General features: G+C 36.6%; 1 protein-coding gene and 1 pseudogene across 4 annotated transcripts; one reads left to right on the forward strand and one right to left on the reverse strand.

Moving 5' to 3' along the window:
- Positions 1-4,992: 4,992 nt before the first annotated feature.
- Positions 4,993-118,797, reverse strand: RAB3GAP1 (RAB3 GTPase activating protein catalytic subunit 1). 4 transcript variants are annotated; one of them, XM_032856170.1, is made up of 25 exons: positions 118,720-118,797; positions 118,551-118,606; positions 112,576-112,651; positions 89,115-89,247; positions 85,798-85,876; positions 62,673-62,792; positions 61,070-61,235; positions 55,664-55,763; positions 52,721-52,802; positions 48,324-48,392; positions 46,274-46,347; positions 43,390-43,482; positions 42,764-42,933; positions 40,834-40,923; positions 38,691-38,863; positions 37,361-37,415; positions 36,757-37,116; positions 29,709-29,846; positions 26,273-26,500; positions 13,168-13,264; positions 12,971-13,074; positions 12,719-12,834; positions 10,505-10,607; positions 7,654-7,674; positions 4,993-6,790 (listed from the first exon to the last, which is right to left on the reverse strand). In XM_032856170.1, the coding sequence occupies exons 1-25, from the start codon at positions 118,735-118,737 to the stop codon at positions 6,554-6,556; spliced, it is 2,958 nt and encodes a 985-aa protein (XP_032712061.1). In that variant the 5' UTR covers positions 118,738-118,797; the 3' UTR covers positions 4,993-6,553. The 4 variants fall into 4 exon arrangements, with proteins under 4 accessions (XP_032712061.1, XP_032712063.1, XP_032712062.1 ...); XM_032856172.1 differs by lacking the exon at positions 40,834-40,923; XM_032856171.1 differs by lacking the exon at positions 7,654-7,674 and having other exon boundaries at positions 118,720-118,796.
- On the forward strand, positions 51,615-51,854 carry LOC116866901 (annotated as a pseudogene).
- Positions 118,798-121,896: the final 3,099 nt, after the last annotated feature.

Genomic DNA, 121,896 nt, shown 5'->3' on the forward strand with positions numbered 1-121,896 from the left:
ACCACTGCAACTATCAAGGCCATGGCCATCCCTTGCAGGGGTCACTGTGGCTCCTAAGAGTCTGAGTCAAATGCTCCTCTCTCTCTACTGAAAACCTTTCCAGCTCCTCCACTATCACTTGACAAGGTCCAAGTTCTTACAGAGGGAAGGAAGGCTCTGGAACCTACCACCACTTCCTCTGCTACTACCTTGCCTCTCTTTCCTCTCACTATTCACCCTGGCCACACCAACACCAACACCGTGTCTGCAGGACTCTCCAGATAAGCCCCTCAGCCTGGAACGTGCCTCGACTCTTCCCAACTTCCCACCCCAGTCCTCTGACTTGACAGAGTTTATTTGGCTGTTAAATATGGTTTCCTCCAGGGAGCCTGTGACCCAAGGAGCAGAAAAGGGATCAAAAGAAAACAGTTCATTTGATGAGATGGTAGGCTATTTCAGTCACTCTTCTCTTGATGGGGCTATCCGGGCCACCATCTCTAGGAACACTGGCTTGGGTGGGTGTATTCCTCAAGTTAAACAATGGCTAACCATTCATTTGCCCACAGCTGTACCACTTTTCAGTACAGTTCTTATAAACAGTTTGTCTTTATTAAACAACTATCTATACCATGCTGGGCATTTTAGTTAGTATCTTAGTTAATTAGTATCTTATTTAATTTTGTTACAATCGGTCAGATACTTATTTTTGTCCCCACTTTGGCTGAGGAAAGCATTAGGTACCAGCCCAAGATCTTTTGCCTAATCAAGGAAGGCAGAGAAAGAAACTTCGCTATCCAGAAGTGGGCCCATGCTTTTACATATCATGCCCCGTGGCCTGCCACCAACTAGATGGGCATCTGTCCAATCAAGTGGCTTAAATTATGACCCCTGCTCCCTTTCAAAAAAGAAAGACATGTTGATGTCCTAAACAGCTAGTACCTCAGAAAGTGCTGTTTGAAGCACAGTCATTGCGGATATGAGTTCAGATGAGGTCATGCTAGTGGCACAGGAACAGAAAAGACACAGACACACAGGAGAGAAGGCCACGTGATAGCAGAGGCATAGACTCTAGTTCTGTCCATGCAAGCCAAGAATAGCAAGGACTTCCGGCAGCCAACTGAAGCCAGAAAAAGGGAAGGATTCTCCCTGACAGGTTTCAGAGGGAGCACGGGCCTGCCAACACCTTGATTTCACACCTGTAGCCTCCAGAACTGTGAGAGAATAAATTTCTGCTGTTTTAAGTGCCCAGTCTATGGTATGTTGTTACAGAAGCCTTAGTAAACAAATACAGTGACTCATTCTCATTTTCTTCCCTGGGGAATACTTTTTATCACAAGCTTAGGTACCGTAGATCACCATCTCACCAGCTTTGAACCCAACCAGCAGCTTCTCCAGCATGAGCCAGCCCAGTGTGCACAGATCTCCCTCACAGGCTAGTCATCTGCCTTATTCTGGGACAAGATGAAGACAAATCTGCAAACTTAAACAAAGGACAGTCCATCACAGTTTTACCTGGGGAAAAAAATCTAGCTGTTTATCAACCAGAGAGGGAAAAAACATAGTTTTCTTAGAAAGGCTCATGCACAGGCTCCTGGGTGGTTCAGTGGGTTAAAGCCTCTGCCTTCGGCTCAGGTCATGATCCCAGGGTCTTGGGATCAAGACCCGCATCGGCTCTCTGCTCAGCAGGGAGCCTGCTTCCCCCCTCCAGCCCCGCCTGCCTCTCTGCCTACTTGTGATCTCTGTCAAATAAAATCTTAAAAAAAAAAAAAAAAAGAAAAAGAAAAAAAAAAAGAAAGGCTCATCCAGTTGGAAAGCCTCAGGGGTATGTGCCAAGAACTGTCAGAGGCCCCCACAGCCAAGGAGGGCCACACAGAGGGGACATGAGGAGTGATGCCCAGAGACCAATCAGAGACTGGCCCACACGACTAGGAGCCAAGTAGGGGCCTTCTGTTAGGCCATCTTTCCTTGCCTGGTAAGCTCACCCAGGAAGGCTCTCCACAACAGACGATGCTGTTCACTTGAGGGAGATTTACCCACGACCACCCATCAGACATCACAAGCCGCCAGGGGGAAAACTGCTGGCAAAGAAGGCATGCTAAGATGAACGAGCTTTAGTCTATATTTTAAGAATTAGTCAAGCCCATTTATAGAGGCTGAGGCCATGCCCCCCTTCTCAGAGCTAGAGAAGGCCTCTGGCTTCCAGAAGCTCATGTTCTGAAATATTCTGGCTTCATGGTGCCCAATGCAAAAAACTAGAGTCCAGAAGTTTCAAACACTACAGTGGGGCCTCCCTCGTCATCAAGAGGCATTCATCCATTCATTGTTTGTGGAGTGCCAAGCCCTATCCATTACCCTGTGTGCCCAGAAGGGAGAAGGCAGCAGGAGTAGGGCAGGGAAGAGGGGTACAGTTGGCCTGAAACAGTGGCTTCATGCTCTTGGCCTCTACCATACCCTACTTACACCCCACCTAGAAGCCCCCTGCCCTCAAGTTCCAGGCAATGAACAGTGCACGGCAACAACCACAACCCCATCTGGCTTGAGTAGAGGTGTTAAGGGCACCCAGCCTCCCTCTAGGCAGTATACTTCTCTCTTTCCCAGTAAGAACTGTATTACCTTTCTGTGTGCAGTTGCTACACCCACAGGTATGCAGCAATCCATCCTGAGTTCTTGTCTTATTTGACGTCTCAATGGCATCTGACACAGTTGATCACCTCCCACCTCCTTCAAATATTTTCCTTCCTAGTTTCTGAAACATCATCACACTTACCGTTCTCTTTCCACCTCAGCACCTGCTCCTCCTTAGCCTCCTGTGGCAGTCCTCCTCCTCTTCCTGATCCCTGGTTCAATCTCCAGACCTTCTCTTCCCGCTGCATTCACTCTGTAGGGGTTTCCTACTGTCTGTGCTTAAGTACATATCTATATTTAAATTTCTCAATTTACTGCACAAGTTCTAACCTTTCCCTGAAACCCCAAACTCACTTAATCACTTGGGTATTTTGTTATTTTGCTGTGAAACAAATGTAGTTTAAAATAAAAACATTACCTCACCCCATTTCTGAGACTCCGCAATCCAGGGCTTTACATTTGCTATTCCCTGTCTGGAATCATTTCCCAGACTCTCACAAGATTGGTTTGCCCACTTCCTTCAGGTCTCTGCTCAAATGTCACCATCTCATAGATGTTTCCTTATGACCTATCTAAAAAGAACACTGAGTGGCTCATTTTAGATAATTTGTTTGTACTTGGTGTCCCTGAAAGCAATATTTATGGGGGTCTTCTTTCTGTCCTGTTCACTGCTGTATCCCCATTCCCAGGACAGTAAGTACCTGGCATATAGTTAGCACTCAATAAACATCTGCTGGACAAATGAATAAAATACAAATAGAAATGGTTAGAAATGCTTAGAAAATCTGAATTACTATGCTCCTATAGAAATTTATAGGTGTGGGAAGGTCCCAGAGTGAGGACACTTAGTTGGTTCCACAAGCATTTGTCAGGCTCTTTATAGCACATTACAAAGCACAGAGGAAGATTTAAAAAACAAAAAAAACAAAACAACAACAACAACAACAACAACAGAAAGAACCACGGATGTAACTGTGACTTTCCAATTTAGTACAAGATCCAGGATGTGTATATACTTTCTTAGCTTCTCCAATCCATTTGCCCTGCTACAATGTGGTCTGAAATCCACCATGTCACTCCCTTGATTAAAACTCTTCAATGACTGGGCACCTGGGTGGCGAGGTCAGTTAAGCAACTGTCTCGGTTTCAGCTCCAGTTGTAATCTCAGGGTCATGGGACTGAGCCCTGTGTTGGGCTTTCTGCTCAGGGCAGAGTCTGCTTGACTCTCCCCCTTTACCCTGCCCCCCTACCCCACTCTCTTATATGCTCTCCCTAAAAATAAATAAATCTTTAAAAACAAAAACAAAACTCCTCAATGACGCACTACTGCCCTGAAGATAAAGCCCAAACTTGTGGTTCTGCTTAACACAGAATTTCTCGGTCTCATGTCAGGTTACCTAACCAGCTCCATTTCTTGTCTCTTTTCACTCCCAGCAAACTAAAAGGCTGGCCTATCTCCAAAGATCTGTTTTCTTGTGTCTCTGAGTTTCTGCCTATTTGTTTTCTCTACCTGTAACACTCTTCCCATGCCCTGCAGCCAATCACTTTTGCTATGTAACAAACCACCCAACTCTCTCTTCCTCCATCATGCTTCTCCGCACATCTCAGGGTTCCCAGAGGAAGAGAGGGCAAGCCCCAAGTTGCAGTACTTTTCAAGTCTCCGCCTATGTCACACTTGCTAATACTACAGTGACTGAAGAGGTATGGCTAAGTCCAGATTGGAAGACAAGTAATGTCCAAATATACAAAGTAAACCCCACTTCATGGGAGCAGCAACAAAAGCACAATAAATTATCAGCAAGTGTACAGGATGTAGTTCTTTAACAGCAACTTACCATACTTCCCAACTCTTTATCAGCTCCTACTCATCTTCTGGTCTCAATCTAGAAGTTACCTCTAAAAAAGATTTCCCTGATCCCTAAAGCCTGAGTGAAAAACCTCTCTCATCACACCTTATTATTACACACATTACTCTCTTCACTAATATCGCATGTATTACTCTCTGTTGCCACTGAATGAATGAATGCATTTATACAATAAATGTTGGACTTCCAATTCATTCAGATGAGTTGACTGTACTCTCCATTTTATTGCAATGTAACATGAACCCTCCCTACATGACAGAAAGGTCACTGAAAAGGAAGGAGTGTTCTGGTGTCTGTTTCATCTTTACTACCTAGTACAGCACCTGCTATAAAGTAGGTACTTAAAAATATCTATGAAATAAACCAACACATAACTATAATAAAAGTAAACTGGGGTAACTGCCACTAAGAAAAAAGGCACCAAGAGTGTACTTGAGACCCCTGCCAGACTCAGCAGGCTGCAAATATTTAGGAAGACGTGAGACAGCATTAAACTAACTGAAATAAGACTAAAGTGACAGAGGAGAGAGAAGTCAGAGAAAGCAAGACTTTCCTTTTTATTAGGTTCACAGTGCCATTTTAAAGTTCAACTTCTCTTTGAAAAATGTTTCTTTGCTATTACCTTCCTCATTGGAAAGCAAACAAATCCTGTCCTTGAAAGATACATTTTCTACCTGGTACAGCACTCAGTACTCAAGCCTGCATCTGCGTGGTTTGCCAGCAGCAATCAAGTCCAGCATCTCAGAGAAAAGCACTGTGAAGGCTGAGAGGTCACCAACCAGGGCCTCTCCTACTTCATATATACTTATAAACATATATATGTGCATATATACATATATATGTACACACACAGTTGTTGTTTTTTTTTACAAAAATAATATAATAGGGTTTTACACAGCTCTATTAATTCTTTAAATTACATAGCAAGGTCTATGCTTCAGTATAACCATTTTTTGCTTTGGATTAAAATGAGAATTTTAGGCCTAAAAATAGATTTCAGATTACTGAACAGAGGCCATACAGCAACACAGACTTAATAATCTTGATCACCACATAACTAGAAATATGCTGCTATTATCCTTATGCTGGGTGCTATATATCCACATCAATTATTTTCGTTTTAACTGAGACACAAAGCAAAATAGTTCACTGAAATAATCTTGTATTCACTACATTAGCACACACACCAAATTATACTAAATGCATGATAATCTCTATGTTCCAAAAGCTCTATCTGTAGCATGTGCTCATCGCTACTCCATTAAATATAGTATCTAGCCAGCAATTGCAAAAAAGGGAATGCATGCTGTACAGCAGAAGAGAAGTTTGTAGGTTGATATCTTACAGGCAACAAAAAACAAAACAAGAGAAACAAACCTTACGAGATAAAATACAAAACTAATTTGCAGTGACATTTAATATATAGTTTACACTTAGATCATAGTTACATGGAAAAACACATAAACTATATGAAATTCCAAGTCTTCTCCTAGAATATTCAAAATACTAATCAAAAGTTAATTAGTACAACCAAGATGGCCACTAGATGATTGAATAAGCAGAATGTCATTTAGTATTTCAAAAACACAGATTCTGGGAAGAGAAGATACCACCAAAATATCTAGAAATCTCAATTAACAGATAACTCTGTTTTGTATACCTGATACTAACAAATGCAACAAGTGTGTTTACACAGACTATGAATGCAAGGCCATAGCCTAAGGGATAGTCACAGGAAAGAATAAATGAGCAAGATCCCACTGGAGTGAGTACAGAGAGCTCCTGCTGTTTTTCTGGTCCCTGCACATCTCCCTACAACCTACCCCTGACCCCTGGTCAAATAAGGGTCATTTCTTTGGGGAACAAATCTTTCAACAGCTCAAGCCCATTCTCTCTGACCCAACCAAGATACAACAGAGCTCAAGCATGGTGCTGGAAAGTCTTTCAGATGCTGGTATGATTCCTGATCACTGGACTAGACAGGTCCTCTTCGTGGCCTCTCGAGTTCTGACTGGCACAACCTTCTTCCCTCAGAAGGGGTCAGCATGGTCTCTAAAGCCATAAATGAGGTGGCTCTAGAAGAATTAGAAGAAGGAAGTATCTGATGAAAAGGCACCTGCAAGTCTGAAATCCTCTTTGGTGAGAACACTGTACATGCGCTGAGGCAGAGCTCGGGAGTATGGAGCCGGGCGTGGCACAGTGGTGCGCAAAATGAGTTCCCGGCCAGCAGGAGGTGGGAAGTCTGACACGGAGTTCTGCCTTCTCTCTTCTGGAGAGCCCATTCTCTTCAGTTCCTCCTCTGGTGGAGCCATGGCTGCAGCCTTGAACAGAATCAAATGCTAAATTCAAGAGCAAGTCCAATGCTAAAACTTAGACCATTTTGAAGGACAGATGAATAAACATGACAAATATATTTAAAAAATGTTCTACATTACTCAGTAATGCAGTCAGCCATGTTATGATTACACAGAAAACAACACGGAAAAAGCAAGAAGCTTGAAACATTGCATGAGCAGCCAGAGATTACACATAAATTGGTGACAGAGACAAAAGAGATAATGACTGCCAGGCAATCTGCTTTGAAAAGTGAGGGCCATATTCCAACATCTGAAGAAGAGGGAAAATGTAGCAGTGGTTTCTACACATTTCTTCTAGCAACAACCCAAGTTCAAATCTAACGTCCTCAGTCCAGTAAGGAGCTGCTTCTCCCCCAGAGTCTGGAGAGATGTTTTTTTATCTCCACTCTTTCATTTCTTTTTAAAGTTCATTTGCCAAATTAAAACTGGGGACACTGGTTTTGTTTGCTGAGTGGCTAAGGTGATACAGAAATGACAGAAGTCCATGTAATGTAGCAATGGCCACAAAAGAGATGTTTTCAATATTAAAGGCATCTATTTTTTGCATTAAAACTGCATAAAAAACATACAACTAGAGCCTTCATTTTACCCTTGATACTTCTTTCATTTCTCTGATTATTAGATTCCTTTCACAATACCATTGATTGAAAAAAAATAATAAAGTACTGTCTTGGCAATGGAAATGTGAAATCATGTTATACTAAACATCAGCATGAAAAGTGTGCCAAATCCAGACTGTTAAAGAGGTGGTTAGTCTTAATGACCTTATGAAATTAGAGGGATGGGAAGGAACAAGGAACTATGAGGGACAAAGGCTATTTTGTTACCTCATCAGAAGATTCAGTCAGCTTGAGAAAAGGTGAGAAAAGAAATAGTGATGAAAAGGAAACAAGCAAGATGGTTTAAAAAGAGCTAGACGAGATTTCAAGATCATTTCAAAGACAGCATGCACTACATTAAGGAACAGGATCCTATCAAAAGAATATCAAGACAAACACACACCACATAAAACACACCTAGCTGTTAAATTGAGCAGACATATCCTACTTCTCATGCATCTGATGGTTCAACAGGCAACGTACAGTCATTTAATGGGCAAAACTGATAAAACTGAAGCAAAATCCAATCTGTGGTTTATTTGCTGAATTCCAGTGGAATACACTACTGACACATGTAATCATGATGAAGTTTATTAAAATGTGTAATTTTAAGCAAAGAGTTCTAAATACATAAAACTGCTGTATGGTATACAAAATTCTCACTAAAATTTCATTACCTTCTAATAAAGTGAAAATCTTGATCAGTAAAATTGATATAAAATGTCAGTTAATTACTTTAATGGTTTACATCAAGCAGATATTTAAGGTCTGAGTTAAAAAACGTACCAACCAGGTGCTTGTTACATGGATTAAAGTCTACCAATTCCCTAAAAACATTCCCTACAAGGTTTGAAAGTTTGAAATTTTTTATAATTACGTAATGCAGGAAAAACGTGCAATTTCATCCCTTAAAGGGTACTAGCTATACAAGGCCACTGAAAAGATAATACACTCCTGTATTTATTAATGTAACAAGATAATTAAGAGGAAAACAAGAATAACAAAGTAAATCACAGAATATAATCCTATTTTTGTAAAATATACATGTATTTACATATACTGCATGTCAAATGCTGATGGTGATCATCAGAGGGTAGTGAGATTAATGTGATTAAATTTTCCTTTATAATTTTCTGTATTATCCTATGTTTTACAATGAGCCTTTACCGATATTACTTGGGTGGGGGGGTGGGTAGGAGGGGGAAGTTATTGCCACTCTGGGAAAAATAATTTTGCTTAAATATTTACAAGTAATACTCTCAGCATTAAAAATAAAAATGCCTAAAATCTTTTAAAAAATAAAAATAAAAATGCCTTAGATTTCAGGTCCTCTTAACACACAAGCTTTTTAAAGTAAGGACAGAGGAAAGAATACCGGCAACAGGAGGAAAATTCATATTGGTGGTGACAAGGAAATGCGGTAGTTAACTTTTGGCTAGTAAGCTAGTGAAAGATATAGGATGCAAAAAACAAACTTAGCTCCTGATTTCATGCCAAAGACAAAAACAAATCAAAGTAAGCATCTGTTTTCTAGAACTCTAATTTATAAGGAAATAAAATACATGGTTTTTAACTTGAAATTCTTAAAGTTGGGGAACAATCCCATAAATAATTGCAGGTTTCAATTCTTGCTAAAAATTCAGGTCAGTACATTTGACTATGAAACTGAATATATTAAGTAGATACACTCCAGACAGACTCAAAGATTATACAGTTTTTATTTTGTATGTAAACCCATGAAAATTCTTATTTGATTCTGAGAATTATACTTTCAAAAGTGGGTCATTCTAGAGTCATCACAGTTCCAGGTAAAGGGCGCTTTTGTACTTATATATCTTCCTTGACTTACAATTGTGTTACATGCCAATAAACCCATTCTAAGTTGAAAATATCCTAAGTCAAAAATATATTTACTACACCTCACCTACCAAACATCATAGCTCAGCCTAGCTTACCTTATCTGAGCTCAGAACACTCATTGAAGCCTACAGTTGGGCCAAATCATCTGACATAAAGCTTATTTTCTAATAAAGTATTGACTATCTCATATAATTTATTAATATCATGCTGACAGTGAGAAACAGAACAGTGTCTGGGTCAAGTAGTCTTAAGTATGTTGGCTGTCTGCCCTCGGGATCTCATAGCTGACAGGGATCTGCCACTGTCCCTGCCCAGTATCATGAGAGGATTATGCTGCATACACCACTAGCTCAGAAAAAGAACAAAATCCCAAATTCAAAGTATGATTTCTACTGAGTACATATTTTTTTCTCCATCATTAAGTTGAAAATCCTAAGTCAAATTATTTTAAGTCAGAGACTATGTGTAGTATACTCTATAATATTTTTATCATAATCTCTCATAATAATGAGCCCTGACATGAAAATCCTCTTAACCAGTAAACAAGATCAGTACAGAGAGCACCCACACAAAGTGTGACGAGCATCACCTTCATAAAAATTCAAATTTTAAGAATTTCAGAATGTCAGAAAGTACTACACATCTTTTGAACCTTTACTTTCAGTAGTAGAGGTAATAGCAAAGATAATTTTTCAACCTGGGCTTGCTTTCTTTGCGAAGGCTTGTTTCCATAGTCCTAAACATCTGAAATCTTGCTCTTCCTTAGATCAATTCACCATGACAAAAACAGATATACTAACCTCACAAGTGAAAATATGAATCCATTTGTAGTATATGGAGTTTAAAATTGGTAAAACTGAACTCTATTCTAAACTGAAAGCAGTCAACATTTTTTCCTACCACACAGCACTGGTGGCCACTGCTAACTGAGTCCCTATTAGATTCTGTAACAATGGATTTCAGAACCTTCTAACTTTGGAAATTTATATCCTAAAATATACTTATTATATTACTTAAACATGTAAGAAAGCAAATGGATTTCAAAGACTCAAAAGTCACTGTTGAAAGTCTTTTTTTTTTTTTTTTTTTTATGTTCAAACCCAATGCCTAGACATATACTCAACAGCTGCATAATCAGCCAAGTGAGGGAATCAAAACAGCATCTTACTGAGTAGAGGTCTGGAGAGATCACGATCAGTCAATAAGGAAATTCGCATACCCTCTGAGCATTCACAAACAGCTTGTGAATGATTTTGCCAGCATGTCCTCTTCCTGCACCCGTGACTAACACTTCAGGCTGCTCCAAAAGGCAACTCACAAACCTAGGGGAAAGAAGTAATGAAAGCACAGAAAGCGAGCTGCTGCTCAGTTCACATTGTGTCAGTCCTCCCGGATTAATTTTGTAGACAAACTCTCAAAGTGATACTGGCTAAACCCACTAAGGCCAGAGTGGAACTTTTTTTTTTTTTTTTTAAGATTTTATTTATTTATTTGACAGACAGAGATCACAAGCAGGCAGAGAGGCAGGCAGAGAGAGAGAGGAGGAAGCAGGCTCCCCGCCGAGCAGAGAGCTGGATGCGGGGCTCAATCCCAGGACCCTGAGTTCATGACCTGAGCCGAAGGCAGCGACTTAACCCACTGAGCCACCCAGGCATCCCAAGCGGAACTTTTTTAAGTGGAACTTTTATAAAAGACATTTGGATATAAAATAGACTCAAGTGACAATCTTACTGCCTTTCAACTGTTTTCATAAAATTTTTTAAAAACTCATCTCTGGGGGTGGCTGGGTGGCTCAGTTGATTAAGCGTCAGACTCCTGATTTCAGCTCAAGTCATGACTTTAGAGTCATGAGATCAAGCCCTGTGTCGGAGTCTGCATTCAGTGGGAATCTGCTTGGATATGTTCTCTCTCTGCCCCTACACTACTCTCGCACCCCTCTCTATGTAAATAAATCTAAAAAACAAAGCTAAATAAAACCTCTGTCAAAGGGTAAAAAGAAATACAGAGTCTATTTCCTTGAGACTAGAAGCTTAGAAAATACTACTGTAAATAAAAGATTAATACAATTATTTTGGAGGGGGTGCCTGAGTGGCTCAGTTAAGCATCCAACTCTTGGATGCTTAAGTCATGATCTCAGGGTCATAAGATCCAACCCCACACTGGGCTCCACCCTGTGTGTGGAGTCTGCTTGAGATTCTTTGCCTCAACCCCCCACCCCCGTTCATGCTTGTGCTCTCTAAAGTAAGTGAATAAATAAAATCTTAAAAACAAAACAAACAGTATTTTTGGACAACAGAAACCAACTCATACATATACAGCAAAGCAATCATCCATATCTCTCACTTTTGTTCTTTTAAAGTGGGTGTATATGTGTGCGTGCATGCATATGTGCTTAGAATACACATTTTGCTTGGCAAAGCCTCAACTGTGCCACTATGTGCTGGAAACACTACACCTCCAAGTCACAGAGAACGTATGTGGAGCTATCAGCATCAAAGGCACCATTCCTGCACCACTAATTCATACTGCTATTTTAGAAACAATTCCCTTGATTACTGCTTATTCTTCTCATTTAAAAAGGAAGGAGTTTTCAAGAGCAAAGAAGGCTAGGAGAAAATTACTCTCAACACGAGATTAAAATTCTAATAAGAACTTGTTAAGAGCTATTGCACATGCCTTGATCGTATTATCTTAATTAGTTAGCATCAATAATGCCACTTCATTTCTGAAAAGGGTGATGAAGAATTTAAAGTTATGATAAATTCAAGTTGTTGAAATAACAAATTTGGAAACACTTTATCGCAATTAAAATAATATTGTTCTTTCAAGTACCACAGGCAAAAATGGAAAGGGACTCATACTGACAGGTAATGGTGCCAAGTCTCTCTCAGGAGGAGAAGATTGACCCGGTCATCTGTATCATCCTGGAGAGGCCATCTGGTCACCCTTTCAAAACATGATCACAAGGTGCACAGGATATGCACCTTTGCTTTCAAAAATCTTGTTTAAAGTTAAATAAATAACTAGGAATACTGAGCAGAAATACAATTTCAGAACACCTCAGTCTGTGGTAAAGGAACAGTGAGAGCTAAGCAAAGAGAGAAAGCAAAGCTCTGGGGCATTTCAAGTAACAAAGAGTGACTAGCTTTTCCACAGGAAACTGCAGGGACATCTCCAAGAGCAAACAAGGACATACTAGAAAAAAAGACCCGGTAGACTTGTTTCTAAATGTGGAAGGAATGGAAATGCCTCAGAAATACCCAGAAATACAGGAGAGGTCACAGTCTATGATAATTAAATATTTTTCTGTCTCTAGCTGATGCTTGTTACAAATAATATAGGGTACCACAAAAGAATTGAAATATTCTCTTAAAATGTTCTAAAGAGAGTGGTGGCTTTTCCTACAGACAAAAGGTACTCAAATATCAATTACCTTTCAAGATCTTCTTTTTCCTCCTCTTGTTCACATTTCTCAGTTCCAAACTTGGCTTTCAGTGAGCGGGCTCTGGCAATTATAGCTTCTACATTAGTAATTTGATGGATGATTTCCTAACAGTGGAAAAGGGAGAGACATACATTGGAAAACAGGAGGGGGAAAAAAGCAGCCTTTAAAAATTTATCTTCAAAATAATCACTGCCAGCCGGGAGAACACTTGGCAAGATCCTGATACCACAGCAAACTTACTTCCAATTTCTTGTCTTCTGGATTGGGGAAGTGCAAAACTTTACTGGAATGGGTTATTATCTGCTTTATAATCTTCTTAACTGAAGAAATGTTTTCCAGATTTTCTATTTTTAAGAAGATCAAAACCATTATTAAGCCAGGGAAAATACACTTCCATTTTGGAAATGAACTAATGACTAATCAAATAAGATATTTACCTTCTTCCTTTACCTTGAGTACAGCTGCATGAATTACACAAGGTAACAGGTGCCGAGCAAGGTCTGCAGGTTTCTGTACTGCCAGATAGTGCAGCACCTGAAGGAGGCATAAAGATACACGAATGATCAATGTAGCTATCAAAGAATAAAACAGCCACTTATGAAAGAAGAAAAAAATTCAGTGCCTCTCTGAACTCACATCTATAACAAGAGTTGAGGAGAGCTCTCTCTCTTCTCTTAGTACCTTGCCCTACTCATCCAGTTAAGTAGCTACTACCCACAATGGCTAAGTATAACATTACTGAAAATTAATAAGGACTTTAGTATTTTATAGTGATGAATATGCCATTTTTTTTCCTTCTTTCCAATATGTAATATGTGCAAATTAGGAAAATACAAAGAAAATAAAAACCTTCTGTAAAGTATACCACCTAGAGTAACAATTGTTAATGGTGGAACATTCTCCTTCCAGGATTTTTTAAGACACTGAATACACATATTAGGTGAACTAGTATTAGGTATGTAAAATACTGTTTTGTAACCTGCTTTACTCACTAAACATTTCTAAACATTGAGACCTTCGACTAATATTTTGGTTTATTGTTTTTCCAAAATGGAAATTGTTTTATTACTGTTCTAATTAAAAAAATACAGAGAAGTTGTGTATAATACATGGACCCTACCTTTAAGCTCCTTATTCAACAGCAATAAGGACAAAAGAAATCTAATCTCATAACATGAACCTGGATGATAAATGCTCACAGATTTCAGGAATGAATGAATGAATACATACATACATACATTCACAGAAGTATAATGCAAAAGATCTCCAGAAATCCTATTTCCTAAGAAGCAACACATTTTTGTGTTTATCTTCTCAGACTTACTTCAATGTCCATTTAAACACAAAGATAGAAGCATATTCAATTTCTTAACAAAAAACTATACTATAGGGGCACCAGGGTGGCTTAGTCGTTAAGTGTCTGCCTTTGGCTCAGGTCATGGTCCCAGGGTCCTGGGATCAAGACCCACTTCGGGCTCCCTGCTCAACGGGAAGCCTGCCTCTCCCTCTCCCACTACCCCTGATTGTGTTCCCTCTCTTGCTGTGTCTCTCTCCATCAAATAAATAAATAAAATCTTAAAAAAAAAAAAAAAAACCCTACAGTATACATACTATTTTATAACTTGCTTTCTTCATTTAATGACTTATAACCTTTACTTTTTGGCTTGGAGAATTCTGTGTGGTTTGAAAATTTTTTTAAATTAAGAAATATACATACCGGAGTACTAATACATAGCCTAAAGATAACATGAACACTTGTTTACACACCACCAACCAGCTTAAGAAAAAGAATATCACCAGGACTTTCCAAATCCCTGTGTACCTCCCTGATCAAGTCTCCCCTCCGCATACACCCCACCATCAATAAGTAACTACTAATCATTCTTTTGCTTGTCTACATAGTTTTCTCACATATGTGTGTAGCCCCAAACAATGTATTGCTTAGTTTGGTCTGGGTCGAATCTTTGTATAAACAGAATGTTTCTGGTTCTGATCCTCAGCGACTTGTATACAGCATTGTTTTTGAGATGAATATGTTGATACATACTGTAGTTTATTCATTTTCATTCATTAAAATGCTCCTCCACTGATGGACAGCCCCCCCCATTTTTGGCTATTACAAATAAGGTCCCGTTATATTACTGGGTATGTTCCTTAGTGTACATGTAGAGGAATTTCTTGAGGGCATATACCTAAAAACAGAATTGGATATATACAAGATAATGCCAAATGATTTTTTTAATTGAAATCATATTCCAAATTATTTTGCAAAGTGTTCCAAAAGATTTACATCCTTATCTAGAATAATAATTGTTCCCAATGCTGTACATCTCTGTTAACACTATTCAACTTCGGCTTTCCTTAGCTTACAGCAAAACAAATTTGCAAGAATACAAAATATATTTACACCCTTTGCCTAGACTCACCTTTCAGCTCATTTAATCACACCCATCTCTTTCCTCTGTATGTGCATACAAATTATACACACACATATTTTTTTTCTGAATAATGAGAGAGCAAGTTACATACATCATGTCCCTTTACCTCCAAAGATCTCAGTGTGTTATTTCCTGAAATTAAGAATGTTTTCTTCTACCCCTGGGGCAAATAATACATTATGTGTTAATAAAAATAATTTTAAAAAATGTTTTCTTCTATAATCAAAAGACAAACTATTGTGATTATATAAACTGCCTTTAACACCGATCAAATACTTTTAATCTAGCCTATCCTTACTACAATTTCATCAACAGACCAAATAATGACTTTTATAACCTTTTCCTACCACCATACAGGATCTAGTTAAAGATCATATACCGCTTTTAGTTTTCATACCTCTTTAATCACAACAAATCTGGAAGTTTTCCAGTCTATTCTAACATGGACATTTTGAGTACACTGCCCTCCTCTCCCCTTTCTGACTAACTGAATGCTGTGCCTTATTCATATTTCCTTAATTTAAAAAAATTTAGATACAATTTATATACCATAAAATTCACCACTTTAAAATGTATACTTCAGTAGTCTTTAGCATACTTACAAGTTATACAACATCACATTATTTAATCACCAATATTTTAATCACACCAAAAAGAAACCCATTACCCAAGAGCAGTTACTACCTCATTTCTTCCACCTCCTAGCCTCTGGTAACTACTAAACTAACTTTCTGTCTTCATGAATTTGCCTATTCTTGTATTTCATACAAATGGCATCATGTAACATGTTGCCTCCTTGTTCCGGTTTCTTTCATTTAACATAAACTTTTAAGGTTCATTTGTGTTATAACCAGGTATCAGAACTTCATTCATTTTAATGGCTTAATAATATTTTATTGCATGAATGTGCTATACTTTACTTATCCATTCATCAGTTGATTGGTATTTAGCTTGGTTTCACTTTTTTTTTTGGACAGACAGAGATCACAAGTAGGCAGAGAAGCAGGCAGAGAGAGAGGAGGAAGTAGGCTCCCCACTGAGCAGAGAGCCCGATGTGGAGTTCAATCCCAGGACTCTGGAATCATGACCTGAGCCGAAGGCAGAGGCTTAACCCACTGAGCCACCCAGGTGCCCCAGTTTCACTTTTTTGCTATGATGAATCATCCTGTCAATATCCGTATATTCAATCTCCTCAGTTTTTATTTAACGTCCTTTTCCTATTCCAGGAGTCCATCCAGGATACCACATTATATTTAGTAGTCATATTTCTAGGCTCCCCTCACATGTGACACTTTCATAGACTTTCTTTGTGTTTACTGATCTTGACAGTTTTTTTTTAAGATTTTATTTATTCATTTATTTAAGAGAGAGAAAAAGTGAGTGTGGAGCTCAACACAGGGACCCTGAGATCATGACCTGAGCTAAAACCAAGATTCAAGTGCTTAACCAACTAAGCCACCCAGGTGCCCCTGACCTTGACAGTTGTAAGGAATTTTAGTCAAGTATTTTGTAAAAAGTACCTCCACTGGAACTTATGTAATGTCTTTCTCATGATCAAAATGGGGTTAGGGAAATTTGGGAGAAAGATGAGAGAGTTGTAAAGTACTCTTTTCATCACCTCTTACCAAGAGTACATGAAACTCATCAGTATTGACTTACCCTTGTTGCTAAACTTGCTTACCTGGCTAAGACAGTATTTGTCAGGTTTCTGTACTGTGAAGTTACTCATTTTCTCCAATTTGCATACTGCACTCTTTGGAAGGAAGTTACTATGCACGGTACATGCTTACACAATGGGGAGTTCTGTTCCATCTCATGGGCAAAGCAGGTTTGAAGTTCTTCTGCATAGATTTGTCTCTTCTCGCCAATTTGTTCTATCATTTATTTGTAATACTACAGACTCAAGGATGTTTATTTTATTTGAGTTACAGTCCAACAGTACTTTATTTTGCTGCTCCAATTGCTCTAATATTGGCCATTGGGTAATGTTTCGATTGGTACCTGTGTCCCTTTAATATACTCTTAAGAGTTGTGTGCTGTGGATTTTATTTTTCCAGCTCTTTTTTAGAACAGAAGGTTTCTCATTTTGGGTTTACCTAATGCTTCCTCGTGTTTAGATGCAGAATATGCACTCATGGGTCAGTGCATAAGTACTCTTGATCCTTCAGAGTATCACATCTCGATGCAGACAATCTGCATCTACCCTTTATTAGTAATATTAGCTTTGAACATCCACTCAAGGTATTGCCCCATTTCTCTACTACACATTATTATTTCCTTGCAATTTTCCAATTGTCTTGGAGAGACACTTTAAAACCATGCAACTATGATACCCTTCACCCAAATTTCCACCTAGACATCTTCTGATGATTTTCACATGAACCAATCTTTCCTATGAGTATGGTCGTAAAATGAAGAGTTTCCTACTCCAGTATATCCTCCATATTTATCGGTCATCTTTGAGCTGAAACGCCTCCAATCTCTCCCATTTTTTTATCTGCAAATTGTCAATGTGGACCCAAGGGTTCCAATTTTTTCCCAGTCATTTATAGTTCATTTCTTCCTTAGTTATTTGCCATTCAAACTGTCCAGATTTGGTGAATAAGAATCCCTTCAAACTACCTCCTTATGTTATGCCCCTTTTTTTAAGGAGTTCCTTATTTCCTGGCAACATAGAATGTTCCACACTCATACCTTCCTTGTCCCAACTCTGAAATCAGCTATTTCACTGAGGAAAGCTTGGTTGCTTTTAATGAGGAATATTCTAGAAATCAATATATATGTATATGTGTGTGTGTTCACTGCTACTGAGATGTCACTTCTTCTAGACTCCTTCAGAAAAAAGCGAGAAAATATATATATGCATATGGACATACCCACATATCTATCCATACTTTAGAAACCTATGGGTCTACACCAATACCACCAATTCCAATGCACTGCCATCTGGTCTTCCTTTCTTTCTTCAATTCCATGTTTGTATCTCACTTCCACAATGAGAATTCTGGCTTCCAACAACACCAACACATTTAATTACTCATTTGCTCAAAAAATGATCCACCTAAAAGTTTCAGAATTGCTTACCCAACACCACTACAAAAAAAACAAATCTAGAAAAAAGAGTTTAGGATTTATCTGCAATTCTCTCCCAACTCTCCCCATACCTGGGGGTATATATTCAAACATATCTTATGTGATCTACCTTTCCTTGCTTTCAGTTTTGGTCATTTCCCCTCTTTCAATTCTTGTTGGTTTATTTTAATTTTTGAATATGCAGACAGTTAACATTTTTTCAGAAGTCAAAAGTATATAGAAAGTATACTCTTTCCTAAATGTCATTTCCTCCCATATTCCTTTTACTCTATTTTTCCTCCCCTTTCAAGCATTCTGGATAACTAATTTCAGTGTTCTCTGTTTGTGAAGATAAATTTCTCTTTGTGAAGATAAACAGACACATGTTTTCTTAATCTTCCCTTTTTACACAAAATGAAGCATAATATATATATATTCATTTGCACTTTACTTTTCTCTTAAAAACATATCCTAGAAATCACTATCAGTTAATAGATATTTTCCTCATTATTTTTAACAGCTACATAGTCCTCAGTTATGTAGATGAACCACGGTATTCAATAAAGCTTCTAAGTTGGGGCATATAGAGAGTTTCCACTATTTTCTAATTACAATTTATTCAGCAATGAACAACTTGGTGCATCTTTATTTTTTGTTGTAGAAAATATTAATGTAAATTCCTAGAGGTGGGACTGCTTTTGGGGTGGAAGGGTAAATGCATATGTAAATTTCATTAAATACTGCCAAGTCCCTCTCCACCTGGGGTTGTATCATCCTGCCTTTCACTAGTAATGTAGGAGAGTTGGGGCCTCGGGGCCTGAGTGTTAATTAAGCTGTTAAATTTTTACCAATGTGATGTGTGAAAACTGGTTATCTCAGTGAAATTTTCTAATTTGCATTTCTCTTATTATGAATGAAGCTGAACATCTTTTGAAAAGTTTAAGGGTAATTATCTTTTGGGGGGATGAGTTATCTCCTCATACCTCTTGCCCATATTTCTAGAGTATTTTGGCCCTTTATCCGTAAATACATATATTTCTCCCAATTTACAAATATTTCTATCATTTGTCTTTTGACTTTTCTTTGTCAGTCCATTCTTGTGTGTGGTACGAGAAACAGATCTAATTTTATCTGTTGCCAAATGGCTATTCAGTTATACCAAAACAACTTATTAAAAGGGCCATCTAGGGGAGCCTGTGTGGCTCAGTCAGTTAAGCGCCAGATTCTTGACTTGGGCTTAGGTCATGCATGATCTCAGGGCTGTGACATTATGCCCCTGGTCAAGCCCCTCGTCAAGCCTGAGTCCAGTTCCATGCACAGCATGTTTAGATTCTCTCTATCCCTCTCCCTCGGCCTCTCCAACCCCCTTTAAAAAATACCAGTGATTTGAGATGCCATTTTTATAATAGACTAGATTTCTATAAGCACCCATGAACTTTCTATTTGGTTTCACTGGGCTGTCTAGTTATGTACCATTATCCCATTATTTAAATAGTGAGGTTGTGGGGCACCTGGGTGGCTCAGTGGTTTAAGCCTCTGTCTTCAGCTCAGGTCATGATCTCAGGGTCCTGGGATCGAGTCCCACATCGAGCTCTCTGCTCGGCAGGGAGCCTGCTTCCCTCTCACTCTCTCTGCCTGCCTCTCTAACCTACTTGTGATCTCTGCCAAATAAATAAATAAAATCTTTAAAAATTTTTTTAAATAAATAAATAAATAATGAGGCTGTGTACTATGCTTTAGTATCTGGTCAGGTTATTTGGCCCTTGCCACCCCTCACCCATTTACCTACCTCATAGCTCTTTTTTTTCAATCTACTCTTAGCTACTCTTGCATGCTTTTTTAAAATAACAATTTACCCATTTAAAGTGTACAATCCAATGATTTTAGGTATATTCAGAGTCGTACAACCAAAACCACAATTAATTTTAGAACCTTTCCATCACCCAAAAAGAAACCCATTAACAGTCGCTCTCTAAACCCCTGAGTCCTAAGCCTGCATGTTTATTTTTCCAAATAAATTTAAGTATCAACTTGTCTGGCTCCATGGTAAAGACTTTTGGTATTAAAAAAAAAAAAAAAAGACTTTTGCTGTTTTATTAGGACTGCATTAAATTTATAAAATAATGTAAAGACAACTGACCTTAATGATGTTGAGACTTTCTAACCAAGAACAAGCAATATCTATTGTTCAAGAGAGTTTTACTGTCTTTATTCATATTTCTAACATTTCTGGTTAGGTTTATTTCTAGATATTTCACCATTTTTTTTCCTCTTACAATGAAGAGAAAATGTCATTTACATCTTCAGAGTGATTATTATTTGTGTATATGACTACAGCTAGATACATATTAACTTTATATCCTGCTGCCTGGATGAATTCTTCTGTAGGAATTACTTTCATCACTGATTCTTTGGGTTTTTCCAGGTATACTGTTACCTTATCTACAAATAAAAAGTTCTTCTTTTCAAGTCTTAGGCTTCTGCTTTCTCTCTTTTTTTAAAAAAATTTTTATTTCTATGTTTTTATTTATTTATTTACTTATTTATTAAACATTTTATTTATTTATTTGACAGAGAAATCACAAGCAGGCAGAGAGGCAGGCAGAGAGAGGGAGGAAGCAAGCTCCCTGCTGAGCAGAGAACCCGATGCGGGGCCCGATCCCAAGACGCTGGGATCATGACCTGAGCCGAAGGCAGAGGCTTTAACCCACTGAACCACCCAGGCGCCCCTGCTTTCTCTTTTTTAATTGTAGCAGGTAATAACTTCAGAATAACATTAAATGGAAGTGGAGACACTAGGCACCATTGCCTCATTCCTGACCTTAGTGAGAATAACTCTAGGGTTCCCCCTGTTAAGATGCTGTGTTTAGGATTGAGGTCTATATATATTTTTCATTTTAAGAATATCTACTCATTCTTATTTCTCAGTTTTATTAGGAGTATTAAATTTTATCAAAGACTTTTTCAGTACATATGGAAATGATGTATTTTCTGTTTAAGCCTATTAATGAAGTTAATAAGTAGATTTCCAAATAATCATTGCTGCACTCAGTCAACATGTATTATTTTCTTAAAGTGGGGAGAGTCTTGTTCACTTAGGATTTTGCATTCAATTTCTTAAGTACTATAATCTGCACTTTCTTTTATATGCTACTTTTATCAGAGTTAGTGACCAAGGTTATAGTCAATGTTTCCCATGTAAGAGTTTGGAATATTTCCTCCAACTGGTATGTATGGAAACAATAAGTAGCACACAGGGACTACTTGGTCTCTCAACACTTAGATGAATTCACCTGTGAAACCATCTAGGACTGGTAGTTTTTTATGGGATCATTTCTTGGTAACTGTGTCCATTTCTTCTATGGAAATGTCTGCTTACTTTTTCTATCTTTATTCATTTTTGATATACTGTATTTTCCTAGGAAATCATCAGTTTCATTTTCAAATTTATACAAATTTATATACAGAATCATACAAAGTATTAGGGATTGTTTTTGTTTTTGTTTTTCTACTATTTCCTCCATATCAAGCTATTGGCATTTTTGCCATTTCTTATTTTGTATGTGCATGCTCTTCACTCTCTTGTGATTAAAGCAGTCAACCATGTGTCTATTTTGATTTTTTTTAATAAAACCAGATTTATTAATTTGATCTGCTTTTCTGTTCTCTACTTCAACACTCTTTGCTTTTATCTTTATCACTGCCTTCCTTTCACTTTTTTTTGGTTTTACTTTGTTCTTCTTCTTAAGTTAGAAATTTAATAATTCAGTAGTTTTCACTCTTCTGTTTTTTCTTGATACAGGTATTCAGGTCTATGGATCTTCCTTTGATCACTCCTAAAATATAGGTTCGGGTATATAATGTTTTCATTATTTTTCAGAAATTTGTTCAGTGTTTCTCTTTTACCCAAGAGTTAATATAAGGCTTTTACATTTCCAGGTAGAAGTCCTAGATTTTTGTTGTTGTTTCATTTCTAATTCCTAGTTTTACTGCAGAGATCAGAGTACTGGTTATATTTCCATTATGAATCCTGCTGATATGAGACCTAATATATTCTATCAGTTTCTCTGACTTTTCCATGTGCATGTGAAAAAAAGGTAGTTTCTACTGTCAAGGTGTAGTGTTTGGGATATATCTAACAGATCAACCTTATTACCTCGTTTCAATCTTTCTTTAGTTTTGTCTACTTGACTGTCTTGTGTTAAGAGTAATGTGTTCAACACCCTCTGTTAGTAGTGTTTCAATCTGTTTCTCCCCTTATCTCCTGTGGTTTCCTATTTTTATAGATGGCTACGGTGATATCTAGTGTATAAACATTAACAAATGTTACATCCTCATTGTAAAATACCTCTTTTAGATTATAAAGCATCTCTGTGTCATCATTTAATGCTTTTTTGCTTTATTTCTACTTTATTTCACATCAGGATCATAAATTCTGCTTTCTTTATTGTCCTCATGTACCTGGTAAATCTTTGTCTACTGTTTACTTTGTAATCTTTTTGTGTGTGTGATAAAATAAAATTTAATCATATAATTAAGCATTGGCAGAAAACTAATGGAATAATTTTGTTATATCCTTATTTGGATCATATCCCTACTCTATGTATTTTGGTTTTTATTTCATTAATTTTTTGAAGCATAATATACAATGTTGTATTCGTTTCAGGTGTATGATATAGTGATTCAACAATTCTATCTACTTGTCAGGGATCATCAAGATAAGTACTCTTAATCCCCTTTAACTATTTCACTCACATCCATCTTCCTTCTGGTAGCCATTAGTTTGTTCTCTGTATTAAAGTCCATTTTTTTCCCCTCCTTTTTCTTTGTTTTGTTTCTTAAATTCCATTATGTGTGAAATTACATGGTATTTGTCTTTCTCTAACTTATTTCACTCAGGATTACATTCTCTAGATCCATTCATGTTGCTGCAAATGGCAAGGTTTCATTCTTCATGGCTGAGTAATATTCTACCGTAGATATATATCAAATCATCTTTCTTCATTCATCTCTCAATAGACACTTTGGTTGCTTCCATATCTTGGCTGTTGTAAATAATGTTGCAATAAACACAGGGGTGCATGTATCTTTTCAAATTAGTGATTTCGTTTTCTTTGGGTAAATACCCAGTAGTGGAGCTACTGGATCATATGTTAATTGAGGGAACAGTGGATATACCAATTTGCTTTCCCACAAACCATGCATGAGGGTTCTTTTTCTCCACATCCTTGTCAACACTTGCTATTTCTTGTCTTTTTTATTTTATCCATTATGACTCTGTAGCCTTTCTGAATCACTGAAACCCTTGTAGCAGAGTTGGGTTTTATATGACTCATTATTACTATGTGTGTTTCTCTATTTGGTGTGTTCTTTGCGTTTAAAAAAAAAAAAGGTGGTTTATATTTTTATTCTAGTAGAGATCTTTGCAGTAATACTTTTTATACTGTCCTTAATTCCCTTGCTGTAAGTGTTTTATAATCTGGTTTGACAATTTTAAACGCCATCACATCTGATTACCATCTTCTTCTACCCACAACCTCACCTAGTTTTAGTCTTAGCTCTAAAACTAAAGAAATAAAATGCTCACCACTGGCCCTTTGCCAAAGTTTCTACAGTCATCTCTTGGTTGGATCAAGTTCATCCTCCTACACTATGTTGTTCAATATGAACAAGGCAGAAACTAGTCCCATGCAGCTATTTAAAAATTTAGTTCCTATGTTATGCTAATAGAGTCTCGTACGGCCAGTGCCTGTAATTTTGAACATCACAGCTATAGAATGTTTCTAACACTATAGAAAGTTCTATTAGGGCAATTCTGGTGGACTCCTCAGAAAGGGTGCATGTGTACAAAAATTTATATGTGCAAAACCTCAGAGAAAATTTTCTTAGAGCCTTGATTATTTGGACATCTTGGTAGGATATAAATCTTTGGTTTGTACTTTTTGCTTACATTTTTTGAAAATGTGTTCATGTTGTCTTGAGAAATAGGACACCTGCCTAATTCTCTTTCCTTTATAAGTTATTTTTATCTTTTTCACTAGAAGTCCTGAGAATCTTTTTTTCTTTAAACATTTAAGTTCAGTAGTTTCAAAGCGATGTATTTTGGAGTTCATTATTTATGGTATTTTCCCCTGCATCTAGTGAAAGAGTCCTTTCAATATGTAAACTTGGGTTTTCTTTTATTTCCTGAACGTTTTCTTGGGCTGCAGTTTCAACTCTTAGTTCTGTTCCAATATTTTGGTTCTTCCTCTGAGAATATGAATATTATTCCTACTTTTCCTATCTTTCATTTCTACTGGTTTCTCTTCAATTCCTTTTACTCATTATCCATTTTCTTTCTCTTGGTTGTTTCTGCTGCTTTTTCTTGGTACCTTTTATTAAATTTAAAAGTAAATCTATTCTCCTTTGGGCCTTCTGTAATTTCGTCTTTATTTTTGATATGAATGTCCTATACTTCTACTACTATCCTGAGTTAAACCAGCTCTGGTTTCATTTCTCTGTGGGATTTTTTGGTCCATTTCTGCTGTTGGCTTTACTATTTCTGATTAAACATGATTTTTTCATATCCGCCATGCTGGTTTGAGGACATCTGACTATTACAATTTTTTTCTGCTTCATGGTCAATTTTCTGGGAAATGTTTTTATTAATTCAAACATTCATATCTGCATTTTCTGCCTTTTTATAATAGCTTTGTATGGATATGATTTGCTCTTTACCAATCCTAGTCATGTCACAGTTTAAAAGTGCCCTCTTCTGTACCGTTTCTTTAACGGATGGAGTAAGGGTGATAGAGGTGGGTAGGTCCTATTTCTCTTGCATTTCTGCAGGATCCCTAAACTTCCCATTCTTTCTTTTTTGCCATCACTGCTTTATCTCAAAGGGGTATCATTCCTTCTCTATACATCTGGTTCTTGCCAAGGCAGTGTCTCTCTGAGTGTCCACTTCTATTCCTGCCCACTTCAAGCCCCTTCTCTATAGCCAGTGCTGTGAACTATCAAACCATACTTGCATTGAGTATTCTGCACTGAGTATTAATGTTAGGTTCTCTCCCTCTAGGGTCACTCTGTGATCCATCCAAGTCTCCTATATCCCTGGGCTCTTCTTTTTAAGATTCCCTGGCTCCACTCTCTATATACAGGCTTACAGCACTAGGAATTCCACTGAAATGTGGCTTCTCTATTTAAGTTAATTCAAAGGTCACTATAGTCTCTATTATCTTAGTAATGCTGAAGGCAAAGGTTTTTTTTTTTTTTTTTACTAATTTCATGGGGTTTTGGGGCAGCTAAGTGGGAAAGTGTGTAGGACAATTTGTTATCAGGAGGCTCTCACGATTCTCCAAAACTCCAATTTTTTAAAATAATTACAAAGCAGTCCACCAAATGATTATACCATACTTACTGAACCAAGCCTTATTTCTGAAACTTTTGTTGTATCTACCTCTTCACTAGAAAACTTTGTTGAACATCATTCTTCTACATTAATATTTCTGTATTTCTTATTATTTCCTTAAAATTTTTGGTAGTCCAACTGCTAGGTCAAAGGATGTGACTTTAAAGCTTCTAACATATTCTATTAGACAGTCCAATGGTAAGCATTATATATAAAATATACATGTCTTATTCCCCAGCCTAGCTGCAACTAGTTCTTTTTTTTTTTTAAAGATTTTATTTATTTATTTGGTGCAGAGAGAGAGAGAGAGAGAGACAGAGACAGACATCGCAAGTAGTCAGAGAGACAGGCAGAGAGAGAGAGGGGGAAGCAGGCTCCCCACTGAGCAGAGAGCCCGATGTGGGGCTCGATCCCAGGACCCCGAGATCATGACCTGAGCCAAAGGCAGAGGCTTAACCCACTGAGCCACTCAGGCGCCCCTAGTTCTTAAATCTTAAATGTGAATAGCAGATATACAAAAGACCCATTAAATTTCAATGCTTTGCTTCTCAAGTCCAAAGCTTTCATGTCTACTATAGTGAGTTTTTAAAATGCTAGAACAATTGTTAGCTTTCTAGTACTGGATACTGAAACCTCAGTTACCTTTTCAGCTTCCCGTGTGTCATCAAAAAGTCTCCTCTGCCTTCTAGCAGGAATTGGCTTAGCTGTTTCCCAGGCTTCTACCCACATATTGCTTGGAATCTTCATTCGGGCACTCAGTTCTCCTTTCAGAACCATGTTGCCTTTTTCGTCAATAACCTCCTCTTCAATATAATCACGGGGTGAGTACCACCTCACAAAATCTTCCAGAAAACAACCTGGATTAGCTGCCTAAAATAAGGCAAAAAAAAAAAATTCAGCAGAATCAAATAAAAATCAACAGGTAGTGATAAACCTGTTTACAAAAATCATAATTTCACAAAAAGCTTACCTAATCTTAACAAAACCTAATATGTGACATGAGTCTGGGTGTAACCTTTAAAACAGGTCAGATGTTCAAGTGTCAAAAGCATTTTCTTTTGTTATTTCCATTTTACAGAAAAAGAAAACGTGATGAATTTAGAAATAAAAAGTTGATGTGAAGTGAAAATAATTCTCTTAAATGTATTATAAGTTATATAAGTTAGTATAAAATTATAATATAACTACTCAATACTTGGAAAATATCAAATAAACTCAAGTAATTAGATAATATACAATATGATCAGAATAATAACACAATAATAGAAAAGCTCTACTGTTTTTTTCCCCTCAGTAAATCAATACTGGTACTGTAGTAAGTATCAGCTAACCTCAGAAATGTTCTATTCAGTCATCAAATTCTTGTGCTTTAAATAACAAATTACTATCACATAAATTTTTTTTGTCCTGTTAAGGAACTGGAATTCAAACCATTGCTTTTCAGGTTTCTGAAACCAACTAATAAAACTTTTATTTAGTAGATAAGTCTATAGTATTAATGATGATGCATACCAAAATTCTTTAAGTAATTCTACAATTAGGACTAAGAAAAAGAAGAGGCTTCACAGTGTTAGTGGTAAGGCATGGAAGTCTTTTTTGCAAGTGTATACACAGAGATACACACAAACACACACTCAAAGGATATGTGTGCATATATTAAACACATACCTTTTTGGTTAAATTCTCTACCATAACATATACTTACTGCCAAGAGTACTATTTTATTTTCCTGAAATAATTAAGTGATATAAACATTAACAAGGATATGCTAATAAGCAGATCATTTTCTTCCTTTTTAAATTAAATTAACCTCCAACCAAAATGAAAATGGGCATGGTAAGAATAGTCAGTCTTAAATGTAAAGAGCAAAACTGCCCATCTCTCCTCATTGAGTTCACGATCTCTCAGCTTCACCATCCCCATCAATTTAGGAAATCCCCCCAAGGGATGAGGACTCAGAGGAAGGTCCTTAACTGAGAATCAACAACAGAAACTTCTAAGGGCTATGGCATCATGGCAACAACAACAAAAAATGCTGTGAACTGCAATGGATCAAGATTGCTGCATGACTCAGGATTCATGTACAAAGATCTGGTTATTAACCAGGCAACATCATACTCACATAAAAACTTAAGAACTTAAAGAAAATAATAATTGAATTCATGTACCACAGAAGTTAAAAAAAAAAAAAAACTTTTCACACAAAAATTCTTCCATCTGCCTGGACCTTATTGTACCAGATTGAACGTACAGTTACCAGGAGAGGCTCAAGGCTCATTTTAGCTATGGCTTTTCTTCTACTGTTAAGGTATGTACTCCAAGGACATGTTTGAGAATAGGCCCTGTCCTACCACAAGGTGTAGGTACCTCTGGTACATATCAGCATTCATCCAAAGCTCTGCAGATTCTCATTAAGGGCCCCTAATACCGAGTCATCCCTATATAAAAAAGGAAAGGCAACCATGTCTATTTTAGAATGAATTTATAACCTTAAATATATTAACTGATTCCCACACAGAGGCAAATGTGTACATTGGCTATTGGTAATTAATACCATGTTTTAAGAAATTTGTAGGTACTCAAGTTAGTCTAAAACAGTCTAATGAACCCAATCTTGCAAGGTACAGTGTTGTCATTATACAGAATGTTCCCATGAGGAGCCAATATGTTTCTATAAGGAAAACTTTTACAGTTCCACTTTGGAATTTCATCTTGTAAGTGCCTCTGCAAGGATGCTGTAGCAGGACAGGAGCAGATAAATATGAAGGTAGCTACAAGTCAGGTATAAAAACAGCTACTAAAGAGGTCCTACCATGTACATACACCGTTTTCTACCTTTGTGATTTATCAGATGTCCTGAGAGTCAGCTGTCTCCTCTTTATCCATTATACCAACTATTTGTTTTAAAACAATTAAGTCTCTCTTTCTTGCCTCATGGGAGAACAAAATGCTCAGATTTTCTGCATCATTTTTATCTCTAAAAAAAAACATGTACCTCTCAAGAGGTTTCCTGAAGATTTTTTTTTCTTTTGGTAAAGATGGGGGAAATAAGCAGAGAATAAAAGCATTCCCTTTTACTCTCACTAAAATCTGCTAACAGGAAAGATAAAAGTGACATCGGTTTTCATAGGATATTTATATTGGAAAAAAAAATCAAACTCAGGCTGGCATACAGTATGAAAGGAGGACTGATTGGAAGCTACAGAATGGGGAGATGGAGGCCATTAGAGGTAGCAGCAGGTCAAGGAGGAAAATCTGGGTATGAGAGACAGTTCAGAGTTATCAGCAGGAAGCACAAGGAAAGCCTATGGCCCACTAAACTACCCACTTGGTTGTTTTGTTGTTGTTATTTTTAATATACATGGTTTTACCTCAGCTTTCAAGAATAAGTAATTCAAAAACAAAAGACCTTTTTTCCTCCCTGGGGTTTTAAGCTAATAAGCTAAAGGTCACTATTATCTGAATCCTCTATGTTCTAATACAGGCCTATATCTAAGCTTAAAATAATCTTCTCCAGGTAAAAAAGCCCACTCATCCTAAAAGGTGACTCTTCTGAGAAACCCTCCATGACCCACTCAATAAAGTCAGTCACCTTTCTGACACTACCTTCGTAAGTGAATATCACGTTATTATTTACATAGATCTCCCTCCACAGCTTCAACAGACTGTAACTGAGGATAAGCATTGTATTTCCTACTTATCTAATCACACAACAAGTCACAAAGTAGGCAAGCAAAAGGTCTGTTGAATGAAGCAGCCTACATTAAATCCTAAAGGTTTAGCATTAAATTGGATAAACACACACAAAGAAGAAAAACATTCCAATGCACATAAAGAAGTGATTCAATTCTCAAGTTTTGACTAGGATTCAAAGATTGTTCTTTTCTTTTTTTAAATTTAAGAAGCAAGTCTGGCTACAACCTTTAGGAGATAAATGTAGGTTGTTGTAACTACTAAGAAATCAAAACGTTTAATAAAAAGGACATTCAGGCCTTCACACCACTTTAGAGAGTGACTTTCACAGCTTTATCCCAAAATAGCTCAAAATAGACTCCCAAGCTCTGACAGTGTGACCCACCTTAAAAGACTCCATATCTGAAAGCAGACAGGCACTCTGCATGCGTGCTCGGAGGTGAGCCCCTTCTGCTGATGTACCTAATTTAGCCAGAACCTCCGACTGCTCTTCTAGCAGATCTTCTGTCATAGGTGCTGGTTCCTTTGAAGCACAAAAGGACAAACCTCATGAATAGCTTTTTTTTTTTTTTTTTTTAGAAAAAGCAGAACTATAAAAATAGAAGATAACAATTATATCAGCTCTAGCAGTCACAAGATCTGTATTTAAAAGAATTTAGAGAAATTCACAAGTTTTTTGGAACCCACATAAAAAATTAACAAATTAATAATAGATATGACTTTCAGGACCCCCCCCACAACAAATAAGATTATCATGTCTCCCTTGACAGGATTAATAAAAGACAGAGGAATCTGGGTGCACTGAACATTTTCCTACCTCTTAATTGTAAGAAGTGAAGTCTTAATGATATGCTTATATATGCCATCACAGTTACAACCAGGCTTTTATTGTAACTCGTAAGAGAAAAAAACTTGATGAATACAAAAATTAAAATAAAGGCAAATTAATTGAATCCCAACTAAAAGACCCCAAATAACTAAGTTTTATGTTGGAAAAGCTGCTTTGAGTATAGGTTCTAAAAATATTCTAATTACTAATTCCCACAAGAAGTTTTTGGACTTTTATTTTGAGAATCAGAGACATTATAGATTTTAATGGTAACCCCAAATAAAAAAGAAGCTAAGGCAAACCTAAAGGAAGACACAACTATAGAATCATTCTGAACATTCCAAGCTGTTCAAAGGCTCTTAGGAAAGTTCTCTAAGAACTGATTCCATTAGATTTTTATATCTGAAATATGAAGCACTCAACAATCCAAAGACTAACCAAACAAAACTTGCCTGCTTTATTGTTAAAGCCAAAAAAAAAAAAATCAACTTTTCTATTCCTAGATAGTAATAAAGCCCAATAGAAATAACTGTTCAGAGCATCTTGCCAATAAATACATTCCTTCTAGATTTCAAGAGCTTACTATAAAGCAGGGTTTTAGAGCCCCAGCACTAGTGACATTTTAGACAGGATAATTCTTTGTGGTGAGCCTGTCCTATGCATTGTAGGATGTTTAGCAGCATCTACTGCCTCTACTTTTTAGAGGGCTATAGCACTGCTCCACCTCATGACAATCAGAAGTGTTCCCAGACATTACCAAATATCCCTGGGGGGCAAAAATCACTCCCCAGTTGAGAACCACTGCCACAAAGATAAATAATTTTCACTAATATCTGTCAAAAATAAATTAAGAGCATGGTAAAACAAAAAACAAAAGAAAATAACTTTTCTTCTACTATCCTCATTTTTGAAACAAACCTAAATGGGGCACTTTCACACACTGCTGAAGAGAACATGATGTATAAACTTTTCTAGATGACAATCTGGGAATCAATATACAGCATTAATGATCATGCTCTCTGACCCAATAATCCACTTCTAGAAATAGCACCATAGGATTACTTATAATAGTGCAATAAATGGAAAGAATCTCAATGTACAATAATAGGAAAATTGTTTGATAAAGGAGAAATGGAAACAAACTGCTCTACCAGTGATCATCTGTGGATTATAGAATTACGAATTTTTGTTTTCTTTTATGTAAAATGAACATGCATCACATTTAAAGTCTCACACTGATACTCAGGGTTGAATAATAATAGGTAAGGCAATATGACACAGTGGTTAAGAGCTTGGGCTCTAGAAACAACGTTCCTATGCTTGAATCCCAGCTCTAGGACCCTGGACAATCACTCAAGCTCTCTGTGACCCTTTTTTGTGAAGAAAAAATCCTGGCACATATTCAATAAATGTTAGCTAGCAACTGGAAACAAAATAGTTAGGTTTTAATTATAACCTCCTACTGATATCAAATACCACAAATTTAAAAATTACACGAACAAGAGCAGAGGCCTTCAGTCTCTTCCTTAGGAAGGAGCTACTCTGCTTCCTCCTCTCTCTCTCTCTCTTTGCCTGCCTCTCTGTTTACTTGTGATCTCTCTCTGTCAAATAAATAAATAAAATCTTAAAAAAAATATATACAAACTGCTTACAAACTTTTAAGTAAATCCTTGCATCCTGAGAAGCAATACTAGCCACTTATGTCTTATAAGAAAAAGTGCTCAGAAGAATAAAAGTAAAAACTGAGTGCTTACTGTGTACTAAACACTGTGTTCACTTATTATGTGCTGTTTCACTTAAAATTCATGATTAGCTTAATGATAAACTCAATATGCAGAAAAGCACTGGATAAAATATAACACCTGTTCGTGATTAAAAACCCTCAAAAACCAGGAATAGGAAAGAACTTCCTTAATATGATAAATGATAACAACATCAGATACACTCAACGATTATTATATGTTTTCCTCCTGAAATTGAGAGCAAGAGCAGGTATCCATACATTAATCAACACAGTACTGGTGGTCCAGTACAATAAAGTATGAAAAAGAATTAAAAAGTATAAAGGTTGGAAAATCAAAATTCAAATTGTCTATATTAACAGACAGCATGAGTATATATACAGAAAACTCCAAATAATCTACAAACTGCCGGAAATATGTAAATGTGCTAAGATTGCTACATCCAAAGTCTGTATGCAAAAATCAACTGTTTCTACATTTTGGGGGGAAAAATTTCAATGGAATTTTTTAAATGCCATTTATAACATTTAAGAAATAATGAAGACTATGAATTAAATCTAATAAAAGATGTGCAAAACCTCTACACTGAAAGCTATAAATCACTGATAAGGGAAAGTAAAAGAAATCTTAAATAAAATGAAAGGTATTTCATGGTCATGGGACTCAAAATAGTTAAGAGGTCAATTCCCCCTAAATTAATTTATAAATTCAATGCAATATGGAATAAAAATCCCAGCAGGACTATTTTGTACTGTGAAAAATGACAAGCTGATTCTCAAATTTACATAAAAATGCAATGGACAGCCATGATAATCTTGAAGAACAAAGTTAAAAGATTTATACCACAAGACAGAAAGACTGTAAGTTACAGTAATATAGTACCTTACTGGTACAAGGATAGAGAGTAGTGGAGAGAATAAATAGTCCAGACATAGACCAAAACACGTAAGATCATCTGATTTACAACAAAGACGCTACTGCCATTCTGTGGGAAAAAGCAGTTCTTTTGAATAATGGTGTTGGAACATAATTATATATCCTTACAGAGAAAAGAAAATCAACCTTTTCCTCATACCAAACACAGTCAATCTGAGGTGGGTCACAAATATAAATGCAATAGGTAAAACAATAAAGCTTCCAGAAGAAAACATAAGAGACTATCTCCAGGACACTAGGGTAGAAAAAGATTTCTTAAAAGGGAGACAAAGCACTATGCACATAAGAAGAACATTGACAACTCAGACTTTATTAAAATTAAGAATGCCTATTCAACAAAAGGCATCATTAAGAAAATGAATAGACAAGCCATAGATTGGAGAAGTTATCTATAATATATATATCTGGCTAAAAACTCATACAAAATATATGAAGAAACAAAGCAAAACAATAAAAAAAAAACCAACTTTTAAAAAATAGGCAAAGATTCTGAATAAGTACTTCACCAAGGAGACAGCCAAATGGACCATATATAAAATACAATATATGAAAATGTATTAAGGAGCATCACTCACCAGGGAAATGTAAAAACATGAGATACTACTACATACCCACCAAAAAGCCCAAAATTAAAATGACTGAAATAATCAAGCATTCAGAGAAGACTCAACATAGCAGACTTCAGACTGCTAGCCTCTGAAAGGCCTGTTTGCAAAGTTGACCCTCTGCTGGCATCTAGAAATTTGGATTCTGACAGGGTCCCCATCATACTCAGAACTGGTAAAAATGGCACAATAAAAATGGCACAATGTGCCTAAATTATTTGTGCAAATGATATGGTTTATGATGAACACCTGCTTTCCTTCTGGTAATCTGGAATTAAGGTACATGCTAGGTGAAGGGTGCCAATGTGACCAGCCCTCCAAGTAAAACCTCGGAGCACTGACCCTCTAAAAACTCCCTCTGGTAGACAACATTTCACATGTAATCATAATTTATTGCTGGAGAGAGAATTAGGCATATCCTGTGTGACCAAACTAGGAGAGGACTCTTAGAAGCCTGTGTGATATCTTCTAAACTTTGTCCCATGGGCCACTTCCAATTCCTGATTTTGCTTTGTATCCTTTTACTATAATAAATTATAGCTATGAGCATAACTATATGCTGAGTCCTGTGAGTCCTCCTAGGAAATCATCAAACCTGGGACTGGTGACACACCAAATGTTGGGGATTATGTGGAATCAACAACAATTGTTATACATTGTTGGAGGGAATATAAACTATTCAACCATTCTGGGAGACCATGTGGCAATATCTACTAAAACAAAAACATATTTCTACCATATGGCAAAAACAATTCTACTCTTAGAAATGTATCTAAAAGAAAATGAGTGCCCACATTCACCAAAAGACAATTAAAAGAATGTTCATGTATTTGTAACAGCTCAAACTATAAACAACTCAAATTCCATCAGCAGGTGAATGGATGAGCAAACTATGGCATGTTCACATAACAGAATACTATAAAGTAATAAAACACACACACAAATAACGACTCATGTGACAACATGGATGAATCTCACACATGGTAGTTTAAAAAAGGATCAATCCAAGAGTAAAAAATTCATGACTGCCTTTATATACAAAAGAGTAAGCAGAACATAATTGCATGTATGAGATTCAAAAACTGACAAAATTAACCTATGGTGATAAAGTCAGAAAAAAACTTACCTGGAGGGGAGTACTGGGTTATGCTATCCAATACACCAGGCTATTTAAATTTAAGTAAATTTAGTAAATTTAAAAAAAAAAAATCAGTTCCTCAGTTGCATTAACCACCCTTTAGCACTCAATGGCCACAAATGGGTAATAGCTATAGTACTGGACAGGATAGGCAGAAAATGTCCATTTCTGTTTTCATAGAAACTTCTATTCATGAGTATTGTTCTAGGATGATGAGAATTTTCCACATCATGATCTGGATGGTAGCTACCTGAGTTTTCAAAAATGAAAAAGCTCACCAGCAGTAGCCCTAAGATTTGTACACTTTATATATAGTTATAAATCAATAAACAAGCAAATGTCTTTTAAATGACAGGAGAAAACATGTACAACATATATAACAAAGAATCTATATCTAAAATATGAAGGACTAATATAAATCAGCAAGAACAGGTCAGCAACCTAAAGGAAAAATGACAGGGAAGTCAAAGAAAAAGATGGCCAATAAACGTACTAAATGATGCTTAAGTTCTTAAAAAAATCAGAGAAAACAATCTAAAACATAGAGATACTACTTTTGTCCATTATATTGGTAAAAATTTACATGACTGGTAACATCAATTACTTATAAAAAATTAAATAAAATATGAATATAAGTTCCATGAGTACAAGAACCTTACTGTCTACTGCTAAATCTCCAAGTTCTAGAATAGTGGTTGGCATATATTAGGCACTCAATACAGGTTTGTGTGAGGAAGGAACTGAGAAAGGGAAGTTGAGTAAAGAATAGTATTCCCTCATTCCTATATATGCACCAGTGACCAGAGTATTAAAAAGGCACAGCCTTTTTGAACAGGAATTTTGTAATGTGTGTATCTGCTTATCTAGCAAATCCTTTTCTTATCTTCTTCCTTAAGAAACATTCATATGTGGGAGTGCTTGGGTGGCTCAGTCAATTAAGCATTTGCCTTTGGCTCAGGTCATGATCCCAGAGTCCTTGGATCAAGGCCCATATTGGGCTCGCTGCTCAGCGGGGAGTCTGCTCTCCCTCTCATTCTCCCTCTGTGTGCTCTCTCTCTCTCTCAAATAAATAAAGTCTTTAAAGAAAAATTATTCCAGTGTGAACACACAATATGTGAAAAACTGCAAGAGTTTGTACTGTAGCACTATAAGAGCAAAAACTAGCAAATAACATACCGTGCATTAAGAAGGGAATGGTTAAAAAAACTATGTCTCTTCTATGCCATGAAATATTATGCAGCAATTAAAAAGGAATAAACTAGACCTACATGTAATGACATGGAAAGATCTCCAAGACACACTAGGTTAAACAAAAAGTTGTACAACAATGCATACAATTAAAAACAAACAAAATAGAGGTGCCTAGGCACCAGAGTTGGTTGAGCTTCTGACTCTTGGTTTCAGCTCTGGTCATGATCTCAGGGTTTTAAGATCGAGCTGAGCAATGAGAGTCTGCTTTCTCCCTCTACCTGTGCCCCTCCTCACTGCTCTCCCTCTCTCTCTAAAATAAATAAAATCCTAAAAAAACAAAGTCCAGACCAAAAAAATCCACAAAACTATGTATCTCATGTATACACATATATATACATCAATATATATATCAATATATAGTAACAGGTATAAGGAATTATAACCCAAACCAGTAACAATGGCTACTTCTAGAGATGTGAGCTACTAGTAAGTAGTGGCTTTTATTTTTTCTAGATTGAGTTTTTCACAATAAAATGTATTCACGTACTTATGTAAAAATAACCCAGTGGAACTACTGTTCTTCCTTAGGTGTTAAACTGTTGCTGTTCTACTTCCTAATGGTGTAAGTGGCTTCGAACTGTATTTTTGAACAGACAAAACTAATCAAATAAATTAAAGGGTTTTTACTTTTGTTCCATCTCTATTTTTGGGTTTTGTTTCTTAAACACCTGTGTATTCACTCATTTTAAGAAATAACATATCACCTTAACCATGATGAAGTACTATCTATTCTAACTTTAAAACATTTCTCAATTTCAGAAATGATAATACCTGAAAGCCCCAATAGTTTATTTAGATTTTAAATCTTAAATCTTTGAACATAGCTTATTTAAAGAATTGCTCCTACCCAAAGCAATAATTCCCTACTAGAATGAAGATATAAACAACAAAATAAAAACAATTAAAACTTAAAGAGCCAGTCCATATCCTACCTGGGTCACTGGAATATAGAGAGGTTCTCCATTATGTAGCAGTGTGAGTTTTCCATGCTGATATAGTCGTCCTTCTGGTTTTAAGCTTGTCATCTCCTTAGGCCCTCCTTTCTTGGCACTCTCTTGTCCGTTTCCCTTAAGTTCTTCAGTATCACTTAGGCATTCAAAAAATTCTTCTTCACTGTCACTCCAAGAATCCCAAGATTTTCCTACCTCTCCCTTTTCCTTATCCATATCTTTTAGACTATCTGGCCCCAGCTGGTCTCCAGCTTTTCCAGCATCCCCTGGATGCATATCTGAAGTATTTGTCTTTCTCCCCTCATCACGGGCCTTCTTTCTTTCAATACAACAATTTAACATCTTAAGAAAACAGAAATAACATTTATATTTAAATTAGTTAAGTAAAATAAAAATCTATCCACTTCTTCAATATTTAATTTGCCTTCTCCACCCCTTCCCTGGACCCTGTTGTGAATGACAGTGACTACAAATAACCTACAGCAGCACGACGAGACTAGCCTATAATTCATTACTATATTTAGTATTAGAATAAACTCCAATAAATTAAGACCATATTTAGATACTGTCATTGGGAAATCTTTACCTGTAGTTTCTGATGTAGTAAACAACATCTTAGATCTGGGGGTCCACTTGCTAATCTATCAAATAAAGCAGTGGGAAAAGTTTTAGTAAAATGGCTCCAGGTATGCAAATTTCTTATGACTATAAATATCAACCATTTGATAAGAAATCAAAACTAGATTTCAATACGTAGGATAACTAAGATGGGGCAAATAAGAATAAGAAATCAAAATTTATTTTATCCTCCTTGTACACCAACAGCAAATATATTTTTCAAAGCATAAAAGCAAAGTAATAATAGCTCTCAAGTTAAGGGAAACTTAAAATGAAGAAATGTCTCTAAATTCACCCCAGGGAGTAGCTAGCATACAGTATTTCACACCATACAAAACAGATTAGATTACATATTCAGTTCTCAATTATTATAGTGGGTTCTCAATATTAAAAACCATTCATTTTCACCTCTCTTTTGCCAAGGGGAGCCTGAACTGCCTCTAGTTCTAAACCACTAAATTCCCAAAAATTGGCCAAGAGATAATCCAGCTAAGCAGAGACTGGCAAATAAAATAGAAATATTTTTCGCTCAATCACCAATTTATATTACTAATATCATAATTCTGCCTTAGTATATGTAGATGAGCAGTAACTTATGCAATACTGAAATACATGGGAACTAAACTCTTCTACTGCGTTAAGTGAAATGTCAACATAAATTCCCCCCAAAAATTACAGATAATATTGAGTATCTGAACTTACAAACTCTAAAATAGTTTTCTCTTCAACTATAAAAATTTACGTTCACACACACACACACACACACACAAATAAGAATTTACGTTCACTACAAAAGACTTAGAAAAATATATAAATGTATAAAGGACAAAAAGAAATACAATTTTACACCTGGGAAAAACTGCTGTTAACATTTGGCTTTATTTCTTCCCCATTATGTTTCTATAAATATATATCAGCAAAACTGAAAGCACTTGGTATACAAAATACTATATTCTACTTTACTACAAATATTATGATCATTTTCTATGTTACTAGAGATTCTTAACAAAAAAAAAAAAAAACAAAAGACAACAACTTGTAATGGATCCATTAACTTTCCATTGTATACATAAATCATGATTTACACCATTGTTTTATGTTTGTACTTAGGCCGCTTCACCTTTTTTCCCCTATTACAAATTTGCTACAATGAACACCTTTGAGTATAAATCATGTCCAAAGTTTATTAACACTTTCTTAGGGTGGATTTCCTAGAAGAGGAAAATTAATGGGTCAAAAGCCTAATAGTGCTAACAAACAAAAAACCTACATATACAAACGAAAATTGAAATTTTTACCCTGGAATCAGAAAATTGTTTTCCCATCTGAAACGCATTTCAAGAACAAATTCCTGCCAAAGGTGTGCCACTCCTTTTAATCCTCCATGGTAGAAATTGATCATACAAAGACACAAAGCCAATTTGTATGTTAAACTGTCAGATGGTGCAGATTTGAACTGATTGTAGAGATTCTGGATTTAACAAAACAGAAACAAAGCAAAACTTGTTAACAACATATTTGCAGGGGCACCTGGGTGGCTCAGTGGGTTAAGCCTCTGCCTTCGGCTCAGGTCATGATCTCAGGGTCCTGGGATCCAGCCCTGCATCGGGCTCTCTGCTCAGTGGGGAGCCTGCTTCCCTTCCTCTCTCTCTGCCTGCCTCTCTGCCTACTTGTGATCTCCGTCTCTCTGTCAAATAAATAAATAAAATCTCTTAAAAAAAAATTTGCAGGTATAATCAAAAACTGTGTGGGGAGAGATATTAATACCAAAATTAACCTATTCTACCAAACTAGCTTTTATTAAAAGCTTAATACATTACTATCTAAATTGTTCTTAGGCAGTACCGTGTTTTCAAAATTTCTGCAAGGATCAAAAGACTGATGCTACAGTTTAGAAAAGCTAAAGTCACAACTTTCAATTTCTTCTGTGGGAGCTTCAAGATGTATTCCAAATATGTTTTTTTTTTAAATCTTTTTCTTTTTTTTAAGTTTTATTTATTTGGGAGAGAGAACACGAGAGAGAGAGCACATACATGTGTGAACATGAGTGTGGGGGAAGGGGGACAGGAGAGGGAGAAGCAAACTCTCTGCTGAGCAGGACGCAGGGAGTGGGGCTCCTTCCCAGAACCCCCAGGATCATGACCTGAGCCGAAGGCAGATGCAACTGATCCACACAGGCACCCCTTAAAATCTTTTAATTATGAGTATACATTTATTATCAAAATCAGAAACATAAAATCAGAACTATATAAACTGAAAATATAAAGCCTCTGCTTTTCCTTATTTCATGAAATCTACTTCCCAAAGTAACCACTGAAAATAGTTTGATTTATCTCTATGCCCATCTCTTAAACATCTCATTTCTCAATTTATTAAAGACCTAGATAAGGAACACATGGAAATTTTGCTTCATTTTACACATTTTATTTCATTAAAAAGTGTTCCACTCACTGGTTTTGAAATACAGAGAAGAAACAATGGCAAAACATCAACTTGATAATTGTATAAAAAGTCTAAAATGAGGGAAATCCTACAATCATACACAATATACTTATTTTTTCACTGTTTCCAGAAAAGTTTTTGCGACCCAAAATACATATGTATGGTCAATGTATCATAATTTGAGTGGAGGCCATCCATGATATCTACTCAAGCTTTCCTAAGGTGGTTTTTTTTTTAACTTTTTTTTTTCCCAGATTTTATTTATTTATTTGACAGACAGAGATCACAAGTAGGCAGAGAGGCAGGCAGAGAGAGAGGAAGGGAAGCAGTCTCCCTCCGAGCAGAGAGCCAGATGCGGGGCTCAATCCCATGACCCTGGGATCATGACCTGAGCCAAAGGCAGAGGCTTTAACCCACTGAGCCACCCAGGTGCCCCCCCAAGGTGATTTTTAAAATAAAAAGATCCTTGAGGAGCCTGGGGTGATTCAGTAGGTAAAGTGGCCAATTCCTTCTTTTTTTTTGAGAGAGGGAAAGAGAGAGAGAGCGCGCATGAGCAAGCGGAAGAGACAGGGGCAGAAGGAAAAGCAGACTCCCTGATGAGCAGGGAGCCTGATGTGGGGCTCGATCCCAGGACCTTGGGATCAAGACCTGAGACAAAGGCAGATGCTTAACCAACTGAGCCACCCAGGCACCCCAAAGTAGCCAACTCCTCATTTTCACTGAGGTCATGATCTCAGGACCCTGGGATGGATCTCTGCATTGGGCTCTGTGCTCAGCAGAGAGTCTGCTTGAAGATTCTCTCTCCCTCTGCCCTCTGTGCCCCCATCACCTGGTCATATGAGTGTGAGCATGTTCTCTCTCTCAAATAAATAAATAAATATTTTTAAAAATTAAATTAAATTAAAAAATAAAAAGTCCTTATGCTACTAAACTAGCAATATAGCAACCCCTTAGAAATTCAATGCATTTTAAATATTTTAATATTAAACTCCAACTTACATAATCTTCACTCCCTGAAATAGGATTATTGTTGTCTGTGGAAGAACTTCCATCTAATGGTTTCTCAGAAGCAGCATCAGGGAATAAGAACTTAGGGAGAAAAAAAAAAAACCCACATTTCAACCAAATTTCCTACTTTGTTAATATTCATAATCCATATAAACACCATTTTATTTTTTCATGGTTTTGCTATTAAAACAATGGCAATGTGCTTACAGTACCGGCCAGTGGGCTCTACACTTTATCAAATATTTTGCTTTTCTTTGAAAATATGGAGTTTCAGTGATAAGCCAATTTTAGAAATCAGAGATTTTTCTTAAAACCACCTGGTTTTGTAGACTAAATAAAGCAAACCAAAATCTCTTCACTACTATCCATGGTCATTAAATTACTGAAAAAATATTAGACAAAACCTATGAGAAAATCTTTAAATATGCATATATCCATGAGGCTCTATGAAGTTATATAGTTCATTATATTAAGAATATGATATGTAAGACCATAACTTTACGGGATACCCCTAGAAAGTGGGAAGTAGTCTAAACCTGTAATGACCAGTTCATCTTTTCCACATGGTTCCTGTTTATGTATGTGTAGGAATGACAAAAAAAAAAAAAAAAAAAAAAAAAAAATCCAGTGCCTATAATAACTAGAATAAAATCTCTAAGGATATATAGAATATATTTTTAAGAAGGAGCCTTCCCAGGATGGCCGGGTGGCTCAGTCAGGTAAGCAGCTGACTCTTGGTCTTGATCTCAGGGTTGTGGGTTCAGGCCCTTCATTTGGCTTCCCAGCATGGACTCACCTTTAAAGAAAAAAAAAAAGAAGGGCCTTCTCTGCAGAAATTTATTTTCAGTCCTTTTAGCACTGTTCTTCCTAAGTGTTTTGTTGTACTGCTGATTTGTGATTCCTTCTACTATGCATACTATGCCACATATTACAGGAGACTTTTTTAAATTTAGAGGAACTACTCTGTACCAACCCCCACTACTAGGTACACTTACAAATAATATCCTAATCTAAAACCACTGTTTAAGGTAAATATTACTGCCCATTTCTTACAAATATACAAGCTTAAAATCTGGCTAGGGGTCTTATTCAGATTAATGGCTGGGATGACATTAACATCAAGTTTCCAAGCCCAATATTTTTTTCATTGCACTACTAAAAGGTTGTTTCCAAGACTATCTTAATGCACAAATTGCCAGAAATATGATTATACCTACAATTACAGTAAGAATAGCCATCATTTACCAGAGGCCTATTATGTACCAGGCAGTTTAATAGATGGTCCTTTCATCCTCCAAACAATCTAACAGGGTTTTATTAGCTTCATTTATAGATGACAAAACTGAAATTAAATGACTTACTAAAATGGTATAATAAGTCAGGATTAACCATGGTGTGTGTGGTTCCCAGGCTGGGCCTCTTCCACCACTCTATACCTAGGAGACACCTTAGCTCTTTCTAGTACTTACCATAAAGCTTTCCCCAGACTTTTGTGAAAGGAAGCTTTCAAAAATCTAGTTCTGATGTTGACCTTCTGCTTAAAATAATACTAAACTGTAAGATGAAGCCCAGCATTTCAGCATTATTCCTCTGTTTCAAAAACCTTCTCTTCACGATGCAACTCAAGTGCCCTTCTTTATGACACCTTCACGACCTAATTCCCACTGCCCAGACAGAGACAGACACATCCTCTGCTGTGTTCTCACAGCCATTTTGCCAGACTACTCCCATGCAACATGGTATTGTTAACTATTGTTTACTTTCCTTCTTCCTATTAAACTAGTGGGAATTTTCTGAATGTGGACACTTTGTTTTACTCATTTTATATTCCCAATCCAGTGTCTGCCACATAGAAGGGACCAGATAGATAATGAATAAATGAGTATACATATAGACATAGAAAGATACCACATTTAGTTACCAAGAGAATCATATTGAGGACATCATTATTCAGTGGTGACTCTTCTACACCTCTGTGTTTTCGTATTTTCTTCTTTGCAGTGTGTACCATATTTGAAACTGATAATTTATGAATTGGAACTGGTGCTGGCTCTGTCAACTTTGACAAAGCATGAGTTATATCAGCAATTTCTACAAAAAGAATAGAAGAGAAATTGTATCACCAACCTTAGCAAGTTAAAATGATGAGTAAACTGTTGATTGTATAAAATATTTTACTCTTTTCACTGAATTATATGGCCTCAGAATTATAAAATTGTAAGACACATATTTAGCTTTATATGCATCCATAATGACAAAGGTATAACACAAATTATTTCTCTCTAGAAGTTTAAAAATAAACCTCTAAAACCTTGCTTTTCAAAATATCTTACATTTTTGGTAGAAAGCCCTTATTAAATGTGCTTAATTTTTAAGCTCAGAGGATAGCCTGGAGAGAAATGGTAGCACTCTAGTCCATGAAAACTTGTTTTTCCAACTTAATTCAAATGTGAAAATAGATGAAAAATTACTGGAAAAATGCCTAAGAAAAAGGGTTAGATGTTTGAAAATAACTTAAAAAAAAAAAAAAAAAGGAAAACAGTTCACCTCTCCCTTCTTCCTCAAATGTGGATCGTCCAAGAATCTCATCAGTTGACTCCTTTCGACGGCAAATTTTAAAGAATTCAGTGACAAAATCACCTACAGAAAAAATATTACTCATTTTTGACACTTAACTAAAAGAAATCAGAACTACAAATTAAAATACACTTCTTTTCACAAAAGCTTTAAGTAAGATATGGTAGAAAAAGAAACCATTCAGTTTCTCCACCAAAGACAAAAATTAATCCCATTCCAAAAGTAACCTGTTCTTCCCTTCTCTCCATGTCCCAGGATATTAAAAAAGTTTTTCCTTAGAATTCCTTCTAGAATGAAAGGAAAAGTAACAGTACCTAGTAATATTAAGCACTTACTATGTGCTTGAAGAAGACAAATAATTATCTGTTCTCAATGAGTTGTAGAAGTAACAAGAATATTACTATATGCACATATTGCCACCTTAACTGCCATCCTTCTAGAATTCTGGGTCCATTAAAAAAAATTTAAAAAGAAATTCTCATTCTTTCACGAAGATGGTGCCGAAGGCCAAGAAGAAAACCCCTGCCCTTCCCAAAGAAGCCAAAGTAAAAGCTTTGAAGGCCAAGAAAGCAGTGCTGAAAGGCGTCCACAGTCACAAATAAAAAAGGATCCACAAGTCATGTACATTCCAATGATCCAAGACACTGCATCTCTGAAGGCAGCCCAAATATCCTCAAAAGAGTGCCTTCAGGAGAAACAAACTGGATCACTATGCCATCATCAAGGTCCCCCTAACAACGGAGTCAGCCATGAAGAAACTAGAAGACAACAACACACTTGTAGTCATTGTGGATGTCAAGGCCAACAGGCACCAAATCAAACAGGCTGTGAAGAAGCTCTATGACACTGATGTGGGCAAGGTCAACACCTTGATTAAGCCTGATGGAGAGAAGGCGTATGTTTGACTGGCTCCTGACTATGATTGCTTTGGATGTTGCCAACAACACTGGGATCATCTAACCTGAGTCCAGCTGGCTAAATCTAATTTTTTTTTGCCACAAAAAAAAGAGAGACAGAGAGACACAGAGAGAGAGAGAGAGAGAGAGAAAGAAATTCTGAAGATGTTTCTAGAGGATTAAGAAATCATGTAGCATAGTTATTTCAGTTTCAGCTGCATGTTAATCATACACTTCACTTCCTTTCATGTTAATGGTATACTTCCTAATCATTATTATAAGGGGAAAAGGTTGGCTATCTTCTGAAGAGCTGCAGTGAGACATTTGTACAAAGAAATTAAAGTTTAACAGGAACTGTCAGTACCAAAACTATTAGACAATACAAGATCGCAAGTATATCTAAGTTTTAGAATTCATCAACCAGTTCTGAATAAATCTAGAACACTTTCTGAACCTCTTCAGAAAAGTAAGATAATCTTATAATTCAACCATATAAACTATATGATTCTAGTTAATTATCTATGACTATATAATCCTTTAATCTCATCATACAAACATATGAAGTCAAAGAGATAGGGTGGGATCATGGAACAAAATATTAAAATGAGAATACTTAAATTCTAAGGTCCTCTGCAATTATCACAGAAGTCAGTGGATGAGAAACAATACGGAACTAGGAAACAATTTAGTAAATAAATTTAATAACTTAATAATTCAATGATTTAACAAGAGAAACTATTTGTTGAACATTTACTATATAAAAGGCCCTGTATTAAATGTGATACACAAAGACACACATAATTTTATTTGATCCTCTCAATAACTCTATGCATATATATATAAAATATATATATCTCTATTGTACTGAGACCTGAATAAATTAATGAAACTTGTTCAAACTGGCAGACCTAGGATTTAGAATAAGGTCTAACCAATTCTTAAACTCTTGATATTAACCCTCCACTGTCTCCCTAAAAAATACCCCAAGACAAGCTCAACAATGGCAGGAATTTTACCTTATACATCTTTGTATTCACCATTATGTAGTTAGCAAAAATAGCAAGTGCTAATTAGCATTTAATGAATAGCATATGATGAATTTTAAAGAACTCAAGAAATACTTTAGAGAAATGCATCATTACTGTCATAAATAAATATTTAGTAACTCCATTAGTTGGATGGTAATATATCAGGTTATATGGAGTGAAGGTGGCTTATATGAAAACAGAAATGAACTATCTTCGCATGTACTAAATATGAGAGAAAAAGATGGAAAGACTTGTTGAGGAGATGGGTTCAAAAGACTTCACGAAAGACACACATCTACAAAAATGATAAAAAAAAAAAAGGAAATGCCAGACATGGGATATAATAACATTAACTCGAAGGCAAAATCAACATTTTTTGAAGTTATTTCTATTTATAATATTTCATTTGATCCTCTACACCTCTTTCCCTCTATCAGAAAATGGGTTTCCAGATGTGGTACAACTCTATGGAAGGGCTCTAATTAGATTGTCAAAATCAGTGCTCTTCCCTTCATATACCACAGCTCCAGAGGATGGCAAAAGGCACAAAGTGCTATACTAACAAGAATGGAAAATGCAAACTGCCACAAGAAGAAAAAAAGGGAGTGACGTAAAAGCCTTAGAAGAATAAAACTTAGATCATGAGAAAATATGTGAGAATTCTGAGCTGTAGACTGCTTAAAACTAAAAGACAAGAAAGAAATCCTGCTAGTGCTATTCAAGACTTAGGATTCACTGCTGTTGGCAAAGTTTTCTTTTTTTAGTGGTATTTACCAAGAAGATCACAAATGTTAAAAAAAAAAAAAAAAAGTACCCTTCTGATAGGTGAAATGAAGTATAAGGAATACATTCAGTCTTCCTAATTTGGAAAATGGGCAGACTGGTGGGGAAGGAACATAATTTCAGGAAAGGAACATAAGCATGTCTTACCCAGCAAACACTGAGGATTCTCAGCTTTTCGAACTCTAACAGACCAATGGGGAGCCTGAATAGGATCCAAATCACTAAAATACAAAACAAATACAAGATCCTAATTATGACAATGCACAACTCATTAATTTATCAAAATTCAGTCTAATTAATTATATAAAAGGACAAGCAATCCATCTTGCCTCCCTTAAACTTACTGTTATTCAGATGATCAGGCCATTTGGATAAGTTTTAAAAAACCCAGAATCTTAAGAAATCAAAGTTTATAGACAAAAAAACACAAAAAGAAAAACCACAATCAAAACAATACAGAGGGGCGCCTGGGTGGCTCAGTGGGTTAAAGCCTCTGCTTTTGGCTCAGGTCATGATCCCAGGGTCCTGGGATTGAGCCCCACATCGGGCTCTCTGCTCAGCAGGGAGCCTGCTTCCCCTCTCTGTCTGCTTGTGATCTCTATCAAATAAATAAATAAAATCTTTAAAAAAAAAAACAACAGAATAATCAAAACCCACATATGAAAATTTTCTGAACAAGCAATGTACACTGATAATCTAATAAAACAATTAAGTTTAGAAAACAGTAAAAAAGAAATGAGAAGCAAGCATGCACAATGATCTTAATCAGTTTTTTATAGCACTAACAGTAAAAACAGAGACTACTAAAATTTGCTCAAGATCAAATGTGCCCTATTTTCTCAAACAGATTATACATCCACTTAATGGATTATGCAGCAATTTTAAAAATAATAACACAGATCTTTATTTATTAGCATACAATATGTAAACATACATACCCAATAAAACAAATCAATAAATTTAAATTTTAAAAAGATGTGTTCCCAGGGGCACCTGCATGGCTCAGTGGGTTAAGCCTCTGCCTTTGGCTCAGGTCATGATCCCAGGGTCCTGGGACTGAGCCCCACATCAGGCTCTCTACTCAGCAGGGAGACTGCTTCCTCCTCTCACTGCCTGCCTCTCTGCCTACTTGTGATCTCTATCTGTCAAATAAATAAATAAAATCTTAAAAAAAAAAAAAAAAGATGTGTTCCCATCAAAAATACTGAATCATTACATTGTCCATGTGTAACTAATATAATGTTACATGCCTATTACATCTCAATTAAAAAAAAAAAAAAGTATACACCCCAAAATGCTAACTGGCCATTTCTTAAGTAATAGGATTGCATGCAGTCCTTATCTCCTTCTTTGTGTCTGTCAAAATTATCTGATTAAGAAAGCTCATGTTACTTTTATCAACAAATACAACCCATTTATTTTCTGATTAAGAAAGCTCATATTACTTTTATCATCAACAAATACAACCCACTTATTTTAATTACAACAAAAAAAGTGTCTTCCTTGTCACTGTTCTGCATCATGTGTGAGAAGATACTAAAATCGTGTTCCTCTTTCTCTACATTCTTCCTAGATATTGTTTGCTATAATTTTTTAGTTGTTTCCATTGCACAGGAGTATATGACTGGGATGTTTCATTATTTATGACATTTAAAGTTCAAATATTACTCCTACATACTCTAATGACCATCACCTCTTCAAAGTATTTTACCATATGCTTCTAACTAGCTAAGAAAAGTTCAACAGAATTATGAGCTGTATCCCTGCTTAAAGATATCTTTGCTAAAACAAAGTAAGACTGAGACTGTTCAGGGTAGGAGGGATGGTTCAATAGATGATGGAAATTAAGGAGTGCACTTGTGATAAGCACAGGTTCATGTATGGAAGTGTGGAATTACTATGTTGTATACTTAAAACTAATAGAACACTGTATGTTAATTAACTGGAATTAAAACAAAAACTTAAAAAATGAGAAACTGTACATTATCCCTGAACTAAAGATCACATTCCCAGGGTCAACAGCTTAAAATACATCTCTAATACATGTCTAATCAGCCTAAAAAGTGACCTTTAAAGGTAAAAAAATCAACCAACCTAATTAGAAACTAATAGAAAAAGGAAAGTTGCTAACCACTTGGTGGTTAATTTATTCTACTGAAATGTCTGAATCTCAGTATACTCTTCTTAACATACTTACGAATAAACATCATTATCCACAATGATACCTTCAGTCAGGTGAGGCCATGTAGTTGCTAAATGGAGTTCACTGAAACAAAACATAAAATAGATCCAAAAGTTTTAATAGTGTATGTATATCCTCTGACTCAGCAATTCTACTTCTAGAAATGTGTTCTAATAACCAGAAATGTACATACAAGTATGTTAAAAGTGGTGCTATTTATAATGTAGTAAAACAGGAGATGACTAGTTTATTAGCAAATGGCAGCACACCCATATGAAGTTAATGCCTTGCAGACATTAAAAACACATACTATACATAATAGCCCAAAAGTGTAAATAACCCCAGTATCTATCAGCTGATCAATGGAGAAATAAAATGTGGTATTAGCCATATAATGGCATATTCAATGCCAATTGAAAGTAATGAAATACTGACCATGCTACAATAGAGACAACCTGAAAAACATTCTGCTAAGTGAAAGAAATCGGACACAAAAGGCCACATACTGCATAACACAATTCATATGCAATGTCCGGAACAGGCAAATCCATAAGGAAAGAAAGTAGATTAGTATTTGCCTAGAGCTGGATGGCCTAGGGAGATCAGGGGGATGACAGCTAAGAGGTGAAGGGTTTCTGTTTGGGATAATGAAAGTGTTGTGGAATTAGAAAAGGATGATGATAACTCAACTTTGGAAACACCAAAACCACTGAATTGTATACTTTACATGGTGAATATGGTACATGAATTATATCTCAATTTTGAAAAAACCATGTTATAGATCAGAGGTTAATAAATATTTTCTACGAACAAACACAGAGCAAATATTCTAAGTTTCTGGGACCAGGCAGTCTCTGTTACATTCTTAGTTTTTTCTTCTAAACCCCCAAAAATGTAAAAGCGATACAGAAATAAGCTAGTGGCCAGATTTGGTCCACAGGTCATAGTTCTCTGACTTTTTAATATAGATAAATTTTAAGTTCCAAAAAGTTTGCATGTCAAATAAAGAAAACAAGCCACCAAACATATAGAGGATGACATACATTTATAAAATATACAAACATACCGAGCAAAGAGTTATCATAGCAGACTTGATACTTAAAAAAGGACAACCTGCAAGGTTCACCTTTGGATTGCCATCTGGGAACTTAGATTTCGGGGGGGGGGGGTTTCTATCATTCATTGATAAGAGTAGCTCACTGTGCCTCAACTACTGGTGCAAACAATATGGTTTATGCTGAACACCTGCCTTCCTTCTGGTACATGGAGAGAGTGCCTAAGTCACCAGCCTCAGATAAACACACCACACATTGAGCCTCTAATGAGTTTCCCTGGTAGAAAGCCTTTCATACATGTTGTCAAAATTCACTGCTGCAAGAATTAAGAGGTCCTAAGCGACTACACTGGGAAAGGAAGCTGGTCCTTGGTTGGCTCAGGACCTCACCCTATGTGCATTTTCCCTTTGCTGATTTTTACATTATATCCTTTCAATGTAGTCACTATAGCCATGAGCACAATCAAATGCTGTGAGTCCTCCTAGCAAATCACTGAACTCAAGAGTCTTGCAGAGAGCAAGCTGTCATCAGTGACCATCTACGAGTAGTGGGATTATTAATTTAGTGAGTTTTGTTTTTTTTTCCCTGTTGAGATTCTGAACCCACTGCTTGGAGAGTAAAGTTTGGAGAGTAAAGAAGCCAAAAGAACCAATTACTTATTTCTCTGATCTTCAGTGGTGCTCAACTTACTGGCAACTCCAGTCTGGACTCCACATTTTAGAATTCTCTGTAATAACAGGGCCAGAATTTATAACAATATAGTATAACCTTGGTTAATACATGGACAACTAAAAAATAATCATAATAACTGGACAACTAGCCACCCTTGACTCAAGCCTATTTTCTGAGCTGGACCCTACAATGGTCCCAATTAAACCTCTCTGTATTACCAAGTACCTCTTCAGTAAGATGATTTTTTGCCTGAATTAGTCACAGTTGACTACTATGGTTTACAACTAAGAAACATGACTAGCAAATATATGATTTTTGCCTCTTTTCATGTTTTCTAAATTTCTCTTACTTAGCATAAATTTATTACTTTCATAATAAAACAAATTTTTAAGGTAAAAAAATTACTAGACAATACTTGATACTAAAGGACATAAATGATTACAAGTTTAAAACTCTAAGCTCTGAAATAATTTAGGTATTTACCTCAGATTTAGTTCCTAAACTTTTACGACTATGTTTTCTCCTCACCTTCTAACTACAGAACAACTTCTTTGACAAGGAGGACACTGAAAAATGCCTCATTTCCTCTTCTACCATCAAAGATTCCTTTTCAAAAGCATTGTGCATGCCCACAGCATTTGCTAACCACCATGTGATTTAAATAGTCTACCAAATATACCATCTCACCCTCAAATTATTTTTGTACTCTTCTTCGATCATCTATTTCTCTTGCTGATTCCTCATCGCGATTTAAAATTAAGAAATATTTAATAACTCATTCCTTCACATGTCTATTACTAGGTCAATTTTATTCTCTCTCCCTAAAATTTTCTCTAAGCAGAATCTAATGAATGAACCAGCCGGAGGGCCACAAATACACCATTTCTCCCTTGTTTACTATGCCATAATGGCCACCTTCTTTATCCTCTGGTAAACTCGCCAAACTCTTCCCTGCAATTACACAGGCTCTTCATTCAACCTGCAATGGTAATTCTCTGTCTTTCTGCCTGGCTAAATCCTCCCTAACTGAGACCCTTCCTTTCAGAACACTTTCCTGATGGCATCCCAATCCAAATTAGTTTCTTATTTTACTGTTATTATAACCTATATATTTCCTTCAAAGTACCCACAGCTTGTAACTGTACACTTATTTAGGTGATTGTTTTGTCCATTTCCTTCAATCAGACTATAAATGCCAAGAAGCCACAAAATATTTTATTTACTTCTGTATCTTCCTAATTCATCATAGTGCCTGGCACATATAATAAATATTACAAAAGATACTTATTTTATATTTTTCCTTGAGTGATTTTAAGTTTAAAGTATTTTTTAATTTTATTTTCTTTTTTCAGTGTTCCAAGATTCATTGTTTATGCTCCACATCCAGTGCTCCATGCAATACATGCCCTCCTTAATACCCACCACCAGGCTCTCCCATCCCCACACCCCGCTCCCTTCCGAAACTCTCAGTTTGTTTCTCAGAGTCCACAGTCTCTCATGGTCCATCTCCCACCTCTATGTAAGAGTATTAAGAATGTATGTATGCCTTTTGTGGACGTGATAATCTCCCCACAACAACATGCCACTGGCATAGAACCTCCTTCATTCGTCCCTGGAAGAGAAGATTCGGAAGCACAAGAAGTGGTGCAGAGCCCCAATTCCTACTTCATGAACATGAAGTGCTCACGAGGCTACAAAACCACCACGATCTTTAGCCATGCACAGTTTTGTGCATTGGCTGCTGCTTGTCCTTTGCCAACCTACAGGAGGAAAAGCAAGGCTTACAGAAGGATGCTCCTTCAGACAGAATCAGCACTAAAAGCACCCTGAATCAAGATGAGTGGGAAACCATACCAATAATCACATTTTTGATACCAAGAAAGGAAGGAAGAAAGAGAAAAAAAAAGAAGGTATGGATGTGTGTATATATATTTTTTAATTAACCAAACAGTTTAAACAAATAAGACAGTTTCTGAACCAGGACTATTTATATTTTCCAAATATTTTGCTCTCAGTGATTAAATTTTCCAAGTCTTACATTTTCTTATAAAGCAAAATTTTCTTCAAGTTCAGTAGCTCTTCTAGAAAAGCAGTTGGGTAACCTAAGATGTCTGACTTACGCCTTAATTTGTACATTTGGAAAAAATGGTCAGGAAAGATGTAAACATTTGTTAATTCTCCGTTATGAATACATGAAAGTTTGTTATATATGACATTCTCTGTGCTTTTCAATATATAAAATGTTTCCCAAAAAGCAGGCCAAGAATCACTTCTATAAAGAATAATCAATAAGTGGTATATACATATTTTATGTATTATTTGAAAGCGTCTTTTATTTCTAAATTACAGAGGAAAAACAACAAATGGACAGATTGTTAGGTGTAGGTCTGCTTCTGGTATTATACTCATTCTGGAAGGCTATAAAGCACAGTAAAATCAGTATTAATAGAATTTATAAAGTAAGTCCTTGAGCGCTTTAGTGGCTCAGTCAGTTAAGCATCTGCCTTTGGCCCATGATTTCAGAGTCCTGGAATGGAGCCCCATATCAGGCTCCCTGATCAGCAGGGAGTCTGCTTCTCCCTCTGCTCCTCCCCTCTGCTCCTGCACATGTGCTCTCTCTCTCAAATAAATAAAATCTTAAATTAAAAAAGTCCCATAATTCAAATGATAGATTGAAATTCCCACCTTATAGGATCTTCACAGGCACCAAATGGTAACTTGCCAAACTCCAGGCCTCCAACTTCTCCTCCTACAAGGGCATCTATATCTAAGCAAAAGAAGTAATTTTCCATTACTCAGCAAAAAATGAAGAAATAAGAATTTAATTTAGTTAGGTTAGCTCTTTGGGAGAGCATAGATTTACACGTGCCTCTATCAAGAGCATACACAGAAAGTTAGAGAGCAAACAGTCTTTAACTAGACTGCTTGTAATAAAAGCATTTACAATAAACAGAATGTTATAATAAAAGAACAATTAATTTCTATTTGTACAGTGTTTCATTCAAGCCAAGCATTCTATATTTTACCCTTTTGAAATACTCCTTAAATAATGCTTGAGAATATTAATCCTGTAATTTTTTTGCATTTTCTAAGAATGTGATTAATATAATCTAAAAGAAAGATTATTCAAGTATTAAAAAATTTAATCACCAACCTACATTCATCAGTTTTGCTGTCAATAATTTTTGAATAGCAAATTAGTTATCATTAACAAATTTTTATTTCAGTTGGTAGAACATGGAAATACTTTAAGTTCAACAAAGAATTTCCTTTCTGTTATGAATAATATCTGAGATTAGAGGAGAATGTAGCAGGTAAATCACTCCCCTTAGCTCCACCCCTCTTAAAGAATTAATAAACACTTCTAAAAGACATCAAAAAGATTTATTTCTCTTTGAAATAATTCAGATGGTTGCTTTTCATTATTTGCACTATAATGTGAATTCTACAAATTAAAGTCTATTATTAAGTTATGAATATTCCCCAGATTTGCTAAATCATGTCTGACAATTATCTACAACCTAACTAAATTAAAATTAGTCATTAAATATGGCTCAATTACTTGATTCAGTAAATTTTCTCAAGTCAATATCATTCTATTTTCCAACTAAAGAATGCTTTTAATAGTAAAAATTGCAATGACTAGCTTTATTATAAGATGTGAATTTTTAAGAGCTTCAAAATGTGTAATAAGCATATTTTATAAATAAGCTAAAAATTATTACTAGACCATAACTGTGCAAAAGTTTTCATTCAATTAAAAGTTCTGAAGCAGGGCATAAGAGTCGCTCAGTCAGTTAGGCATCCATCCGACTCTTGATTTCAGCTCAGGTCATGATCTCAGGGTTGTGAGACTGAGCCCCACCGCAAGCTCCACGCTGGGAGTGGAGCCTGCTTAAGATGCTTTCTCCCCTTCTGCCCCTCCATTCTCTTTCTCTCTTTTCTCTCTCTCTCCCTCTCAAAAAACCAAACAAAACAAAAGAAAACACCCACAAAGTTCAGAAGCAACACTGTGGAATGAAAGTATCATGGGATTTGGAGTTTGACCAGTGTTTGAAAGCAAACTTTATCATTTGATGATCATGTAACCCTGGGCCAGTTACCTACGTTCTCTAAGACACATATATTCTCTAAGAAACATTAACACCTGTCTCACAGATAAGTGATAATTACATGAAAAAATATATAAAATGCCAAGCACAGTGTGTGTCCCATATTACATGTTCAAATCCCTTTCTTTCCTTTATAGGAGAAAATAGTAAAAATTTATAGTCTTCAAATCAGTGAAGAAGATGATTAATATCCTGTTCACCTTTTAAAAAGAATTGGCAAGAGGCCGTACTGGCAATCAAAATTATAATGCTAACATTCTGGCTCTTGGGCTTCCTCTTAGATCACTATAGACTGTATCATCCTGGGACATATTTTAAATTGACTAATAAGAGAGCAGCCTTCGAAAAAAGAAAAGGAGAGCAGGAATTGAAACTTTCACTGAGAAGCTGGTTACAAATTATCTAGAGGGTACTGTCTGGAAACTAAAATTACCAAAATGAACATTTGAGTCTTTCTTCTACTTTAATTCTCAGCTTAGATTTTATTTCCCTTTGCTATTCTTTAGTTGTAATTCTTGTATTGTACATTAGAATTTCAAATTATTCTGTGGTACATAAATAAAATACTGACAGCATATGTAACTACCAAAGGCTAAGGATGTACTACATTAATTCTAATATCATTCCAAAACTACCGATTTTCCATCCTATAAATAACCAACTACTTGGAACAAAAACAGTAAAGAATATTGTTTTATTCTGATTTATTTTTCTCTGAGGGAGGTAGAGTGAAAAAATGTTTTCAGGCTAGTAAAATCCATGTAATTAAGTTTGTGTTACATTTCTTATTATACTTGAATATAATTATACTTCTATGTGAGAGAAACACCCAGGAACCAAACCCTCACTTAATTAGGCTATATGTCCATAGAGTGAACTTTTCTACAACTTAGGTAATGTCTTGTTTACACCTGCAGCCCAAACATCAGCCCATTATAGGCTAATAATTAATGATTGCTGAATGAATCCGTATATTAGTATATATTGCTTTATGGCTAAGCAGGTAAATTGATTTTAATTACATCAAAAGCAAGTTAAAGTAAAATATTCTAGAGCTCTACCCATCATAAGTATATATGTATATACAAATTTTTTCTCTCTTTTCTGCTTTCCTCATTTAGCACTCTTCTTCAATCTCTACTTTCCATAAGGTTCTCAGCTTATGAGGGTGGCTTCTGTTATTACAGTCTAAAAACAGACATTTTAATCATTCACTACATACTAATTTGCAGCACATGATGTTCCACAGCAAGGGGATGCTTTATAAATAATGTTAGCTTTCAAAGACAGATTGTCACATATAGAGTAATGCTGTCTCTGGAACAAACTTCAGAGCTTTTTTCAAGAGAAAAAAAATGATAAAGGCAATGAAATCAGCAATACTGCATTTAGAATGAATTACAAACATTTCAAATTTAAGATACTTGAAACACACTGTTAAATAAGTTTAGTTTCTGAATATATTTTCTTTTCCATTTATATTCAGTAAGTTAAATATACTCTTAAATTATCTCACCTGGAGGTTGCTGAGGCCAAAAATACTGCTGCCAATCCTGAAGTACATATGTAAAGCGAATAGCAATACTAACTGGAGGCAAAGGAGTTAAAGGACATCCCTAGGAAATAAACGCAAAGACAGTATCATATAGCTTAAAAAAAAAAAAAGTGTTTCAAAAATAATGCCAGAGAGCAAATTACATGAACATGAAGCCGTTTAAATTACTAACTGGAGGACCGCATATGTGAGTCAAGGATTAAGCCTCTTGACTCTTGATTTCAGCTCAGAACATGATTTCAGGATCCTGAGATTGAGCCCCTTGTGTCTCGGGCCCAGCTCTGCATTAAGCCCATGTCAGATCCCTGGGTTCCCCACTTAGCATGGAGGCTGCTTGTCCCTCTCTCTCTCCCCTTCTGTCCCTCCCCAAGCTCATGCTCACTGGCACTCTTGCTCTCACTCCAAAATAAATAAATCTTTTTAAAAACAAATAAATAAATAAACCACTACCTGGAAACAAAACAAATACTCCTTCAAAATATTTTTAACAATTTCAATTATACAAATATAATTTCCTTCTGATATGAGAAATTTGAGAGGCAGGGCAGGGGGCCGTGGGGGACAGGGAGGGAAAAAATGAAACGAGATGGGATTGGGAGAGAGACAAACTGTAAAACACTCTTAATCTCATGAAACAAATTGAGGGTTGCTGAAGGGTTGCAGGGTAGGGATAGGGTAGCTGGGTTATAGACACTGGGGAGGGTGTGTACTATGGTGAGTGCTGTGAATTGTGTAACACTGATGACTGACAGACCTGTACCCCTGAAGCAAATAATACATTATATATTAATTTTTAAAAAGATAATATATTATTTCTTACTATTCTGCTCAGCCATAATGAATGTGAAAAAAAATCTGAAAAAAATCTGATTCATTTTTTAAATAAGTGAAACTATTATAAAGTAGGAGATGATGTCTTTTCCTTCTTTTAAATGAAAATAAACTCAAATTAAAGCCAGTCTTGAATATTTAACCATAATTTTAGACTAAGACAAATGGTCACTCATGCAAAATATATTAATGAATCAGTTAACAGAAAATTTAGATTCATCTTTACCTTCATTAAAAATAATGAAAATTAATATCATCTAAACATCCTATGGTCTTAGCTTGCCTTAATAATAGTTAACCTACATTAATGTGGAATAGGACTTAAATATGAAATGAATCACCTATGGATCATGGTAAACTATGAATTCAAGAGTATTCTGCATATCCAACCAGTTCCTAGGTGTTGCTGATACTGCTGATCAGGAGAAGAAAGATACATTACTCAGTAGCAGCATCTATAGATGTCACTAGTAGTTTGTTTGTTTGTTTTTTTTTAAGATTTTACTTATTTATTTGACAGACGGAGATCACAAGTAGGCAGAGAAGCAGGCAGAGAGAGAGGAGGAAGCAGGCTCCTGGCTTAACAGAGAGCCCGATGCGGGACTCGATCCCAGGACCCTGGGATCATGACTCGAGCCGAAGGCAGAGGCTTTAACCCACTGAGCCACCCAGGCGCCCCTCACTAGTAGTTTTAACCAAATACAATCTCAATCTAAAGTCAAAATACAAGGTGGCTGCCACCAAAAAAGATAATTCAGTTTTGGACTGCTGTGTCCTAGACAAGCAAGGTAAGATTCTGGCTGGTCAGGAATAACAGACTTCTCAGTCAAGTGAGGATATTAAATGAGTGTTCACCCATAAGATACAAATAGTCTAAAAACCGTAACAAAGTTGCTTTGACACATAACCTCCGCTCCAGTTACACAGCAACACAGATAAATATAGAAGAGATAACCAGAAAGGAATACCTAGGATCAAACATCACATAAATACATCTTTCTGGGCCCTTGAAAAGGTACACAAAATCCCAAGTTTTAAGTGGGGCTTAAGGCACATGCCTGCTGAATTCTGGATATGGAAGAAGGCAATGACAGCCTAGGATTACAGACTGTATTAAGTGGAACTGCAAGTTCAACTCTGCCCAGAGTGAGTGCACTGCAAGACTCTTCTTTTTTTTTTTTTTTTAATGGTTTTATTTATTTTTTTATTTGACACAGAGAGAGAGACAGAGAGGGATCACGAGTAGGCAGAGCAGCAGGCAGAGGCAGGGAGAAACAGGCTCCCAGCTGAGCAGAGAGCCCAATGCAGGACTTGATCCCAGGACCCAGAGATCATGACCTGAGCCGAAGGCAGATGCTTAACCGACTAAGCCACCCAGGTGCTCTGCAGGACTCTTAAGGCAAACACTAGGGCAGGCACACCTGCTTGGTACAGTTAGCTTTGCTAGAAGTTATAGGGTGGGGAAAGTTACTGAGTGAGGCGGGGCGAGTACTCTCATAATCTAAGCAAGCAATCCAATAATTCCAAAACCAGATACGTAACACTCCTAATATCACCACAGAGCAAAAGTCTCCAAACACCATTTTAAAACCCAGTTCTGAAATTTTCTGCAGGTATGGAGCAACCACAATTACAGAGCCACAAGGGAGGATGGGAGAGAAAGTTAAAAATTTTAGATAAAACATTCATTCTAAAAGAGCCTGCAAACAAAATTTCCACAAAACATAAAGGAATATAGTTCCAAAATAGACAAATATCCAAATCAACATTCAAGAGTATAAAACCATGATATTTAAAGAACATCTGAAAGAAGAATGTCTAAATGAAAAAAGACTAGAGTATGAATTTTCACAAACTTAGAGGATTATGGCAGAATTTAAATTTAATGTACCCCAAAGGGCAAAACTGACCTCCCCACCTCTACCAGAAGGAAGCCTTTTTTTTTTTTTAAGATTTTATTTACTTATTTGAGAGAGTGAGAGAGAGAGAGAGAGAGAGAGAGAGAGAACATGAGCAAGGGAGTGGGAGAAGAAGAAGCAGACTCCCTGTTGAGCAGGGAGCCTGATCCGGGACTTGATCCCAAGTCTCTGGGATCATGACCTGAGCTAAAGGCAGACTCTTAACCAACTGAGGCACCCAGGCACCCCAGAAGGAAACCTTTTCTAATAAATTAGATCTTTGCAAAAATGAAATAAACTTCCAGTGAACGGTGAGTATTATGGAACATTGCAAGCAGGTGTTAAACAGTAATTTTTATAAAGATAGTTTTAGAGATATGTAACAGAAGAGTTACATACTGGGTAGCTTTAGCTATGTAAAACCCCTAACGTACCCAAACAACTCTCAATTATTTTAAGTTCAACTCTTATCAAATCAATTTTGCGGGGCACCTGGCTGGCTCAGTCAGTAGAGAACACGACTCTTGATTTCAGGGTCATGAGTTCAAGCTCCACTTTGTGCATGCAACCTACTTTAAAAAAAAAATAATTTTGAGGGATATTTCATATCTAGGTGAGTGAGTTTTGTGAAAGTTCTGCCAGATGATGTAATGAACTGATTAACAACACTTTTCACTGGAAGTACAACTAGCAGACTGTCATCATTTAAGTTAGGCTTCACAGATCAACGTGATCCCTAGTTTCAGTAAAGAGAAGTTCAGCTACATAAGGGACATAAAAGATCCAAGGAAGTAATGTTCACTAATGTTTTTGAAGAAGGAATAAAGTATTAATATTTGCATCTGACCAGAAACCTGATTGGACCAGAAACCTGATGTAAAAATATACAATTAAAAACTTCTGGTGAGGGGCGCCTGGGTGGCTCAGTGGGTTAAAGCCTCTGCCTTCGGCTCAGGTCATGATCCCAGAATCCTGGGATCAAGCCCCGCATCAGGCTCTCTGCTCAGCAGGGAGCCTGCTTTCTCCTCTCTCTCCCTCTGCCTGCCTCTCTGCCTACTTGTAATCTCTGTCTGTCAAATAAATAAATAAAAATCTTAAAAAAAAAAAAAAAAACTTCTGGTGAGAGAGTAAAGGAAAACAAATGGGACAGAAATATATACATACTTATCTTTTTCAAATATTTCTCAAAACACATATAGAATGAAGCAGTACTTAAAGCTTATCAAAGTTTTTGAAAAAAATTTACATACATACCTGGAACTCTGTAAAATATATGTAATTACCATAAAACAACTGTCATACTCAAGAATTGTAATACTGACACTATTTTTAAGATATAGTCCATACTAAAATTGTCCCTATCATATCCTTTTTGGCTATTTTGTTTTGGTCAGGGATCCAATCAAGGATTTTGCATTGCATTTAGCTGTTATGTCACTTTAGTCTTCCTTAATTTAAACAGCTACCAATCTTTGTTTTGCCAATCATGATACTGACTTTTTTGAAGGGTCTAAGCCAGTTACTTTGCAAAATGTGGCTCAGTCTGGAAATATGAGACTGTTCCTGCACGTGCTGACTTGTGTTAAACACTTCAGACAGGAACGGAATGCAGGTGATAATATATTCTGTTCGATGTGTCAGACCAGGAGACACCTGCCATCCGTTTGGTATGATCACTTCAGTGAGATGGGGGTCAGCTTAAGCCCATATGGAATATTTCTCTAAGTGGAAGACCCTCATCTGGCTTTGCTCTCTTTCTAACAGCTCCTCGACTTAAATCCTAATCTTCTTCCTCCAGAGTAACACAGGTAAATCCTCCGTATCTCTGTGGTAGTGTTTTTATGGAACACCAAGGATGGTCTAAGTACCTTCCATTTAGCCTTATTGCTCTCAGTCATAAAATATAAGCCACATTAATTCTAAAAATCAAATAAAATGAAGATTTGGGGTGGGGAGGGAGACAATTCAGAACCAAAAGTGTTGAGGCATCAAGGAGCTCACAGGAAAAATCCCGAACAGGCAGCTACCTGAAGCACACTCATCTGGGTAGGGTGGCAATAGCCGACCCCTGAACATGGATGGGTCTGAACTATGCAGGTCCACTCACAGATGAGCTTTTTACAGTACAGTGTTATAAATATGTTTTCTCTTCCTTATGATATTCTTAGTAACATTTTATTATCTCCAGCTTACTTTAAGAATATGATATATAACACACAAAATATATGTTAATCAAGTGTTTATGTTACTGGTGTAGCTTCCAGTCAAAAGCAGGCTAATGATAATCAAGTTTTGGGGGAGTCAGACATTAAAAGTATATTTTTGACTGCACAGGGGAGGTGCAATGTTAAGGCCCCAACCCCTGTATTGTTCAAGGGCCAACTGTTTTACTATTAGAGAAGAGCAGAAAGAGGTAACATAGTAAATAAATGTTAACAAACTGAACAAAATTAATTAGTCGTTCTTTAGCATTAGCACACTAAAAATCTAACTGCCTACTGTTTCTTTGAACATACATAGTCAATTACATCTTTCTTTCACATAACTACATCAATGTTTCTACATACTCAATAAAATTACCAAACTGCCACTTTCATCTGGATCCCAGAGAAGACTGACAATATCAATACAAACTTACAATCTTTGATTTGAAGATATCCAGCAGACCTGACAAATGAGTGTACTGATTTGGCACTTTCCGAAGATGAACCATTTCAAAATCAGTTCGGACACCATGACCCTGACATTCGCCCACATACATTCTTCGCCATTTGTGATGAATTTGCACAAAGAGTGGCACCTGGCTGTAAGACATAATTAAATAGGAATAGACTTTAAGTTCATTAAACACTGAGTAATTCCTAAAACTAAAGATTTCCCCATTATTTTAATCTCAAATATTTAAAAACACTAAGCAAGGATCACTCATGAGACTTATATTTATAAGAGACACTGTTAGTTTCTTTTCTCCTTACACTAATAAGCTTAAGAAATGATCATCTAATGGCACTTTATATTCAGAAAATTGTTTTATAATGGCTGAAAGTAAAAAAAAAGGCACAATGAAAATTTTCTTGAATAAAAACAATCATACTGAGATAGGGAAACTGAAAGACTCCACAAAAGTCTTTTTTCTCCTTTTCCTGCTTCTATTCTTGCTAGGAGCTGCACCCCTACTTTACATATGCCTCAGTAGTTTATGTCCTCCTTGTAAGAGACAGGGAGTTAATGGTTTCTCTAGAATAGATAACATTTAAGGAAGGACCAGGTGAGAATGACCAGACAAAGCTATCATATGCACATTCTGGACCACTAGCACTAGGCATTTCCATGCCAAGACACCCTGGCTCCAAGGAATAACACAGGGCCCTCACATTTGTTCTAGCCAGTTCCTAGATGCCTAAGAGGGCACATACACAAGACCATGATCCTCAACAGAAACCCCAGACCCCAGCAAAGATGAGACTTCCTCCTTTCCTGAGTCTCTCAGATACTCTCCCTGCACTCTCTCTATGCCTTTAATAAACACTGCTTTCATCTCCTGCTAGCTCACATTTGATTTCTATCCTGCACACATCCAGGGAACCCCTCGGATGGTCCTGAGGGACCCTCTCTGGGTCCAGATCAGGCCTGCCAGCATCAGTATTATATTAGCCTTTCAAAGGCAAAATAAAATTTGATCCACAGATATGAAACAATACAAATCAAACCAACATTAGTGGTATTTTTTACTTTATCATTTGAAGATAGAGGCAATCCTTATTATTCACAGATTTGCATATTTGCAAATAAGCCTACTTCCTAAAATTTATCTGTAACCCCAAAATCAATACTCTAAGCACTTTCAGTCATTTGCGGACGTACACAAAGCAGCAAAAAGTTTGAGTCATCTGACATGGGCAATCTCAGTTGAGGTTGACAAGGGTCCATTTTTAAGTGTGAAAATTAGATTTTGTAAAATTTAAATAAACTAAATATTTGAAAGCAAAACACAAAAAGAGCACAATTTACTCTTCATTTCAAATATTCTTTGACTATTTCAGTAAATTTCCCTTTAGAAATGCACTCACTAAAGGTTTTGAGTTTGTCCTTCTATATGGTATTCTAATATAATAATGCAAAAGTAGGAACAATAAGAATTTATTTTTAAAAAATCTAACTTAGGAACCATTTTCCTTCATAAATTAAAATTAAAAATAGTTTTTAATTCATGGTCTAGGTTTTTCAAAATGTCCACCTACCAGCCAGTGTTTCCCAAAGCAATAGACACAGAACTTAGAAGAAGATTGCACTTAGATTCACTGAGAACTGCATCATGGTTTGCAGCAGGGGCAATCACCACAAATTCCCGCAGTCCATACCTTTAAAAAAAGAATTACTGCCATTAAACAGAGAAAACTTCAGAATACAAAACCATTGTTTGAAAAACTTGAAAAAATCTCAATGAAGTTTAGCAAGTCATGTCTAAGATACAGGTGTTTCTCTTTTTTTCAATGGCAACTGAAATGACAAATAACATGAATTTCCTTCATTTATTAAAATTCTTCCATTATTCACCTAATTCCTCTCAATTCTTGAAAAATTAAAAGCAATTTGCTGAGATCACAAAAGAAAAAGCATTAACAGTTCTGCCTTAAAGTTTCCAAGACTGAAAGCTTGCTTTAATTAGCCGATAACAGTAAGTCCACTCATATGGAAAGATTCCCCAAATGGGAGGAAGATAATTATCAGCCATCATGTATTTGTACTAACTAAATGTGAAAACGTGGTTTACTCAATTAAGGGATTATTATTATATTGTTGTTTTTTGTTTTGTTTTGTTTTTTAACAGAAGGGGAGAGAGGGTGGGGGAGCAGCAGAGAAGGGGGAGAGAATTTTAAGCAGGCTCCACCCCCAGCACTGAGCCTGAAGCAGGGTTCAATCTCCCAACCCTGAGATCATGACCTGAGCCAAAATCAAGAGTCAATGCTTAAATGACTGGGCCGTGCTGGTGCTCCAACAAATTCTTACATTCTTTTGCTCAGTAACACACAGCTGATAGGAGTCACAAAATAATCAGAGAATGGCTTACTGTTGTTACAGTATCTTGCAAAAATGAAAACCTCTCATTTAGTTGTCAAGTCCTTTAAATACCACAAATTTGTGGCCAAACTTTACAAAAATATAAGGTCATGTTAGTGATTTTGCCTATTGAAAATTCCTACTCTAGTCACTCCTACTAAATGTATTTTTATCTAATATTTTTAAAATTAATTTACGAAAGGCATTACCCATTTGCCTAATTTATTTTAATGCTGGATATGTAGAGTTGTGAAGGCTTATTTTTACAAACGTTCTCAAGAAATCCCACAAACAGGGGCGACTGGGTGGCTCAGTGATTTAAAGCCTCTGCCTTTGGCTCAGGTCACGATCCCAGGGTCCTGGGATCGAGCCCCGCATTGGGCTCTCTGCTTAGCAGGAAGCCTGCTTCCTCCCCTCCCTCTCTACCTGCCTCACTGCCTACTTGTGATCTCTGTCTCTCAAATAAATGAATAAAATCTTAAAAAAAAAAAAAAAAAGAAATCCCACAAATATAAATAAACACAGTCCAACCCATAATCTATTTATTGTTTAGATGACAAAAATTTAGTTCATCTTCTCATCTTGCCTCCGTCCTCCTACTCCTGAAATCAAAAATTAGTTATATAGAAATGGCATTAAATACTGGAAAGAATCCAGAGCTATGAATTTTCAGCTCTAAAGGTCTTTAAAGATATACTTTGCTCTTTTTTTAATGTCCTAGAAGAAAGAAAACAAAACAAGTGAACATTTTTTCCCATGCCATCACCCACACTAGAGTGAAACCACTGTCAACTGTTCTTGGTTATTCTTCCAGAAATAATCTATCCATGTATTCAACCTAGCCTCAAATAAGATTATAATAGGGTAATCCCCTACTCATCAGTACTCTTTCTCCAGTTTTATGCCACTGCCAACAATACTACTACTATCTATTTCTACAAATATAACTACAGGATAAACTCCCTTAAGTTGCTGGATAAAAGAACAACTGTATCTGTTATGGCTGCTGCCAAACCATCTTCTCCCTCCACACACACACACACACACACACACACACACACACACACACACACACAAACTGTGCCAGTGTATACTCCCAATAATAACAAATAAGCCAAACTGAACTTTCTGTTTATATGCAATAAAATTAACCGTGTCCTCTATGTCTTTGTTTCCTCTAATGTTTTCCCTCATTCTATCAGTATCTGATACTTTCTTTGAATATTTACATCAAATACTACCCCATTGCTCCTTTTAAATATGCTCTCTTCTCTGAATTCTAATGTATTTTCCCAGATACTATTATTATCTTTGAAGGATCAATATATATCACTGATCTACTATCTGTACTAGACCTACTTGAGGCTTGAGAATGACTTCAACTAAGCAAACATTAAGTAGAGGCCTTTAAAAGATGAGAAAAATCAATAACAAAAAACCAAGCAACCAGATTAAAAAGTGAACAAAGAACATGAATAGACACTAGTCCCAAAAAACATACACAATAGGAAAATAAGCACATTAAATGATGTGGTCAACATCACTAATTAGGAAAATGTAAATGAAACCCACAGTGAGATATGACTTCACACCCACTAGGATGGCTATTGTAAAGCAAAATAAAACACATAAATGTTGGCAAGGATATGGGGAAATGAGAACGACTGAGCATGAATGCTGCAAATGTAAAATAATACAGCCACTATGGAAAAACTGTACAGTGATTCTTCAAAAACTGAAATACAGAATGAACAGTAATTTCACATCTGGTTATAGACCCAGAAAAATTAAAAGCAGGGACACAAAGGGATACTTGAACATGCCTGCTCACAGCACCTTATCCACAAAGCCAAAAGGCAAAAACAATCCAAATGTCTATCAATAGACTAATGGATACACAAAATGTGATATGTGTATACAATGAAATATTGAAGGAACTTCTGATAACATGCTACAACACAGATGAACCTTGAAGACTTGATGCTAAGTGAAATAAGGCAGTCACAAAAGGTTGAATACCATATGATTACACTTACATGAGTTACACAAAGTAGTCAAACTTACAGAGACAAAACACAGAACAGTGGTTACAGGGCCTGACAGATGAAGGGTTGAGCTATCATTTAATGGGTACAGAGTTTCAGTATGGGATGCTTGAAAAGCTCTGGAGATGAATACTCGTGATGGCTGCACAAAAATATTAATGTACTCAACACCAGTGTACACTTAAAAAATGGTTAAAATAGTAAATTTTGTTGTTTTACCGTAACAACAAAATTAAATGAGCAAAACTGATACATTTAAAGAATAAGAAGTATCAACAGATAAGAATTCTATTCAAAGATGTTCAACTTATTGATTGGGAAAATAAAATTAAAAGAAGAGATAATTACTGTTTACCAATTTAATTGGCAAAAAAATGTAAGATCCAATATCGACAAGAGTTTGGGACATGCCACAGATGGTGGTATAAACCTTTAAAACATTTGGAGAACAAAAAGGCAGGCTATATCAAAATGTAAAATTCACAAACTTTGAACTAACTGTATTTCTTTATATCTATTTTACAAAAACATTCATACAAATGCACAAAGCTATACAGGCATACCTTGAAGATACTGTGGGTTCAGTTCCAGACTACCACAATAAAGCAAATATCAAAATCAAGCATGTATAATGACTTTTCAGTTTCCCAATGCATATAAAATTATTTTCTATACTATACTGTAGTCTATTAAGTATGCCAACAGCATTATGTCAAAAAAAGTATAAATATCTCAAATAAAAAATACTTTATTACTAATAAATGCTAACATTTATTAGCATTTATTAGTAAATAAATCACAGATTACAATAACAAAGAGAATAATGAAAAAGTTTGAAATACTACAGGAACTATCAAAATATGACACAGAGACCAGAAGTGAATACCAGAAAAACAAGACTTGCAGAAATAGACTTGCTCAACACAGGGTTGCTACAAACTTTCAATTTGTAAAAGAGGCAGTATCTACAAAATACAATAAAACAAAGCACAAAAATGAGTTATATCTTTATGCGTAATGATGCTCATTGTAACAGTTTAACTGTAAAAACTAAAAACAACCTAAATATCCTTCAGTGGGAAAAAAAAATGGGTAAGTAATTACAGAACACTCTCATACTACATGATACTTGACAGTCATTAAAAAAATAACAAGGTATGGGGTGCCTGGGTGGCTCAGTGGGTTGAGCCTCTGCCTTCGGCTCAGGTCATGATCCCAGAGTCCTGGGATCAAGCCCCACATGGGGCTCTCGGCTCAGCGGGGAGCCTGCTTTCCCCTCTATCTCTGCTTGTCTCTCTGCTAACTTGTGATCTCTCTTTCTGTGTCAAATAAATAAAATTTTACTGACATAAAAGCAATCATGAAATGCTAAGACAAATGTATATCAGAATATGCATTGCAGAATCTATGAAAAAATTTCACAACTCAAATTAGCACAAAAACATATACATGTAACACATACTCATAAAATATCCAGATGGACATATCCCATATTTCTCATGATTTCCTGCTTGGCTACCCAAAATTAGTAAGTATGAGATGTTTAAGCCCCCTTTTTTATGTGTGTATAAAAAGGAGGGATCAGGAGGAGAGAATGGGAAAAGTGAACAGGGAGTAAAATAGTAAGGTTAAGTTTCATTAATAAATCTTTATGTATCCTACAATATCTACTCTAATAATTTAAGTTTATGAGGCACTCAAACATACCAACACAAGTAAAAATTCCACTATGGTAATTTTTTTTTTTAAGATTTTATTTATTTATTTGAGAGAGAGACAGTGAGAGAGAGCATGAGCAAGGAGAAGGTCAGAGGGAGAAGCAGACTCCCCGTGGAGCTGGGAGCCCGATGCTGGACTCGATTCCGGAACTCCGGGATCATGACCTGAGCCAAAGGCAGTCGTCCAACCAACTGAGCCACCCGGGCGTCCCTCCACTACGGTAATTTTTAATAATAGAACTGCTTTATCTAACAGATTACACATGTTCATGCTAAATATTAAATTTAATATAAATGTGCCTTCATATCACATTCTCCAACTGAGAAAGGTAGGACAATCATTCATTTTTATCTATTTTGTTCTAAAATACATTTTCCTTTCTTGCTCCAATAAAGACTGAAAGCAACAACAAATAACCTATATTTGTTGTACCTGTTATTTATTTTGCATAGGAAAATCATAAAAACACACCACCAACTCTGACTGCTACCATTTTACATCTGTTACATGTAGAGTTTCTTTCTTATTTTAGAAAGAAATACATTCAGGGACAGCTGGGTGGCTCAGTCAGTTAAGTGTCCAACTCTTGCTTTGGGCTCAGGTCATGAGGGTTGTAAGACTGAGCCTCATGTCAGGTTCTGTGCTGGGTGTGGCGCCTGCTTAAGATTCTCTCCCTCTCTCCTTCTGTCCCTCCTCCACAAAAAAAGAGAGAAAGAAATATATTCAGAGCTTCTTCAAATAGTGTAAAGAATATGTGCATAAAATACTGGATCACCAAAAACAGTAATGATAAATAAAAAGATTTCTTGGACATAATTATTTCTAACATGTACAATATATCTGAGAAAATGGAGGTGTTCGAGAGACAATTTCTTTTTTCAATTTCATCCTCCCAGACATCCTTGGATATTGCAATCTGTACCTTTAACTTATAATCTATTCAGATTAACTCTGGTAAAACCTAGCAATTTTACACAGTTTAGCTCCATTTCCTCCCCTCTTCCTTTGTGCAATACTGCCATATACCTTACCCTTACCCATGTTATAAACCCAACAGTACAGTGTTATAATTATTGCTTAAGCAATCTTAAGAGCTTTGTTAATTAAAAGAATATCCCTTTTGTATTTACTAGAGTTTTTCCAATGCTCTTCATTCCTTCCTATATATCCAAGTTACCATCTCTTTAATACTGACTATAAGGTAGGTCTCCTGGCAATAAATTCTCTGCCTTTGTTTATATAACAATGTTGTTATTTCATCTTTATATTTTGAAAGACACTTTTGTTGGATATAGAATTCTTGGCTAGCAATTTTTTCTTTCAATACAGTTTTTTCTTTCAATACTCAATATGTCATTGCACTGCCCTCTAGCCTCCAATGTTTTTGTCAGCAAATAGTATTTTTCTTTTGTATATGACAAGTCATTTTTCTCCTGCTGCTTTTAAGATTCTCTTTGCTTTGGGTTTCAGCAAGTTGACAATAATATGTCTAGATTTGGTTTGCTGTGTTAATCCCACCTGGGATTCACTGAGAGTCCTGGGTCCATAAATAAGTATTTTTTCATCAAATCTAAGAAGTTTTCAGTCATTATTTCTTTGAGTCTTTTCCCCCTCCCCTTTCTCTCTCTTCATCTGGAGCACCCATTATTACCTGTATGCTTTGGAACACCTGATATTGACCCACAGATATCCTAAGTTCTGTTCATTTTTATCTATTCTTCTTCTTTCTCTTTTTTGGATTGGAAAACTTCTATTAATCTTTCAAATCCAACTCTTTCTTCTGACTTCTCAGATCTGCTTTTGAGCTTATCTGATGAAAGTTTATTTCAGCTATACTTTTAAACTCTAAGATTTCCATCTGGCTCTTCATTATAGTTTACTGAGATTTCCAATTTGACTCATTGGTAGCATATTTTTAATTCTCTGAATATACTTCCTTCAATTTTTTTAACATACTTATAACCACTTTGAAGTTATGGCTCAATCCCATCAAGAGTCTCAATTTCTGCTAACTTTTTTCCCACTTACATATGGGTCACATTTTTCCTGTGTGACCCTGTATACCTAGTAATTTGTTGTTGAAAACTACATTAAGATAATATAGTAAAACCAAGTGTAACTTTTCTGAGGGTTCTTTGCTTGTATCTAGTAACTTGTCAAGATTTAAACTGTACAATCTGTCTTTCCCAAGATATTCAACTATTGGTGTCTCTATTCAACTATTTTATTGCTCTTAGCCTGGCTCCCTGGGGCTACCCACTGTCAATACTGCTTTGTGGTAAGACAGTAACTGAGGTAAAGAATATGCTCAAACACTTGAGACTTTCATTATCTGCTGACTGATCTGCTGGGAAGAGGTGTAGGCGCATTTAAAGTTGCAACCAGTTCTTAAGTTTGGGTCTTCTTACATCTCTCCTGCACATACATAGTTTCCCTATGATAAAGGGAAGTGTAGAAAGTATATTCAACTTTTCTATGGCTCTCATACATACAGTATGTCTCTATTAAATTTCTGACTAACCCACCAAATGCCTTGAACTAGAACTACAACCTCAGCTTAGTTCAGATACAGCTTTTCCTCATTCATCCATGCTCAATCAAATCCACTACTCTTAGATGGCAGAGCTACAGGTTTTTGCCCTTTACCCAGATCAAGCCTGCTCATCTGCCAACAGAACGGTGGTTTTCATGACCAGTCTAGACTGGAAAACCACAGTTCTCACCAACACAGACTGGGGAAAAGACAGGCAGTGGTATAAACAGTCACAGGCAAAAGGGCCAGAGTATCCATCTATTTATAAGAAACATGAGTGATTTTTCAAAAATAAATGCTTCTCAATTTGTTGTCTCCCTTTGGGTAATTTTCAGTACCCTGAAATAGTTGTTTTGCCAATATTTTCCAGTTTTATGCTTTTTTCTTTTTGCAGAAAAGGAACTGCCAACTATGTTATGTCACCATCACTAGAAGTCTTCCAAACATTTCTGCTTTTGAAAGAGTAAGAACATCTTACAGGCCCTTAGAGCTACTCTAAAATACCATTCTCTCAAAACTATCAGGTCCTTTTGCACATATCTCTTTCTAAAGCCATCCCAAAAAATGCATTAAAATCATAAAAATAAATACATTATTTTTTAAAAGCCATCATAATTATTCAACTATATGACTTATAAGATTGTGGGCCATTTCTTTACATTGTTGCTGCTATTCCCTTAAAGTGTGGTTGAGCTGAAGGTCCAAAGACTAGGCTGGACAAAGGCAAAACCACAGATACAAAAATCATCATGAGTTAAACCCAGCCTTACTTTCAGTGTACTTTTCCAATCTCAGTAGAGCCTCCCAGACATATAGCACTTACAGCCCCACTTGTTGTGTTGTTTTCATACTGCTGCTGTAACAAATTAACACGAAATTGGTGGCTTAAAACAAATTTATTATCTTATAATTCTATAGGTCAGAAGGGCAACAAAAGTCTCAGCATGCTAAAATCAACTGGTCAGCAAGGTTGTGTTCCTTTTGGAAGTTTCAAAAGCCGGAATTCATGCCTTCCCTTTCCCCGTTTCTAGAGGCTCCCCTCATTCCTTAGTTCCTGGCTACCTTCTTCAAACCCAGCAATAGCAGGCCAAGTTCTCATAATACACCACTCAGACACTGATTCTCTTCTGCCTTTTCTCCACATTAAAATACTCTTATGGAGAGCCTGGGTGGCTCAGTCAGTTAAGCGTCCAACTCTTGAGTCAGACTCTTGATTCTGGCTCACGTCTTGAGCTCAGGGTTGTGATAGCCCCGTGTTGGGCTCTACACTGGGCATGGACCCTGCTTAAGATTCTCTCTCTCTCTATGCCACTATCCTCCCCAATCCCCCAGCACACACACACTCTCTCTCTCTCTCTAAAACAAAACAACAAAAAAGAACTCTTGTGATTACACTGGGCCCACCCAGATATTCCAGGATAAATCTTCCAATCTTAAACACAGCTAATTAGCAACCCTAATTCCATCTGTTCCCTTGATCCCTTCTGGCCATGTAACCTAAAATCACAGGTTTTAGGATGTGGACATGTGTCAGTTGTAGAGAGGTTCATTATCCTGCCTATGATTCCTTCTTATTAAAACCTCGGCTCAGTAAAGATCTCACAAATTTATATTTGGGCACAAATGTCTCCTAGGTTAATGTCTATATCATTTCCAGGACTACTTATTTTATAAGGAGTAACAATCAAGGGAATAAATCTCTCTCTACTTATGGTTTCAGGAATCTACCATTAGAAGGTAAGAGGTATATAAGAAGGTAGAGAGAGGTAGCCAAGAATCACATCATTAACATCAATTATCTTGCCTATACCATAAAAACTGATCATTCCCACATATCTTTTAAAGATTCATTTTATAAAATACCCTTAAAAAACTTAAATAGGCTTAGAGCTTACTGGCAGTTGCATAATATAAAAAGTGACATTACAAGATTTCAAAATAGATGCAGATAGATGAACTATCAAAACTGAGTATTGCCATAAATGCCAAAACTTTATTTTGTAAAGTTTGATTTTAAATATGTTTTGGGTTTTTTTTTTAAAGATTTTTTAATTTATTCATTTGAGAGAGAGAGGGAGCAATCAAGAACACGAGCGGGGAGTGGGGGAGTGGGGAGGGGGAGGTTAGAGGAAGAAGGAGGAACAGTCTTCCCACTGAGCAGGAAAGCCCAATGGAGGACTTGATCCCAAGATCCCAGGACCATGACCTGGGTCAAAGGCAATCACTTAACCAACTGAGCCACCTAGATGCCCCCAAAATATAAGTTAATCATACATTAATTTTATCTCATTTCAACAGGGTCAACCCATACTAATTGTATATGTATGATATAAATGAATATTTTGCATAATAGTTAGCAAATTTTCAATGTCATTGTTTTAGTATTAACTTCAGTTTTTTTAAAAAGGAAATGTTTATAAACACTTCTATGTATGTTATTCTTCAGGTGCTAAGAAGCATGACTGATAATTTATAACCTTGAAAATTGTGAAATTTTAGTTTGCAACAGTTATAATCTTAAAATTCTATTTAAAAAACAAGTATAAGAACATTATGGAGGCACCTGGGTGGCTCAGTCAGTTAAGTGTCTACCTTCAGCTCAGGTCATGATCCTAGGATCCTGGATGGAGCCTGCTTCTCCCTCACCCACTCCCCCTGTTTGTGTGCTCTCCCTCATTCTCTTGCTCTGTCATATAAATAAATAAAATCTTTTAAAAACATTATGGAAAAAATAAGAACATTATGAAATCTTCTTAAGATGCCCACTTCATATTAGGCCCAAAATATACAGATACCCTCTCATCTTTTGTCATTCTCAACCCTCTGTTGCTACACTCCAGGCTTAACAAACAAACTACCTGCATGTTTAAAATTCCTAATTTAAGCATTAACATCTTCACTAATGCTCTTGCTCTGCCTTGAGTATCTTTTTATCTAACTTCACCTGGCTTATTCTCACTTGTCTCTCAGGATTCAAGTGAGGTAATACCTCCTCCGAAAACAATTTCCTGACTTTATATTAAAAAGAGACACTTCATGGGGTGGCTGGGTGGTTCAGTGGGTTACGCCTCTGCCTTCGGTTCAGGTCATGATCTCAGGGTCCTTGGATCTAGCCCCGCATCAGGTTCTCTGCTGAACGGGGGAGCCTGCTTCCCCCTCTCTCTCTGCCTGCCTTTCTGCCTACTTGTGATCGGTCAAATAAATAAATAAAATCTTAAAAAAAAAAAAAAGAAAAGAAAAAGATAACTCCTGTGAGTATCAAGCCCTGTGCTGTCTTCCATGAGAGCATTTATCAATACTGCTGCCACTGTTCCCTTATCTAGCCCCCTACTAATCCCAAAGTTTACTGAACCAGGGATCATATTTTATCCTTGGTATCTCAGTATCTAGCTCCCAGTAAATGTTTAAAAATAATGTTTGATGGATAAAAGAAAACACATATGCCTTTAATATGGTTAATTATCAAATAATTATTGAAAGTCTGATTGCTGGCCTTCTAATCTTTAAGAAAGATCAAATTTTTTAAAAAATGGAAGCAACATGGCAGACTGACATAGACCTCCCCGCCAAAACAAACCAAAACACTTTATAAAATCTAACAATATTTTTTTAGATACATTGGTGAACTTCAAAGGAAAAAAAGTAGATAAAAAGGGTAACAAAAACAAAGAGGGAACTGAAAGCCAGAAGTGAGTACATAAGGTGACTCTGAAGAAACCCAGGGAGATTATCAACTCTAGGTTACAGGCCCTAATAGCTAAGAACTAGGGATTGCGATTTTATAGGATAATTAGCTGCTAAAAGCCTATAAATGTGACTCACAGAGATGTGTGCAAAACTGACCATGCTCTGATAGATTAAAAAAACTAAGAATTGTAAAAGAAAAGTCTATTTATGTGTGCAAACACCGTGTACCTTAACCCAGCAGTGATAATGTGAATTATGTAACTCTGAGATTGATAAGGTATACACAGCCCAGGGGAGGTGCTTTCTGGCATGTATCCATATGGGCTATGTCCAAAATTATCCCAGCCTCAGTAAATATAAATAAAGTGAGATCTGGAAACTATGATTCCATAAGCTTATCACTCAGGTTATTATCATCTACCGTGTCCTTGCTAACAAAGCACCAGGAATAGGAAGCTGCCTATCCATTCAACGATGTCACCAATCTCTCCATAGACCAGCTCTCTTCTATATCTTTTAGATAGATTCAAGCATTGCACATGGACACTGCATCAACCCAAATCAGTACAGAGGTTGTATTATTTTGAATGGCTCCTCAGGGACATGGGTGTACACGCAAGGAACTGGAACTAGGACTTCTACTTAACGCCCACCTAGAAGAGATTACTACTTCAATGAAATGAAAACTCCAGACCCTGATAATTTTAGTGGCAAATTTCACCAAACATTTAAAAAAGATAACACCTATTTTACATCATCTCTGCCAGAAAACAGAACAAAATACTTCCCAATTCACATTATAAGGCCAGTATTTCCCTGATATCAAGATAAAGTACAGTACTCCATTTCTTAGTGGGGGACATGTGCCAAGACCTCCAGTGGGTGCCTGAAACCACAGATAGTACCAAACCTTACATACGCTGCTTTTTCCTATACACACATACGATGAAGTTTAAGATATACACAAGGCACAGTAAGAAATTAATAACAGTAACTAATAATAAAACAGAACAATTATAACATACTGTAATAAAAGTTATATGAATGTTCTCTCAGAACATCTTATTGTAATCATCATTCTTGTGATGTGAGATGATAAAAAGCCTACATGGTTAGATCAAGTGAAGTGAATGACACAGGCATTGTGGTATAGCACTAGGCTACTACTGACCTTCTGATACATCACAAGACCATTTCTTTCTGGACCGCAGTTGACCTTGGAACTGAAACCATGGAAACTGAAACTGCAGAAGGAGGCAGACAATGGGTAGGAACTACTGTTTAGAAGAACTAGAGCCAATATTCCTCATGAATATAGGTACTACAGTCCTCAATAAAATAACAGCATTATCAAATCTGGCAATATATATGTACAAATACAAATTATATCACAAAACATGGGGTTTAACTTGGGAAGACAAAGGTATTCAGAAATCCAAAAATCGTATCAATTTACACAGAAAAGGCATTTGACAAAATTGAGCATTCATTCATGATAAAAACTCAACAAACTAGGAATAGAAGGGAATTTTCTCAACCTGATAAAGAGCATCCATGATAAATCTGCAGCTAACAGCACACCTAGTGGTAAAGGACTAAATGTTTTCCCTTTGAGATCAGAACAAGGCAAAATGTCCACTCTCACTGCTCCCCATTCAATATTTTAATGAAAGTCCTAGCCAGTTTAAAAAGGCAAGAAAAAAAGAGAGAAAAAGGGGACCCTGGGTGGCTCAGTCAGTTAAGCATCTGCCTTTAGCTCAGGTCAGGATCTCGGGGTCCCAGGATCGAGCCCAACTTCTCCCGCTCCCTCTGCTACTCCCCATGCTTGTGCTTTCTTGCTCACTCGCTTGCTCTCTCAAATAAATAAACTCCCCAGGAAACCAGCACAAAAACCCCACAAGCACCATGTCTACTGATCATAGAGTTGTGCAAAGCTCCAGCTTCAGTGGAAATACTATCAGGTCTCTTTTAACAAGCAGAAAAGAGCACACCTAGTTAAAATTCACCACACTCTGGCAAAGATCCAAACACTCCTCCTCAGGCAACAAGAAACTCTGCAGAGGACTGACCTGAGGGAAAGAGCAATCAAAATACAGTGGCAATGTCCACATGGCACACAAGGGAGACACTTCCTGAAGCCACCAGGCCCGGAACAGTACATGACACCTCTTCTTCATAAACCCCTAACTCTCAGAAGCAGGAAACATAACAGGCTTTCCTAACACAAAGAAGATAGAGACCTAGACAAAATGCCAAGACAGAGGAATTCAGCCCAAAAGAAAGAACAGGAAAAGGTCATCATCAGGATCTAATCTAAACAGATATAAGTAATATGCCTCATCCAGAATTTAAAGGAACAATCGTAAGGATACTAGCTGGGCTTGAGAAAAGCATAGAAGACAACAAGGAGTCCCTCACTACAGACATAAAAGACCTAAAAACTAGTCAGGCTGAAATGAAAAAAGCAAAAACCAAGATTCAAAACTAACTGGATGTAATGAACACAAGGATGGAAACATCAGAGGAATGAATAAGTGACAATAGATAGATAAAATTATGGAAAATAATAAAGGTGAGAAGAAGAGGGAAAGACAAATATTAAATCACAAATGTATATTTAGGGAACTCAGTGGCTCCATAAAGCATAATGACATTCATATCACAGGTATGATAAAGAAGAAAGGGAAGAAGAGAGGGAAAAGGTATCAAAAGGTTTATTGGAGAAAATGATAGCTGAAAACCTCCCTAATCTGAGGAAGGAAACAGATGTTCAAATCCAGGAGTCACAGAGAACTCCCAACAAAATCAACAAAGGCAGGCCAACATCAAGAAATACCATAGCTAAATTTGCAAAATATAAAGAAAAAATCCTAAAAGCAGCAGGACAAAAACAAGTCCCTAACTTACAAGGGAAGACAAATAAGGTTAGCAGCACATCTTTCCAGAGACACTGGCAGTCCAGAAGGTCTGGCATGATATATTCAATGTGCTGAACGGGAGAAATACGCAACCAAGAATACTCTATCCAAGCAAGGCTGTCATTCAGAATAGAAAAAAAGATAGTTTCCAAAATAAACAAAAACTGAAGGAGTTTTTGATCACTAAACCAGCCCAGAAAGAAATATTAAAGGGAACTCTTTGAGTGGGAAAGACCAAAAGCAACAAACACTAGAAAGGAACAGAATATCTCTAGAAACAACAAGCAATAAAATGGCACTAAATTCACATCTATCAATAATTACTCCAATTGTAAATGGACTAAATGCTCCAATCAAAACACTTAGGATATCAGAATGGATTAAAAAAAAAAAAGATCCATCTAAACACTGCCTACAAGAGATTCATTATAGACCTAATGACAATGGTAGATTGAAAGTGAAAGGACAGAGAACAATTTATCATGATAACAGACATCAAAAGAAAGATAGAGTAGTCATATCAGACAAACTAGATTTTAAGTAAGACTGTAACAAGAGATGAAGACTATATAATAATAAAGGGGACAATCCAACAAGATCTAAGAAGTGTACATATGCCAAGCTGGGAGTACCCAAATACATATAACCATTAGTAAACATAAAGGAACTCATTGATAATAATACCATAATATAGGAGGGAACCTTAATACCTCACTTACATCAATGGACAGATCATCTAAGCAGAAATTCAACAAGGAAACACGACAGAAATCAGAGGACACAAAGAAATGGAAAAACATTCCATGCTCATGGAGATTGGAAGAAAAATCATTGTTAAAGTGTCTATTACCACCCAATGCAATCTACAGGAGTTGATGCAATCACTATCAAAATACCACCAGCATTTTCCATAGAGCAGTCCATTGTTTCATAGAACAAAGAATCCTAAAAATCCTAACAGACCCCAAAAAGCCAAAACAATCTTGAAAAAGAAAAGCAAAGCTGGTGGCATCACACTTCCAGACTTCAAGTTATATTACAAAGTTGTAGTAATCAAGAGAGTATGGTACTGGCACAAAAATAGACACATAGGGGGCGCCTGGGTGGCTCAGTTGTTAAGCACCTACCTTTGGCTCGGGTCATGATCCCAGTGTCCTGGGATCAAGCCCCCATCGGGCTCCCTGCTCAGTGGGAAGCCTGTTTCTCCCTCTCCCACTCCCCCTGCTTGTGTTCCCTCTCTCACTGTCTCTCTCTCTGTCAAATAAATAAAATCTTAAAAAAAAAAAAAATAGACACACAGATCAATGGAATAGAACAGAAAACCCCAAAACAGACTCAACAACTATACAGTCAACTCATCTTCGACAATGGAAGAAAGGATATCCAATGAAAAGAAGACAGACTCTTCCCACCACAAATGGGTGTTGGGAAAACTGGTCAGCAATATGCAGAAGAATGAAACTGACCACATTATACACCATACATAAGGATAAATTCAAAATGGATAAAGGACCTAACATGAAACAGGAAACCATCAAAATCCTAGAGAACATAGGCAGCAACCTCTTTGACATCAGCAGTAGCAACATTTTCATAGATGTGTCTCCTGAGGGACAGGACACAAAAGCAAAAATGAAACAAAAAGCAAAAAGGGACTTCATCAAGTGAAAGATTATGCACAGTGAAGGAAACCATCAACAAAACTAAAAGGCAACCTTCAGAATTGAGAAGAAATTACAAATGACATGTGATAAAGGGCTAGTATTCATAATCTATAAAGAACTTTTTGAACTCAACACCCAAAAATAAGTAATTTCTTAAGAAATGGACAAAAGAGGGATGCCTGCGTGGCTCAGTTGGTTATGCATCTGCCTTCGGCTCAAGTCATGATCCCAGTGTCCTGGGATAGAGCTCCACATCTGGATTCCCTGCTTGGCGGGAAGCCTGCTTCTCCCTCTGCTGCTCCCCCTGCTTGTGCTCTCTCTCAAATAAATAAAATCTTAAAAAAAAAAAATCTGACATCCAATTCTTACATTAAAAAAAAAAAAAGGGAAAGAAATGGGCAGAGGACATGGATAGACATTTTTCCAAAGGCATACAACTGTCTTAACAGATACATGAAAAGATATTCAACATCACTCATCATCAGGGAAATACAAATCAAAACTACAATGAGATATAACCTCATACCTGTCCAAACAGCTAAAAAAAAACAGCACACAAAAGAACAGATGTTGGTGAGGATATAGAGAAAAAGGAACTCACTTACACTATTGGCAGGAATGCAAACTGATACAGTCACTCTGGAAAACAGTATGGAGGTTCCTCAAAAAGTTAAAAACAGAACTACACTATAATCCAACAACTACACTACTAGGTATTTACCCAATCCAAAGGGATACATGCACCTATATGTTTACAGCAGCATTATCAACAATAGGCAAATTATGGACAGAGCCCAAAATGTCCACTGACTGATGAATGGATAAAGAAGTTGTGGTATAGGGGCACCTGGTGGCTCAGTCAGTTAAGCATCTGCCTTCGGCTTAGGTCAAGTTCCCAGGGTTCTGGGATCAAGTCCTGTATCAGGCCCCTTGCTCAGCAGGGAGCCTGCTTCTCCCTTTCCCTCTGCCTGCCTGCCTGCCAAATATTTTTAAAAAAGAAGTTGTAGGGTATAAACACACATACACAGGAATATTACTCAGCCATAAAAAGGAATGAAATCTTGACATTTGCAATGACTTAGATGGAGCTAGAGTGTATTGTGCTAAGTACAGTCGGTCAGAGAAAGGCAAATACCACATGATTTCACTCATATGTGGAATTTAATAAATTCCACATTCCAAATTAATAAAGGAAAAAGATGAACATATGGGGAGGAGGGGAAAAGGAGAGAAGAAAACCACGGAACAGACTCAACCTGGGAGAACAAAGTTAGGATTGCTGGAGAGGAAGTGGGCAAGGGTATGGGTTAGGAGGATAATGGGTATTAAGGTGAGCACTTGTTGTGATGAGCAATGGGTGTTGTATGTAAGTGATGAATCACTAAATTCTACTCCTGAAACTAACATTACACTATATATCAACTGACTGGAATTTAAATAAAAATCTGGAGAAAAAAATCTGATAAAACATATACAGGATTAACATGCTGAAAACAGTAAGACACTAATAAAAGAAATCAAAGAAGATGTAACTAACTTGAGAGACCATGTTCATAAAATGAAAGACTGCATAGCAAAGATATCAGTTCTCCCTAAACTGTCTAGAGATTTAAGGCAATTACAATAAAAATTCCAGCAGGACTTTTTTTTTTTTTAAGATTTTATTTAGTTATTCGACAGAGACACAGCAAGAGAAGGAATACAAGCAGGTACAGTGGGAGAGGGAGAAGCAGTCTCCCTGCTGAGCAGGGAACCCAATGCGGGGCTAGATCCCAGGACTCTGGGATCATGACCTGGGATAAAGGCAGATGCTTAACGACTGAGCCACCCAGGCACCCCAGCAGGACTTTTTGTAGATATAAATAAACCAATTCTAAAATGTAAATGCAAAAACAAAGGAGCTAGAAAAATCAAAACAAGTGAGAAAAGGAGAAATAAGAGTTGGACGAATCACACCACCTAAATTAAAGACTTAAAACTACAGAAACCAAGAACATCCAGATACATACCCACACAAATATGGCCAAATGATTTTTGACAAAGGCATAAAAGTCAGTCAATGGAAAAAGGAAGCTCTTTTCAACAAATGATAGTAGAAAACTGAACATTTGTTTGCAAAAAAAGAACCGTGACCCAAAACACTTATACAAAAATTAACTTGAAATAGATTATAGATCTACATACAAAATGTAAAACTTTTAGAATAAAACACAGAATTGGCCATAGGATCAAAGTTAACATCACTAGTGATTAAGTCATGTTGATAACATGACCTTCTGATATGTGATGAAAAGGCAATTAATCTCAATGGTATTCTTTCCAAAATCCCACAACCCCAACTGTTATCAAAAGCAAAACAAAGACAAACTAAATTAAAGGACATTCTACAAAATACCTGACTCAACCTCCTCAAAACTGTTGAGATGAAAAATAAGGAAAGACTGAGACACTTTCAAAGACCTGAGACAAACTAAAAAGACATGATGACTAAATGCCTGGATCCTAAATCAGAAAATGGACTTTAGTGGAAAAACTAATTAAAGTTAAGCTAATAACAAGGAATCAATGTTGGTTTCTCAGTTTTGAAATATGTATCATGGTAATATAAGCTGCTAACAGTAGGAAGAGCTGGGTGAGGATATACCAGAACACACTGCACTATATTTGAAACTTTCTATAAATGTAAAATAAACCAAAAAAATTTTTTTCAGTTTATTTTTAAAACATAGGAGAAAACTCTGGGATGTGGTGCCAAGAGTTCTTAGACAAGGCACTGAAACATGACCCATAAAGCAAAAAATTAATAAACTGACAGGACAACACACCTATTACAATAGCTAAAATAAAAAATACTGGCAGCAAATGCTGATGAGTACAAAGAGCAAATGGAACTTTCATACATTGCTGGTAGAAATGCAAAATGTTCAGTCACTCAGGAAATCAGTTTGGTCATTTCTTTTTCTTTTTTTTTTTTTTTAATTGTTTTTAATTCCAGTATAGTTAACATACAATGTTACACTAGTTTCAGGTGTACAATATAGTGACTCAACAATTCCATACATCACCCAGGGCTCATTATTACACAGGCACTCCTGAATCCCCATCACCTATTTCATCCATCACCCCACCCACCTTCCCATCAGTTTGTTCTCTATAATTTTGTTTCTTGGTTTATCTTTTTTCTTTCATTCATTTGTTTTGTTTATTAAATTCTACACAAATGAAGTCATGTGATATTTGTCTTTATGACTTATTTCACCAGCTCTAGCTCCATCCATGATGTTGCAAATGGCAAGATTTCATTCTTTTTACAGTTGAGTAATAGTCCACTGTGTCTGTGTCTGTGTGCATGTGTGTGCACACACACATCTTCTTTATCCATTCATCTATCCTCAGACACACTTAGACTGCTTTCTTATCCTGGCTCTTGTAAATAATGCTGCTATATAAACATAGGGATCCACGTATTCCTCTGAATAAGTGTTTTCATATTTGGGGGGTAAATATGCAGTAGTGTGATGACTGGATTATAGGGTAGTTCTATTTTCAACTTTCTGAGGAACCTCCATACTGTTTGCCCCAATGGCTACACCAGTCTGCATTCCTACCAACAGTGCAAGAGGGGTCCTTTTTCTCCACATTCTCATCAACACTTATGGTTTCTTGTGGTTTTGACTTCAGCCATTCTGACAGTTGTGAGGTGGTATCTCACTGTAGTTTTGATCTTCATCTCCTTGATGATGAGCGATGTTGAGCATCTTTTCACATGTCTGTTTGGCCATCTGGATGTCTTTTTTGAAGAAATGCCTGTTCATGCTTGCCCATTTTTTAATTGGATTGATTTTTGGGTGTTCAGATGTATCAGTTCTTTAATATATTTTGGATATTAACCCTTTGTGGGATAGATCATTTGAAAATATCTTTCCCAATCAGTAGGTTGCCTTTTAGTTTTGCTGACTGTTTCCTTCATTGTGCAGAAGCTTTATATTTTGATGCAGTTGCAATAATATGTTTTGGCCAATTTTTATAAAGTTAAAAATAGGGGCACCTGGGTGGCTCAGTGGGTTAAAGCCTCTGCCTTCGGCTTGGGCCATGGTCCCAGGGTCCTGGGATTAAGCCCCGCATCGGGCTCTCTGCTCCACAGAGAGCCTGCTTCCTCTCTTTCTCTGCCTGCCTCTCTGCCTATGTGTGATCTCTGTCTGTCAAATAAATAAATAAATTGAAAAAATAAATAAATAAATACTTACCATATAACTAGCAATCTCAACCCAATCTTAGCCCAGTGAACTAAAAATGTACTTTCACACAAAAATCTGTGCACATATATTTGTAACAGCTCTAATCATAAATGCCCAAACCTAGAAACAGCCTTAATATCCTTCAACAAGTGAATGAATAAACAAACTGTGGTATACCCTTACAAGAGAATACTACTCAGCAATAAAAAGGAATAAGCTACTGATACAGAATTACTTAAAAGATCTTGAAAGCATTACAGGGAAAGAAACTAGTCTCAAACAGTTACTATATGATTCTATCTCTATGACATTCTTGAAAAGACAAAGCTCTCAAAACTAAAAATATATCATTAATTGCCAGAAATAATAATGAACAAGAAGAGTTTTTTTTAGGAGGTTACACTTTGTTGTATATCCTGATTATAGTAGTAGTTTTTAAAAATCTATACATATGTGTTGAAGGTCAATGAACTATTCATTTAAAAAAAAAAGTCAATTTTACTATATGCTAATTTTTAAAATAAAAAAATTTTTTAGTAAATGTAAAGGTTAAAAAAAACTACTAACAAGTGATTTTCATTAATATGAAGAAATATATCACTAACAAGTACTTCATTAATACACAGAAAGGTTTTGCTTATTTATTCAACAAATGTTTTTAAACTATGGACTATGTGTCAAACCCAGTTTTAGGAAATAAATACCAAAAAGCTGTCAAGAATGAATATATTTTGGGGCGCCTGGGTGGCTCAGTGGGTTAAGCCGCTGCCTTCGGCTCAGGTCATGATCCCAGGGTTCTGGGATCGAGTCCCGCATCGGGCTCTCTGCTCAGCAGGGAGCCTGCTTCCCTCTCTCTCTCTCTGCCTGTCTCTCTGTCTACTTGTGATCTCTCTCTGTCAAGTAAATAAATAAAATCTTTAAAAAAAAAAAAAAAGAATGAATATGTTTTATCTATGGAATGGACATGAATTGGGGGAGACTAGATGTAAGACTGTAATGGGTTACATAATGTTCCCTCAAAATTCATGTCTATTTAGAAACTTTAAAAAAACCAGCTGAACAGAAATTATGTAACAGCACTCAGAGTCTGGTAAACATACTATGTACCATTATTTTACTAAATCCTTGCAGTTACTCTGAAAGGTACCTATTATTTATTATTCTGTCTTTACCAACTCAGAGAAATTAAGTAATTTTCCCGAAGTTGACAATAAGTATTGAGCTAGAAATTAAACCTAAGTGTGTTTAATTCAGTGTCTGGCCAAATAGTAGGTATTCAATTAATGTTGAGTGAATGAATACATACAAAGTCATGTTCTATGAATCGTGCTGCCTTCTGATGTATTCTGTCATTTTAAATGTATACATTCGGGGTGCCTGGGTGGCTCAGTGGGTTAAGCCGCTGCCTTCGGCTCAGGTCATGATCTCAGAGTCCTGGGATCGAATCCCGCATCGGGCTCTCTGCTCAGTGGGGGGCCTGCTTCCCTCTCTCTCTGCCTGCCTCTCCATCTACTTGTGATCTCTCTCTGTCAAATAAATAAATAAAATCTTTAAAAATAAATAAATAAATAAATAAATAAATAAATGTATACATTCACATTTTAAAAGATCAGAAGAGAATCTGGATGGATTAAATTAAATGGCAATGTACTAAATTCTCTTATATTTGTTTAAGTTGTTTAAGTTCACAGTTACTAAAAGATCACACTAAAATGACAGGCATACTTATGAAACAATATCCAGTTTATCTGCATCTGCAATTAGTTTTTTTTAGTGTGCTACAGTCTACTTGTTATAGTAATCACACTAGCATGAAGAGAAAAGAAGCAAAGATATCATTTTTTCCTTTCTTAAAAATTCTTTAGTAAAAAATCAAGGGATGCCTGGGTGGCTCAGTTGGTTAAGCATCCAACTCCTGATTTCAGCTCAGGTCATGATCTCAGGGGCATTGGGTTCCTTGCCTACTATGGAGTCTGCTTGAGGATTCTCCCTCTCCCTCTGCCTCTCCCCCCAATGCATATCCATTCTCTCTCTCTCTCAAATAAATATATAAATAAATCTTATTAAAAAAAGAAATTAAAAGACCAACTCACACCAACACACTAATGTAAAACCAGTATATAAATTTATTTTAACTAGGTCTCCTTTCTTGATCACACATTCACACTTGAAACATTTTGGTGGTGGTATGCTTCAACACCACCCCTACCAAAATAAGATAATGCCCTTTTAAGTGTGATGTACCTCTTATATTAACTTATCACATTTATAATTAAGATATAAGTGAGAGGTGCCTGGGTGGCTCAGTGGGTTAAAGCCTCTGCCTTCGGCTCAGGTCATGATCCCAGGGTCCTGGGATCGAGCCCCACATTGGGCTCTCTGCTTGAGAGGGCCCTCTCTCTCTACCTGCCTCTCTGCCTACTTGTGATTTCTGTCTGTCAAATAAATAAATAAATAAATCTTAAAAAAAAAATGAGTGAGTCATGATGTTATCATGTAACTAAGATCAACATTTTACTTCTATTGAATTTCCAACAATACATATTAAGTTTTCTGTGATATGCAAATGTTCCATGCTAGTCATCGGAATTATAGTTAGGCTCTAACTTACATTATGAAATATATTGTGCAGAAAAGAGTTAACAGTGGGCCTGTGACTACTATCCTTCCATGCTAGTCATCGGAATTATAGTTAGGCTCTAACTTACATTATGAAATATACTGTGCAGAAAAGAGTTAACAGCAGGCCTGTGACTACTATCCTTAGAATGGCCTGCATGCAGGGGCGCCTGGGTGACTCAGTGGGTTAAAGCCTCTGTCTTCGGCTCAGGTCATGATCCCAGAGTCCTGGGATCGAGCCCCATATCAGGCTCTCTAATCGGTGATAAGCCTGCTTCCCCCTCTCTCTCTGCCTGCCTCTGCCTACCTGTGATCTCTGTTTGTCAAATAAATAAATAAAATCTTAAAAAAAAAAAAAAGAATGGCCTGCATGCAAGGCTGACCTTCGGCAGGCTTCTAGGAATTTGGATTTTGAGAGGGTTCTCAAAAAACTCTCCAATAAGAGTTACTGTGCTTAATCTGTTTGTACAAACAATGTGGTTTATGCTAAACACCTGCTCCCCTTTTGGGAGTCTGAAATTTTGTTATGTACCAGTCAAAGGGTGCCAGCCCCCAAATATAAACGCTAAGACCTGAGCCTCTAACAAGCTTCCCTGATAGAAAACATCTCATAGGTGTTGTCACAACTTGTTGCTAAGGAAATTAAGTATGTTCTGTGTGACTCCATTAGGAAAGGACTCAAACACGAATTCCTCCAAACTTTGCCTCAGCCACCTTTTCCCTGTGCTAATTCTGTTTGCAGATATCGCTGTAATAAATCATAGTAAGTGTACCCATATGCTGAGTTTTGTGCATCTTCCTAGCAAATCACTGAGCCTGGGGGAGATGTTGGGGTCACCCCAAACCACATACTAAAAGTTACCTGAGTAAAAGTATACCTACCATCTTACCAGGCAATGTGCTCTTGGAGGAAAGTCATTATTCATACACAACAAATCTTGCATAGATTGTGGAATAACATCTACAAAAACATTTAATAATGAAAAAATTAGTATGTTCACTCTAAGACAAAATTTTATGACATGACTGAAAAAAAAATCACATTATGTAACATATCTTGCTAGTCCATGTAGTTTTGCAATTGCTCAAGGATTTATATCTAGGACTTGCTCTACAATTTGGGGTGAGAGAGATGTCTCTTTCCCACTGTCTTATTTCAAAAAAGCCAGCCTCTAAAAACAAAAAATATTATTCCTACATGTATATTTTCCTTTTTTCTAAGTCATGACTCAAACGTTTCCTCATCCTTCCTACAAAGCCACATTTTATCTGTTCTTCTTGGTCTGCCCTTGTCCCTACTTTTCTTCAAAATTTTACTTAGAATCCTGTCAACACTTTATCATCTCCCATGGCTAGTCTTTGCTAGCCTCTGGCCATTTACGGAGGGCTTCTTATAACCACTAAACAAGGATATCTCAGTCGTTAAGTATCTGCCTTCGGCTCAGGTCATGATCCTAGGACGGAGCCCCATATTGGGCTCCCTGCTCAGCTGGAAGCGTGCTTCTCCTTCTCCCACTCCCCCTGCTTGTGTTCCCTCTCTCACTGTGTCTCTCTCTATCAAATATCAAATAAATAAAATCTTAAAAAACAGAAAACAAAAATTAAAAAAAAAACACTAACCAGGTTCCCACTTTTTACCCATGCATCTTTAAGCACTTGTATTGCCATTTATAATAAGACAGTGACATAAATGATCCTTAGTTATGCATAAATTCATAATAAATTCAAAGTATAAAGAATATTTGTTCATAAAAATATTTCCTTTTATTGTATAGCCATAATTCCTTAGGAAATATATATTTTCTCAATTTTCAAAAAGAATAAATAGGAGAACACTAATGACGATACTTTAACTGAAGCAATGAGCAACCCAACAAAATAAAAGATCAGTGCTCAAAACTTCTGACATCTGATAGTATAATTTTAAATATGTATTTCCAGGGACGCCTGGGTGGCTCAGTTGGTTGGACGACTGCCTTCGGCTCAGTCATGATCCTGGAGTCCCGGGATTGAGTCCCACATCGGGCTCCCAGCTCCACGGGGAGTCTGCTTCTCTCTCTGACCTTCTCCTCGCTCATGCTCCCTCTCACTGTCTCTCTCTCAAATAAATAAATAAAATCTTTAAAAAAAAAAAAATGTGTCTCCAAATTAAATGAGTTGATGATTTACTTGTAACTTCTATCATTAGGTATAGCTTTAATCACAACCAAATTAAAACTGCACAATACATATACACATGCAATAATAATGACTTAAGTAACCCAAATCCATTCATCTTCTCTCATACCACAGTCCCCTATACGAGTTTACCTTAGAAAAACTGATTCTAAGCCTCGTCATTATAACAGCTTTTCCTTGATGTATGATCTTCCCTCAAATTAACAGCCCTCAAGATTTCTCTACTTTTAACAGTTCCTTCATTAGTCAGCAGAATGTAGGACCTGGCAATCTCTGGGCTATTATCAGACTTCCCATCAGTTGCATATATTTCCCTCATCCACTTACTCCTGAAGTACACATATTCATATTTTGGTGTAATTATTTTATTTAGTGTATAATTGTCTTATATATGTGTATAGATGGTCAATGTTATCTGTCCTAGTTTATGAATCTGAATATATATGCTAACTACTTTATTGTTTCTAAAAAGAATGCATATAATACAAAAGGTTATATAATTTTATTCCTATACAAGAAAAGGTACAAATATTTCAGGCCTAAACTTACAAATGATAATCTGTTTTAAGCAGAAAAACTTTTTTCCTTAATTTATTTTTTCAATTGAAATATAACTGACATTTAACATTATATTACTGTCAGGTATACAATATCATAATAACTCATTAATTGTATACACTGCAAAATGATCACCGTAAGTCTAGTCAACATCTGTCACCAGTTAACAACAAAAATTTCCTTGTTATAAGAACTTTTACAACTTAAATCTCTGAGCAACTTTCACATATATGATACAGTACGATTAACTATAGTTACCATGCTGGACATTAATTACATCCCCATGACTTATTTATTTTATAACTGTAAATGTGTACTTTGACCTCTTTCATCCATGTTGCCCACCCCTCAACCTCCACCTCTGGGAACCACCAATCTATTCTCATAAATGTAAGTCTGATGAGTTTTGTTTTCATTTTTTTTTTTTTAGATTCTACATATAAGAGATATCATACAATATGTCTTTCTCTTATTTCACTTAGCATAATATCATCAATTGCCTGAAAAACTAACACACATTCTGCATATTTATTTTTTAAGTGAGTAAAGAAGGGTATTTGACTGACAGCTCCAAGATTCTTATTTTTCCAATACCTTGGTCTCTCACTATTATATGCTACTCTACCTCAAGGAAGAGATTTTGGGGGGTACCTGGGTGGCTCAGTCAGTTGAGTGTCTGCCCTCGGCTCCTGAATTCTAATCCATCTGATCTGACTACAAACTTTGGGGTATAACCAAAACACTACACTGATAAATCAGAAAATAACTTTTATTTTTAAATCCTTCAAATCCCAGCTTATTGCTTAATTCTTCATTACATCTTCCCTGATCTCTCTTCAGTTAGAACTGATCGTTTCTTCTCTGAATTTCAGTAGCACTTTTTCTGGGCTCTATGATGGCACTCATCATTTTCTATCTCCTATGACCATTAGTTATTTATAGACCATATATCCCTTACTGGACCGTAAATTTCTTTTAACTGGGGGTTAAAAGTGCACGCAATAAATATTTTGCTCATCTAATTAATCTTGAAACGCTGCTATGACTGTTCCTCTAAAAAGATCATATTCGGGACGCCTGGGTGGCTCAGTTGGTTAAGCGGCTGCCTTCGGCTCAGGTCATGATCCCAGCGACCTGGGATCGAGTCCCACATCGGGCTCCTTGCCCGGCGGGGAGCCTGCTTCTCCCTCTGCCTCTGCCTGCCTCTCTGTCTGCCTGTGCTTGCTCGCTCTCTCTCCCTCTGTCTCTGACAAATAAATAAATAAAATCTTAAAAAAAAAAAATTAAAAAAAAATAAAAATAATAATAAAAAGATCATATTCTATTTCAGATGCAGTGAAACAACTTCGCAAATGTAAAACATCTCCAGAGGACACTATTTAATTAAGAGAACTAAATTCATAATTCAAAATTATAATCACTCTTACAGTCAAGAGTTTCAAAATATGTAGTTAACAACTTACCTTCCAATATTTCATCCTTTCCTTCTTTATCAGTGGAATCTTGTACAAGATAATGATGAGTGATTGAGAACTTGAAGTCAGCAAAGGAAATTTCATCTGATTTCTCTTCCCATGTGCCAGAAGTAAATATACCCTATATTTAACAATAAAATGGGAAAAACATCCTCAAGGAAGTTCCCTTAAAATATTAACTATCCAGAGACATACAAAATTATAATTTTTGAATAATTTTTGTAAGATACACATATAAAATCAAGAATATACAGTAAGTCCCATGCCACTTACATTAAAAAAAAAAAAAACCCTTCCTACCATTAGCAGAATCTCTGAGTTACTTTCAGCTGAGAACGGTAACATTTCATAAATTTTAAAATTTAGGAAAAAATATGGCAGCAAAATATACTTTTATCATAAAAATCTCAAATCTGATATCACTATATAGTACAGAGCATTACTGGACATCAGAAATTGCTTAATAAAAAGCAGTTTGTAGAATCAACTTGAGTGACATGACATTTGTAGGACTTACTTCCTTAACATATTTCTGCAACCTCCTTTAGCAAGCTTTGGTATTTAAATATTTTCATTTAAATAGCAATTCTTGACTGGAAAACATTTTAATTTAAAGTTCCAAAGAGCCCCCTGACTTATACAACATAATCATAAAAAAGGATTTTTCCCATTTTCTAATCTCCCATAGCTATTCCTACCACTGGAGAAGAGGTATATAGTCACTGCAGCAGAGCACCACTATGAGGCAGGAAATACCAACCCAGCAACTTGCCAAGCAAAGACAGTTCCAAACTAGACAGAAAATATGTAAGGAATGAGTCTGTGAGTTGTTGGGTTTTTATAAAAAGTGTTTTCATGGGGCGCCTGGGTGGCTCAGTGGGTTAAAGCCTCTGCCTTCAGCTCGGGTCATGATCCCAGGGTCCTGAGATTGAACCCCGCATCGGGCTCTCTGCTCGGTGGGGAGCCTGCTTCCTCCTCTCTCTGACTGCCTCTCTGCCTACTTATAATCTCTGTCTGTCAAATAAATAAATAAATAAATCTTAAAAAAAAAAAAGGTGTTTTCATGATCATACCTAATGTAGAACACTCAAATTTTTTATATGTGTTTCTGGCAAAGTATTTGTAATTCTGAATGGAGTTAAATCATATTTTAAATGTCTTACGGGTATAATATGTTAATATATCAAACACCAATTTTTTTATTAAGAGAAAAACCACCACGTATGATACATATCAAAACCTATAATTTTATATGTTGGGTTTCTCTAAAGTAAGGTTAACCTGTATTGAATTAAGATATATATGGCCTATACCAAAATTCTCAAATTGTATACTTAAGAGCTTGGTGTGCTACAAGGAATGCCCACTATAAAGCAATTAAGGCTAAAACTAAGGACAAGGGCAAAGTCCAGAAAATGAGAGAAAAGCACATTCTTCAAGCTTACAGAAAAGCTGAAATACTCTACTTAAATGATACGAAGAAACATTACCTGATCCTAATTTTGGATTCTGAGAACTACTATCAAACTTACCAACAGCCATCTCAAGGAGGATTTGCTTGTATTCAATAAACAAGTGGTATCCAGGTTCTGGCTCCCAAACAGACTTTTTAAGATAATCAGTTCAACAAAAAACAATAATCTGCCTCCTTCAATTCCATTATGATGCAGTCCTTTGACACCAAATTTTAGTATGGTATATATTTATGATTAGAATCAGAAATGACAGTTCTGGTTCAAAATTAATCTAGTGGTTCATCAAAAATAACCTCTGAGGGCACCGATCAGACAATAAAAAAGAAACAAGCATATATAATGGAAAGAAATAAAACTGTCTACATTCACAATGATTTGATATGTACCTAGAATATCCAAAGCAATGTACAAACTACTAAAACTAACTGATGAGCTTAGGAAGTTAAGAATTCAAGATCAATATACAAAAACCATCTGTATTTTTATATACAGACAGCAAACACTTGGAAAATGATTTTTTTATTAACATATAATATATTATTTGCCTCAGGGGTACAGGTCTGTGAATCCTCAGTCTTACACAATCCACAGCACTCACAATAGCACATACCCTCCCCAATGTCCATAACCCAGCCACCCTATCCCTTCCCTCCAAATCCCCCAGCAACCCTCAGTTTGTTTCCTGAGATTAAGAGTCTCTTATGGTTTGTCTCCCTCCCTGGTCCCACCGGAAAATGATTTCTTTAATACCATTCTTACAACATCCAAAATAAATTAACTAGAAATACATGTAACAAAAGATGAGCAAGAATTCTACCTAAGAATGCTTCAAAACATTGATAAGTGATTATTAAAGACCTAAAGAGAGCTCAATGTACTTGGATTGGAAGACACAACAGCATTAAGGTGTCATTCTCCTCAAATAAATCTATAAATTCAACACCATCCTAATCAAAATCCCAGACATTTTGTAGAAATTGACAAGCTGATTCTAAAACTAAAATGAAATCCAAAGGACCTAAAATACCTAAAATAATTCTGATGAAAAATATACTATCTAATTTTAAGACTTATTTTGCTATTGTAATTAAGACTACTATATAGTGGCATAAAGACAAATAGATCATTTAGACATAACAGTCCAGAAATACATTCACACTTATCCATTTTACAACAGAGGAACTACTGCAATTCAGTAGGGAAAGGGAAAGGATGGTCTTTTCAACAAACGGTCCTGGAATAATAAGATATTCAAATAGAGGAAAACAGAGAACTGTCTTTACAAACTTGAGATTGGCAAAGACTCCTTTGACAGGGCTCAAAATGCACTAATAATAAAATCAAAAATTAAGAAAATGAGGAATACCCAAATACATAAAATAGCTAGTAACAAACATAAAAGAACTAATCGATAATAATACAGTAACTGTATGGGGCTTTAGCACCCCATTCACATCAATGGACAGATCATCTACCTAAACAGAAAATCATCAACAAAACAATGGCTTTGAATGACACACTGGTATAAATGGATTTAACAGATATTAGATATTTAACAGATATTATTATGCAGGATATTCCATCATATGAAAGTAGACTACACCTTCTTTTTAAGTGTACATACAACATTTTCCAGAACAGATCACATATTAGGCCACAAAACAAGCCTCAACAAATTCAAAAAGACTGAAGATATACCATGTTTCTTTTCTGACAACACTATGAAACTAGAAGTCAATCACAAGAAAAAATCTGGAAAGACCATAAATACATGGACATTAAATAACATGCTAATAAGCAATAAATGAGTCAACCAGGAAATAAAAGAAGAAATAATAATGTACATGGGGGAAAAAAAGAAAATGAAAATGTAACAGTTCAAACCTTTGGGATATATGAAAATCTGTTTTAAAAGGGAAGTTTATAGGAACAGGTATACCTCAAGAAGCAAGAAAAATCTCAAATAACCTAACCTTACATGTAAGGGAGCTTTTGTAAAAAGAACAATTAACAAAACCTAAAACCAACAGAAGGCAGGAAATAATAAAGATAAATAAATAAATAAATAAAGCAGAAATAAATGAAACAGAAATGTAAAAAAAAAAAAAAAAAAAACCCACTAGAACATACACCAATGAAACCAGGAGCTGGTTCTTTAAGGGAAAAAAAAAAATCAATAAAATTGAAAAATCTCTAGCCAGACTGATCAATAAAAAAAGAGGACCCAAATAAATAAAGCCACAAATGAGAGAAGAGAAATAAAAATATCAAATATCAAAGAAATACAAACAATTGTAAGAGAATATTATGAAAAACTATATGCCAACAAATTGGGACAACCTAGAAGAAATGTAAAATTCCTAGAAACATATAAACTATCAAAACTGAAACAAGAAGAAATAGTAAATTTGAACAGACCAATAACCAGCAAAGGAATTAAATCCATAATCAAAGTCCAGGACCAGAGGGCTTCACAGGCGAATTCTACCAAACCTTTTTTTTTTTTAAGATTTTATTTATTTATTTGACAGACAGAGATTACAAGTAGGCAGAGAGGCAGGCAGAGAGAGAGGGGAAAGCAGGCTCCCCGCCGAGCCCAATGCGGGGCTCGATCCCAGGACCCTGGGACCATGACCTGAGCCAAAGGCAGAGGCTTTAACCCACTGAGCCACCCAGGTGCCCCTCTACCAAACCTTTAAAGAGCTGGGATGCCTAGGTGGCTCAGTTGTTAAAACATCTGCCTTTGTTTGGCTCAGGTCATGATCCCTGGGGTCCTGAGATCAAGTCCTAAGTTGGGCTTCTTTTTTTTTTTTTTTTTTTAAGATTTTATTTACTTATTTGACAGACGGAGATCACAAGTAGACAGAGAAGCAGGCAGAGAGAGAAGAGAAAGCCGGCTCCCTGCTGGGCAGAGAGCCTGATGCAGGGCTCGATCCCAGGACCCTGGGATCATGACCTGAGCCGATGGCATAGGCTGTAACCCACTGAGCCACCAAGGCGCCCCCTAAGTCGGGCTTCTTGAGGGAGCCTGCTTCTCCCTCTGCTTGGGCTCTCTCTCTCTCTCTGACAAATACATAAAATCTTTTTTTTTTCTCAAAGATTTTATTTATTTATTTGACAGAAATCACAAGTAGGCAGAGAGGCAGGCAGAGAGAGACAGAGAAGCAGGCTCCCTGCTGAGTGGAGAGCCCGATGCGGGACTCAATTTCAGGATCCTGGGATCATGACCTGAGCCAAAGGCAGAGGCTTTAAACCCACAGAGCCACCCAGGCACCCAATACATAAAATCTTTAATTAATTAATTAATTAATAAGAGTTAATATCTATTCTTCTCAGGTGCTTGGGTGGCTCAGTCAGTTAAGTGTCTGCCTTCAGCTCAGGTCATGATCCCAAGATCCTGGAATCAAGTCCCATATCAGACTCCCTGCTCAGCAGGGAGTTTGCTTCTCCTTCTCCTTTTGCCCCTTCCCCCACACTTGTGTTCTCTCACTTACTAGGCACTCCCTCCCAAATAAATATTTTTTTAAAAATATTTAAAAAAAAAATCTATTCCTCTCAAACTATTCCAAAATACAGAAGAGGAAGACTTCCAAATGCATTCCAACAGGCCAGTCTTATCCTAATACCAAAACCAGATAGACACCACAAAAGAAGAGAAATACAGACAAATATTCCTTGAAGAACACAGAAGCAAAAATACTAAACAGAATCTAGCAAACTGAATACAACAACCATTTAAAAAAAAATTCATTCACCCCAAGCAAGTGGGATTTATTCCCAGGATACAAGGGTGGTTAAATATTTGCAAATCAATCAAAGTGATGCATCACCCCAATAAGAGGAAGTATAAAACCCCTATGATCATTTCAGTAATGGAGAAAAAATCTGACAAAGTACAACATCAACTTATGCTACAAACCCTCAATAAAGTATGTTTAGAGGAAACTACATCAACATAATAAAGGCCTGATATGAAAAACTCACAACTAACCACCATGCCTAAATGGGGAAAAACAGAGCTTTTCCCCTAAGGTCAAGAACAAGACAAGGGTGGCCACTCTGACCACTTTCACTCAACATAGTACTGGAAGTGCCAGTCAGAGCAATCAAACAACAACAACAACAACAACAAAAAAAACCATCAAAGGTTTCCAAATCAGGAGGAACAAGTCAAACTTTCACTATTTGCAGATGATATGATACTATATAGAGGAAACCCAAAAGATAACATCAAAAAACTGCTTAGAACTCATTAATGAATTCATTAAAGTTGTAGGATACAAAATCAAGGCACAGAAATCTGTTGCATTCCTTTTTTTTTTTCTTTTTTCTAAGATTTTATTAATTTGGGCGCCTGGGTGGCTCAGTGGGTTAAGCCTCTGCCTTCGGCTCAGGTCATAATTTCAGGGTCCTGGGATCGAGTCCCACATGGGGATCTCTGCATGGCAGGGAGCCTGCTTCCTCCTCTCTCTCTCTGCTTGCCTCTCTGCCTACTTGTGATCTCTGTCTGTCAAAGAAATAAATAAAATCTTAAAAAAAAAAGATTTTATTAATTTGACAGAGATAGAGACAGCAAGAGAGAGAACACAAGCAGGGGGAGTGGGAAAGGGAAAGCATGGGAGAAGCAGGGCTTCCAACTGAACAGGGAGCAGTATGCTGGCCAATCCCAGGACTCTGGGATCAGGACCTGAGCTGGAGGCAGATGCTTAACAACTGAGCCACCCAGGCACCCTGTTGCATTTCTATATACCAATAATGAAGCAGCAGAAAAAGAAATTAAGAAAACAATCCCATTTTCAAGTGCACCAAAAACAGTAAGACACCTAGGAAGAAACTTAACCAAAGAGGTGAAAGACCATGTACTCTAAAACTATATAAAAAACACTGATGAAAAAAAATGAAGATGATACAAAGAAATGGGAAAACATTCTATGTTCATGGGTCAGAATAATAAATATTGTTAAAATGTCTACACTACCCAAAGCAATCTACTCATTTAATGCAATCCTTATCAAAATACCAACAGCATTCTTCATAGAACTAGAACAAATAATCCTAAAATTTGTATGGAACCACAAAAGACCCCAACTAGCCAAAGCAAACTATCTTTTTTAAAAAAATATTTATTTATTTATCTTAGAGAGAGAGTGTGTACAAGCAAGCAAGGGAGGGGGCAAGGGAGACGATCTCAAGTAGACTCCCCACTGAGTGCAGAGCCCAACATGGAGCTCAACCCCACAACCCTGAGATCATGACCTGAGCCAAAATCAAGAGTCAGAAGCTTAACTGACTGAGCCAACCAGGAGCCCCCGGCCAAAGCAATTTTGAAAAAGAAAAACAAAGCTGGAGACATCACGATTCCAGATTTCATGTTATGTTACAAAGCTGTAATGATCAAAATAGTATGGTACTAGCACAAAAATATACACATAAATCAACATAATTGAATAGAAAACTCAGAAATTAACCCACAACTGTATGGCCAATTAATCTTCAACAAAGCAGGAAAGAACACCCAATAATAAAAGATTTTCTCTTCAACAAATATGTTTGGGAAAAGTAGATAGCAACATGTAGAAGAATGAAACTGGACCACTTTCTTACACCATATACAAAAATAACTTTAAAATGGATTAAAGACCTAAATGTGAGACCTAAAACCATTAAATTCCTAGAAGAGAACACAAGCAGTACTTCTCTGCAACTTGGCCATAGCAACTTTTTTCTAGATATGTCTGCTCAGGCAAGGGAGACAAAAACAAAAACAAAACTACTGGGATTACATCAAAATAAAAAACTTCTGCACAATGAAGGAAACAGTCAACAAAACTAAAAGGCAACAAACTATAGGGAAAAGATATTTGCAAATGACATACCCCATAAAGGGTTAGTATCCAAAATACATAAAGAACAGATACAACTCAACACCCATAACACAAATAACCCAATTAAAACTGGGCAGACATGAACAGTCAATTCTCCAAAAAAAGACATCCAGATGGCCAAAAGACACAAGAAAAGATGCTCAGCATTGCTCATTACCAGAGAAATGCAAATCAAAACCACAGTGAGATACTATCTCACATCTATCAGAATAGCTAATGTCAAAAACACAAGAAAATAATGTTGACGAGGATGTGGAGGAAAAGGATCCCTCTTGCACTGTTGGTGGGAATGCAAACTGGTGCAGCCATTGGGGAAAACAGTATGGAGGTTCCTCAGGAAGTTAAAAACAGATCTACCCTATGATCCAGTCATCAAAGTACTAGGAGTTTACCCAAAAAATACAAAAACACTAATTCATGGGGATACATGCACCCTTATGTTTATATAGCAACATTATTTACAATAACCCTGATATGAAAACAGCTCAAATGCATCCATCAATACCTGAATGAAGAAAAGTAAGTGACGTACTCCTCATTAATGAAACAGACTCTTAATTATAGAGAAGAAACTGATGGTTACCAAAGGAGAGAACCTTGCAGGGATGGCTCAAAGAGGTGATGGGGATTAAGGAGTGCACTTGTGATGAGCATCAGGTGATGTAGGGAATTGTTGAATCACTCTAAGTGTATACCTAAAACTAATTTAACACTGTATGTTAACTAACTGGATTTAAAATAAAACTTCAGAAAAGTTTAAGAAAATGAACTTCACTAAAATAAAAACTTATGCTTATCAAAAGACAAGAAGAAAATGACTGAGGAAGCTATGACTGAAGGAAAGATTCAAAATACATGTATTTGACAAAGGACTCACAACCAGAGTATGAGGATAATTTTAAAAACGAAACAATCGGGGCGCCTGGGTGGCTCAGTGGGTTAAAGCCTCTGCCTTCGGCTCAGGTCATGATCCCAGGGTCCTGGGATCGAGCCCCGCATCGGGCTCTCTGCTCAGCAGGAAGCCTGCTTCCCTTCCTCTCTCTCTGACTGCCTCTCTGCCTACTGTGATCTCTCTCTGTCAAATAAATAAAATAAAATCTTAAAAAAAAAACAAAACAAAACAAACAAACAAAAAAAAAAACAAAACAATCTCAGGGGCACCTGGGTTGCTCAGTGGGTTAAGCCTCTGCCTTCAGCCCGGGTCATGATCTCGGGGTCCTGGGATCCAGCCCAGCATCGGGCTTTCTGCTCAGTGGGGAGCCTGCTTCCCCCTCTCTCTCTGCCTCCCTCTCCGCCTACTTGTGATCTCTCTCTCTGTCAAATAAATAAATAAAATCTTAAAAAAAAAAAACAAAAAACAATCTCATTTAAGAAAAAAAAAGGAGCAAAAGACTAAAACACTTATCAGAAGAAGATATAAATGACCAATGAGGGTGCCTGGGTGGCTTGGGTCAGTTAAGTGTCTGCCTTTGGCTCAGGTCATGATCCCAGAATCCTGGGATCAAGTCCCACATCCAGCTCCCTGCTCAGCAGGGAGTATGCGTCTCCCTCTGCCTCCCCCCTGCTCATGATCCCTCTCTCTCTCTCTCAAATAAATAAGTAAAATATTTTAAAATTTTAAAAAATGACCAATGAACACAGTTAACTATGATGAATTAGTGGATACTACCACATATTAGTAGTCATCATGAAATCCAAATTTAAAAACCACATTGAGATACCACCTCAAACCCAATGGAATGACTAAAAACAGAAATCTGACGATCCCACCTGTCAGAAAGAATGGAATAACAAATCTCATACATTGCTAAAAACATAAAATGGCACGACCAGTTTAGAAAAATACTTTGGCAGTTTCTTTTTTTTTTTTTTTTTCTTAAGATTTTGTTTATTTCTTTGATGGAGAGAGAAAGAGCACACATGGGGGAGCCGAAGGGAGACAGAGACAGGCTCCCAAGCAGGGAGCCTGATGCCAGGGAGTCGACGTGGGGCTTGATCCCAGACCGTGGGATCATAACCTGAGCCAAAGGCAGACACTTAACCAACTGAGGCACCCAGGCACCCCACTTATCATTTTCTTCATACATTTGTTTCTCCACTAGACTGTAAAAAGCAAAGACTATGTTCTATTCTGCTTTACATCCCAGAACTCAATAGTACCTACACATTTAATAATTATCTTAGGAATTACCTTTTTTTAATATTTATGATAACCCCCGTATGTCCCAAAGATGCTAGGAAATATATAATACATTTTAAATAAGTGAAAATATTTAAATATACTTACAAATATGTATGGATGTATTAGAAAAATGTAATATATTTAGATAATATATACATTGTGATCTACTCTATCTGAAAGGTACACTCTCTGACTTGAACTGACATATGTACATCAGATCCTCCTGCTGTGTTTATTTGGAAATTTATTTTCTCATTGCATGGGTTAAACAGATGAGTAAACTCACTGCCTTTCTGTATTAAGAGAGTTTCTCTAACACCTAAACACAAGTCATCTTTAGGATTTACTTGTTACCAAAATCTAATTTCATCTTAAATGGCCTATGATGTAAAATATAATCCTCCATTTAAGAAATATAAATTTAGGGGCGTCTGGGTGGCTCAGTGGGTTAAAGCCTCTTCCTTCGGCTGGGGTCATGGTCCCAGGGTCCTGGGATCAAGCCCCACATCGAGCTCTCTGCTCAGCAGGGAGCCTGCTTCCCCCTCTCTCTCTGCCTGCCTCTCTGCCTACTTGCGATCTGTCAAACAAATAAAATCTTTAAAAAAAAAAAAAAAGAAGAAGAAAAAGAAATATAAATTTAGGGTGCCTGGGTGGCTCAGTGGTTTAAAGTCTCTGCCTTCGGCACAGGTCATGATCCCAGCTGGGGTCCTGGGATGGAGACCGCATCCGGCTCTCTGCTCAGCAGGGAGCCTGCTTCCCTTCCTCTCTCTCCCTGCCTCTCTGCCTACTTGTAATCTCTGTCTGCCAAATAAATAAATAAAATCTTAAAAAAAAAAAAAAAAGGAAACATAAATTTAAAAATTAATTGTTTAGCAAACTAAAAACTGTTTCTTCTACTGCCAAATGCAACACATTATCGAAAGGGAGAAAAATATAGTAAAGCATTAAAAAAAACTGAATTTTTTTACATTTCTTTTTTTGAGGAGGATATAGCTATGGTTCTCAACCTGATTAGACTTTAAAATCACTGAAAAAGCTTAAAAAATGTACTGATAAATAGGTTCCACAACAGACCAATTAAAACAAAATCTCTGAGGTTGTAGCCAAAACACTAGAATTTTTTAAAAGTTCCTCAAGTGATTCCAATGTGCAGCCAGGGTAGACAACCACCTGGTATGGAGCTAAAATTAGTTTTCATCCATGGGAGTAAGAAATCCTTTTGACCACAGACAGTATTAAAATATAAGCATTAAAAAATCATCTGTAGACAACTGAATATCCACATGCAAAAAAAAATGAAACGGGATCCTTTCCTTAACTCAAAATGGATCACAGATCTAAATGTAGGAGCAAAAACTATAGATACCATCAAGAAAGTTAAAAGATAACCCCCAATGATAAATGTTACAACATGAAAAACAGGGGAAGGTATTCGCAAAGTATATAGATAAGGGACTTATAGCCAAAATGTGTAAGTAACTCTTATACTGAATAATAAAAAGACAACCCAATTTAAGAATGGGCAAAGGATCTGAATAGACATTTCCTTAAAGAGATAATACAAATGGTGAATAAGAACATGAAAAAATATTTAATATCAACAGCCACTAGGCAAATGCAAATCAAAATGAGGTATCACTTCACATCCACTAAGATGGCTATAATCAAAAAGGTAACAAGTGTTGATGAGGATGTGGAGAGATCAGGACAAATACATTTTTGATAAAAATGTAAAATGATGGGGCGCCTGGGTGGCTCAGTGGGTTAAGCCTCTGCCTTCAGCTCAGGTCATGATCTCAGGGTCCTGGGATCGAGCCCTACATCGGGCTTTCTGCTCAGCGGGGAGACTGCTTCCCCCTCTCTCTCTGCCTGCCTCTCTGCCTATTTGTGATCTCTCTGTCAAATAAATAAATTAAATCTTTGAAAAAAAAAATGTAAAATGATGTAGCCACTTTGGAAAACAGCCAGGCAGTTCCTCAAAAGGTTAAAGTTACCATATGAACTAACAATTATGCTCAAAAGAAATGAAAATATACATCCATGCAAAAAACATATACATGAAGGGTCAGCTTTACTTGTACTAGCCAAGAATTAGAAGCAATGTAAATGTCAATCAACTGATAAATGTATAAATAAAATATGGTGCATCCTTACAATGAAATAGTACATAGCAATAAAAAGAAATGAAAGACTAATAAATGCTACAATATAGGCCAATCTTGAAAACTTTATGCTAAGCAAAAATGGCTACATATTGTATGATTCCGTTTATACAAAATGTTCAAAACAGACAATTCTACAGAGACAAACAGTAAGTTAGTTATTGCCTCAGGAGAGGAGAGAACAGTAAGTGACTGCTAATAGGTATAGGGTATCTTTTGGGAGTAACGGAACTCTTCTAAAATTGTGGTAATAGTTGTACAGCTCGATCAATATACTAAAAACCATTGAATTATACACCTTAAACTGGTTAACTGTATGGTATATAAATTTTATCTCAATAAAAAATTTAGACGGAGATTTTCCTTTAATCACAACATCTTACATCTATCTACTCTGCCTAAAAACATTCCATAGTTTCAAATCTGAATGCACAAGAATCTTCTTTAAAAATAAAGAGGGAGCACATGGGAGGCTCAGTCGGTTAAACAGCCGGCTCTTAATTTCCACTTAGGTCACAATCTTGGGGGTCCTGTGTTGGAACCCTGCACCTAGCTCCATGCTTGGCGGTGGGGGTGAGGAGGGGGTCTTCCTGGGGATTCTCTCTCCCTCTCCATCCGCCCCTTCCCCTGCTCACACTCACACATGCACAAGATCTCTCTCTCTCTCTCTCTCTCTCAAATAAATAAATCTTTAAAAAATAAAAATAAATAAAAATAAAGATTTTTTAAAATAAAACTCAGTGAACATTTCATCCATTTATGGAATAAAACATACCAAGTGTTTCTCTAGTCACGAGTGACTCAAGTGCTTTTCGAGTAGTTTTCCTAAAACAAAACAAATATGCTAGTATGCTGGCGAAGTAGCATACAAATAAACACCTAGTACAATAGTCACCCCTCACCCGCCGTTTTGCTTTCAAAAGTTTCAGATAACCACAGTAAACGTCGGTCCAGAAGTTGATGATCCTCCTCCTGACATATCGTCAGAAAATCCGTAGTAGACTAACACTGTATCACGGTGCCTATGTCATTCATTTCACTGCATCTCATCATACAGATGTTTTATCATCTCACATCATCACAAGGAGAAAAAAATAGGTGAGTACAGTACAGTAAGACAGACATATTGTTATAATTATGTTTTATTACCAGTTGTTAATCTCTTACTGTGCCTACTTCACAAATTAAAGTTTACCATATGTAAACTTTAAGAGAGAGAGGCAAAAATATCTATAGGATTCAGTACTATCCATGGTTTCAGGCATCCAAGGCATTTTTGTAACATGGATAAGAGAGACTATAGAACTCAATTCCAACAGGTATCTGATGATTCCAAACAATAACTAAAAGACAGCAAAAAATGTGAAAGGACATATTTAATCCAGAAAGTAGAAAGCTGACATTGCATTCTCCATGTATTTTGTAAAAATGAGATTTGTTACATTTGAGGAACTTGTTTCTTATGAAATGGACAGAAGTATGTGACAAGGTTTGCAATAGTAATGAATGTTTCATGGCAAAGTTTCCAGTTCAGTGTATTTATTATACAGTCATGGATACTGGCCGTGACAACTTGAAATTAATAAAAAATTACATCTAATCTCACACAGACACACAAAAACAGTCATCACAGGCAGCCTGGTTGGCCCTCAGCCTGGACTAGGATCATCCCACTAAAAGCAAAGAAGTAGAGAGAGGAATGATATTAATGCTCAATCCGGAAGCTCTTCAACATGGAACTTTGACTTTAGTTCCAGAGGGTTATGAAAAACCCTAACAAAGGAAATTCCGAAACAAAGGGGAACTTGGTATTAGCCCCTCTTGAATCAAAAAAGAGCCACAATTCATCCAGAGAACATTCAACTACCCAAGAACTCTAACATAAGAGATCCTAAGAAACAGGGACACAGCCATCTACAAGTGAATCATAACAAATACAACAGGCTGATCCTCAGGGAAAAGAACTAGCCAGTAGATTTAAGTATGCACAAGACACACTGGTTGGCACAAGTAAGGCAACAAGTACTCTATACGGCCACCTCAGGCACTTGGCTCTAATAAAAGTTTGGGCCTACCTCCACAGCCAGAACTTAAAACTCTTCTGAGTCAGCGTGGCTTGTAATTTAAGCCCAAGCATTTTATCTCTTGATCTGACCTCTTCATCTGTAAAGATGACCTCATTTGTTTATACAGTATTTGTTTGAACAATGGCATAGGCCCTACACCAAACTGAAGTTCAAAATATAATTCATGATGTACATTGAAAATTTTACTTCACACTGAAAGAATGTTGCGCTATAACTCAATGGAAGCAAAAAATCTTTTCAAAATAAACAAAGGAAAGAATTAGGAAATAATATAACTAAAAACATCTGAAAACACCTCTAAACTATCTCAGAAGAAACCCGAGTTTTCTCAGCCAGAATACACTACATAAAACTTCATTTCTCCCCAGGTGGATGCTAAATGTTTAACTTCTGGGAGCTCTGAGGAATCAATGGATCAATTTTATTGTAAAAAAGTGTTAAGTAATTCTATGTATTTATATTCTACTCTGCTTAAGCAACTACCATTTTAAAGCCTCTGGTGCATACTTCTGAGAGAGATGCAGCAGCAAAAGCACCAGCAGCAGCAGCTGCTAACTGAGATGGCACAGCGTCACGTGGGGTTATGGTAAGCAATAGAACTAGATTTCCAACACAAGCAGTATAGAGCCCAGACTCTTTATCACTCAGCTATCTCTTTAAAGATACCTCCTGACAGGGGCACCTGGGTGGCTCAGTGGGTTAAGCCGCTGCCTTCGGCTCAGGTCGTGATCTCAGGTTCCTGGGATCGAGTCCCGCATCGGGCTCTCTGCTCGGCGGGGAGCCTGCTTCCCTCTCTCTCTCTCTCTGCCTGCCTCTCTGTCTGGTTGTAATCTCTGTCTGTTAAATAAATAAATAAATAAATAAATAAATCTTTAAAAAAAGAAAAAAAAAAAAGATACCTCCTGACATTTTCTATTATTAATAAAAAACTTTAATACAACAAAGAACTCCAAAAACTTTCAATTTGAAAGCATAGGAAACATGATAAAATGCTAATTTTTCCTTCTGTATAATATTCAGAAAAGTTACATACACTACGGTTATTATTAAAGGAAAAACAAAAATGGAGGGGAAAAAAGACTATAAACATTATCTTAAATAATCCTATTCCTAAAAACATTATAGGCAGCTCAATGTTGATTTCATTTTAATTTACTGCATTTCTTTTTTTTAAGATTTTATTTATGTATTTCATAGATAAAGAGCTCAAGTAAGCAGAGCGGCAGGCAGAGGGGGAGAGAGAAGCAGGCTCTCTACTGAGCAGGGAGCCCGATATGGGGCTCAACCCCATGACCTTCGAATCATAACCTGAGCAGCCGCTTAACCAACTGAGCCACCTAGGCGCCCCTAATTTTCTGCATTCCTGAAACACTATTCTCATCACCAATCCTCAACTGTCTAATTTCCAAAAACTTTGTCTTTGTAAGTCTCTACTCTAATCCCTAACACATTTAAATGTTCTGAAAGAATGCAAATAAAGGTATCTAAATTGTTTATAATGTTTCTGTCAGTCTCAAGTTTGACATATTGTTTTAACTTAGTTTGGGAAGTTTCTCACAAAGAGAAAATGTGTAATTCAAATTTATTTTACATTTGCTATATGAACTTTAACTACTGAAGTAAGTGTCATTCTAATCTACTAAGTGGGTATGAAAAATGTGAACTCATTTCAGTACTATTATAGTCATTATTCTTCTTTTAATATTCTCAAGTAATGATTCTTCTTCCATACATTTTTAGTGAGGTAGGAGTCAATCACTGACTGAACAGTTCAATTACCAGCTCATGCTATACCCAAACTTAACATCTCACAATAAGTACTTACAATTTTTTGCTGGCTACATAGAATCATAAAATTACAAGGCTAAAAAGGATTTAAAAGATCATTTCTTTCAATCCCCTGCCTTCAAGCAAGATCACACTCATACCACCAAGACTTTTAACCAAGACTTTTAACTATTTTATAAAGCCCAGACACTAAAATTCCAAAATATGCTTTAAAAACTTTTTCTAATACTTCCTCTACCTAAGTTTACATTTACTTAAATCTCTAAAACCAAAAAAGGCAGAGTAAAATAAAAACATCAAGGGTGTTAAAGCCAAGTATGACCTAGGTGTAATCCTGTTTAAACCAACTACAGGCAGAAAGACCCTGAGAAAATTACTACAAGAATTCAAAGTCTTATTTCTTGTCCACAAAATGGGATAATACTTAACCATTAAAATCTGCCTAAGAATTAGGATTAAGTAAATTAATAGACACAATCCCTATTATATTGCATGGCACCCTAACTCATGCTCAAGTAACTGCCATTTCCACCTCTCTTAAAATCATTTCCCAGCACCTCAGAGTCTGTTATGGTAAAGGAGCTTAGTCAGATTAACTATCCTTCAGATAAAAATTATAAAATCTGTACAAAAACAATTCAGTTTTTCAAGGCTCTGAAGAGTGACCAAATGGAAGCAGAAACCAGGGTGTCCATGAAAAAAATAAATTTTATCTGATAAGATTTGTGTGTTTCTATTTTTTGTCTAAAATAGCAGTTCTGGAACTTTTTTGTCTCAGGACTCCTTTGAACTTTACTTTTAAAAATTACTGAGGGGGCGCCTTGGTGGCTCAGCGGGGTAAAGCCTCTGCCTCTGGTTCAGGTCATGATCCCAGGGTCTGGGATGGAGCCCCACATCCAGCCCTGCATTGAGCCCTGCACTGGGCTCTCTGCTCAGCAGGGAGCCTGCTTCCTCCTCTCCCTCTGCCTGCCTCTCTGCCTACTTGTGATCTCTGCCTGTCAAATAAATAAAAATATTTTAAAAAATTTAAAAAATGTTAAAAAAATAATTACTGAGGAACCCATATTAGAAATTAAAAAGGAAAAAATTATCAATTTTTAAATTCATTTAAAAATTATAATGAACTTATTACATGTTAATGTTCTACCAATATTTTCCAGAACAAACAAAAATATGAAAGGGGGGTGGCAATGTTTCACATTTTGTAAATCTCTTTAATATATAATTTAAAAAGACATTTGGATTCTCGTTATCCGTACCTTCATTCAATCTTTGCAATCCATTGTTCTGACTGAAGTATATGAAGAAAACTGGCCTCAAATATATAATGTAGTTAGAAAAGGCAGGGCCTTCTCGACCCATGAAGGGGTCTCTGAGAACAGGAGTCCTCAGGCCCCACACCTTAAGAACTGCTGATCTAAGGGCACTCTATCCTGTGCACAACTCAGAGTTGCAGAATAATGGAGCTTTACTGGATTCAGGCAACAGAGGACAAACTTCAAAAATGACAGGAAAGGTCTAAAGTTAAGACATAAATTCTGGAAGGGAAGAAACCAATGGGGGCAAAAGCCCTGAAATTTGTATATAAACTCTGCCCCAAATTTTTGTTATCTATTACACCAGGCACAAACAGTGGAAACTCCACAGTACAGTGACAAAGAAACTAAAAGAAAAGATTTCAGGGGTGCCTGGGTGGCTCAGTCAGTTAAGCATCCTTCTTGACTCTTGATTTCAGCTCAGGTGTTGATCTCAGGGTCATGGGTTTGGGCCTGAGCCAAGCACTGAGTCCACTTAACAGAAAAAAGAAAAACTTAAGTGCTGTCACCAATGAGAGAGAGGAGGTTTAGCGCAGTCAAATGAACTGCCTGCAAAAAAAATTACTCTTCAGAGGAACACAACAGAATCTACATTTCATTCAAAATTCAAGCATATAATTAAGAAATTACTGGACACCCACATGCACAAGACAAACAAAACAAAACTAAACAGGAAAATGTGACCTATACTCAAAAGAATATAGTCAATAAAAACCAACCCCAAGAAGGCCTAGATATAGCAATTGACTTTAAACTAGCTATAATAAATACGCTCAAGGACTAAACGGAAATATTTTCAAAAAGAATTTAATAGAAATGAGGAACCTCAGAGAATTGGAAATTATGTAAATAAAGAACCAAATTATGTAAAGACCTAAAAAGCACAATAACTAAATTGAGAAATATATCAAATGGGCTTAACAGTAAATCAGAGACAGCAGAAGAAAGAGTAAATGAACTAAAAAATAAACCAAGAGAAATTAAAAGAAAGAGAGGGAAAAAATGAGGACAGCAGAACCTGAGAGACCTATGGAAAAGTATTAAGAGTTCAAATAAAACTTATTTCACAGATAAAGAATAGAGAATGCGGCAGAAAAGTATTTGAAGAAATAATAGCCGAAACGTCCCTAGTTTGGTGAAAAACAAAAATTTATATATCCAATATTAACAAATCTAAGCCAGAAAAATGACAAGTAAATATAGCTAAACCGTAACAGTTAAATGGCTTAAAAAGAAAACTGAAGGAAAAAAGCTTAAAGCCAGCCATTGGAAAAGCACCAAAATAGAAAAAAATATATGAATGACACCTAACCTGTAATCAGAAACTATTGAGAGAAGAAAAAAATAGGACTACACCTTTAAAGAACTGGAATGAATGAACGAATGAATGAATAAATAATAAATAAGTAAACATCAACCCAGAATTCTTCAGCAAAATTATCCTTCAGAAAAAATGCAAAATAAAGGTATCTTCAAATAAACAAAACAGAATTTGCACACAGCCAAGAATACAGCAATTTCTCAAAAAATTTTAAAAATTATCATACAGGGGCGCCTGGGTGGCTCAGTGGGTTAAAGCCTCTGCCTTCGGCTAAGGTCATGATCTCAGAGTCCTGGGATCGAGCCCCACATTGGGCTCTCTTCTCAGCAGGAAGCCTGTTTCCCCCTTTCTCTCCGCCTGCCTCTCTGCCTACTTTTGATCTCTCTCTGTCAAATAAATGAATAAAATCTTAAAAAAAAAAAATAAATAAAAATAAAAATAAAAATTATCATACGACCCATCGATTCCACCTCTGGATATATATCCAAAAGAAATGAAAGTAGAGACGTGAACAGATATTTATACAACCACATTCACAGCAGCAGCATTCATAATATAATTCATAATAGCCAAAAAGTAGGTATGTTATTCATATTATTCATAATAGCCAAAAAGTAGAAACAACCCAAGTGTCCACCAACAGATTAACGAATGGATTAACAAAATGTGGTATACACATACAATGGAATATTATTCTATCATAAGAAAAAAATTCTGACACTTTCTACAACATGGCTGAACTTGAAGACATGCTTAGTGAAACAAGCCAGATACAAAAGGATAAATACTCTATGATCCCACTTATATGCGATACCTAATATACTGAAATCCACAGAAACAGAAATAGAATAGTGGTGGGCACCTGGATGGTTCAGCCGATGACACCTATGAAGAACCTATGACATCCTTAATGTTGAAGCACTGAACATCTCCTCGCTTACAACTGGAAGAAGGCAAGAATGTCTGCTCTCAAGAGCTCTCAAAATGTTACTAAAAGTGCTGGTTAGGGCTGCCTGGCTGGCTCAGTCGGTCTCTTGATCTCAGTGTCATGAATTTAAGCCCACGTTTGGCACAGAGTTTACTTAAAGAAACAAACAAAAAAGACCACCCTGATGACACTGTGCATAACTGTGCATAACTGACAGGGGTCACTAGCTGTTTTAGTGGGGAAAAAAAAAAAAAAAGTCCTGGTTAGTGCAGTAACAGTAAGAAATAAAAAGCACAAAAACTGAAAACGAAGTAAAACTGTCCCTATTTGCAGGGAACATGATTATGAATGTAGAAAATGCAAAGAATTAACAATAAGATCATGATTCTTTACTTTAGCCCAGTCTGAAGATACAAAGTCAACATACAATCTATAAACACAGAGAACAAACTAATGGTTGCCAGAGGGAAGGTGGATGAGGGGATGGGCAAAATGGGTGAAGGGGAGACACAGGTTGCCAGATATGGAATAAAAGGCACAGCATAACGAATACAGTCAATGAAGCTCAAATAGGCTGTATGGTGACAAATAAAAACTACACGTGAGCATAGTATAATGTATAAACTCACTGAATCACTATGGTGTACACCTAAAATGAATATAACACTGTGTGTCAACTATACTCAAATAAAAAGAACTTTGTTAAAGTCAACATACAAAATTCTATTGTATGTCTGTGTTCTAGCAATAAACAAATGAAAAACAATACTAAAAAACAATTCCATTACAACCACATACAACATAAATACTTAGTAATAAATTTAACAAAAGATATGCCAGACTTCCACCAAAAACTTTAAAGCACTGCTAAGAAAAATTAAAGACTTAAACAAATGGAGAGATGTGGAATTTTCATGACTGGAAGCTTCAAGACTGTCTAAATGTCACTTCTCCCCCAAAGTATCCTATAAATTGAACACAAACCCAATCAGTTCCAGCAAAATCATAATCCTTTCTATAGAAACTGAGAACCTCACTCTAAAATTCATAATGGAAACATAAAGGATCTAGAATAGACAAAACAATCTTGGGAAAACAACAAAACCTAAAGACTACATTAACCTCAGGACTTAGTATAAAGCTATTTGTTAATTCTCAACTGAGGGCAACTTTACCTCTCAGAGGACATGTGGCAATGTCTAGATACATTTTTGGTTGTCATCACTGGGGCAGTGTTATTGGCATCTAGTAGTTAGAGGCCAGGGATACTACCAAATAATCTATACTGCATAAGGCAGACCCATAACAATCTGGCCCAAAATTTTAATAATGCCAAGGCTGGGAAACCCTAAACTCCAGTAGTCAAGACAATGTGGTACTGACACAGTATAGTCCAACAGATTTAACAAAACAGAATACAGATTCCAGAAGGTAATCCCCTACATCAACTGCCTGAAAAACGTAACGGAGTAAAGTGTTTTTAACAAAGGGTTCTAGAATAGGATATCCATATATAAACACTGAAACGTGATTGCACACTTCAAACCATATACAAATATTAGTTCAAGATGGATCACAGACCTAAAGGCTGAAATGATAAAGCATGTCGAAGAAAACATAAAAAGAATATATTCACGACTTATAATACTACTATCTGAAAAGACTGAAAAGCAGAATACATAAAAGAACTAAAATACTCCTAAAACTCAAACCAATCTAAAACACGGACAAAAAATTTGAATAGACAGTCCACAAAGACAGACAAACAAATGGCTAATAATAAGTACATTAAAAGTGCCCAATATTAATAACAGAAATACAAAATGAAAACTAGAATGAAAAATACAAATAATTCCACAAACTACATACCCAATTGAATGACCAAAATTTTTAAGACTGAAAACAAGCAACTGGTGAGAAGGCAGAGCCACCCAAACTCTCATGTATGTATTGCTGGTAGGTATATAAAATGGTATAAAAAGCTTTAGCAGTTCCTTAAAGTTAAACATATACCTATCTTATGATCCAGTAATTTCACTCCTAGGTATTTATCTTAGAGAAATAAAAACATATGTCTCCAAAGGGCTCATACAAGAATGTTCTGCTTTATTCATAGCCAGTGTGTCTGTCAACAAGTGAAACAAACTGCAGTATATTCATACAACAGAGTACTACTTTGCAAGAAAAACAGTGATTCTTGCAGGCACAAAGAAGCCAAGCACAAAGAGTATATACTATATGATGCCATATACATGAAATTCAAGATCCAGGCAAAAGTAATCTAGAGTTTAAAAGAAAAAAATGAGAATAGCAGACGCCTGGGGAACATGAGTAAGGAGCACTGGGATTAACTGGAAAGGGTTGCTAGGGACCTTTCTGGGGTGAGAGCAATGTTCAATATCATGAATGAGGAGTGTTGTTACACTGCTATAAACATTTGTCAAAATTAAGCAGTTTTATGCATTACAATATATGTAAATTTTATTTTAAAAAACTATTTTTAAAAAATCTAGTGGGAGGTGGAGAGTTGATAGAGGTACTACTGAAACAAAAAAATAGCAGAACATTGTTGAAACAGAGTGATGGGCACATGGGGATTAATCATACTATACTGTCTACAAATGTTTGACATTTTTCATAAAGGGTTTTGTTTTTTTTTTTAATTCCTCTTAACTCTCCCCCTTCAGTGGAGGAAGAGAATTGGTAATCACTATCCTTCACATCAATTAAAATCTCTTCAGTCACTATCTAAACTTTCTTTTATAATCTCAATAATCCCTGTCCTTTACATTTTCTTTAATCTTATTCATCATAATTAACAGCTCACCTTGCTATCAATCTATTCATGTTTTCCCTGACTTATTTACCACTACCTACAGGGAGAAAAGGATTGGATAGAGTTAACCTTCCTTTAGCCCTTGCCAGGCAGTATGCTATGTACTCTGAATACATTACCCAATTTATATCCTAAAATTGAATTTAGCATCTAAATTTTAATCTTATTTATTTATTACTTCTCTCCCTCATCAGAATTTGTGTTCAGTGGCAACATGGATCTCATCTTGTTCTTTATTTCTTCAGATCTGGCACACAGCAGATATTCAGTAAATATGATAAATAATATCACAGCTCACAAATACTCAGTTTGGCTCTTTTTGGTGTTGCAAATCATTCCCCATTCCAGTTACAGCTACCTTATTTTGCCCTTAATTTTACTATCATATATCAATTGTTGTTATGTACTTGTTTCAAGTGGAATAGAATGATCTATGTTTGCAAACTTACATTTTCTCTTTATTCAAAAATGTAATCATAAAAATATTTTAATAAATCAATTTATATTTCAGCATATCTTTAAATGATTTTTTAATGATGTGACTTCTATATGCAGTGCTACTTTTTCTGCTCATATTCATATGAATAAAGAAGAAAATCCTAATGCTTTGATAATCTCAAATTCTGTTAACATCACCATAAAGCTCAAAAAATCCTCGCAAATATTGAGAGTTCCTTACAGAGGGATAAACTGCAGTTAACAATAGACTTATAATAAAAATGATCAATTTTACTTCAAAAAAATTATCTAACAAAACAAAGCATCTACATAAGCCTAAAATCAAATCATTAGTTCCCCTTAGTGCAAAACAGAAAATAAGTTTGTTCTCAGAGTACATTCTTTAGTAATTATTTGGGGCATGGTTTATCTTAGATTAGAATTAAGTATCTTAATTAAGTATCCAGCAATATCTTAGATTAGAATTAAAGTTCTACCTCACTTTTGAATAATTTCTTCATTCTTAAATATCCTCAAAACTTTCATGAAGTTAAAAAAAAAGGGGGGGGGGAGGGAGACAAATACTATTAGTGGTATTGTAAAGTACAAAACTTGAGTGAAATTGCTGCTAATAACAGCAAGTCAGTCAAGACAAGGATTTTTCCTCATTAGTTAAGCAAAATACTCTACCATGAAGTTGGTAATTGCAACGTTCCTCTGACTAAAAAACTTGTAAAAAGATTTTCTAATATTCTAAGGGGGAAAGCAAGAGAGAAACATCAGAAGAAACAAAATCACTCACAAAGAATGACATTATATACATAAAATTTTATTTAAAAACAGTTCACAAATGTCTTACATATATTTTTTGCCAGATTCAAATCCAAGTTCTTCCAGATGCCACTTTATGTTCATAGATCATATATAACTTTAAAAAAACATTTAATTCAAAGGTACCATAAGCAACAAAGGGCTGAAAAATAGGTTTCAAAGTAAATACTCATTTAGAGACACCAGCAAATAGATCTGACCTTTTCAAGTGGCTTTCCCAAAGAGTTTCCAATCAGTTTCCAGTCATTTAAGACTTCTTCAACTTTGGAAATAAACCTAGGAAGGAATAAAAAACAAAAACAAAAAGGCTTTCTGTACATGTAACAGCGCATTTTTTTTTTTACTATTGTTATAAAATTTCTTTTAAAAAAGTATTTTTTATATTTTAACAATTTTTTTTTTAAGATTTTATTTATTTATTTGATAGAGAGATCACAAGCAGGCAGAGAGGCAGGCAGAGAGAGAGGAGGAAGCAGGCTCCCTGCTGAGCAGAGAGCCCGATGCGGGGCTCGATCCCAGGACTCTGAGATCATGACCTGAGCCGAAGGCAGCGGCTTAACCCACTGAGCCACCCAGGCGCCCCTAAATAAACATTTTTTAAGCAAACTCTACCCTTACCATAGGACTCAAACTCACAACCCCAAATCAAGAGTTCTAGGCTCTATCGACTAAGCCAGTCAGGCACCCCAAACTTTGACTTTTTAAAAATCTACTACTTACCTATCAAAGCATTCTGCTTCTTTAACATATAAATTAAGAATACATCTCTAAAATGAAACAAGATGGGATCGGGAGGGAGACAAACCCTAAAAGGCTCAATCTCACAAAACAAACTGAGGGTTGCTATGGGGAGGCGGGGTATGGAGAGAATGGTTGGGTTATGGACATTGGGAAGGTATGTGAAATGGTGAGTGCTGTGAAGTGTGTAAGCCTGATGATTCACAGACCTGTACTGCTGGGGCAAATAATATGTTAATAAAAATAATAAAAAAAATCAAACATGGGGCGCCTTGATGACTTAGTCGATTAAGCATCTGCCTTTGGCTCAGCATGATCCCAGGGTCCTGGGATGGAGTCCCTCCCTCATCAGGCTCCCAGCTCATCCGGGAGCCTGCTTCTCCCTCTCCCTTTGCTGCTCCCCCTGCTTGTGCTCACTCTCTCTGTGTGTCAATTAAATAAATAAATAAAATCTTTAAAAAAGAAAAAAAGAATACATTTCTCTATTAAAATGAATATAAATTTGGAACAGAAGTAAAAACTGACAGACTAAAAGGATACTATTAAAGATAACTATGAAACCCAGATGCCTGGGTGGCTCAGTCGGTTAAGAGTGTGCCTTCAGCTCAGATCATGATCCCATAGTCCAGGATCCAGTCCTGCGTCAGGCTCCTTGCTCAACAGGGAGCCTACTTCTCTCTCTGCCTGCTGCTCCCCCTGCTTGTGGGCTCGCTCGCGCATTCTCTCTCTCTCTCTCTGACAAATAAAAAAACAAAATCTTAAAAAAAAAAAAAAAGGATAACTATGAAACCAATCATCTTTCCCGACCCTCAAAATAACTAGTCTATTTAAATTAACTTCTCTTTTGAAGATATTTAGAAATTGATTTATCTCCCTCTCGCCCAAAAAGTTAACATTCAGAACCTTTGCTCATTAAAATAAACCATGTTTGAGACACCTGGGTGGCTCTTCAGTCTGTCCTTGGCTCAGGTCATGATCCCAGAGTCCTGGGATCTAAACCTGCATTTGAGTCCCTGCTCCCTTGGAAGCCTGCTTTTCCCTCTCCCTCTGCCTGCCCTTTCCCCTGCTTGTTCTCTCTCTCTCTCTCTCTGTCTCTCTCAAATACATAAAATAAAAAATAAAAATAATATAAAATAAACCGTGTTTTAAGGGACAGCTGGCAAGAAACTATAGGCAGATTTGTCAGCCATAAGGAATAAGGAATAACTGATGGATTTTATTTTTTTTTTTAAGATTTTATTTATTTATTTGACAGAGAGAGATCACAAGTAGATGGAGAGGCAGGCAGAGAGAGAGAGAGAGAGAGAGAGAGAAAGAAGCAGACTCCCTGCCGAGCAGAGAGCCCAATGCGGGACTCGATCCCAGGACCCCGAGATCATGACCTGAGCCGAAGGCAGCGGCTTAACCCACTGAGCCACCCAGGCGCCCTAACTGATGGATTTTAAAACGAATCACTATCTAATCTTTAAATCTACTGATGAAGCATATCTCTGAAAAAGAGAATGAATTGTGATTAATGACATGCTCAATATCAGCAAATTAAAACTGTCAAATCTCAGTAGTACCATTAAAAGACACTTTAAGACTTTTATTATACTAGAAGGTAACTTCTTATATAAGCATGATGCAATTTAATAGCAAAATTGCTCTCCTAAAACACCTACATCATATTGCTACAGTAGCCGAGTTAATTCTAGTTAAAATATATTCACAGGCATCAGATTTTTTCCTGCAGTGACATTATTAGTTAATATTTACGTCTGTTATAAGTCAGTAATGATAGTAATGATAAATCAGAGTTTTTATGATTTAAATGAAACTTCTAATTAATTCCTCTTTAAAATTAAAGGCAGTATTAATAAATATACTAATTCACTTCTGCGTAGTTCAGTCAAAAGGCAATTACTGGTCATGAAATAAGTCAACATGTTTATCAAAAAAAGTAAATAAAAATTTTTAATGTATACAAATGTGAGCAAAAATGTGCATGTGAGGGGCCCCTGGGTAGCAGAGTTGGTTAAACTACAGACCCTTGGTTTCGGCTCAGATTGTGATCTCAGTGTCCTGAGATCAAGCCTTATAATAGGCAGCGGCAAGTCTGTTTAAGACTCTGTCTCCCTCTGCCCCACCCCCACACTCTCTAAAATAAATAAATAAATCTTTTTAAAGATGTGCGTGTGAAATGTTCACTGCATTTATAAAGGTAAAAAACTGGAAGCCACCTAACTGTCCAACTGCAACAAGCAGCTGTAAATTAATGGTATAGCCACTGAATGGATCATGTTTGAAGGCCATTTGAGGAAATAAGAAAATGCTCATTTCATATATGAAAGCTATAGAAGTGTTAATATGTTTTGATACAAAATGTTTACAACACACAGATTAGAAAAAATTTTCTCAAAATATTAATAGTAGCTATCTCCTAGTGGTACAATTATAGGTTTCTTAGATTTTTTTCTTTTTTATTCTACTGGGAGGTATTATAATAAAAATCATTTAAAATAATATTGCTTTCACAGTAAAAGGAACATATCAAAATACTTATTTTATGGTTTCTACTGGTACTAGCTAAAAGAGTAAAATTGAAGTCTACTGAAAATATTGAGATTTGACTAGGAAAATTTAATTAACTATCCCTGAAAAATCTCAAGATTACAGTATAGGATCATTTCCTCTGACTCCTCACTCTATATTAAGTTCCTTTGTTATATACCCTTTTAAGACCAGGTGTCTTTCCCTTCTCAGCTCTCATTTCAACTGTAAGTAGACTCATTTGTATTGTTATTTGATTCATGTGTCTCTTCCACTAGACTGTATGTTAAGAGCAAGAATTGTCTATTTTTATTGACCATACCCCTAGGTCCTGCACTATATTTGACACACACTCAAAAAATATTTCTGCAAAGGACAAAAGATTAAAAAGAGGGGGTTCCATTCAGTCCTCTCAATAAATTGTATGGCTCCTAACATATTAACAAGAACTTTCATTCACATTAAACTCAAGGTTTAAGAGACTCCAAAGTCTTAACATTTTTCCATGAGCTATAAAACACTACTTTAGCTCTAGAAAGAGCATAAATGCCAAAAACCAAATTTCCTACTTTGTGGTAGTTCTCATAACTAGGTTAACAATTATTTCCGTATCAGGAGTAAAGGGCTTAATAATGTACTTCAGGATATTTTAAATATTTAGCTAAGAGGGGAAAAATCATGTTTCCATTCCATACTCTTGTTGCTTCCTCATCCCCACTCTCCAAGATTCAGGTTACATTTTTCTATCTACCTTCAAGACATCAAGTTATTGGGTGCCTGGGTGGCTCAGCGGGTTAAGCCTCTGCCTTCAGCTCAGGTCATGATGGCAGGGTCCTGGGTTCGAGCCCCACATTGGGCTCTCTGCTCAGCAGGGAGCCTACTTCCTCCTCCCCACCCGCCTCCCCCCGCCTCTGCTTGCCTCTCTGCCTACTTGTGATCTGTCAAATAAATAAATAAAAACATTAAAAAAAAAAAAAGACATCAAGTTATTATTTCAAATTCAACAGGTCTAAAACTGCGTTCTTCCCACTTTGACGCTTTATCTTCATTCTTTCAGGCAAGAAATTCCAGTTGCATGTTTCTTTCTACTCTAACATTTCATCAAGTGTATCTATCTAAAACTCTTCTTTGAAATGTCTTACAATCCTCCTTCCTATCCTCTCTTTCTCTCCAGTCTCCAAATCACCGACCTAACTACTGATCAAAGTAAGTCACTTGGCTTCTTTTTACCTAATCTCCTGAAACAACTCTCATCCTATCACTTTGCCACTCTAAAATCAAGGGTCTCTCACTACTGTTATTTGATGGTTTTTCTCTAAGTGTGGTCTCCCAACCAGCAACATCAGCCGCACTTCAGAACCTGCTACGAAATGCACATTTCTCAGTCCACATCAGGCATGATCAGAAACTATGATTCTGATGCACACTAAAGTTTGAGAATCCCTGGTCTTAAAGCAACGAGTCTAGAGATTCCTTTACTCAGCTTTGGAAGCTGTCTGTGATCTGTCCCATTTTATTAATTCTATGTATTTACTTCAATAGATAGCCTTCACTCCAGTAAAGAGAAATTTTCATGAAGTCCCAAAGGCTCATTTTCACCCATCTCTCTGAGCATGTTAATACCTTCTCATGTCTAAGCAATCACTTCCCACTTTCAAGGCCCAGCTCATTTCGTACCTTTTCTATGAAAGTATCTCCCTTCATTGTAATCTACAATATCATCCTTCTTCAAAGTGCTATTTTTATAGTTAATACCAGTTTGCTTAAAACTTAATCATATGCTGTTTTGTTTAACACATGGATCAAAGGTTTTGTTTTATTCTTTTTTTCCATTAGTTTAACTCTGGATACAGAGTTATATCTGCTCAACAAAGCCTTGCCAGTAGGGTTATGTCTTACCGACTTGTCTTTTTTTGGAGGATACCACGAGTCAAATTGTTATGCCAGCAAGGAATTTTTTTTTTTTTTTTAAAGTAGGCTTCACACCCTACTCCAGCATGGAGCCAACACAGGGCTTGAACTCATGACCCCGAGATTAACACCTGAGCTGAGATCAAGAGTTGGCTGCTTAACCAATTTAAATCATCCAGGCGCCCCTCCCCAGTAGGGATCTTTTATAATTTCCCGTCATGTAATGACATAACATGCACAAATTTCCTCTCCCAACCAGAAAGATTATAAAATATTGCAACAAGCTAATTACTGACCTCCATACCCAGAACGGTCTCTGTGACACCGACCAGAAAACTTCTCAATCTAAGCAACCACTCCTTCACAAAGGTGGCTTTCAACTAATTTCAGTGATACAATTTCACTCAGCTGTTGTGAGGTCTGATAGTCACAGGAAGACTGGGCACATTAGACAATGAAATGTAACAACTTGAATCAAAGAATTCCAAAACCATCTGTAGCCTATCTTAAAAGGTTATTCTAAAGGACAGAATGGAGATGGTGGGAGTGTGGCAGATGGACAACTACCAGTACTCTAAATGCCCCCTCCAAAAACGGGTATACCAATGCACACGAAAGGAAAAAAACAACTGCCAAGTTTACTGCTTATGATAAAATGAGTTAAACGGAAATGAAACCAGGAACGGAAGTGGTAGCTACGGAAATTGTTTCTGCTGGTGGAAACTGCCAAGGTCTGAGGGAAGTGGTCTCAGAGTAAACAAAACTTTTTCTGAGAGCCGCGTCCCAAGGGTTTGGCTGACAGGGGCGGGCCGGGGCTTGTCAGACGCGAGACGCGGAAGAGGCTTGCAGCACACTGGGGGAAGGAGAAGACGCAGAGCCGGGGGTTCGCCGGTCTTTTTTCTCAGAAGTTGCAACACATGTGGTCTACGTTGGGGAAGCTGAAGGGGGACGCAGAGGCCCAGGGTACCGATAACCAATGCTACGACTCACTCACCTTTCCCATTCCGAGGCAGTAGTGAAGTCAGTGATCTCAAATACCTCGGACTCGGGCTAAAGGTAAAGGAAAGGGAGAAAAAAAAAAAAGAGAGAGAGATTGAACGCCCGGGAGCTGACACGGAGGAACGAACTTACAGACAGGGATAGGTGGGGAGGATTCAACTCACCTCACTGTCGGCCGCCATCTTGAGGAGCGCCGGGAAAGGCGCTAAGGCTGCCGGGAAGAAGAGCAGGAGGACGAGGAAAGGAGGATAAGGAGGGAGGGGAGCGAACGGGGGCGGGGCCTCAGGGCAGACCCGCCCCCGGAGGCACCTCCCCCTAGTAGTGAGTCCTCCCTGGAAAAGTCCTCAAAGGCTGAAATCATTGATTTAAAACAAACAAAACAGAAAAGCTTTGAATTTGAAGTTTTCCTTTAGATTAATGAATTCTGGAAGATAACAGAAGGGAGCAGGTAAGACAAGGCCCTAGATTACTGTGGATAAAGTGGTATTAAAAAAACCAAAACCACATTGAATTTGTTTTCATTCAACCTCTATTTATTGATTGCAAGGCACAAAGCTAGATGCCGTAATACCCACCCTCGCCTCCCCCAGCCCCGCCTCAAACAATTTACACAGTTTGGTTAAGTCATGAAATAAAATCATTTTGCCAGTTCTCTGGTTTCTCGGGAAAGCAACATACTGTTCAATGAATACTTCACTTTTTTTTTTTAAGATTTTATTTATTTATTTGACAGAGAGATCACAAGTAGACAGGGAGGCAGGTGGAGAGAGAGGAGGGAGCAGGCTCCAGAGAGCCTGACGCGGGACTCGATCCCAGGGCCCTGAGATCATGACCCCAGCCGAAGGCAGCGGCTTAACCCACTGAGCCACCCAGGCGCCCGAATACTTCACTTTTTAAGCCACTGAGGAACAGAAGGAGTAGCCCCTAGCAATTAATAATTATATCTCACTCATGCTCAAGTGTACATCATGAAATGATACCATGTCCAGGATTTGCATGAAAATAATGGGAGGGAGAATGGTATAAGAGGTAGGGCTAGGAATAAAACCAGATTAGCTATGTGCAGGTAATAGTTTAAGCTAGTGATGGGTACATGGGTGTTTATACCGTTCTCTCTACTTCTGTTAGGTCTGAAATTTTTCATAATTAAAAGTGGAAAAATTAAATCTCATTTAATGAGTTTTGCAATGCACAAGGAAGAATTTTGTGGTAAAGAACTAAGAAATTCAGTGATGAAAAAAATATTAACTTTGTGGCTCAGTTGGTTAAGTGTCCAGCTCTTGGTTTTGGTGCAGGTCATGATCTCAAGGTCTTGAGATTGAGCCCTGCTAGGGGTTCTGCACTCAAGCATGGAGTCCGCTGGAGATTCTTTCTCTCTCCCTCTCCTTTCCCCATTGCTCCTCCCTCCACCCCACCCCTGTGTTTTCGCTCTCACTCTAGCTCTCTCTCTAGTAAATCAGTAAATAAAATCTTTTTTTTAATTTAATCTTAAAAGGTTAAAGATATCAAAAATAGAGTGATATAGATAGGGCAGATGAGGAAACTAAGATCAGAAGAATTATGACAACCGATAGTTATTGCTAGTGCCAAACCTTGAACCCCTGTCTTCTGACGTTCCTTCTAGTATCTATCTACTATACCAGTGGGGGATTGTGAGTTACTACTAAAGCAGTCTTTCCCAAGAGGTCTCAACTTGCATACTCCATTCATTTACAAGCATTTAACTATAAGTCAATCACTGCTAGGGTATTAAGATGTATTATGGATATAGTCCCTGACTTTAAGGAATTCAGGGTCTAGTAGAGAAACAGGAAATTCACTGCACAACAGAATGAAGAGGTGCTGCATGTATCAGCATTAATATTAACAATATAGAGGTCAATGGTAATCTTGACAAGAAGAATCTTGAAGGAGAGCTGAAGGATAAGATGGGCCAACCAGGAGGGGAAAGCTTCTAAGCACATCTAGAGGCTCGAAGGTGGGAAAATCTGATCCATCCAATGAACAAAAAGGGAGCACTTAGAGCACAGTGTTTGTGCTAGAACTGGAGAGGTAAGAATAGGCCAGACCAAATAGAGCCCTCTGGCCAGAGTTGGACTTTATTTGAAGCACAACAAAGGTCACTGAAATGTTTTCAGCAAGAGAGCAATATGATCCAATTTACATTTTGCAGAAGTTCGGGTACTATACGAACAGACCGGGAGTGGGAGTGTTGCAAAAGAAGTAAGGACAGGTGGTGACTATTAAAGCATCCAGTGAGAGATGATGGTGTGGAGTCTTGGACTGGGGTGGTCAGCTGACATGGTGAAATTATTGGATATGCATTTTGAAGAAATGATAGGTGGGACTTGATGCTGGATTAAATATAGAGATAAGGGAAAGGAAGGAATCAAAGATAATTTTCAAGTTTCTGGCCTAAGCAAATATGTGGGAGATGATGCCATTTCCTGAGATGAGCAAGACTGGAAGGAGCAAGGAAATTAGTGTTTGGTTTGGGTAATATGAAGTTCGATAGGTTTGTACCCAAAGATACTCAAGGAGAGGTGTCAAGGAAAAAAATGGGTATAAGAATAGGACTCAGAGGCAAAACCTAATGGTGAAGATTTTGGGTGGATTTTTAAATCACAAGAACAGATGAGGCAATTTAAGAAAAGAATGTAGAAAGAGAAGAAAAGAGCCTCATCTAAAGACCTGAAAACATTTTATATTTAGAGAATGGATAAAGGAATAGTATCAAGTGAAAGAAGGGGAATGGCTTGAGAAATAGGAAAGCAAAGAAAGAGTGATGGCACAGAACCCAAGAGAGGAAAATGCTTCACGATGATAAATGCTGACTGCTGCTGACAAGTGAGTGAGAGAGGAATATAATGGGATCAAGGGTGATTGTTGTTGTTTCTGGGGTTTTCCTTTGTTTGTCTTTAAGGCAGAGGAAAACAGATATGTTTGCACATGGATGATAATCTAAGAGAGAGAGACTGATGATGAAGGGGACCTGGAAGAGTTGAAGTTCCTGTTAAGGTGAAAAAGAAGGAAATCCAGAGCTGGGGGGGGGGGGGTCACACAACACCAGGGGGCGCCATTCACATTGCATTCAGAAATCTTGCTTCAGGAGAGGCCCCTTCTTCCCCTCTCCCCTTCTCACCAACCCCCTCATCTCACCCCACCCCATCCCTACACCCCCTCCCCACACCCCGACCCCTACCCCTGCCCCAATCAAGATCACCTTTCAAATAGCAGTCCCTGGAGTGAGCAGAGAGCCTGATGTGGGACTCAATCCCAGGACCCTGGGACCATGATCTGAGCTGAAGGCAGACACTTAACTGACTGAGCCACCCAGGCAT

Source organism: Lontra canadensis, unplaced genomic scaffold (assembly GCF_010015895.1).
Source record: "Lontra canadensis isolate GAN:19392208 unplaced genomic scaffold, GSC_riverotter_1.0 scaffold11, whole genome shotgun sequence".
Classification (NCBI taxonomy): Eukaryota; Metazoa; Chordata; class Mammalia; order Carnivora; family Mustelidae; genus Lontra; species Lontra canadensis.

Coding starts and splice junctions, on each gene's coding strand:
- RAB3GAP1 (XM_032856170.1), bottom strand. Junction 52,803..55,663: donor TTGGCCTCAGCAACCTCCAG/GTGAGATAATTT, acceptor TCTTTTGCTTAG/ATATAGATGCCCTTGTAGGA. Junction 37,117..37,360: donor TACTACATCAGAAACTACAG/GTAAAGATTTCC, acceptor TGTTTTCTTAAG/ATGTTAAATTGTTGTATTGA.